Below are 132,500 nucleotides of genomic sequence, written 5' to 3'. Positions count from 1 at the left end.
CTGAATGCTCCCCCATCCATCCCAATCATCCCATCTGAATGCTCCCCTCCATCCCATCACTCTGAATGCTCCCCTCCATCCCATCACTCTGAATGCTCCCCTCCATCCCATCACTCTGAATGCTCCCCTCCATCCCATCACTCTGAATGCTCCCCTCCATCCCATCACTCTGAATGCTCCTCCATCCCATCACTCTGAATGCTCCCCTCCAATGCTCCCCTCCATCCCATCACTCTGAATGCTCCTCCATCCCATGAATGCTCCCCTCCATCCCATCACTCTGAATGCTCCCCTCCATCCCATCACTCTGAATGCTCCCCTCCATCCCATCACTCTGAATGCTCCCTCCATCCCATCACTCTGAATGCTCCCTCCATCCCATCACTCTGAATGCTCCCCTCCATCCCATCACTCTGAATGCTCCCCTCCATCCCATCACTCTGAATGCTCCCCTCCATCCCATCACTCTGAATGCTCCCCTCCATCCCATCACTCTGAATGCTGAATGCTCCCCTCCATCCCATCACTCTGAATGCTCCCCTCCATCCCATCACTCTGAATGCTCCCCTCCATCCCATCACTCTGAATGCTCCCCTCCATCCCATCACTCTGAATGCTCCCCTCCATCCCATCACTCTGAATGCTCCTCTCCATCCCATCACTCTGAATGCTCCCCTCCATCCCATCACTCTGAATGCTCCCCTCCATCCCATCACTCTGAATGCTCCTCTCCATCCCATCACTCTGAATGCTCCCCTCCATCCCATCACTCTGAATGCTCCCCTCCATCCCAGGCTGGTGACGTGGTGGAACTAGAGTGGCTAATAGGTTTCTTGAAATGCATATTTTATTGTGTTCCAGACCTGATTTATCATGTTCTCCTTTTAAAGAGGACACAAAACCCCCACCGGTGTGAGGCCTCTGCTTCAGGGATGAACTGATCCCCTCTCTCCTCCATCAAGGCTTTGGGGAAATCTGGGAGGTTTTTGACAGTTTGGATCAAACAGACATTTTAACTGGACTATAAAGACATGTTCAGAACAAAACTGCAGCTGCAGTGGCTCCATCCTCATTTACAGCACACAGCATATCACTTTGTGAAAAGGAAATACTGTATAATATCCCATTTTTCATTCCAACATCTGCACTCTTTCTCATCACAAATAAACATCACTCAGTTGGTAGAGCATGGCACTTGCAATACCAGGGCTGTGGGTTCGATTTCCGGGATCATCCATGTGTTTTAGATGTATTCACACATGACTAACTCAAATCAAATTCAATGTTATTTGTCACATGCTTTTTTAAACAACAGGTGTAGACTGACAGTGAAATACTTAATTATGGGTCCTTCTCTAACAATGCAGAGTTAAAGATAAAAACATATAAAATATAAACAGTAACACGAGGGATAAATAAACAGTGAATAACCAATAACAATGAGTGAAAAAAACATGGCTACATACAGAGAGTACCAGGTAATAACATGGCTATATACAGGGGGCACCAGGTAATAACATGGCTATATACAGGGAGTACCAGGTAATACCATGGCTATATACAGGGAGTACCAGGTAATAACATGGCTATATACAGGGAGTACCAGGTAATAACATGGCTATATACAGGGAGTACCAGTACCGTGGCGATGTGCAGGGGTACCAGGTAATAACATGGCTATATACAGGGAGTACCAGTACCGTGGCTATATACAGGGAGTACCAGGTAATAACATGGCTATATACAGGGGTACCAGGTAATAACATGGCTATATACAGGGGGTACCAGGTAATAACATGGCTATATGCAGGGGTACCAGGTAATAACATGGCTATATACAGGGGCACCAGTAATAACGTGGCGATGTGCAGGGGTACCAGGTAATAACATGGCTATATACAGAGAGTACCAGTACCGTGGCGATGTGCAGGGGCACCAGGTAATAACATGGCTATATACAGAGAGTACCAGTACCATGGCTATATACAGGGGTACCAGGTAATAACATGGCTATATACAGGGAGTACCAGGTAATAACATGGCTATATACAGGGGGTACCAGGTAATAACATGGCTATATACAGGGGGTACCAGTACCGTAACATGGCTATATACAGGGAGTACCAGGTAATAACATGGCTATATACAGGGGTACCAGGTAATAACCTGGCTATATACAGAGAGTACCAGTAATAACATGGCGATGTGCAGGGGTACCAGGTAATAACATGGCTATATACAGGGAGTACCAGGTACCATGGCTATATACAGGAAGTACCAGGTAATAACATGGCTATATACAGGGGTACCAGGTAATAACATGGCTACATACAGAGAGTACCAGTACCGTGGCGATGTGCAGGGGTACCAGGTAATAACATGGCTATATACAGGAGTACCAGGTAATAACATGGCTATATACAGAGAGTACCAGTACCGTGGCGATGTGCAGGGGTACCAGGTAATAACATGGCTATATACAGGAAGTACCAGGTAATAACATGGCTATATACAGGAAGTACCAGGTAATAACATGGCTACATACAGAGAGTACCAGTACCGTGGCGATGTGCAGGGGTACCAGGTAATAACATGGCTATATACAGGGGGTACCAGGTAATAACATGGCTATATACAGGGGTACCAGGTAATAACATGGCTATATACAGGGGGTACCAGGTAATAACATGGCTACATACAGGGGTACCAGGTAATAACATGGCTATATGCAGGGGTACCAGGTAATAACATGGCTATATACAGGGGGCACCAGGTAATAACATGGCTATATACAGGGGGTACCAGGTAATAACATGGCTATATACAGGGGGCACCAGGTAATAACATGGCTATATACAGGGGGTACCAGGTAATAACATGGCTATATACAGGGGTACCAGGTAATAACATGGCTATATACAGGGGGTACCAGGTAATAACATGGCTATATACAGGGGTACCAGGTAATAACATGGCTATATACAGGGGGTACCAGGTAATAACATGGCTATATACAGGGGGCACCAGGTAATACCATGGCTATATACAGGGGGCACCAGGTAATAACATGGCTATATACAGGGGGCACCAGGTAATAACATGGCTATATACAGGGGGCACCAGGTAATAACATGGCTATATACAGGGGGTACCAGGTAATAACATGGCTATATACAGGGGTACCAGGTAATAACATGGCTATATACAGGGGTACCAGGTAATAACATGGCTATATACAGGGGTACCAGGTAATAACATGGCTATATACAGGGGTACCAGGTAATAACATGGCTATATACAGGGGTACCAGGTAATAACATGGCTATATACAGGGGGCACCAGGTAATAACATGGCTATATACAGGGGGCACCAGGTAATAACATGGCTATATACAGGGGGCACCAGGTAATAACATGGCTATATACAGGGGTACCAGGTAATAACATGGCTATATACAGGGGGTACCAGGTAATAACATGGCTATATACAGGGGGTACCAGGTAATAACATGGCTATATACAGGGGTACCAGGTAATAACATGGCTATATACAGGGGGTACCAGGTAATAACATGGCTATATACAGGGGGCACCAGGTAATAACATGGCTATATACAGGGGCACCAGGTAATAACATGGCTATATACAGGGGTACCAGGTAATAACATGGCTATATACAGGGAGTACCAGGTAATAACATGGCTATATACAGGGGACACCAGGTAATAACATGGCTATATACAGGGGTACCAGGTAATAACATGGCTATATACAGGGAGTACCAGGTAATAACATGGCTATATACAGGGGGCACCAGGTAATAACATGGCTATATACAGGGGTACCAGGTAATAACATGGCTATATACAGGGGGCACCAGGTAATAACATGGCTATATACAGGGAGTACCAGGTAATAACATGGCTATATACAGGAAGTACCAGGTAATAACATGGCTATATACAGGGGCACCAGGTAATAACATGGCTATATACAGGGGGCACCAGGTAATAACATGGCTATATACAGGGGCACCAGGTAATAACATGGCTATATACAGGGGGCACCAGGTAATAACATGGCTATATACAGGGGGCACCAGGTAATAACATGGCTATATACAGGGGGCACCAGGTAATAACATGGCTATATACAGGGGGCACCAGGTAATAACATGGCTATATACAGGGGGTACCAGGTAATAACATGGCTACATACAGGGGTACCAGGTAATAACATGGTTATATACAGGGAGTACCAGGTAATAACATGGCTATATACAGGGAGTGCCAGGTAATAACATGGCTATATACAGGGGTACCAGGTAATAACATGGCTATATACAGGGGGCACCAGGTAATAACATGGCTATATACAGGGGTACCAGGTAATAACATGGCTATATACAGGGGGTACCAGGTAATAACATGGCTATATACAGGGAGTACCAGGTAATAACATGGCTATATACAGGAAGTACCAGGTAATAACATGGCTATATACAGGGGGTACCAGGTAATAACATGGCTATATACAGGGAGTACCAGGTAATAACATGGCTATATACAGGAAGTACCAGGTAATAACATGGCTATATACAGGGGGCACCAGGTAATAACATGGCTATATACAGGGGGCACCAGGTAATAACATGGCTATATACAGGGGGTACCAGGTAATAACATGGCTATATACAGGGGGCACCAGGTAATAACATGGCTATATACAGGGGGCACCAGGTAATAACATGGCTATATACAGGGGGTACCAGGTAATAACATGGCTATATACAGGGGTACCAGGTAATAACATGGCTATATACAGGGGGTACCAGGTAATAACATGGCTATATACAGGGGCACCAGGTAATAACATGGCTATATACAGGGGCACCAGGTAATAACATGGCTATATACAGGGGGCACCAGGTAATAACATGGCTATATACAGGAAGTACCAGGTAATAACATGGCTATATACAGGGGTACCAGGTAATAACATGGCTATATACAGGGGGTACCAGGTAATAACATGGCTATATACAGGGGGCACCAGGTAATAACATGGCTATATACAGGGGCACCAGGTAATAACATGGCTATATACAGGGGGCACCAGGTAATAACATGGCTATATACAGGGGCACCAGGTAATAACATGGATATATACAGGAAGTACCAGGTAATAACATGGCTATATACAGGGGCACCAGGTAATAACATGGCTATATACAGGGGGCACCAGGTAATAACATGGTTATATACAGGGGCACCAGGTAATAACATGGCTATATACAGGGGGCACCAGGTAATAACATGGGTATATACAGGGGGCACCAGGTAATAACATGGCTATATACAGGGGGCACCAGGTAATAACATGGCTATATACAGGGGGTACCAGGTAATAACATGGCTATATACAGGGGGCACCAGGTAATAACATGGCTATATACAGGGGTACCAGGTAATAACATGGCTATATACAGGGGGCACCAGGTAATAACATGGCTATATACAGGGGGCACCAGGTAATAACATGGGTATATACAGGGGGTACCAGGTAATAACATGGCTATATACAGGGGGCACCAGGTAATAACATGGCTATATACAGGGGCACCAGGTAATAACATGGCTATATACAGGGGGTACCAGGTAATACCATGGCTATATACAGGAAGGGCACCAGGTAATAACATGGCTATATACAGGGGGCACCAGGTAATACCATGGCTATATACAGGGGTACCAGGTAATAACATGGCTATATACAGGGGGTACCAGGTAATAACATGGCTATATACAGGGGGTACCAGGTAATAACATGGCTATATACAGGGGGCACCAGGTAATAACATGGCTATATGCAGGAGGTACCAGGTAATAACATGGCTATATACAGGGGGCACCAGGTAATAACATGGCTATATACAGGAAGTACCAGGTAATAACATGGCTATATACAGGAAGTACCAGGTAATAACATGACTATATACAGGGAGTACCAGGTAATAACATGGGTATATACAGGGGGCACCAGGTAATAACATGGCTATATACAGGGGGCACCAGGTAATAACATGGCTATATACAGGAAGTACCAGGTCATAACATGGCTATATACAGGAAGTACCAGGTAATAACATGGGTATATACAGGGAGTACCAGGTAATAACATGGCTATATACAGGAAGTACCAGGTAATAACATGGCTATATACAGGAACTACCAGGTAATAACATGGCTACAACAGTGTGGGTTTGTGTGGACTATGTTAATTCTGTAGTGATGTGGACACCGACGAACTTGAATCTCTCGACCCGCTCAGCACCATACATCCCCATCGATGTGGACGTAGTCCTCGATCAGCTCCTTTCTCTTGCTGTTTGTTTTCCCTGCATTGAAATCACCGGCCACAAAAAAACGCCACCTCTGGATTGTGAATGTTCTTGTTTTCTTAGGGCCTTTATACAGCTCGTTGATTGCGGTCTTCGTGATCAGGTTTGTGGTGATAAATAGATAGTGCGGTCTGCAGCTTACCATGAGTTATTCTCAGGCCAGCAAAAAAAACAACTTCAGACTTCCTTAACAATAGATAACGTGCACCAGCTGTTTGTTTTTTCCCCCCCAAAGAGACACCCCGCCTCCTCCCTTCGTCTTACCTGAGCGCTGCCGTCCGGTCTCGACGAAAAAACCCAGGCAAGATGTATATTGACCATGTCCTCGATCAGTCACTTTGGATAAATAGTAAACCATGGTGGTAGAATACATAAGCTTGTGAAATGTTACATAGTACAGGGAAACTACAGTTGTTTTATTTTAATCAAGGACTGTATTGTATGACAAATTAGTTATTGTAACATGTTCATCTTTATAAAGTTTTCCTGGATGTTTTATATAACTTTGTAGCCTTCGTAACGTTCCAACTGTTTCATTTTTCTCAGAGACCAAATGAAAAAGAGATCTAACAAACTCTCTGCCAATAGTCTATAAATTCATGATGAGGTTGATGCTGTGTTATTCATCCGATGCCTACAAATGCACAGTGCTTGTGGCCTGGAGTCGCCTCTCAGCCCATGACAAACCTGGACACCACCCAGAAACTGGCTCAACGTGTGGATCTGTTTCGGCACAAAATAGCCGCCGTGCCCTTTGCACAACCCAGGGGGTTTCATCTCCTACCCACACCTTAGAGCCTGAATGGATGAGCTCCCTTCAGTTTCCTCCTAGTCTGGTTCCAGATCTATTTGTGATGTCTTGCCAACTCCTGTCATTGTCCAATAAGCTCTGTCTCACTGCAGAATCAGACTTTGCCCATAAATATAACATTTTGAAAGTTAAGTTTAGTCACTCATTCCGAAGGGTTTAGTTAAGGGTTAAGGTTTGGGAGTTAGCACTGGGTTAAGGTTTGGGATATGCCTAGGGTTAGCCCCTGTTTACATGCCTACTGGATGGGGCGCTCATTGAACTGGATGGTAATGGCGCTCACCGACATACATGGATGGTAATGGCGCTCACCGTTCCCCTGTTTACATGCCTACATCTTCTATCCCCTGTTTACCCTACTGCGCTCACCGTTCCCCTGTTTACATGCCTACTGGATGGTAATGGTGCTCACCGTTCCCCTGTTTACATGCCTACTGGATGGTAATGGCGCTCACCGTTCCCCTGTTTACATGTCTACTGGATGGTAATGGCGCTCACCGTTCCCACCGTGTTTACATGTCTACTGGATGGTAATGGCGCTCACCGTTCCCCTGTTTACATGCCTACTGGATGGTAATGGCGCTCACCGTTCCCCTGTTTACATGTCTACTGGATGGTAATGGCGCTCACCGTTCCCCTGTTTACATGCCTACTGGATGGTAATGGCGCTCACCGTTGCCCCTAGGAGACGTTTCTTATGTAATCTCCTGACGTCCTGATCTTGAGCGACAAGGCTCTATTGATAACCAATTTGTGAGTTGGCAAGACGGCACAAACAGATCGGGGACAAGCCTAGTTTCCTCCCTCTAGCAAACCTGCGGAGCGCATAGAGACTGGAGACCGGGCCGTGGAGACTGAGACCGGGCCGTGGAGACTGGAGACCGGGCCGTGGAGACTGGAGACCGGGCCGGGCCGTGGAGACTGGAGACCCGGCCGTGGAGACTGGAGACCAGGCCGTGGAGACTGGAGACCGGGCCATGGAGACTGGACCAGGCTGTGGAGACTGGAGACCGGGCCATGGAGACTGGAGACTGGAGGGAGACTGGAGACCGGGCCATGGAGACTGGAGACCAGGCCGTGGAGACTGGAGACCGGGCCATGGAGACTGGAGGGAGACTGGAGAAGGGGCCATGGAGACTGGAGGGAGACTGGAGACCGGGCCATGGAGACTGGATGGAGACTGGAGACTGGGCTGTGGAGACTGGAGACCGGGCCGTGGAGACTGGAGCCCGGGCCGTGGAGACTGGAGACTAGGCCGTGAAGACTGGAGACCAGGCAGTGGAGACTGGAGACCAGGCCGTGGAGACTGGAGACCAGGCCGTGGAGACTGGAGAGCAGGCCGTGGAGACTGGAGACCAGGCCGTGGAGACTGGAGAGCAGGCCGTGGAGACTGGAGACCAGGCCGTGGAGACTGGAGACCAGGCCGTGGATAAAAGGTGCTATACAAAATGCATTCCATCCAGTGAGTGAGTTAGATACATTAAGGATGTATTTGGTCTGAGGTTTGTGAGTGGGTCCAGGTGTTGGGGCACAGGACCAGCTGGATGATGTGAGTGACTTGCATAGATACACACAGAGCTAATACACACACACACACACGACAACACACACAGCGCTGGCGTGCTAACAGAACCAGAGGCGCTTGCTTTCACAGTGAGCTGAAAGAGACTGGCATCGATGCCAACAACCTCCCAGCCTTCCTCCCAGGCTCATCTCCAGCTGCAGGTCTGCTTGCTGAGCTACCATTATGTCCCAATAGCTGCCACACTATTCTCTATATAGTGTACTTTTTTTGACCAAGGTCAATAGGGCAATAGGGCAATAGGGCACTATGTAGGGAATAGGGTGCTATTTGAGACGCATAGCTGACTACATAGCTGACTACATAGCTGACTACATAGCTGACTACATAGCTGACTACATAGCTGAAGGAAATGAATATAATAATAGTAAAAAATAGTAATAGTGAATATACTTGAAATACAAGCGAAAGAAATTACACGTCGTTGATATTCTCACGTCGTTGATGACCCATTAAAAGTAGTCTTTCCTGTCTACAGTGCATTCGTAAAGTATTCAGACTCCTGGACTCCCACGTTTTGTTACGTTACAGCCCCCCCCCCCCTTCAACAATCTGCACACAATACCCCATATTGACGAAGCAAAAACAGGTTTAGACATTTTTGCTCATTTACAAAAAATAATGTATTACATTTGCATAAGTATTCAGACCCTTTACTCAGTACTTTGTTGAAACATCTTTGGCAGCGACTACAACCTCCAGTCTTCTTGGGTTTGACGCTACAGGCTTGGCACACCTGTATTTGGGGAGTTTCTCCCATTCTTCTCTGCAGATCCTCTCAAGCTCTGTCAGGTTGGATGGGGAGCGTTGCTGCACAGCTGTTTTCAGGTCTCTCCAGAGATGTTTGATCGGGTTCAAGTCTGGGCTCTGGCTGGGCCACTCAAGGACATTCAGAGACTTGTCCCTGTGTAACGCTCTGGGCGTAGTGGGTGCGAAGTCAGGCACAGGAAGCAGAGAGTACAGGGTAGTGCTTTTAATTGCACACACGGCGAACATAAGCCACCCCACGAAACACAGGGCGCCCAACAAATCAAATGCCCCAAACACGGGGACTCAAACAGTCCGGAGAAAAGCCCACGAACAAAAACCACGTCAACCTCAAACGTGCTCAGAGCAACACAAACCAATCCCACACAAAGAGCAGGCGGGCCTACTGGCTAACGTAGCCCGACTAATCAGCCTACACACAAAACAGGTGAAACCAATAAACAGAAAGGGGAAAGGGATCAGTGGCAGCTAGTAGACCGGTGACGACGACCGCCGAGCGCCACCCAAACAGGAAGGGGAGCCACCTTCGGTAGGAGTCGTGACAGTCCCGAAGCCACTCCTGGGTTTTCTTAGCTGTGTGCTTAGGGTCGTTTTCCTGTTGGAAGGTGAACCTTCGCCCCAGTCTGAGATCCTGAGCGCTCTGGAGCAGGTTTTCATCAAGGATCTCTCTGTACTTCGCTTCATTCATTAAGCTTGTAGTGAAGTGCTTTTGCATCTCTCTGTGTGTGTGTGTCTGTGTGTGTGTGTGTGTGTGTGTGTGTGTGTGTGTGTGTGTGTGTGTGTGTGTGTGTGTGTGTGTCTCTGTGTGTGTGTGTGTGTGTGTGTGTGTGTGTGTGTGTGTGTGTGTGTGTCTGTCTGTGTGTCTGTGTGTATGTGTGTGTGTGTGTGTGTCTGTGTGTGTGTGTGTGTGTCTGTGTGTGTATGTGTGTGTGTGTGTGTGTGTGTGTCTGTGTGTCTGTGTGTGTATGTGTGTGTGTCTGTGTGTGTGTGTGTGTGTGTGTGTGTGTGTGTGTGTGTGTGTCTGTGTGTGTGTGTGTGTGTGTGTGTGTGTGTGTGTGTGTATGTGTCTGTGTGTATGTGTGTGTGTGTGTGTGTGTGTGTGTGTGTGTGTGTGTGTGTGTGTGTGTGTGTGTGTGTGTGTGTGTGTGTGTGTCTGTGTGTGTGTGTGTGTGTGTGTGTGTGTGTGTGTGTGTGTGTCTGTGTGTCTGTGTGTCTGTGTGTCTGTGTGTGTGTGTCTGTGTGTATGTGTGTGTGTGTGTGTGTGTATGTGTGTGTGTGTGTGTGTGTGTGTGTGTGTGTGTGTGTGTGTGTCTGTGTGTCTGTGTGTATGTGTACTTAGTGTTGCTGCATGCCTGGGGTCTGGTCTATACCACAGGTATGTTAAGACTTGAGGTTAGAGATACATATAGAAAGTCATCTGTAGCTCAGTTGGTAGAACATGGCGCTAGGAATGCTGGGTTAGATATCCACCGCTCCTATGTAAAATATGATTGTAAGTCGCTTTGGATAAAAGCATTTGTTACATTTTTAGGGTGGAAGGTAGCCTCGCGGTTACAGCGTTGGGCCAGTAACCGAAAGGTCGCTGGTTTGAATACCGACAAGGTGAAACATCAGTCAGTGTGTCCTTGAGCAAGGCACTTAAACCTAATTTGCTCCAGAAGTTCTGTACCTGGAACACAACACACTGCACCTATCCAGTGTGACAGTACAACATCATTTATTTTTCATGGCATATATTATTATTCATATATTATTATTCATATATTATTATTTATATATTATTATTTATATATTATTTATGGTGCAGTTAAAGGTTCAATAAAAAAATGAAGTATAAATTATACTTGTAGTTTGTTGAGATGATTGTTGATGTTAGGGCGACATCTACTGGTCAGAAAGGATTACTGGTTATTTGAACCCATAACCTGATCGTGAACTAAGTGAATGTAGGCTAAAATGAGATAAAGCCATCAAAACAAACTGGGAGATAAGTTGAATGTCTGACATGATTTATTTATTTTTTTACAAAGGAAATGTGACAAAGTCTAACAACATCAGTGAAGATGAAGCATTCAATCGTTTCCAAATAGACATTGGTCCATTATAGACATGTTTTTCCGTTTGTCCCCATTTGAGAACACTTTTTAGTTCTAGGTAGAACCCTTTTTAGTTCCAGGTAGAACCCTTTTTAGTTCCAGATAGAACCCTTTTTAATTCCAGGTAGAACCCTTTTTAGTTCCAAGTAGAACCCTTTGGTGGTGAAAGAGATTCTACTTATAACATTTTAGTGATGAAAGGGGTACTTTGTAGAACCTTGTATTAATGAACCAAAAATAGTTATTTTTAGAGGGTTCTCTTATGGGGACAAATGAAGAACCCTTCATGGTTCCTGATACACTCACAGTGAGGCTTCACCTGTTGGTCTTACTTATGATTGACAGATCATGTAATCCAAGATGCCATTGCCTTTGTGACCTGGAGCAAGGCACTTATCCCCTCACAACAAGTATTCCACAGGTGCCCATTGTGGTAGCCCCTGACTCCAACCTCTATATGTCTTTAACAGTCCTCTGCTCCGACCTCTGTATGTATGTAACAGTCCTCTGCTCCAACCTGTATATGTATGTAACAGTCCCCTGCTCCAACCTCTATATGTCTTTAACAGTCCTCTGCTCCGACCTCTGTATCACTCTGTAACAGTCCCCTGCTCCGACCTCTGTATCTCTATGTAACAGTCCTCTGCTCCGACCTCTGTATCTCTATGTAACAGTCCTCTGCTCCGACCTCTGTATCTCTATGTAACAGTCCTCTGCTCAGACCTCTGTATCTCTATGTAACAGTCCTCTGCTCCGACCTCTGTATGTATGTAACAATCCTCTGCTCAAACCTGTATATGTATGTAACAGTCCCCTGCTCCAACCTCTATATGTCTTTAACAGTCCCCTGCTCCAACCTCTATATGTCTGTAACAGTCCCCTGCTCCGATCTCTATATGTCTGTAACAGTCCCCTGCTCCAACCTCTATATGTCTGTAACAGTCCCCTGCTCCAACCTCTATATGTCTATGTAACAGTCCCCTGCTCCAACCTCTATATGTCTGTAACAGTCCCCTGCTCCAACCTCTATATGTCTGTAACAGTCCCTGCTCCAACCTCTGTATCTCTATGTAACAGTCCCCTGCTCCAACCTCTATATGTATGTAACAGTCCCCTGCTCCGACCTCTGTATCTCTCTGTAACAGTCCTCTGCTCCGACCTCTGTACCTCTATGTAACAGTCCCCTGCTCCAACCTCTGTATCTCTATGTACCAGTCCCCTGCTCCAACCTCTGTATCTCTATGTACCAGTACCCTGCTCCGACCTCTGTATCTCTATGTAACAGTACCCTGCTCCGACCTCTGTATCTCTATGTAACAGTACCCTGCTCCGACCTCTGTATCTCTATGTAACAGTACCCTGCTCCGACCTCTGTATCTCTATGTATCCCCTGCTCCGACCTCTATGTAACAGTCCCCTGCTCCGACCTCTGTATCTCTATGTAACAGTCCCCTGCTCCGACCTCTGTATCTCTATGTAACAGTCCCCTGCTCCGACCTCTATATGTCTGTAACAGTCCCTGCTCCGACCTCTGTATCTCTCTGTAACAGTCCCCTGCTCCAACCTCTATATGTATGTAACAGTCCCCTGCTCCGACCTCTATATGTATGTAACAGTCCCCTGCTCCGACCTCTATATGTCTGTAACAGTCCTCTGCTCCGACCTCTGTATCTCTCTGTAACAGTCCCCTGCTCCAACCTCTATATGTCTGTAACAGTCCCCTGCTCCGACCTCTGTACCTCTATGTAACAGTCCCCTGCTCCAACCTCTATATGTACGTAACAGTCCCCTGCTCCGACCTCTGTATCTCTATGTAACAGTCCTCTGCTCCAACCTCTATATGTATGTAACAGTCCCCTGCTCCGACCTCTGTATCTATGTATCCCCTGTAACAGTCCCCTGCTCCAACCTCTATATGTCTGTAACAGTCCCCTGCTCCAACCTCTATATGTCTGTAACAGTCCCCTGCTCCGACCTCTGTATCTCTCTGTAACAGTCCCCTGCTCCAACCTCTATATGTCTGTAACAGTCCCCTGCTCCGACCTCTGTAACAGTCCCCTCTCCAACCTCTGTATGTAACAGTCCCCTGCTCCGACCTCTGTATCTCTATGTAACAGTCCCTGCTCCAACCTCTATATGTCTGTAACAGTCCCCTGCTCCAACCTCTATATGTATGTAACAGTCCCCTGCTCCGACCTCTGTATCTCTATGTAACAGTCCCTGCTCCGACCTCTGTATCTCTATGTAACAGTCCCTGCTCCGACCTCTGTATCTCTATGTAACAGTCCCCTGCTCCGACCTCTGTATCTCTATGTAACAGTCCCCTGCTCCAACCTCTATATGTCTGTAACAGTCCCCTGCTCCAACCTCTATATGTATGTAACAGTCCCCTGCTCCAACCTCTATATGTCTGTAACAGTCCCCTGCTCCAACCTCTATATGTAGGTAACAGTCCCCTGCTCCAACCTCTATATGTCTGTAACAGTCCCCTGCTCCAACCTCTATATGTATGTAACAGTCCCCTGCTCCAACCTATATATGTCTGTAACAGTCCCCTGCTCCGACCTCTGTACCTCTATGTAACAGTCCTCTGCTCCGACCTCTGTATCTCCATGTAACAGTCCCCTGCTCCTACCTCTGTATCTCTCTGTAACAGTCCCCTGCTCCGACCTCTATATGTCTGTCAGTCCTCTGCTCCGACCTCTGTATCTCTCTGTAACAGTCCCCTGCTCCGACCTCTGTATCTCTATGTAACAGTCCCCTGCTCCAACCTCTATATGTCTGTAACAGTCCCCTGCTCCAACCTCTATATGTATGTAACAGTCACAGCCCCTGCTCTGACCTCTATGTAACAGCCCCCTGCTCTGACCTCTATGTAACAGCCCCTGCTCTGACCTCTATGTAACAGCCCCCTGCTCTGACCTCTATCTAACAGCCCCCTGCTCTGACCTCTGTGTAACAGGCCCCCTGGTCTGACCTTTACCATCAGTCCTATCCTACAAAAATATTTCCCAAGCTTTAAACATCCCAAGGAGCACTGTGCAAGCGATAATATTGAAATGGAAGGAGTATCAGACCACTGCAAATATACCAAGACCTGGCCGTCCCTCTAAACTTTCAGCTCATACAAGGAGAAGACTGATCAGAGATGCAGCCAAGAGGCCCATGATCACTCTGGATGAACTGCAGAGATCTACAGCTGAGGTGGGAGACTCTGTCCATAGGACAACAATCAGTCGTATATTGCACAAATCTGGCCTTTATGGAAGAGTGGCAAGAAGAAAGACATTTCTTAAAGATATCCATAAAAAGTGTCATTTAAAGTTTGCCACAAGCCACCTGGGAGACACACCAAACATGTGGAAGAAGGTGCTCTGGTCAGATGAAACCAAAATTGAACTTTTTGGCAACAATGCAAAACGTTATGTTTGGCGTAAAAGCAACACAGCTCATCACCCCGAACACATCATCCCCACTGTCAAACATGGTGGTGGCAGCATCATGGTTTGGGCCTGCTTTTCTTCAGCAGGGACAGGGAAGATGGTTAAAATTGATGGGAAGATGGATGGAGCCAAATACAGGACCATTCTGGAAGAAAACCTGATGGAGTCTGCAAAAGACCTGAGACTGGGACGGAGATTTGTCTTCCAACAAGACAATGATCCAAAACATAAAGCAAAATCTACAATGGAATGGTTCAAAAATAAACATATCCAGGTGTTAGAATGGCCAAGTCAAAGTCCAGACCTGAATCCAATCAAGAATCTGTGGAAAGAACTGAAAACTGCTGTTCACAAATGCTCTCCATCCAACCTCACTGAGCTCGAGCTGTTTTGCAAGGAGGAATGGGAAAAAATTTCAGTCTCTCGATGTACAAAACTGATAGTGACATACCGCAAGCAACTTACAGCTGTAATCGCAGCAAAAGGTGGCGCTACAAAGTATTAACTTAAGGGGGCTGAATAATTTTGCACACCCAATTTTTCAGTTTTTGATTTGTTAAAAAAGTTTGAAATATCCAATAAATGTCGTTCCACTTCATGATTGTGTCCCACTTGTTGTTGATTCTTCACAAAAAAATACAGTTTTATATCTTTATGTTTGAAGCCTGAAATGTGGCAAAAGGTCGCAAAGTTCAAGGGGGCCGAATACTTTCGCAAGGCACTGCAGGTACACATCTGACAGCTTTTAAAGTGTGACTGCAGCTCCCAGAATAAAGATCTCTCATCTAAGAGAGATGAGTTGTCATGTGTTGTCATGCCTTGCTATGTTGTTGTCTTAGATCTCTCTTTATGTAGTGTTGTGTTGTCTCTGTTGTTGTGATGTGTGTTTTGTCCTATTTATATTGTATTTATTTATTTATCAAAAAAAATCTAATAAAAATAAGGGACACTCTCAATATAGCCCATCAGTAACAATTCCAATAATTGTTACCGTTCAGTGGTATTGAATGGTATGAATAAACCATGATCAGTCTGTGTTATATACTGTATAACATCTAAATATAACTGAAATAGGAACACTGTGGAAAACCCATCATTTACCCCAAAATGCATTGAAATATTACAGTTGAAATACTCCTAATATTTCCTTGTCTCTTGACAAGTCACATAATGAAACCAAACAAGTTGCGTTTCCAAGCATGCCTTAATCATTCTAATAGCTTTAATAATAGCTTTAATAATCATGTAAAAATTCATTCCGTACCAACGAAAGTGTCATATCAAAAGATACAAAACACAGCAGTCCTCTCAATCTGACTGGCCTTCCGGACTGTCAATCATTCGCTTTGATACACTTCGGGGCCCCGCTCCCGCACACCTTAAAGTGATGACGTCTTTGAATAACGAATTAACGCACGATATTACAGAGATCCCCGTTATGAATGACACGACCTCCGACCCACCAACACGACCGTTAGGTCTACAGCACTTACAAGAGCAAATGGGATGACAAGGGACAACGTCTCTGCTTAGACTGACAGCTGTCTGATCCAATCATTGTTTAGTGTGAGACATAAAGCCCGCCTTTATTCTGTACACAACCAATCAGCATCAGGCATTGAAGACTAATTGATGAAATAGCAAAGGGGAGTGACGCAGTTATTATAGATGCCCAACGTCTCTATTAAATCTACAGGAATTCAAATGTCTAATCTGTAGATACATGTTTTATCCTTTGAGAATAAATAGTGATTTAAAATAAAAACAGAGGATTTGTTGACCGGCTCTCCTCGTGATATTCTAATGCCGTTGATGTTGGAGGTTGCTGCCATCCACCTCGAGGACTAGATGCGGTAGCCAGCACGAGATATGCCGCAGCCCAAATCACGAAAAATTGCCATCCTCGGGTACAGATCCGTAGGTGAGTCTCATTTTACCGTCGACCATACAGAACGACACAATATGCGCGTTTAAGGTGCCCTTGTTAAACACGCGCTGTAGGCAGAGGCCGCCCGTCTATCGGAATAGTCTCTCCTTATAATGGAGTTAAATTATACGAGACACCTCGCTGGAACAAATGAGCGCGCTCCACATGGTGAAACAGTGGACTAAAAGTCTAATTTGATATTGACTATTTATTTGCATATAACTCTATCGATTATAAACGTGTTGGTCTTCATAAATATTGCTCAAATCAAGAGAGAGAGAGAGCGCGCTCTGTCTTTTAAAAATGTGCTAACGCGTGTTCAACTGGCATAGAGGCTACTGTACAGGCCAACTACTGTACAGGCCAACTACTGTACAGGCCAACTACTGTACAGGCTACGTTACTGTACAGGCCAACTACTGTACAGGCCAACTACTGTACAGGCCAACTACTGTACAGGCCAACTACTGTACAGGCCAACTACTGTACAGGCCAACTACTGTACAGGCTACGTTACTGTACATTCTGATGATGAGAGGTCACATGATTGCCTGTTTAGTGATTACACACCTCTGCCTGTTGGTTGCTGTACAGGACAGAATAGTAGCCTACTCGTCACATTTCTGTGAGTGAGTGAGAGAGAGAGAGAGAGAGAGAGAGAGAGAGAGAGAGAAAAAAAGCGTTTTCCCCCCCCCTCAACTGATAAATTACATCCTTCATGTTTTGTTTCTGCAGGAAAGTCCTCGCTAACAATTCAGTTTGTGGAAGGCCAGTTTGTTGACTCCTATGACCCAACAATAGAAAACAGTAAGTGTGAGAATCACATTAAGTCATAACTTGGAGGCGTGAAACTGGGATAATTTCATAGTAGCATATTAATGTATTTAAATACAAAGCTTTAGAGCGTGTTAGGTTTTCATCTCCCAGTGTTTCAGCTCGATCTGGTACAACTTGCGGCACACACGCGCACACACACACACACGCACACACACACACACACATGCACACACACACACATATAGACACAGAGTTTCACTGTCACTATTTATTTTATTTCACCTTTATTTAACCAGGTAGGCAAGTTGAGAACAAGTTCTCATTTACAACTGCGACCTGGCCAAGATAAAGCAAAGCTGTTCAACACATACAATGACACAGAGTTACACATGGAGTAAAACAAACATACAGTCAATAATACAGTAGAAAAATAAGTCTATATACAATGTGAGCAAATGAGGTGAGATAAGGGAGGTAAAGGCAAAAAAAAGGCCATGGTGGCGAAGTAAATAAAATATAGCAAGTAAAACACTGGAATGCTAGATTTGCAATGGAAGAATGTGCAAGGTAGAGATAAAAATAATGGGGTGCAAAGGAGCAAAATAAATAAATACAGTAGGGGGAGAGGTAGTTGTTTGGGCTAAATTATAGATGGGCTATGTACAGGTGCAGTAATCTGTGAGCTGCTTTGACAGCTGGTGCTTAAAGCTAGTGAGGGACATTAGTGTTTCCATTTTCAGAGATTTTTGTAGTTCTTTCCAGTCATTGGCAGCAGAGAACTGGAAGGAGAGGCGGCCAAAGGAAGAATTGGTTTTTGGGGGTCACCAGAGAGATATATCTGCTGGAGCGCGTGCTACAGGTGGGTGATGCTATGGTGACCAGCAAGCTGAGATAAGGGGGGACTTTACCTAGCAGGGTCTTGTAGATGACATGGAGCCAGTGGGTTTGGCGACGAATATGAAGCGAGGGCCAGCCAACGAGAGCGTACAGGTCGCAGTGGTGGGTAGTATAAGGGGCTTTGGTGACAAAACGGATTGCACTGTGATAGACTGCATCCAATTTATTGAGTAGGGTATTGGAGGCTATTTTGTAAATGACATCGCAGAAGTCGAAGATCGGTAGGATGGTCAGTTTTACAAGGGTATGTTTGGCAGCATGAGTGAAGGATGCTTTGTTGCGAAATAGGAAGCCAATTCTAGATTTAACTTTGGATTGGAGATGTTTGATATGGGTCTGGAAGCAGAGTTTACAGTCTAACCAGACACCTAGGTATTTGTAGTTGTCCACATATTCTAAATCAGAACAGTCCAGAGTAGTGATGCTGGACAGGCGGGAGGGTGCAGGCAGCGATCGGTTGAAGAGCATGCATTTAGTTTTACTTGTATTTAAGAGCAATTGGAGGCCACGGAAGGAGAGTTGTATGGCATTGAAGCTTGCCTGGAGGGTTGTTAACACAGTGTCCAAAGAAGGGCCGGAAGTATACAGAATGGTGTCGTCTGTGTAGAGGTGGATCAGAGACTCACCAGCAGCAAGAGCGACCTCATTGATGTATACAGAGAAGAGAGTCGGTCCAAGAATTGAACCCTGTGGCACCCCCATAGAGACTGCCAGAGGTCCAGACAGCAGACCCTCCGATTTGACACACTGAACTCTATCAGAGAAGTAGTTGGTGAACCAGGCGAGGCAATCATTTGAGAAACCAAGGCTGTCGAGTCTGCCGATGAGGATGTGGTGATTGACAGAGTCGAAAGCCTTGGCCAGGTCAATGAATACGGCTGCACAGTATTGTTTCTTATCGATGGCGGTTAAGATATCGTTTAGGACCTTGAGCGTGGCTGAGGTGCACCCATGACCAGCTCTGAAACCAGATTGCATAGCGGAGAAGGTATGGTGGGATTCGAAGTGGTCGGTAATCTGTTTGTTTACTTGGCTTTCGAAGACCTTAGAAAGGCAGGATAGTATAGATATAGGTCTGTAGCAGTTTGGGTCAAGAGTGTCCCACCTTTGAAGAGGGGGATGACCGCAGCTGCTTTCCAATCTTTGGGAATCTCAGACGACACAAAAGAGAGGTTGAACAGGCTAGTAATAGGGGTTGCAACAATTTTGGCAGATAATTTTAGAAAGAGAGGGTCCATATTTTCTAGCCTGGCTGATTTGTAGGGGTCCAGATTTAATCTATAATAATCTAATCTATAATAGCTTTCTTTACCAGTGTTCATCTCAGGTGTGTCTGATCTAAGTTCTGATCTAAGGTCTGATCTAAGGTCTGATCTAAGGTCTGATCTAAGGACTGATCTAAGGACTGATCTAAGGACTGAGCTAAGGACTGAGCTAAGGACGGATCTAAGGTCAGATCTAAGGTCGGATCTAAGGTCGGATCTAAGGTCGGATCTAAGGTCGGATCTAAGGTCGGATCTAAGGTCGGATCTAAGGTCGGATCTAAGGTCGGATCTAAGGACGGATCTAAGGACGGATCTAAGGACTGATCTAAGGACTGATCTAAGGACTGATCTGGTGCCTTCAGAAAGTATTTACACCACATTTTGTTGTTGTTTCAGCCTGAACTGAAAATTGATATCAAATTAAATATAAAATGTACTTCAATATTCACACCGCAGGCAGAAATTACAGCTGAGTCTTTCTGGGTAATTCTCTAAGAGCTTTGCACACATGGATTGTACAATATTTGCACATATTTTAAATTCTTCAACCTCAGTCAAGTTGGTTGCTGATCATTGCTAGACAGCTATTTTCAAGTCTTGCCATACATTTTCAAGACAATTCAAATCAAAACTATAACTAGGTCACTCAGGAACATTCAATGTCGTCTTGGTAAACAATTCCAGTGTTTATTTGGCCTTGTATTTTAGGTTATTGTCTTGCTAAAAGGTGAACTTGTCTCCCAGTGTCTGATGGAAAGCAGACTGAACCAGGTTTTCCTCTAGGAATTTGCCTGTGCTTAGCTCCATTCTGTTTCTTTTTATCCTGAAAAACTCCCCGGTCCTTAACAAGTACAAGCATACCATAACATGATGCAGCCACCACTATGCTTCACCGTAGGGATGGTGCCAGGTTTCCTCCAGACGTGATGCTTGGCATTCAGGCCAAAGAGTTCAATCTTAGTTTCATCAGATCTGATAATCATGTTTCTCATGGTCTGAGAGTTCTTTAGGTGCCTTTTGGCAACTCCAAGCGGCATGTCATGTGACTTTTACTGAGGAGTGGCTTCTGTCTGGATACTCTACCATAAAGTCCTGTTTGATGGAGTGCTGCAGAGATGGTTGTCCTTCTGGATGGTTCTCCCATCTTCACAGAGGAACTCTGGAGCTCTGTCATGGTGACCATTGGGTTCTTGGTCACCTCCCTGTCCAAGGCCCTTCTCCACCGATTGCTCTGTTTGGCCGGGTGGCCAGCTCTAGGTAGAGTCTTGGTGGTTCCAAACTTCTTCCATTTAAGAATGATGGAGGCCACTGTGTTTTTGGGGAACTTCAATGATGCAGAAATGTTTGATACCCTTACCCAGATCTGTGCCTTGACACAATCCTGTCTCAGATCTTTTTGGATAATTCCTTCGACCTCATGGCTTGGTTTTTGCTCTGACATGCAGTGTCAACGGTGGGACCTTATATAGACAGGTGTGTGCCTTTCCAAATCATGTCCAGTCAATTGAATTTACCACAAGTGGACCTGTAGTAACATCACAAGAATGACCAATGGAAATAGGATGCACCTGAGCTCAATTTAGAGTCTCATAGCAAAGGGTCTGAATACTTATGTAAATATATATTAATAAAAAAATATTTGCAAACATTTCTTTAAACCTGTTTTCGCTTTGTCATTATGGGGCATTGTGTGTAGATTGATACGGAAAATCCTGAATTTCATCCATTTTAGAATAAGGCTGTAACGTAACAAAATGTGGAAAAGGGGTCTGAATACTTTCCGAATGCCCTGTACATCTATATGTCTTTACGCAGCCATAGAAACATATGTGTATCAGTGGGTAAATCTGAAAAGATGAGTATTCTGTAGCAGTAGTAGTAGGAGTAGCAGAAGTAGTAGCAGAGGTAGTAGTAGTAGCAGTAGTAGTAGCAGTAGTAGTAGCAGTAGTAGTAGCAGTAGTAGCAGTAGTGTCTCTGGGTAGGATAGCGCAGAGCGTCTGATACAGTGACACATTTCTTGACAGGATCAAGAGTTATAATTTATATAGGCAATCTTTATGCTAATGCTAATCCTCTGTTAGTTAGAATCTATATAGAAAATCTTTATGCTAACGCTAATCCTCTGTTAGTTATCTATATAGACAATATTTATACTAATGATAATCATCTGTTAGTTATCTATATAGACAATCTTTATGCTAATGATAATCCTCTGTTAGTTATCTATATAGACAATCTTTATGCTAATGATAATCCTCTTAGTTATAATCTATATAGACAATCTTTATGCTAATGCTTATCCTCTGTTGGTTATAATCTATGTAGACAATTTTTATGCTAATGCTAATCCTCTGTTAGTTATCTATATAGACAATCTTATGCTAATGATAATCCTCTGTTAGTTATAATCTATTTAGACAATCTTTATGCTAATGATAATTCTCTGTTAGTTATAATCTATATAGACAATCGTTATGCTAATGCTAATCCTCTGTGGTTATATGTACAGATAATCATTATGCTAATGCTAATTCTCTGTTAGTTATAATCTATATAGACAATCTTTATGCTAATGCTAATCCTCTGTTGGTTATATATGTATACAATCTTTATGCTAATGCTAATCCTCTGTTGGTTATATATATATATAAATAATCATTATGCTAATGCTAATCCTCTGTTGGTTATTTATATATAAATACTCATTATGCTAATGCTAATCCTCTGTTGGTTATATATGTAGACAATCTTTATGCTAATGCTAATCCTCTGTTGGTTATATATGTAGACAATCATTATGCTAATGCTAATCCTCTGTTGGTTATATATATATATATATATATATAAATAATCATTATGCTAATGCTAATCCTCTGTTGGTTATATATATATAAATAATCATTATGCTAATGCTAATCCTCTGTTGGCTATATATATATATATAAATAATCATTATGCTAATGCTAATCCTCTGTTGGTTATATATATATAAATAATCATTATGCTAATGCTAATCCTCTGTTGGTTATATATGTAGACAATCATTATGCTAATGCTAATCCTCTGTTGGTTATATATATATATATAAATAATCATTATGCTAATGCTAATCCTCTGTTGGTTATATATATATATATAATCATTATGCTAATGCTAATCCTCTGTTGGTTATATATATATAAATAATCATTATGCTAATGCTAATCCTCTGTTGGTTATATATATATAAATAATCATTATGCTAATGCTAATCCTCTGTTGGTTATATATATATAAATAATCATTATGCTAATGCTAATCCTCTGTTGGTTATATATATATAAATAATCATTATGCTAATGCTAATCCTCTGTTGGTTATATATATATAAATAATCATTATGCTAATGCTAATCCTCTGTTGGTTATATATGTAGACAATCATTATGCTAATGCTAATCCTCTGTTGGTTATATATATATATATAAATAATCATTATGCTAATGCTAATCCTCTGTTGGTTATATATATACATATAAATAATCATTATGCTAATGCTAATCCTCTGTTAGATGTCGGTGCCGTTTACCTCATGTCTTCTCTCTTTTGCTGCAGCGTTTACCAAGATGATCACGATAAACGGACAAGAATACCACCTGCAGTTGGTAGACACAGCGGGACAGGTAGTAGTCACGCACCACAGGGATATATCTATCAACCCTGAAACATCTTACACATCTTGAATATAACATGTCCTTTAACTCGTGGTTAGGGACCTGGGTATTTCCTGTCAGAAAAACTCCTGGCTCTACTCATTATGATATTAGAATTTTTAGAACACAGGCTACGTTCCATATCCACAGTAGAATGGCTCATACTTCTACGTAGAATGCTTGCTCAGTACATTTCTTTACTCTGAGGCTTAGAGGCTAAGCAGTATACTAGTTTGGACATTTATGGTAACTGAGCCACTATGTTACAGAATGCAGCCTAAGCACTTCTTTCACCCAGTCTCTCTCTCTCCCTCTACCACCTGTCTCCCGCCTCTCTCTCTCTCTCTCTCTCTCCCTCTCCCCTCTACCACCTCTCTCTCTCTCCCCTCTACCACCTTTCTCTCTCTCTCTCTCCCTCTCTCTCTCTCTCTCTCCCTCTCTCCCTCTACCACCTCTCTCTCCCTCTCTCCCTCTACCACCTCTCTCTCTCTCCCTCTACCACCTCTCTCTCTCTCTCCCCTCTACCACCTCTCTCTATCTCTCACTCTCTATCTCTCTCTCTCCTCCCTCTACCACCTCTCTCCCGCCTCTCCCTCTACCACCTCTCTCCCGCCTCTCTCTCTCCCTCTACCACCTCTCTCCCACCTCTCTCGCTCACGCCTCTCTCTCTCTTCCCCCATCTCTCTCTCTCTTTCTCCCTCTACCACCTCTCTCCCGCCTCTCGCTCTTCCCCCATCTCTTTCTCTCCGTTTCTTTCGCTCTCTATTTTCTCTCCCTCTCCCCCATCTCTCTTTCTCTCCCTTTCTTTCACTCTCTATTTCTCTCCCTTTCCCCATCTGTCTCCCTCTCTCTACCTTTCTTTCACTCTATTCTCTCCCATTCTCTCTCTTTCTCTCTCTTTCTCTCTCTTTCTCTCTCTCTGTCTCTGTTTCTCTGTCTCTCTGTGTCTGTCTCTCTGTGTCTGTCTCTCTCTCTCTCTCTCTCTCTGTCTGTCTGTCTCTCTCTCTCCTTCTCTCTCTGTCTGTCTCTCTCTCTCTCTCTGTCTGTTCCAGGATGAGTACTCTATCTTTCCTCAGACCTATTCCATAGATATCAATGGATACATCCTGGTCTACTCTGTCACATCTAATAAAAGGTTAGTCAGATATTTACTTAACATTTTTTTTAAAGATGTAGAGGTCTGGATGAGCAGCTGAATCAGGTGTATTAGAGTAGGGCTGAATCAGGTGTATTAGAGTAGGGCTGAATCAGGTGTATTAGAGTAGGGCTGAATCAGGTGTATTAGAGTAGGGCTGAATCAGGTGTATTAGAGTAGGGCTGAATCAGGTGTATTAGAGTAGGGCTGAATAAGCAGGATGTATAATAGTATGTCTGGCAGTGTGTCTGGCAGTCTGTCGTAAAGTATGTCTGACAGTATGTCTGGCAGTGTGTCTGGCAGTCTGTCGTAAAGTATGTCTGACAGTATATATGGCAGTGTGTATGGCCGTATGTATGAAAATATGTCTGGCAGTATTTGTGACAGGATGCATGGCAACGATTTGACCGTAAGGCGCTCCAGAGGGTAGTGCATACGGCCCAGTACATCACTGGGGCCAAGCTGAATAAGCAGGATGTATAATAGTATGTCTGGCAGTGTGTCTGGCAGTCTGTCGTAAAGTATGTCTGACAGTATGTCTGGCAACCTGGCCATTCTGTACGGATACCCCCTGTATATAGCCTCCACATTGACTCTGTACCGTAACACCCTGTATATAGCCTCCACATTGACTCTGTACCGGTACCCCCTGTATATAGCCTCCACATTGACTCTGTACCGGTACCCCCTGTATATAGCCTCCACATTGACTCTGTACCGGTACCCCCTGTATATAGCCTCCACATTGACTCTGTACCGGTACCCCCTGTATATAGCCTCCACATTGACTCTGTACCAGTACCCCCTGTATATAGCCTCCACATTGACTCTATACCGTAACACCCTGTATATAGCCTCCACATTGACTCTATACCGTAACACCCAGTATATAGCCTCCACATTGACTCTGTACCGTAACACCCTGTATATAGCCTCCACATTGACTAAGGTCTACACTTTTTGTATTCGGTGCATGTGACAAGTGAAGTTTGATTTGATTTTGACAGTATGACAGTATTTAGTACAGTATTGTTTTACAGTATAACAGTATGTATGACAGTATTTAGTACAGTATTTTTTACAGTATAACAGTATGTAGGACAGTATTTAGTACAGTATGTATGTCAGTATGTATGTCAGTATGTAGTACAGTATGTAGTACAGTATGTATTACAGTATGTATGACAGTATGTAGTACAGTATGCATGTCAGTATGTAGTACTGTATGTATGTCAGTATGCATGTCAGTATGTATGACAGTATGTATGTCAGTATGTAGTACAGTATGCATGTCAGTATGTAGTACAGTATGTATGTCAGTATGTAGTACAGTATGTATGTCAGTATGTAGTACAGTATGTATGACAGTATGTAGTACAGTATGTTTTACAGTATAACAGTATGTAGGACAGTATTTAGTACAGTATGTATGACATTATTTAGTACAGCATGTATGACAGTATTTAGTACAGTATGTTTTACAGTATTTAGTACAGTATGTATGACAGTATGTAGTACAGTATGCATGTCAGTATGTAGTACAGTATGTAGTACAGTATGCATGCCAGTATGTAGTACATTATGTAGTACAGTATGTATGTCAGTATGTAGTACAGTATGTTTTACAGTATAACAGTATGTAGGACAGTATTTAGTACAGTATGTTTTACAGTATTTAGTACAGTATGCATGTCAGTATGTAGTACAGTATGTAGTACAGTATGTAGTACAGTATGCATGTCAGTATGTATGACAGTATGTAGTACAGTATGTATAACACTATGTAGTACAGTATGCATGTCAGTATGTCATCTGCTGTTTTTCTCTCTTCCAGTTTTGAAGTAGTTCAGGTTATCCATGAAAAACTTCTGGATATGGTGGGGAAAGCTCAGTGAGTATCTACTGACATGTGTGTGAATATATATATATATATATATACAGTGCCTTGCGAAAGTATTCGGCCCCCTTGAACTTTGCGACCTTTTGCCACATTTCAGGCTTCAAACATAAAGATATAAAACTGTATTTTTTGTGAAGAATCAACAACAAGTGGGACACAATCATGAAGTGGAACGACATTTATTGGATATTTCAAACTTTTTTAACAAATAAAAAACTGAAAAATTTGGCGTGCAAAATTATTCAGCCCCTTTACTTTCAGTGCAGCAAACTCTCTCCAGAAGTTCAGTGAGGATCTCTGAATGATCCAATGTTGACCTAAATGACTAATGATGATAAATACAATCCACCTGTGAGTAATCAAGTCTCCGTATAAATGCACCTGCACTGTGATAGTCTCAGAGGTCCGTTAAAAGCGAGAGAGCATCATAAAGAACAAGGAACACACCAGGCAGGTTCGAGATACTGTTGTGAAGAAGTTTAAAGCCGTATTTGGATACAAAAAGATTTCCCAAGCTTTAAACATCCCAAGGAGCACTGTGCAAGCGATAATATTGAAATGGAAGGAGTATCAGACCACTGCAAATCTACCAAGACCTGGCCGTCCCTCTAAACTTTCAGCTCATACAAGGAGAAGACTGATCAGAGATGCAGCCAAGAGGCCCATGATCACTCTGGATGAACTGCAGAGATCTACAGCTGAGGTGGGAGACTCTGTCCATAGGACAACAATCAGTCATATATTGCACAAATCTGGCCTTTATGGAAGAGTGGCAAGAAGAAAGCCATTTCTTAAAGATATCCATAAAAAGTGTTGTTTAAAGTTTGCCACAAGCCACCTGGGAGACACACCAAACATGTGGAAGAAGGTGCTCTGGTCAGATGAAACCAAAATTGAACTTTTTGGCAACAATGCAAAACGTTATGTTTGGCGTAAAAGCAACACAGCTCATCACCCCGAACACATCATCCCCAATGTCAAACATGGTGGTGGCAGCATCATGGTTTGGGCCTGCTTTTCTTCAGCAGGGACAGGGAAGATGGTTAAAATTGATGGGAAGATGGATGGAGCCAAATACAGGACCATTCTGGAAGAAAACCTGATGGAGTCTGCAAAAGACCTGAGACTGGGACGGAGATTTGTCTTCCAACAAGACAATGATCCAAAACATAAAGCAAAATCTACAATGGAATGGTTCAAAAATAAACATATCCAGGTGTTAGAATGGCCAAGTCAAAGTCCAGACCTGAATCCAATCGAGAATCTGTGGAAAGAACTGAAAACTGCTGTTCACAAATGCTCTCCATCCAACCTCACTGAGCTCGAGCTGTTTTGCAAGGAGGAATGGGAAAACATTTCAGTCTCTCGATGTGCAAAACTGATAGAGACATACCCCAAGCGACTTACAGCTGTAATCACAGCAAAAGGTGGCGCTACAAAGTATTAACTTAAGGGGGCTGAATAATTTTGCACGCCCAATTTTTCAGTTTTTGATTTGTTAAAAAAGTTGGAAATATCCAATAAATGTCGTTCCACTTTATGATTGTGTCCCACTTGTTGTTGATTCTTCACAAAAAAATACAGTTTTATATCTTTATGTTTGAAGCCTGAAATGTGGCAAAAGGTCGCAAAGTTCAAGGGGGCCGAATACTTTCGCAAGGCACTGTATATATATATATATATTTTTTTTTAAACATTTATTTAACTTGGTAAGTCAGTTAATTAAGAACAAATTCTTATCTTCAATGACGGCCTAGGAACAGTGGGTTAACTGCCTGTTCAGGAGCAGAACTACAGATTTTAACCTTGTCAACTCGGTGATTCGATCTAGCAACCTTTCGGTTACTAGTCCAACGCTCTAACCACTAGGCTACCTACCGCCTCTACACTCTAACCACTAGGCTACCTACCGCCTCTACACTCTAACCACTAGGCTACCTACCGCCTCTACACTCTAACCACTAGGCTACCTACCGCCTCCACACTCTAACCACTAGGCTACCTACCACCTCTACACTCTAACCACTAGGCTATCTACCGCCTCTACACTCTAACCACTAGGCTACCTACCGCCTCTACACTCTAACCACTAGGCTACCTACCGCCTCTACACTCTAACCACTAGGCTACCTACCGCCTCTACACTCTAACCACTAGGCTACCTACCGCCTCCACACTCTAACCATTAGGCTACCTACCACCTCTACACTCTAACCACTAGGCTATCTACCGCCTCTACACTCTAACCACTAGGCTACCTACCGCCTCTACACTCTAACCACTAGGCTACCTACCGCCTCCACACTCTAACCACTAGGCTACCTACCGCCTCTTCACTCTAACCACTAGGCTACTATAACCTGACAGTATATTCACCCTCTACTATAACCTGACTGTGTCTGTCATTTTTGGAATATGGGATACATGTAATACAACATATGTTTCTCTACAGAGTACCTATTATATTGGTGGGGAATAAGAATGACCTGCACATGGAACGGTATGACACACACACACACACACACACACACACACACACACACACACTGTGGTGTCAGATTGGTGTGCTATGTTTTGTGTGTCCCAGGGTGATCAGCTGTGAGGAAGGGAAGGCCCTAGCAGACTCCTGGAACGCTGCCTTCATGGAGTCCTCAGCTAAGGAGAACCAGGTGAGACACTACCCGATCTACTGGCCCCAGAGCAGCTCTTAGACACTACCCGATCTACAGGCCCTAGATCAGCTCTTAGACACTACCCGATCTACAGGCCCCAGATCAGCTCTTAGACACTACCCGATCTACAGACCCCAGATCAGCTCTTAGACACTACCCGATCTACTGGCCCCAGAGCAGCTCTTAGACACTACCCGATCTACTGGCCCCAGAGCAGCTCTTAGACACTACCCGATCTACAGGCCCCAGAGCAGCTCTTAGACACTACCCAATCTACAGGTCCCAGATCAGCTCTTAGACACTACCCGGTCTACTGGCCCCAGATCAGCTCTTAGACACTACCTGATCTACAGGCCCCAGATCAGCTCTTAGACACTACCTGATCTACTGGCCCCAGATCAGCTCTTAGACACTACCTGATCTACTGGCCCCAGATCAGCTCTTAGACACTACCTGATCTACTGGCCCCAGATCAGCTCTTAGACACTACCTGATCTACAGGCCCCAGATCAGCTCTTAGACACTACCTGATCTACAGGCCCCAGATCAGCTCTTAGACACTACCTGATCTACAGGCCCCAGATCAACTCTTAGACACTACCTGATCTACTGGCCCCAGATCAGCTCTTAGACACTACCTGATCTACAGGCCCCAGATCAGCTCTTAGGCACTAGCTGATCTACAAGCCCCAGATCAGCTCTTAGACACTACCTGATCTACAGGCCCCAGATCAGCTCTTAGACACTACCTGATCTACAGGCCCCAGATCAGCTCTTAGACACTACCTGATCTACTGGCCCCAGATCAGCACTTAGACACTACCTGATCTACAGGCCCCAGATCAGCTCTTAGACACTACCCGATCTACAGGCCCCAGAGCAGCTCTTAGACACTACCTGATCTACAGGCCCCAGATCAGCTCTTAGACACTACCCAATCTACAGGCCCCAGATCAGCTCTTAGACACTACAGATCTACTGGCCCCAGATCAGCTCGCGTCCCATTTGACCAAATTGTAGTAAATCAGATCAAACCCAGAGTAAGACGTGAAGTGTAAGCACATTCCACATTTGTGGTTGATGGCTGTTCCAGTGCACTTACGGCGTCCTGATCCTTTTTAAACATGTTGAATATATTCGCTTCAAATCGGTCATTATCTCTAAGTGTTAGCAGTGCTCAGAGCAGATACCAGGCATGTCCCACCATCAGCCAATCAGCTACTCAGAACTATAAAGGTTCTCTTCAACTACCTCACAAGTGCATCTCTCCCTCTCTCTCTGTCTCTCTCTCACACTCACACACACGCACACGCACACACTCACGCAAGTCAAAGGAGCTGATTGTGGACTACAGAAAACGGAGGGCCGAGCCACGCCCCCATTCACATAGACAGGGTTGTAGGTGGAGCGGTTCGAGAGCTTTGAATTCCTCGGTGTCCACATCACCAAGAACTTAACACAGTCCTCTCACACTCGACAGCACGTCTTCCCCCTGCTACCACATGCTACCGCATGCTACCACATGCTACCACATGTTACCACATGCTACCACATGCTACCGCATGCTACCACATGTTACCACATGCTACCACATGTTACCACATGCTACCGCATGTTACCACATTCTACCACATGCTACCACATGTTACCACATGCTACCGCATGCTACCGCATGCTACCACATGCTACCACATGTTACCACATGCTACCACATGCTACCACATGTTACCACATGCTACCACATGCTACCACATGTTACCATTGCTACCACATGTTACCACATGCTACCACATGTTACCACATGTTACCACATGTTACCACATTCTACCACATGCTACCACATGTTACCGCATGCTACCGCATGCTACCGCATGCTACCACATGTTACCACATGTTACCACATGCTACCACATGCTACCACATGTTACCACATGCTACCACATGCTACCACATGCTACCACATGCTACCATATGCTACCACATGTTACCGCATGCTACCGCATGCTACCGCATGCTACCGCATGCTACCGCATGTTACCACATGCTACCACATGCTACCACATGCTACCACATTCTACCATGTTTTTATTGAGTTTCTATTTCCCAAATTAACTCAAAGAATATCAGAATATCGATTTTACAACAGCCGCTAATTAATTAAGTTGCCTCTATTAGTCTCATAATCTGAACGTCGTATATAGCCCTTGAGTCTGCACGGACCCGGGTCCCACTAATGAATTAGTACCACACCAATCTTAATTAACCAATCTTAATTGAATATTTATTTACTAAAAAGCTACAATGATGATAAAAGACACATAGACAAAACACATTATCGGCTATTGATTAGAACTTAGTATAACGGGTCAACACACTATGGCGCGTGTTACCCACAATGGGAATTTCAAAAGAGAGAGAAAAAGAAGGACAAGATAAATATACATTTGGGTGAATATGTCAGCTATGCTATTCTAACCCTAGCCTTGCCTCAAACCGCCGCCCTCGTGGGTCAGAATATATAATGATGTAATTACGTGGGAGTCGATCTCCGGGGATTCTCTGCGTGGACCGTTCCGCTGTTCGATGACGCACTTCTCCTGCACCTCCTTGTTCGTCCTCACGGTGTCCGTATCCTTTGTGGCTTAGGAGTCTGTTACCTCACCCCTTTCTCTGGAAGGGGTCTTCTGAGGACAGACAGCTCTGTAGCTCAGAGCTCACAGCATAGGAATGAAACCCCTTTAGATACCACGATTCGATGGGAGATGGAGGCTAGTTGGTTCGACTTGAATTCACCCGCTTAGACACAGCTACTCATCCGTAGCTTGGGTAGAAAAGGATTTCTTTGTTCTCAAACTTGCGTTGCGTTCTGGGTTGTTTGACTTTTCAGACCCTGCTGCAGCTGGGGTCACGTAGTCTTGGTTGTAAATTCTATACTCACAAGTTTTATACCCTTGGGTCAGAAGTGGGTGTAACCGCCTTTAGGGCAATTCTCTGGGCGTACCAAGTTAATGAGGCAAGGGTTAGGTTTTTCTCAAATCCCATTTTAGACAACTAACTTAACATTTCATCTTCCCCAAAACATTCTCTTTGATTTGGATATTTTCCATACAATGTGTAAACATCAAACATATACTAGGAAAACTCTTCACGTTACAATGTTTTCGTAATAACGTCATCTATTAACCTTTAATAACAAAACAAAAATGACGTACATTTTCATATTCCATCTATCGTCATGACCACCAAATGAACATTTTCATATTCCATCTATCGTCATGACCACCATTGTGGCTGACAGAAACCATTGTTCCAAAGTCCCTTTATTTCATGTTTAATGTTCTGAGGCTGGGTCTCCATAGTAACAGGACAAAGGAATTTGTCTGTGGCCTGAGATTTACCAGGGGCGTGAGGGGCCATAAAACCCCCCCCACGTCTTCAGACCCACAGCTCTCTCCTCTTGTGGTTGAGGGATAATCTGTAGGGTTGGGGTCTCTTGTAACCTGACCTGATCAAGAGAGTCGTGACAGTCCCCAAAATCATCAGTCCATTTAGGTATTTATGGCCAATATACCACGGCTAAGGGCTGTTCTTATGCACGATGCGACGCGGAGTGCCTGAACACAGCGCTTAGCTGTGGTGTATTGGCCACATATCTCAAACCCCAGAGGGGCCTTATTGCCATTATAAACTGGTTACCAACGTAATTAGAGCAGTAAAACTAAACGTTTTGTCATACCCGTGGTTATACGGTCTGATACACCATGGTTTTCAGTTAATCAGAATTCAGGGCTCAAACCACTCAGTTTATAATATATATTAAAGTATTAAAATAGCTGTACAGTTTTATTCTATTCTATTATATGTTTCCTGTCTCAGACAGTGGTGTTTCGATAGATAACAAAGTCATCTGGTCTAATATATTCTGCTGAGCTATTCTAACTTTATTGTATTTCTCCTGTCTCAGATGGTAGTTGTGTTTTAAAAGATAACAAAACTAGTCTTCTATTCCATTATATTCTGGGTTCTAGTGGATTCTATTCTGACTCTATTCCATTCTATTCTGGGTTCTAGTGGATTCTACTCTGACTCTATTCTATTCTGGGTTCTAGTGGATTCTACTCTGACTCTATTCTATTCTGGGTTCTAGTGGATTCTACTCTGACTCTATTCTATTCTGGGTTCTAGTGGATTCTACTCTGACTCTATTCTATTCTGGGTTCTAGTGGATTCTACTCTGACTCTATTCTATTCTGGGTTCTACTGGATTCTACTCTGACTCCATTCTATTCTATTCTGGGTTCTAGTGGATTCTACTCTGACTCTATTCTATTCTGGGTTCTAGTGGATTCTACTCTGACTCTATTCTATTCTGGGTTCTAGTGGATTCTACTCTGACTCTATTCTATTCTGGGTTCTAGTGGATTCTACTCTGACTCTATTCTATTCTGGGTTCTTGTGGATTCTACTCTGACTCTATTCTATTCTGGGTTCTAGTGGATTCTACTCTGACTCTATTCCATTCTATTCTGGGTTCTAGTGGATTCTACTCTGACTCTATTCTATTCTGGGTTCTAGTGGATTCTACTCTGACTCTATTCCATTCTATTCTGGGTTCTAGTGGATTCTACTCTGACTCTATTCCATTCTATTCTGGGTTCTAGGTGATTCTACTCTGACTCTATTCCATTCTATTCTGGGTTCTAGTGGATTCTACTCTGACTCTATTCTATTCTGGGTTCTAGTGTATTCTACTCTGACTCTATTCTATTCTGGGTTCTAGTGGATTCTACTCTGACTCTATTCTATTCTGGGTTCTAGTGGATTCTACTCTGACTCTATTCTATTCTGGGTTCTAGTGTATTCTACTCTGACTCTATTATATTCTATTCTGGGTTCTAGTGGATTCTACTCTGACTCTATTATATTCTATTCTGGGTTCTAGTGGATTCTACTCTGACTCTATTCTATTCTGGGTTCTAGTGGATTCTACTCTGACTCTATTCTATTCTGGGTTCTAGGGGATTCTACTCTGACTCTATTCTATTCTGGGTTCTAGTGGATTCTACTCTGACTCTATTCTATTCTGGGTTCTAGGGGATTCTACTCTGACTCTATTCCATTTTATTCTGGGTTCTAGTGGATTCTACTCTGACTCTATTCTATTCCATTCTGGGTTCTAGTGGATTCTACTCTGACTCTATTCCATTCTATTCTGGGTTCTAGTGGATTCTACTCTGACTCTATTCCATTCTATTCTGGGTCCTAGTGGATTCTACTCTGACTCTATTCTATTCCCCGTCTCAGACAGCGGTGGAGGTGTTCAAGACCATGATCCTGGAGGCGGAGAAGCTGAAAGGCGGCGTCCAACCAGGGAAGACTTCCTGCTCCCTCATGTAGAGCTGCCAAACAATCAAACACAGAATAGGACACTGCACTGGGATATCCCGTTACTTGAAGGCTTCCTGCCAGTTCCAACTACTACTTCTCAACTGTCATCAGTTGTCATCAACTGTTTATTTACCTGTATTTTTGTTTCTGTATGCATTTCCCATTTGTTATGAAAGGTTGAGTGACTGTTTTCTGTCATACTGTACATTTCCCACAATCCACCTCTCAACTGTTTTGACCTCAGCCCTGATGCAAAACTGAGGCCCTGGCAAGAAATTACCACTAGCTCCAAGAACAGTCTCTCCAACCCTGTTCCTGGAGGGCCACGCTCCTGTAGGTTTTAACTCCAACCCTGTTCCTGGAGAGAGACCCTCCTGTAGGTTTTAACTCCAACCCTGTTCCTGGAGAGAGACCCTCCTGTAGGTTTTAACTCCAACCCTGTTCCTGGAGAGCTATCCTCCTGTAGGTTTTAAGTCCAACCCTGTTCCTGGAGAGAGACCCTCCTGTAGGTTTTAACTCCAACCCTGTTCCTGGAGCGCCACCCTCCGTTAGGTTTTAACTCCAACCCTGTTCCTGGAGCGCCACCCTCCGTTAGGTTTTAACTCCAACCCTGTTCCTGGAGCGCCACCCTCTGTTAGGTTTTAACTCCAACCCTGATCCTGGAGCGCTACCCTACTGTAGGTTTTAACTCCAACCCTGTTCCTGGAGCGATACCCTCCGTTAGGTTTTAACTCCAACCATAATCTAGCGGTTCTGATTCCAATAATTAGCTGGTTGATGAGCTGAATCAGGTTAGTTACAACTGGGGTTAGAGCCAAAACCTACAGGAGGGTTAGCATTAAAACCTGCAGGAGGGTTAGCATTAAGGAGGGTTAGCATTAAAACCTACAGGAGGGTTAGCATTAAAACCTACAGGAAGGTTGGCATTAAAACCTACAGGAGGGTTAGCATTAAAACCTAGAGGAAGGTTAGCATTAAAACCTACAGGAGGGTTAGCATTTAAACCTACAGGAGGGTTGGCATTAAAACCTACAGGAGGGTTAGCATTAAAACCTACAGGAGGGTTAGCATTAAGGAGGGTTGGCATTAAAATCTACAGGAGGCTTAGCATTAAAACCTAGAGGAAGGTTAGCATTAAAACCTACAGGAGGGTTAGCATTAAAACCTACAGGAGGATTAGCATTAAAACCTACAGGAGGATTGGCATTAAAACCTACAGGAGGATTAGCATTAAAACCTACAGGAGGGTTAGCATTAAGGAGGGTTGGCATTAAAACCTACAGGAGGGTTGTCATTAAAACCTACAGGAGGACTAGTATTAAAACCTACAGGAGGGCTGGCATTAAAACCTACAGGAAGGTTAGCATTAAGGAGGGTTGGCATTAAAACCTACAGGAGGGTTAGCATTAAAACCTACAGGAAGGTTAGCATTAAGGAGGGTTGGCATTAAAACCTACAGGAGGATTGGCATTAAAACCTACAGGAGGGTTGGCATTAAGGAGGGTTAGCATTAAAACCTACAGGAGGGTTAGCATTAAGGAGGGTTAGCATTAAAACCTACAGGAAGGTTAAAACCTACAGGCATTAAAACCTACAGGAGGGTTAGCATTAAAACCTACAGGAGGGTTAGCATTAAAACCTACAGGAAGGTTGGCATTAAGGAGGGTTAGCATTAAAACCTACTGGAGGGTTAGCATTAAGGAGGGTTGGCATTAAAACCTAAAGGAGGGTTAGCATTAAAACCTACAGGAGGGTTAGCATTAAAACCTACAGGAGGGTTAGCATTAAAACCTACAGGAGGGTTAGCATTAAAACCTACAGGAGGGTTGGCATTAAAACCTACAGGAGGGTTAGCATTAAGGAGGGTTAGCATTAAAACCTACAGGAGGGTTAGCATTAAAACCTACAGGAGGGTTAGCATTAAAACCTACAGGAGGGTTAGCATTAAAACCTACAGGAGGGTTAGCATTAAAACCTACAGGAGGGTTAGCATTAAAACCTACAGGAGGGTTAGCATTAAAACCTACAGGAGGGTTAGCATTAAAACCTACAGGAGGGCTCCTGCACAGGTTCCATTCTGGTCTCATGGTGGAAGGTGACTATGTGAGTTCATAGATAAATTCATGTGATTTGATTTGACATTGAACCTCCTCATATGAGACAGGACATGAAGACAAACATTTTCTTGTATTGAAATAGGTTTTTATTTTTTATTTCATCAGTGATTACTTTCTCCTTACACAGCTTTCTTCCGTTGTTATTGTCATTGTCACACCACTGATTCTTACAGGAAATGTTTCAATTGTTCAATCCCAACTTCCTTAAAGTCAAACTTTCACTTAGAGCCCGATTCAATCTGATCCACTTCAGTCGACGTCCGAATACCTGACGTTTTGACCTTGTTGGTGAAACTGCGTTAGAGCTGTCAAATTCACAATCACCTTTCGTCATTACACCTAGCTGTACATTTTAACTAGGAGTCCTCACCAGGCTAGACTCCAGTAGAGTCTGGAAGCTATAGTGACCTTCGATTGGTCAAGCGTCCAGCGACGTTGCAGAGTATTTGCATAAAGTTCATTGGTCCGGCCCTCTCCCATGCTCGCACCACTCAACGGTCCCCACGCCCACTTTGCTTCTCTTCCAATTGGAAATCAATGGTTTCAGTTTCATCACCCACATCATCTTCAGTTAATGGCCTGTTTATACTAGGAAGTGGAATCGCACGGTGAAACATCAGAAGCAATTCACTTTCAATGGAAGGACAGCAGGAGAAGCGGAGAGGGACCGAGTATGGGAAAGGGAGCTGAACGAGGCGGGACTAAAGTTGGGGAAAGGTGAACTTTATTCAAATCCTCCACGATATTGTGACGTAAGTGACCAATCGAAGCTCACCATAGCTTCCAACCCTTAATAGGTTGGCTGACAATGGCTGTTGATACCAGTGGAGGCTGGTGGGAGGAGCTATAGGAGGACAGGCTCATTGTAATGGCTGGAGTGGAATCAATGGAACGGTATCAAACACATCAAACATATGGAAACCACGTGTTTGACTCCATTCCATTGATTCCATTCCACTTGAGACAACAATAAGCCTGTCTTCCTATAGCTTCTCCCACCAGCCTCCTCTGGTTGATATGTACAGTGCCTTGCGAAAGTATTCGGCCCCCTTGAACTTTGCGACCTTTTGCCACATTTCAGGCTTCAAACATAAAGATATAAAACTGTATTTTTTTGTGAAGAATCAACAACAAGTGGGACACAATCATGAAGTGGAACGACATTTATTGGATATTTCCAACTTTTTTAACAAATCAAAAACTGAAAAATTGGGCGTGCAAAATTATTCAGCCCCCTTAAGTTAATACTTTGTAGCGCCACCTTTTGCTGTGATTACAGCTGTAAGTCGCTTGGGGTATGTCTCTATCAGTTTTGCACATCGAGAGACTGAAATGTTTTCCCATTCCTCCTTGCAAAACAGCTCGAGCTCAGTGAGGTTGGATGGAGAGCATTTGTGAACAGCAGTTTTCAGTTCTTTCCACAGATTCTCGATTGGATTCAGGTCTGGACTTTGACTTGGCCATTCTAACACCTGGATATGTTTATTTTTGAACCATTCCATTGTAGATTTTGCTTTATGTTTTGGATCATTGTCTTGTTGGAAGACAAATCTCCGTCCCAGTCTCAGGTCTTTTGCAGACTCCATCAGGTTTTCTTCCAGAATGGTCCTGTATTTGGCTCCATCCATCTTCCCATCAATTTTAACCATCTTCCCTGTCCCTGCTGAAGAAAAGCAGGCCCAAACCATGATGCTGCCACCACCATGTTTGACATTGGGGATGATGTGTTCGGGGTGATGAGCTGTGTTGCTTTTACGCCAAACATAACGTTTTGCATTGTTGCCAAAAAGTTCAATTTTGGTTTCATCTGACCAGAGCACCTTCTTCCACATGTTTGGTGTGTCTCCCAGGTGGCTTGTGGCAAACTTTAAACAACACTTTTTATGGATATCTTTAAGAAATGGCTTTCTTCTTGCCACTCTTCCATAAAGGCCAGATTTGTGCAATATATGACTGATTGTTGTCCTATGGACAGAGTCTCCCACCTCAGCTGTAGATCTCTGCAGTTCATCCAGAGTGATCATGGGCCTCTTGGCTGCATCTCTGATCAGTCTTCTCCTTGTATGAGCTGAAAGTTTAGAGGGACGGCCAGGTCTTGGTAGATTTGCAGTGGTCTGATACTCCTTCCATTTCAATATTATCGCTTGCACAGTGCTCCTTGGGATGTTTAAAGCTTGGGAAATCTTTTTGTATCCAAATACGGCTTTAAACTTCTTCACAACAGTATCTCGGACCTGCCTGGTGTGTTCCTTGTTCTTTATGATGCTCTCTGCGCTTTTAACGGACCTCTGAGACTATCACAGTGCAGGTGCATTTATACGGAGACTTGATTACTCACAGGTGGATTGTATTTATCATCATTAGTCATTTAGGTCAACATTGGATCATTCAGAGATCCTCACTGAACTTCTGGAGAGAGTTTGCTGCACTGAAAGTAAAGGGGCTGAATAATTTTGCACGCCCAATTTTTCAGTTTTTGATTTGTTAAAAAAGTTTGAAATATCCAATAAATGTCGTTCCACTTCATGATTGTGTCCCACTTGTTGTTGATTCTTCACAAAAAATACAGTTTTATATCTTTATGTTTGAAGCCTGAAATTTGGCAAAAGGTCGCAAAGTTCAAGGGGGCCGAATACTTTCGCAAGGCACTGTAGCATTACCTAGCTTGCTTTTGGCTGAATGTAGTCACATTAAGAGAAATTCCAACGCAGCCTTGTTGGCAAATAGGAACACTGGAATGTGAGATGTAATCTACACCTCCATTAGGAACACTGGAATGTGAGATGTAATCTACACCTCCATTAGGAACACTGGAATGTGAGATGTAATCTACACCTCCAATAGGAACACTGGAATGTGAGATGTAATCTACACCTCCGTTAGGAACACTGGAATGTGAGATGTAATCTACACCTCCGTTAGGAACACTGGAATGTGAGATGTAATCTACACCTCCATTAGGAACACTGGAATGTGAGATGTAATCTACACCTCCATTAGGAACACTGGAATGTGAGATGTAATCTACACCTCCATTAGGAACACTGGAATGTGAGATGTATTCTACACCTCCATTAGGAACACTGGAATGTGAGATGTAATCTACACCTCCATTAGGAACACTGTAATGTGAGATGTAATCTACACCTCCATTAGGAACACTGGAATGTGAGATGTAATCTAAACATCCAATAGGAGGATTGAAATCCTCATTATTCTGTTTTTAACAATTTTTGATTTAAGCATCATTATTTCTATTATAGCCAACACTTTCTCCTCCTGAACTCTTTCTGGCTTTGTGACAATGATCGTAAGAGCAGCTGCTCACCGATTTCACAGTTCCAACTCAGTTCCACCATCTCCAAAACATCAGCTATGCTGGTGTCGTCTGTCGCCGTTTTAATGCCTGATCTGATTGAATCTAGGCCTCAGTCTCCCATTGACATCAATGCATGACTAAGTGGAAATTCAACTGAAGTGGAAGTCAGGAGTTGGCTCTTTAGACACGTTTTCTGATTCATTAGAGATGTTCCTGTCTCCAATACAAAGCTCTTTATTTTTCGACTTCACTTACCCCCCCCGTTGTCAGTCGGATGTTATTTTTTCCTATCTGTAATTGGCATCAGCACCCCCCCCAAAAAAATCTACATCCCATTTTCTAATGTTAAAAATGGTGTACAAATGTTTTTTTTTTCATTGTAGTCATTAAAGTGTACAGTTACGATGTATTTCAGGAGTGTACGTTGTATCATTCCAATAATGATGATTGATAATCTTTGATTCAGATTCAATCATTTTACAAAATAGATTTAGCATACCCAAAAATTTAAGCTCAAAGCAACAAAAGCGTTTCAAAGTTTGGTTTATTTCATGTCAAATAATTGTTGATAAATTAGAATGTTGATGTGATGGTAGGATCCCACTGGGCACAAACGTCTATTCAATGTTTATTCCACGTGGAAACCACGTTGATTCAACCAATGCTGACACACAGCAGAAAGACTAGAATGTGATGCACTTGTCAGTGTCACAACACTTCATGTTGATGTAAGCATTATCCACAGCTCAGTGCTGATCTAGGATCAGGTCTTCATTATCCACAGCTCAGTGCTGATCTAGGATCAGGCCTTCATTATCCACAGCTCAGTGCTGATCTAGGATCAGGTCTTCATTATCCACAGCTCAGTGCTGATCAGGTCTTCATTATCCACAGCTCAGTGCTGATCTAGGATCAGGTCTTCATTATTCACAGCTCTGTACTGATCTAGGATCAGGTCTTCATTATCCACAGCTCAGTGCTGATCTAGGATCAGGTCTTCATTATCCACAGCTCTGGGCTGATCTAGGATCAGGTCTTCATTATCCACAGCTCAGTGCTGATCTAGGATCAGGTCTTCATTATTCACAGCTCAGTGCTGATCTAGGATCAGGTCTTCATTATCCACAGCTCAGTGCTGATCTAGGATCAGGTCTTCATTATCCACAGCTCAGTGCTGATCTAGGATCAGGTCTTCAGTATCCACAGCTCAGTGCTGATCTAGGATCAGGTCTTCATTATCCACAGCTCAGTGCTGATCTAGGATCAGGTCTTCATTATCCACAGCTCTGGGCTGATCTAGGATCAGGTCTTCATTATCCACAGCTCTGGGCTGATCTAGGATCAGGTCTTCATTATCCACAGCTCAGTGCTGATCAGGTCTTCATTATCCACAGCTCTGGGCTGATCAGGTCTTCATTATCCACAGCTCTGTACTGATCTAGGATCAGGTCTTCATTATCCACAGCTCTGGGCTGATCTAGGATCAGGTCTTCATTATCCACAGCTCTGGGCTGATCTAGGATCAGGTCTTCATTATCCACAGCTCTGGGCTGATCTAGGATCAGGTCTTCATTATCCACAGCTCTGGGCTGATCTAGGATCAGGTCTTCATTATCCACAGCTCAGTGCTGATCAGGTCTTCATTATCCACAGCTCTGGGCTGATGTAGGATCAGGTCTTCATTATCCACAGCTCTGGGCTGATCTAGGATCAGGTCTTCATTTTCCACAGCTCTGGGCTGATCTAGGATCAGGTCTTCATTATCCACAGCTCTGTACTGATCTAGGATCAGGTCTTCATTATCCACAGCTCAGTGCTGATCTAGGATCAGGTCTTCATTATCCACAGCTCTCGGCCTGTATTCATAAAGCATCTCAGAGTAGGAGTGCTGATCTAGGATCAGTCCATATAATGTATTATGATATAAAACTGCACCTCTACTCCGTTGGTGAATACGGGCACAGAACTGTGTGTGACATCCAATGCTGCTTTTCAAGTAATGCATAAGCACAACATTACTCTTTAGTCAAGTCCGCTTTCAATATTTAGGCTTTAGCTCAGCAGGCTAACATCTAGTGACACGCAGATGACCTCAGTTTCGAACACGGTCAGTCTCAGTACTTACATGGTGCTCTGAAGAAGTTGGCGGGCCGCACAACCGTCCTTCTCTGGTGGACATGTTTCTACTGTCACCATGCAGTCTCCTCCTGCCTTAGGTGGCACACAGCGCAGACAGACCAGTGCTTCACCTAGGGGACGACCGCACCATATCACTGGGTTAGGAGAACCATAGAACTATAGCAACGTTATAGGAACACTAGAATGTACATTGGCCATGGGTCGGCCATATTGGTCAGGGAGTCATTGGTAAAAGATTAGGATTGCCAATTTCCCTGTTTTTTTTTTCAGAAATCGCTGTTGATTCCTGGAATCAGAAGGTAAAAAGCAGGAAGGGGAAACTCTGAAAGTCTGAAAGTTCAAATGAAGTTATTTGCATAGAGTTTTCTATTCTGTTACTTTCCAAGTGGAAAACGAGTTCCGACATGGCATGAATGCAGCATACGAGACAGTTCCAGAGCCTCACCAACACCAGGACAGGAGGGGTTAAAAGACGGTGTCTACTCTAAAGTTAAAGACGGACCCAACACTAGGGCTAGAGCCACAGCCCATATCACTATCTTCATCTCGCTGACGATGTGTCAACCTGGGAAGAGAGAACAGTCCGTGATCTTTAAACATTGCGATTAACTTGGATGAACTATTTAATCTGAGGTAAAGCCACGAGGTATAAAGTCATGTAAAGCTTATGGTGGAGCCTGTAGTAAAGTAGGCCCAGCGTCGTCCGGGTTTGGCTGGTGTAGGCTGTCATTGTAATAAAGAATTTGATCTTAACTGACTTGTCTAGTTAAATAAAAGTAAAAAAAAAAAGTGGAACTCATTTAATTTCTTTAAATTTACAGTCAGTTTTTTGGATTCCTAAGAATATGGATTTGAATAGAGTTCCAAAATCGACATTTGAATCTTCTAAAGACAAAGCTTTTATGATGAATTCTGACACTGACAAACAGAACGAAGCGACAGAGTGCAGTAAAATGCTGAGTAGTTAAGAAACATAATAGCATATGAAAAGACCGTGAAGTGAAATGACTACAAGATCGACTTCAAATTATTGATTTTAAAAAAAGAATTTGAAATGAACAAGATATGAATCTTGTGAACAAAAAAACGCTAATAAAGCTGAATAAATGAAGAATAGAAGAACAACGCTCGTCTACTCTGTGAACACTGATATCATGAAAACATTACAGGTGGGAATGTGTTGCTGAACATCAAGCCTCCTCCTTTTATAGCCTATCTTTGGACTTTACACAGGATGTAACCTACGACTGCAGGTGTAGTGTTTGTAGAATCATGTATGTACATGTACTGTATGCTATCAGTTAGTGCCAACTCCTCTACGACTTATCAAATCAAAATGTATTTGTCACATGTGCCGAATACAACAGGAATAGACTTCACCATGAAATAATGACTTACAAGCCCTTAAACCAACAACGCAGTTCAAGAAATAGAGTTATGAAAATATTTACAAAAAAAGAACAAAAATCAAGTCAAAAAGTAACACAAGAAAATGTACGTAACAATAACGAGGCTATATACAGGGTGTTACGGTAAAGAGTCAATGTGGAGGCTATATACAGGGTGTTACGGTAAAGAGTCAATGTGGAGGCTATATACAGGGTGTTACGGTAAAGAGTCAATGTGGAGGCTATATACAGGGTGTTACGGTAAAGAGTCAATGTGGAGGCTATATACAGGGTGTTACGGTAAAGAGTCAAAGTGGAGGCTATATACAGGGTGTTACGGTAAAGAGTCAATGTGGAGGCTATATACAGGGGTACTGGTAAAGAGTCAATGTGGAGGCTATATACAGGGTGTTACGGTAAAGAGTCAATGTGGAGGCTATATACAGGGGGTACCGGTACAGAGTCAATGTGGAGGCTATATGCAGGGGGTACCGGTACAGAGTCAATGCGGAGGCTATATACAGGGGGTACCGGTACTGAGTCAATGTGGAGGCTATATACAGGGGGTACCAGTACAGAATCAATGTTGAGGCTATATACAGGGGATACTGGTACAGAGTCCATGTGGAGGCTATATACAGGGGGTACCGGTACAGAGTCAATGTGGAGGCTATATACAGAGTCCATGTGGAGGCTATATACAGAGGGTACCAGTACAGAGTCAATGTGGAGGCTATATACAGGGGGTATCAGTACAGAATCAATGTGGAGATTATATACAGGGGGTACCGGTACAGAGTCAATGTGCGGGGGTACAGCTTAGTCAAGGTAATTTGTAAAGTGACCACTTGTTAAGGATCTGGGGACTCATGCAAAATCTTTTCAGCCTCCTAAAGGGGGAAAAGGTGTTGTCGTGCCCTCGTTCAAAACTGTCTAGGTGTGTTTGGAACATGAAAGATCCTTAGTGATGTGGACACCGAGGAACTTGACGCTCAAATCAAATCAAATTTTATTTGTCACATACACATGGTTAGCAGATGTTAATGCGAGTGTAGCGAAATGCTTGTGCTTCTAGTTCCGACAATGCAGTAATAACGAACAAGTAATCTAACTAACAATTCCAAAAAAACTACTGTCTTATACACAGTGTAAGGGGATAAAGAATATGTACATAAGGATATATGAATGAGTGATGGTACAGAGCAGCATAGGCAAGATACAGTAGATGATATCGAGTACAGTATATACATATGAGATGAGTATGTAAACCAAGTGGCATAGTTAAAGTGGCTAGTGATACATGTATTACATAAGGATGCAGTCGATGATATAGAGTACAGTATCTACGTATGCATATGAGATGAATAATGTAGGGTAAGTAACATTATATAAGGTAGCATTGTTTAAAGTGGCTAGTGATATATTTACATCATTTCCCATCAATTCCCATTATTAAAGTGGCTGGAGTAGAGTCAGTGTCATTGACAGTGTGTTGGCAGTAGCCACTCAATGTTAGTGGTGGCTGTTTAACAGTCTGATGGCCTTGAGATAGAAGCTGTTTTTCAGTCTCTCGGTCCCAGCTTTGATGCACCTGTACTGACCTCGCCTTCTGGATGACAGCGGGGTGAACAGGCAGTGGCTCGGGTGGTTGATGTCCTTGATGATCTTTATGGCCTTCCTGTAGCATCGGGTGGTGTAGGTGTCCTGGAGGGCAGGTAGTTTGCCCCCGGTGATGCGTTGTGCAGACCTCACTACCCTCTGGAGAGCCTTACGGTTGAGGGCGGTGCAGTTGCCATACCAGGCGGTGATACAGCCCGCCAGGATGCTCTCGATTGTGCATCTGTAGAAGTTTGTGAGTGCTTTTGGTGACAAGCCGAATTTCTTCAGCCTCCTGAGGTTGAAGAGGCGCTGCTGCGCCTTCCTCACGATGCTGTCTGTGTGAGTGGACCAATTCAGTTTGTCTGTGATGTGTATGCCGAGGAACTTAAAACTTGCTACCCTCTCCACTACTGTTCCATCGATGTGGATGGGGGTGTTCCCTCTGCTGTTTCCTGAAGTCCACAATCATCTCCTTAGTTTTGTTGACGTTGAGTGTGAGGTTATTTTCCTGACACCACACTCCGAGGGCCCTCACCTCCTCCCTGTAGGCCGTCTCGTCGTTGTTGGTAATCAAGCCTACCACTGTTGTGTCGTCCGCAAACTTGATGATTGAGTTGGAGGCGTGCATGGCCACGCAGTCGTGGGTTAACAGGGAGTACAGGAGAGGGCTCAGAACGCACCCTTGTGGGGCCCCAGTGTTGAGGATCAGCGGGGAGGAGATGTTGTTGCCTACCCTCACCACCTGGGGGCGGCCCGTCAGGAAGTCCAGAACCCAGTTGCACAGGGCGGGGTCGAGACCCAGGGTCTCGAGCTTGATGACGAGCTTGGAGGGTACTATGGTGTTGAATGCCGAGCTGTACGTTGAATACCGAGCTGTAGCTGATCCTCGACCTGCTTCACTACTGTACAGCCTCATGTAGTCCACGATCTGTTCATTTGTCTTGCTGACATTGAGGGAGAGGTCATTGTCCTGGCACCACTCTGCAAGGTGTGTCTTATCGTTGTCCGTGATCAGGGCTACCACTGTTCTGTTGTCAGCAAACTTAATGATGGTGTTGGAAAAGTGTTTAGCCACACATGATGGGTGAACAGAGAGTACAGGAGGGGAAATAGTACACACCCCTGAGGGGCCCCAGTGTTGAGGATCAGCGTGGCAGGTGTGTTGTTACCTACGTTTATCACCTAGGGAGGCGGCCCGTTTACAACCTTGGGGGCGGCATGTTTCCCACCTGGGGGCAACCCGTCTGGGGGTCCAGAATCCAGATCTTGGAGGGAACTATGCTGTTGAACACTGAGCTGTGGACTTAGGGAGGGGTTAGGGAGTAGGGAGGGGTTAGGGAGTAGGGGGGCTAGGGAGTAGGCAGGGGTTAGGGAGTGGTTAGGGAGTAGGGAGGGGTTAGGGAGAAGGGAGGGGTTAGGGAGTAGGGAGAGGTTTGGGAGTAGGGAGTGGTTAGGGAGTAGGGAGGGGTTAGGGAGAAGGGAGGGGTTAGGGAGTAGGGAGGGTTAGGGAGAAGGAGGGGATAGGGAGTAGGGAGGGGTAGGGGAGGGAGGGGTTAGGGAGTAGGGAGGGGTTAGGGAGAAGGGAGGGGTTAGGGAGAAGGGAGGGGTTAGGGAGAAGGGAGGGGTTAGGGAGAAGGGAGGGGTTGGGGAGGGGAGGGTTAGGGAGAAGGAGGGGTTAGGGAGGGGTAAGGGAGTAGGGAGGCGTCATGGAGGAGGGAGTAGGGAGAGGTTAGGGAGTAGGGAGTAGGAGGTTAGGGAGTAGGGAGGGGTTAGGGAGTAGGGAGGGTCATGGAGAAGGGAGGGGAGGGGTAAGGGAGTAGGGAGGGGTTAGGGAGTAGGGAGGGGTAAGGGAGTAGGGAGGGGTTAGGGAGTAGGGAGTAGGGAGGGGTTAGTAGGAGTAGGGAGGGGTAAGGGAGTAGGGAGGGGTTAGGGAGGGGAGAGGTTAGGGAGTAGGGAGAGGTTATGGAGTAGGGAGTGGTAAGGGAGTAGGGAGGGGTTAGGGAGTAGGGAGAGGTTAGGAGTAGGGAGGGGTTAGGGGAGAGGGAGGGGTTAGGGAGTAGGGCGGGGTAAGGGAGTAGGGAGAGGTTAGGGAGAGGTTAGGGAGTAGGGAGTAGGGAGAGGTTAGGGAGTAGGGAGTAGGGAGGGGTAAGGGAGTAGGGAGGGGTTAGGGAGTAGGGAGGGGTTAGGTAGGGAGTAGGGAGAGGTTAGGGAGGGGTAAGGGAGTAGGGAGAGGTTAGGGAGAATGGAGGGGTTAGGGAGTAGGTAGGGGTTAGGGAGAAGGGAGAGGAAGAGGTTAGGGAGTAGGGAGGGGTCATGGAGAAGGAGTAGGGAGGGGTTGGGGAGTAGGGAGAGGTTAGGGAGTAGGGAGTAGGGAGGGGTTAGGGAGTAGGGAGAGGTTAGGGAGTAGGGAGGGGTAAGGGAGTAGGGAGGGGTTAGGGGTTAGGGAGTAGGGAGGGGTTAGGGAGTAGGGAGTAGGGAGGGGTTAGGGGTAGGAGGGGTTAGGGAGAAGGGAGGGGTTAGGGGTAGGGAGAGGTTTGGGAGTAGGGAGGGTTAGGGAGTAGGGAGGGGTTAGGGAGTAGGGAGAGGTTAGGGAGTAGGGAGGGGTAAGGGAGTAGGGAGGGGTTAGGGAGTAGGGAGAGGTTAGAGAGTAGGGAGGGGTCATGGAGAAGGGAGTAGGGAGGGTTAGGGATTAGGGAGAGGTTAGGGATTAGAGAGGGGTCATGGAGAAGGGAGTAGGGAGGGGTTATGGAGTAGATAGGGGTTAAGGAGTAGGGAGGGGTAAGGGAGAAGGGAGGAGTTAGGGAGTAGGGAGAGGTTAGGGAGTAGGGAGGGGTTAGGGTGTAGGGAGAGGTTAGGGAGTAGGGAGGGGGTAGGGAGTAGGGAGGGGTTAGGGTGAAGGGAGAGGTTAGGGAGTAGGGAGGGGTTAAGGAGTAGGGAGAGGTTAGGGAGTATGGAGGGGTTAGGGTGTAGGGAGGGGTTGGGGAGGGGTTAGGGAGTAGGGAGGGGTTAGGGAGTAGGGAGAGGTTAGGGAGTAGGGAGGGGTTAGGGAGTAGGGAGAGGTTAGGGAGTAGGGAGTAGGGAGGGGTTAGGGAGTAGGGAGGGGTAAGGGAGTAGGGAGAGGTTAGGGAGTAGGGAGGGGTAAGGGAGTAGGGAGAGGTTAGGGAGTAGGAGAGGTTAGGGAGTATGGAGGGGTTAGGGAGAAGGGAGTAGGAAGAGGTTAGGGAGTAGGGAGGGGTTAGGGAGTAGCGAGGGGTCATGGAGAAGGGAGTAGGAAGAGGTTAGGGATTAGGGAGGGGTTAGGGAATAGGCAGGGGTTAGGGAGTAGGGAGGGGTCATGGAGAAGGGAGTAGGGAGGGTTTAGGGAGTAGGGAGGGGTTAGGGAGTAGGGAGGGGTTAGGGTGTAGATAGGGGTTAAGGAGTAGGGAGGGGTAAGGGAGAAGGGAGGGGTTAGGGAGGGGTTAGGGAGTAGGGAGGGTTAGGGAATAGGGAGAGGTTAGGGAGTAGGGAGTAGGGAGGGGTTAGGGAGGGGTTAGGGAGGGGTTAGGGAAGAGGAAGAGGTTAGGGAGTAGGGAGGGTTCATGGAGAAGGGAGTAGGGAGGGGTTGGGGAGTAGGGAGAGGTTAGGGAGTAGGGAGTAGGGAGGGGTTAGGGAGGGGTTATGGAGTAGGGAGAGGTTAGGGAGTAGGGAGGGGTAAGGGGAGGGGTTAGGGAGAGGTAGGGAGGGGTTAGGGAGAAGGGAGGGGTTAGGGAGTAGGGAGAGGTTTGGGAGTAGGGAGGGGTTAGGGAGTAGGGAGGGGTTAGGGAGTAGGGAGAGGTTAGGGAGTAGGGAGGGGTAAGGGAGTAGGGAGGGGTTAGGGATTAGGGAGAGGTTAGAGATTAGGGAGGGGTTAGGATAGGGGTTAGGAGTAGGGAGGGTTAGGGAGTAGGGCAGGGGTTAGGGTGTAAGGAGAGGTTAGGGATTAGGGAGGGGTTAGGGAGTAGGCAGGGGTTAAGGAGTAGGGAGGGGTTAGGCAGTAGGCAGGGGTTAGGGTGTAAGGAGAGGTTAGGGATTAGGGAGGGGTTAGGGAGTAGGCAGGGGTTAGGGAGTAGGGAGGGGTTAAGGAGTAGGGAGGGGTAAGGGAGAAGGGATGGGTTAGGGAGTATGGAGGGGTTAGGGAGTAGGGAGGGGTTAGGGAGTTTAGGGTGTAGGGAGAGGTTAGGGAGTAGGGAGGGGTTAGGGAGTATGGAGGGGTTAGGGAGTATGGAGGGGTTAGGGAGTAGGGAGGGGTTAGGGTGTAGATAGGGGTTAAGGAGTAGGGAGGTGTAAGGGAGAAGGGATGGGTTAGGGAGGGGTTAGGGAGTATGGAGGGGTTAGGGAGTAGGGAGGGGTTAGGGTGTAGGGAGAGTTTAGGGAGTAGGGAGGGGTTAGGGAGTATGGAGGGGTTAGGGAGTAGGGAGGGGTTAGGGAGTAGGGAGGGGTTAGGGAGTAGGGAGAGGTTAGGGAGTAGGGAGGGGTAAGGGAGTAGGGAGGGGTTAGGGATTAGGGAGAGGTTAGAGATTAGGAGGGGTAGGGTGTAGATAGGGTTAAGGAGAGGGAGGGGTTAGGGAGGGCAGGGGTTAGGGTGTAGGGAGAGGTTAGGGATTAGGGAGGGGTTAGGGAGTAGGCAGGGGTTAGGGAGGGGTTAAGGAGTAGGGAGGGGTAAGGGAGAAGGGATGGGTTAGGGAGGGGTTAGGGAGTATGGAGGGGTTAGGGAGTATGGAGGGGTTAGGGAGTAGGGAGGGGTTAGGGTGTAGGGAGGGTTAGGGAGTAGGGAGGGGTTAGGGAGTATGGAGGGGTTAGGAGTAGGGAGGGGTTAGGGAGTAGGGAGGGGTTAGGGAGTAGGGAGGGGTTAGGGACTAGGGAGAGGTTAGGGAGTAGGGAGGGGTTAGGGAGTAGGGAGGGGTTAGGGAGTAGGGAGAGTTTAGGGAGTTAAGGGTCAGGGAGTAGGGAGGCGTTATGGAGGGGTTAGGGAGTAGGGAGAGGTTAGGGAGTAGGGAGGGGTTAGGGAGTAGAGGGGGTTAAGGAGTAGGGAGGGGTTAGGGAGTAGGCAGGGGTTAGGGTGTAGGGAGAGGTTAGGGATTAGGGAGGGGTTAGGGAGTAGGCAGGGGTTAGGGAGTAGGGAGGGGTTAGGGAGGGAGGGTAAGGGAGAAGGGATGGGTTAGGGAGGGGTTAGGGAGTATGGAGGGGTTAGGGGGAGTATGGAGGGGTTAGGGAGTAGGGAGGGTTAGGGTGTAGGGAGAGGTTAGGGAGTAGGGAGGGGTTAGGGAGTATGGAGGGGTTAGGGAGTAGGGAGGGGTTAGGGAGTAGGGAGGGGTTAGGGAGTAGGGAGGGATTAGGGACTAGGGAGAGGTTAGGGAGTAGGGAGGGGTTAGGGAGTAGGGAGGGGTTAGGGAGTAGGGAGAGTTTAGGGAGTAGGAAGAGGTCAGGGAGTAGGAGGGTTAGGGAGGGGTTAGGGAGTAGGGAGAGGTTAGGGAGTAGGGAGGGTTAGGGAGTAGGGAGAGGTTAGGGAGTAAGGAGGGGTTAGGGAGCACGGAGAGGTTAGGGGGGGTTAGGGAGTAGGGAGAGGTTAGGGAGTAGGGAGTAGGGAGAGGTTAGGGAGTAGGGAGAGGTTAGGGAGTAGGGAGAGGTTAGGGAGTAGGGAGAGGTCAGAGAGTAGGGAGAGGTTAGGGAGTACGGAGAGATTAGGGAGTAGGGAGGGGTTAGGGAGTAGGGAGGGGTTAGGGAGTAGGGAGAGGTTAGGGAGAGGTTAGGGAATACAGAGAGATTAGGGAGTAGGGAGGGGTTAGGGACTAGGGAGGGGTTAGAGAGTAGGGAAGGGGTTAGGGAGTAGGGAGAGGTTAGGGAGTAGGGAGAGGGTAGGGAGTAGGAAGGGGTTAGCGAGTAGGGAGAGGTTAGGAAGTAGGGAGGGGTTAGGGAGTAGGAAGGGGTAAGGGAGTAGGGAGAGGTTAGGGAGTAGGGAGGGGTTAGGGAGTAGGGAGGAGTTAGGGAGGGGTTAGGGAGTAGGGAGTGGTTAGGGAGTAGGGAGGGGTTAGGGAGTAGGGAGGAGTTAGGGAATAGGAAGGGGTTAGGGATTACGGAGAGGTTAGGGAGGGGTTAGGGAGTAGGGAGGGTTTAGGGAGTAGGGAGAGGTTAGGGAGGGGTTAGGGTGTAGGGAGGGGTTAGGGAGTAGGGAGGAGTTAGGGAGGGGTTAGGGAGAAGGGAGGGGTTAGGGAGGGGTTAGGGAGTAGGGAGGGGTTAGGGAGTAGGGAGAGGTTAGGGAGTAGGGAGGGGTAAGGGAGTAGGGAGGGGTTAGGGATTAGGGAGAGGTTAGAGATTAGGGAGGGGTTAGGGTGTAGATAGGGGTTAGGAGAGGGGTTAGGGAGTAGGCAGGGGTTAGGGTGTAGGGAGAGGTTAGGGATTAGGGAGGGGTTAGGGAGTAGGCAGGGGTTAGGGAGTAGGGAGGGGTTAAGGAGTAGGGAGGGGTAGGGAGAGGGATGGGTTAGGGAGGGGTTAGGGAGTATGGAGGGGTTAGGGAGTATGGAGGGGTTAGGGAGTAGGGAGGGTTAGGGTGTAGGGAGAGGTTAGGGAGTAGGGAGGGGTTAGGGAGTATGGAGGGGTTAGGGAGTAGGGAGGGGTTAGGGAGTAGGGAGGGGTTAGGGAGTAGGGAGGGATTAGGGACTAGGGAGAGGTTAGGGAGTAGGGAGGGGTTAGGGAGTAGGGAGGGGTTAGGGAGTAGGGAGAGTTTATGGAGTAGGAAGAGGTCAGGGAGTAGGGAGGCGTTATGGAGGGGTTAGGGAGTAGGGAGAGGTTAGGGAGTAGGGAGGGGTTAGGGAGTAGAGAGGGGTTAGGGAGTGGGGAGAGGTTAGGGAGTAGGGAGAGGTTAGGGAGTAGGGAGGGGTTAGGGAGTAGGAAGGGGTTAGGGAGTAGGCAGGGGTTAGGGAGTAGGGAGGGGTTAAGGAGTAGGGAGGGGTAAGGGAGAAGGGATGGGTTAGGGAGGGGTTAGGGAGTATGGAGGGGTTAGGGAGTATGGAGGGGTTAGGGAGTAGGGAGGGGTTAGGGTGTAGGGAGAGGTTAGGGAGTAGGGAGGGGTTAGGGAGTATGGAGGGGTTAGGGAGTAGGGAGGGGTTAGGGAGTAGGGAGGGGTTAGGGAGGGAGGGATTAGGGACTAGGGAGAGTTAGGGAGTAGGGAGGGGTTAGGGAGTAGGGAGGGGTTAGGGAGTAGGGAGGTTTAGGGAGTAGGAAGAGGTCAGGGAGTAGGGAGGCGTTAGGGAGGGGTTAGGGAGTAGGGAGGGTTAGGGAGTAGGGAGGGTTAGGGAGTAGGGAGAGGTTAGGGAGTAAGGAGGGGTTAGGGAGAGAGAGGTTAGGGGGGTTAGGGAGTAGGGAGGGTTAGGGAGTAGGGAGGGGAGGTTAGGGTTAGGGAGGGGAGGGTTAGGGAGTAGGGAGAGGTTAGGGAGTAGGGAGAGGTCAGAGAGTAGGGAGAGGTTAGGGAGGGGAGAGATTAGGGAGTAGGGAGGGGTTAGGGAGTAGGGAGGGGTTAGGGAGTAGGGAGAGGTTAGGGAGAGGTTAGGGAATACAGAGATTAGGGAGTAGGGAGGGTTAGGGACTAGGGAGGGGTTAGAGGTAGGGAAGGGGTTAGGGAGTAGGGAGAGGTTAGGGAGTAGGGAGAGGGTAGGGAGTAGGAAGGGGTTAGCGAAGGGAGAGGTTAGGAAGTAGGGAGGGGTTAGGGAGTAGGAAGGGGTAAGGGAGTAGGGAGAGGTTAGGGAGTAGGGAGGGGTTAGGGAGTAGGGAGGAGTTAGGGAGGGTTAGGGGTAGGGAGTGGTTAGGGAGTAGGGAGGGGTTAGGGGTAGGGAGGAGTTAGGGAATAGGAAGGGTTAGGGATTACGGAGAGGTTAGGGAGGGGTTAGGGAGTAGGGAGGGTTTAGGGAGTAGGGAGAGGTTAGGGAGGGGTTAGGGTGTAGGGAGGGGTTAGGGAGTAGGGAGGAGTTAGGGAGGGGTTAGGGAGAAGGGAGGGGTTAGGGAGGGGTTAGGGAGTAGGGAGGGGTTAGGGAGTAGGGAGAGGTTAGGGAGAGGTTAGGGAGTAGGGAGAGGTTAGGGAGTAGGGAGGGGTTAGAGAGTAGGGAAGGGGTTAGGGAGTAGGGAGGGTTAGGGAGTAGGGAGAGGGTAGGGAGTAGGAAGGGTTAGGGTAGGGAGAGGTTAGGAAGTAGGGAAGGGTTAGGGAGTAGGAAGGGGTAAACAATAGGGAGAGGTTAGGGAGTAGGGAGGGGTTAGGGAGTAGGGAGGAGTTAGGGAGGGTTAGGAAGTAGGGAGTGGTTAGGGAGTAGGGAGGGGGTTAGGGAGTAGGGAGGAGTTAGGGAGTAGGAAGGGGTTAGGGATTACGGAGAGGTTAGGGAGGGTTAGGGAGTAGGGAGGGTTTAGGGAGTAGGGAGAGGTTAGGGAGGGGTTAGGGAGTAGGGAGGGATTAGGGAGTAGGGAGGAGTTAGGGAGGGTTAGGGAGAAGGGAGGGGTTAGGGAGGGGTTAGGGAGTAGGGAGGGGTTAGGGAGTAGGGATAGGTTAGGGAGAGGTTAGGGAGTAGGGAGGTTAGGGACACAGAGGTTAGGGAGGGGTTAGGGAGTAGGGAGGTTAGGGAGTAGGGAGGGGTTAGGGAGTAGGGAGAGGTTAGGAGTACGGAGAGGTTAGGGAGAAGGGAGGGGTTAGGGAGAAGGAGGGGTTAGGGAGTAGGGAGGGGTTAGGGAGTAGGGAGAGGTTAGGGTGTAGGGAGGGGTTAGGGAGTAGGGAGAGGTTAGGGAGTAGGGAGGGGTTAGGGAGTAGGGAGAGGTTAGGGAGTAGGGAGGGGTTAGGGAGTGGTTAGGGAGTAGGGAGAGGTTAGGGTGTAGGGAGGGGTTAGGGAGTAGGTAGAGGTTAGGGAGTAGGGAGGGGTTAGGGAGTAGGGAGAGGTTAGGGAGTAGGGAGGGGTTAGGGAGTGGTTAGGGGAGTAGGGAGAGGTTAGGGTGTAGGGAGGGTTTAAAGTGTAGGGAGAGTTTAGGGAGTAGGGAGGGTTTAGGGAGAAGGGAGGGGTTAGGGAGTAGGGAGGGTTAGGGAGTAGGGAGGGGTTAGGGAGTAGGGAGAAGGGAGGGGTTGTAGGGAGAGGTTAGGGAGGGGTTAGGGAGAAGGGAGGGGTTAGGGAGTAGGGAGGGGTTAGGGAGAAGGGAGGGGTTAGGGAGTAGGGAGAGGTTAGGGTGTAGGGAGGGTTTAAAGTGTAGGGAGAGTTTAGGGAGTAATACTGTAACCCTGTAACACTGTAATTCTGATCTCAAGGCCATCAGACTGTTAAACAACCATCACTAGCATAGAGAGGCTGCTGCCAACATACAGACACAAATCACTGGCCACTTTTATAAATGGATTTAACAAAGGTACTCACTTGTCACTTTAAATAACATCTCTTTAATAATGTTTACATCCTACATATCTTATATGTATATACTTTACTCTATACCATCTACTGCATCTTGTCTGTGCCACACATACACACATTTGTATGTGACCAATACAATTTGAGTTGATTTGCATTTGATTTGACCCTGTAACCCTGTAATACTGTCTACCCTGTATCTATACATTCACTCAGACCACACACACACACGTGGACTGTCACACACACACATGGACACACACACATGGACACACACACACACACATGGACACACACACACACACACACACACATGGAAACACACACACACACACCACAACAAACACACGACACAATACACATCATAAATACACACCACAACAAACACACACATACACACACACCATAAACACGCACCCACACAGACACACACCACAATAGACATCATCAACACACACCACAACAAACACACACACACAACACAACACAACAAACACACACACACAACACAACAAACACACCATCAACACACACCATACCATCAACAGACACCACAACACACAGTACACCCCTCAAACCCCAATCAAAGCAGAATGTCCCACCCCTGCCATTGTCCAGGACCCCCACTAAGCCAAAGTCCACTATCAGCAGTGTGACATGTAAGAGAAAGTGTCCATGGTGCAGAATCTCTTTAAACCCCTTTCATTGTGGGGCCATTGTTATGTTGACCTGGTGATACCTCTCCTCTCCTTATTGGCCATATGTATCAGGTGGTCAGCCTCTCCTCTCCCTATTGGCCATATATATTAGGCAGTCCACATCTTTCCACTCTCACACTGTGGGACAAACGTGGACAACAAACGGTGGACAAAATGTCGCAGTACTCAGGCAAGGTGAGTAGATAGCTATCGAACCTGGAAGCTATACATACAGCTATACATACAGTACTCAGGCAAGGTGAGTAGATAGCTATCGAACCTGGAAGCTATACATACAGTATACATACAGTATACAGCTAAACATACAGTATACAACTATACATACAGTATACATACAGTATACAACTATACATACAGCTATACATACAGTATACAGCTATACATACAGTATACATACAGTATACAACTATACATACAGCTATACATACAGTATACAGCTATACAGCTATACATACAGTATACAACTGTACATACAGCTATACATACAATATACAGCTATACATACAGTATACAGCTATACATAGAGTATACAGCTATACATACAGTATACAGCTATACATACAGTATACAACTATACATGCAGTATACAACTATACATACAGTATACAACTATACATACAGTATACATACAGTATACAACTATACATACAGTATACAGCTATACATACAGTAAACAGCTATACATGCAGTATACAACTATACATACAGTATACAGCTAAACATACAGCTATACATGCAGTATACAACTATACATACAGTATACATACAGTATACAACTATACATACAGTATACAGCTAAACATACAGTATACAACTATACATACAGTATACAGCTATACATACAGTATACGTACAGTATACAGCTATACATACAGTATACATACAGTATACATACAGTATACAACTATACATACAGTATACAGCGTAACATACAGTATACAGCTATACATACAGTATACAGCTATACATACAGTATACAGCTATACATGCAGTATACAACTATACATACAGTATACAACTATATATACAGTATACAGCTATACATACAGTATACAAATATACATACAGTATACAACTATATATACAGTATACAGCTATACATACAGTATACAGCTATACATACAGTATACATACAGTATACAACTATACATACAGTATACAGCTATACATACAGTATACAGCTATACATACAGTATACATACAGTATACAGCTATACATACAGTATACATACAGTATACAGCTATACATACAGTATACAGCTAAACAGCTATACATACAGTATACATACAGTATACAGCTAAACATACAGTATACATACAGTATACATAGAGTACACAGCTATACATACAGTATACATACAGTATACAGCTATACATACAGTATACAGCTATACATACAGTATACAGCTAAACATACAGTATACAGCTATACATACAGTATACAGCTATACGGCAGCTATACAGCTATACATAAGTATACAGCTATACATACAGTATACAGCTATACATACAGTATACAGCTATACATACAGTATACAACTATACATAGAGTATACAGCTATACATACAGTATACAGCTATACATACAGTATACATACAGTATACAGCTATACATACAGTATACATAGAGTACACAGCTATACATACAGTATACATACAGTATACAGCTATACATACAGTATACAGCTAAACATACAGTATACAGCTATACATACAGTATACATACAGTATACATACAGTATACAGCTATACATACAGTATACATACAGTATACAGCTATACATACAGTATACATACAGTATACAGCTATACATACAGTATACAGCTAAACATACAGTATACAGCTATACATACAGTATACGTATACAGCTATACATACAGTATACATACAGTATACATACAGTATACAGCTATACATACAGTATACAACTATACATACAGTATACATACAGTATACAGCTATACATACAGTATACATACAGTATACATACAGTATACAGCTATACATACAGTATACATACAGTATACAGCTATACATACAGTATACATATTGTATACAGCTATACATACAGCTATACGTACAGTATACAGCTATACATACAGTATACATACAGTATACATACAGTATACAGCTATACATACAGTATACGTACAGTATACAGCTATACATACAGTATACATACAGTATACAGCTATACATACAGTATACAGCTATACATACAGTATACGTACAGTATACAGCTATACATACAGTATACATACAGTATACATACAGTATACAGCTATACATACAGCTATACATACAGTATACATACAGTATACAGCTATACATACAGTATACATACTGTATACAGCTATACATACAGCTATACGGCTATACATACAGTATACAGTTATACATACAGTATACATACAGTATACATACACTATACAGCTATACATACAGTATACAGCTATACATACAGTATACATAGAGTACAGGCTACATACAGTATACATACAGTATACAGCTATACATACAGTATACAGCTATACATACAGTATACAGCTAAACATACAGTATACAGCTATACATACAGTATACAGCTATACGGCTATACAGCTATACATACAGTATACAGCTATACATACAGTATACAACTATACATGCAGTATACAGCTATACATACACTATACAGCTATACATACAGTATACAGCTATACATACAGTATACAGATATACATACAGTATACAGCTATACATACAGTATACATACAGTATACAGCTATACATACAGCTATACAGCTATGCATACAGTATACAGCTAAACATACAGTATACATACAGTATACAGCTATACATACAGTATACAGCTATACATACAGTATACAGCTATACATACAGTATACAGCTATACATACAGTGTACAGCTATACATACAGTATACAGCTATACATACAGTATACAGCTATACATACAGTATACAACTATACATACAGTATACAGCTATACATACAGTATACAGCTATACATACAGTATACATACAGTATACATACAGTATACAGCTATACATACAGTATACATACAGTATACAGCTATACAATACAGTATACATACAGTTTACAGCTATACATACAGCTATACATACAGGATTCAGGTAAACATACAGTATACAGCTATACATACAGTATACGTACAGTATACAGCTATACATACAGTATACATACAGTATACATACAGTATACAGCTATACATACAGTATACAGCTATATATACAGTATACATACAGTATACAGCTATACATACAGTATACATACAGTATACAGCTATACATACAGTATACATACAGTATACAGCTATACATACAGTATACATACTGTATATAGCTATACATACAGCTATACAGCTATACATACAGTATACAGCTATACATACAGTATACAGCTATACATATAGTATACAGCTATACATACAGTATACGTACAGTATACAGCTATACATACAGTATACATACAGTATACATACAGTATACAGCTATACATACAGTATACAGCTATACATACAGTATACATACTGTATACAGCTATACATACAGTATACGTACAGTATACATACAGTATACAGCTATACATACAGTATACAGCTAAACATACAGTATACATACAGTATACAGCTATACATACAGTATACATTGAGTACACAGCTATACATACAAACAGTATACATACAGTATACAGCTATACATACAGTATACAGCTATACATACAGTATACAGCTAAACATACAGTGTACAGCTATACATACAGTATACAGCTATACATACAGTATACAGCTATACATACAGTATACAGCTATATACATACAGTATACAACTATACATGCAGTATACAGCTATACATACAGTATACAGCTATACATACAGTATACAGCTATACATACAGTATACATACAGTATACAACTATACATACAGTATACATACAGTATACAGCTATACATACAGTATACAGCTATACATACAGTATACAGCTAAACATACAGTATACAGCTATACATACAGTATACAGCTATACATACAGTATACATAGAGTACACAGCTATACATACAGTATACATACAGTATACAGCTATACATACAGTATACAGCTATACATACAGTATACAGCTATACATACAGTATACAGCTATACATACAGTATACATACAGTATACAACTATACATACAGTATACAGCTATACATACAGTATACAGCTATACATACAGTATACATACAGTACATACAGTATACAGCTATACATACAGTATACATACAGTATACAGCAGTATACATACAGTATACATACAGTATACAGCTATACATACAGTATACAGCTAAACATACAGTATACAGCTATACATACAGTATACGTACAGTATACAGCTATACATACAGTATACATACAGTATACATACAGTATACATACAGTATACAGCTATACATATAGTATACAGCTATACATACAGTATACGTACAGTATACAGCTATACATACAGTATACATACAGTATACATACAGTATACATACAGTATACAGCTATACATACAGTATACAGCTATACATACAGTATACATACTGTATACAGCTATACATACAGCTATACGGCTATACATACAGTATACAGCTATACATACAGTATACATACAGTATACAGCTATACATACAGTATACAGCTAAACATACAGTATACAGCTATACATACAGTATACAGCTATACATACAGTATACACCTATACATACAGTATACAACTATACATACAGTATACATACAATATACAGCTATACATACAGTATACAGCTATACATACAGCTATACATACAGCTATACATACACTATACATACAGTATACAGCTATACATACAGTATACAGCTATACATACAGTATACATACAGTGTACAGCTATACATACAGTATACAGCTATACATACAGTATAGAGCTATACATACAGCTATACATACAGTATACAACTATACATACAGTATACAGCTATACATATAGTATAGAGCTATACATACAGTATACAGCTATACATACAGTATACAGCTATACATGCAGTATACAACTATACATACAGTATACAACTATACATACAGTAAACAGCTATACATGCAGTATACAACTATACATACAGTATACAGCTAAACATACAGCTATACATGCAGTATACAACTATACATACAGTATACATACAGTATACAACTATACATACAGTATACAGCTAAACATACAGTATACAACTATACATACAGTATACAGCGTAACATACAGTATACAGCTATACATACAGTATACAGCTATACATACAGTATACAGCTATACATGCAGTATACAACTATACATACAGTATACAACTATATATACAGTATACAGCTATACATACAGTATACAAATATACATACAGTATACAACTATATACACAGTATACAGCTATACATACAGTATACAGCTATACATACAGTATGCATACAGTATACAACTATACATACAGTATACAACTATACATACAGTATACAGCTATACATACAGTATACAGCTATACATACAGTATACAGCTATACATACAGTATACATACAGTATACAGCTATACATACAGTATACAGCTATACATACAGTATACAGCTAAACAGCTATACATACAGTATACATACAGTATACAGCTAAACATACAGTATACTTACAGTATACAGCTATACATACAGTATACATAGAGTACACAGCTATACATACAGTATACATACAGTATACAGCTATACATACAGTATACAGCTAAACATACAGAATACAGCTATACATACAGTATACAGCTATACGGCTATACAGCTATACATACAGTATACAGCTATACATACAGTATACAACTATACATGCAGTATACAGCTATACATACAGTATACAGCTATACATACAGTATACAGCTATACATACAGTATACAGATATACATACAGTATACAGCTATACATACAGTATACATACAGTATACAGCTATACATACAGTATACAGCTATACATACAGTATACAGCTAAACATACAGTATACAGCTATACATACAGTGTACAGCTATACATACAGTATACAACTATACATACAGTATACATACAGTATACAGCTATACATACAGTATGCATACAGTATACAACTATACATACAGTATACAACTATACATACAGTATACAGCTATACATACAGTATACAGCTATACATACAGTATACATACAGTATACAGCTATACATACAGTATACATACAGTATACAGCTATACATACAGTATACAGCTATACATACAGTATACAGCTAAACAGCTATACATACAGTATACATACAGTATACAGCTAAACATACAGTATACTTACAGTATACAGCTATACATACAGTATACATAGAGTACACAGTATACATACAGTATACATACAGTATACAGCTATACATACAGTATACAGCTAAACATACAGTATACAGCTATACATACAGTATACAGCTATACGGCTATACAGCTATACATACAGTATACAGCTATACATACAGTATACAACTATACATGCAGTATACAGCTATACATACAGTATACAGCTATACATACAGTATACAGCTATACATACAGTATACGATATACATACAGTATACAGCTATACATACAGTATACATACAGTATACAGCTATACATACAGCTATACAGCTATACATACAGTATACAGCTAAACATACAGTATACATACAGTATACAGCTATACATACAGTATACAGCTATACATACAGTATACAGCTATACATACATATACAGTAAACATACAGTATGCACAGCTATACATACAGTATACATACAGTATACAGCTATACATACAGTATACATAGAGTACACAGCTATACATACAGTATACATACAGTATACAGCTATACATACAGTATACAGCTATACATACAGTATACAGCTAAACATACAGTATACAGCTATACATACAGTGTACAGCTATACATACAGTATACAACTATACATACAGTATACATACAGTATACAGCTATACATACAGTATACATACAGTATACAGCTATACATACAGTATGCAGCTATACATACAGTATACAGCTATACATGCAGTATACATACAGTATACAGCTATACATACAGTATACAACTATACATACAGTATACAACTATACATACAGTATAAATACAGTATACAGCTATACATACACTATACATACAGTATACAACTATACATACAGTATAAATACAGTATACGGGTTAAATACAGTATACAGCTATACAGCTAAACATACAGTATACAGCTAAACAGCTATACATACACTATACATAGAGTATACATCTATACAGCTATACATACAGTATACATACAGTATACAGCTATACATACAGTATACATAGAGTACACAGCTATACATACAGTATACAGCTATACATACAGTATACAGCTATACATACAGTATACAGCTAAACAGCTATACATACACTATACATAGAGTATACATCTATACAGCTATACATACAGTATGCATACAGTATACAGCTATACATACAGTATACAGCTATACATACAGTATACAACTATACATACAGTATAAATACAGTATACAGGTTAAATACAGTATACAGCTATACAGCTAAACATACAGTATACAGCTAAACAGCTATACATACACTATACATACAGTATACAGCTATACATACAGTATACAACAATACATACAGTATAAATACAGTATACAGTATAAATACAGTATACAGCTAAACAGCTATACATACTCTATACATACAGTATACAGCTATACATACAGTATACAGCTATACATACAGTGTACAGCTATACATACAGTATACAGCTATACATACAGTATACAGCTATACATACAGCTATACATACAGTATACAGCTATACATACAGTATACAGCTATACATATAGTATAGAGCTATACATACAGTATACAGCTATACATACAGTATACAGCTATACATACAGTATACAGCTAAACATACAGTATACAACTATACATACAGTATACAGCTAAACATACAGTATACAACTATACATACAGTATACATACAGTATACAGCTATACATACAGTATATAGCAATACATACACTATACATACAGTATACAGCTATACATGCAGTATACAGCTAAACAGCTATACATACAGTGTACAGCTATACATACAGTATACAGCTATACATACAGCTATACATACAGTATACAGCTATATATACAGTATACAGCAATACATACACTATACATACAGTATACAGCTATACATACAGTATACAGCTATACATACAGTATACATACAGTATACAGCTATACATACAGTATACAGCTATACATACAGTATACAGCTAAACATACAGTATACAACTATACATACAGTATACAGCTATACATACAGTATACAACTATATATACAGTATACAGCTATACATACAGTATACAGCTATACATACAGTATACAGCTATACATACAGCTATACAGCTATACATACAGTATACATACAGTATACAGCTATACATACAGTATACAGCTATACATACAGTATACAGCTAAACATACAGTATACAACTATACATACAGTATACAGCTATACATACAGTATACAACTATACATAGAGTATACAGCTATACATACAGTATACAGCTATACATACAGTATACAGCTATACATACAGTATACATACAGTATACAGCTATACATACAGTATACAGCTATACATACAGTATACAGCTATACATGCAGTATACATACAGTATACAGCTATACATACAGTATACAACTATACATACAGTATACAACTATACATACAGTATAAATACAGTATACAGCTATACATACACTATAAATACAGTATACATCTATACATACAGTATACATAGAGTACACAGCTATACATACAGTATACAGCTATACATACAGTATACAGCTATACATACAGTATACAGCTAAACAGCTATGCATACACTATACATAGAGTATACATCTATACAGCTATACATACAGTATGCATACAGTATACAGCTATACATACAGTATACAACTATACATACAGTATAAATACAGTATACAGTATAAATACAGTATACAGCTATACAGCTAAACATACAGTATACAGCTAAACAGCTATACATACACTATACATACAGTATACAGCTATACATACAGTATACAACTATACATACAGTATAAATACAGTATACAGTATAAATACAGTATACAGCTAAACAGCTATACATACAGTATACATACAGTATACAGCTATACATACAGTATACATACAGTATACAGCTATACATACAGTATACAGCTATACATACAGCTATACATACAGTATACAGCTATACATACAGTATAAGGCTATACATACAGTATACAGCTATACATACAGTATACAACTAAACAGCTATACATACAGTATACATACAGTATACAGCTATACATACAGTATACAGCTATACATACAGTATACAACTATACATACAGTATACAACTAAACAGCTATACATACAGCTATACATACAGTATACAGCTATACATACAGTATACAGCTAAACAGCTATACATACAGTATACATACAGTATACAGCTATACATACAGTATACAGCTATACATACAGTATACAACTATACATACAGTATAAATACAGTATACAGTATAAATACAGTATATAGCTATACAGCTAAACATACAGTATACAGCTAACAGCTATACATACACTATACATACAGTATACAGCTATACATACAGTATACAACTATACATACAGTATAAATACAGTATACAGTATAAATACAGTATACAGCTAAACAGCTATACATACACTATACATACAGTATACAGCTATACATACAGTATACAGCTATACATACAGTATACAACTATACATACAGTATACATACAGTGTACAGCTATACATACAGTATACAGCTATACATACAGTATACATACATACAGCTATACATACAGTATACAGCTATACATATAGTATAGAGCTATACATACAGTATACAGCTATACATACAGTATACAGCTATACATACAGTATACAGCTAAACATACAGTATACAACTATACATACAGTGTACAGCTAAACATACAGTATACAACTATACATACAGTATACATACAGTATACAGCTATACATACAGTATATAGCAATACATACACTATACATACAGCATACAGCATATACATACAGTATACAGCTATACATACAGCTATACATACAGTATACAGCTATATATACAGTATACAACTATACATACACTATACATACAGTATACAGCTATACATACAGTATACAGCTATACATACAGTATACAGATATACATACAGTATACAGCTATACATACAGTATACATACAGTATACAGCTATACATACAGCATACAGCTATACAAACAGTATACAGCTAAACATACAGTATACATACAGTATACAGCTATACATACAGTATACAGCTAAACATACAGTATACAGCTATACATACAGTATACATACAGTATACAGCTATACATACAGTATACATAGAGTATACAGCTATACATACAGTATACATACAGTATACAGCTATACATATACAGCTATACATACAGTATACAGCTAAACATACAGTATACAGCTATACATACAGTATACAGCTATACATACAGTATACAACTATACATACAGTATACAGCTATACATACAGTATACAGCTATACATACAGTATACATACAGTATACATACAGTATACAGCTATACATACAGTATACATACAGTATACAGCTATACATACAGCTATACATACAGTATACAGCTAAACATACAGTATACAGCTATACATACAGTATACGTACAGTATACAGCTATACATACAGTATACATACAGTATACATACAGTATACAGCTATACATACAGTATACAGCTATACATACAGTATACAGCAGCTATACATACAGTATACATACAGTATACATACAGTATACAGCTATACATACAGTCTACATACAGTATACAGCTATACATACAGTATACATACTGTATACAGCTATACATACAGCTATACGGCTATACATACAGTATACAGCTATACATACAGTATACATACAGTATACAGCTATACATACAGTATACATACAGTATACAGCTATACATACAGTATACAGCTAAACATACAGTATACAGCTATACATACAGTATACACAGTATACAGCCATACATACAGTATACATACAGTATACATACAGTATACATACAGTATACAGCTATACATACAGTATACAGCTATACATACAGTATACATACAGTATACAGCTATACATACAGTATACATACAGTATACATACAGTATACAGCTATACATACAGTCTACATACAGTATACAGCTATACATACAGTATACATACTGTATACAGCTATACATACAGTATACAGCTAAACATACAGTATACAGCTATACATACAGTATACAGCTATACATACAGTATACACCTATACATACAGTATACAACTATACATACAGTATACAACTATATATACAGTATACAGCTATACATACAGTATACAAATATACATACAGTATACAACTATATACACAGTATACAGCTATACATACAGTATACAGCTATACATACAGTATGCATACAGTATACAACTATACATACAGTATACAACTATACATACAGTATACAGCTATACATACAGTATACAGCTATACATACAGTATACAGCTATACATACAGTATACATACAGTATACAGCTATACATACAGTATACAGCTATACATACAGTATACAGCTAAACAGCTATACATACAGTATACATACAGTATACAGCTAAACATACAGTATACATACAGTATACAGCTATACATACAGTATACATAGAGTACACAGCTATACATACAGTATACATACAGTATACAGCTATACATACAGTATACAGCTAAACATACAGTATACAGCTATACATACAGTATACAGCTATACATACAGCTATACATACAGTATACAGCTATACATACAGTATACAACTATACATACAGTATACAGCTATACATACAGTATACAGCTATACATACAGTATACAGCTATACATACAGTATACAGATATACATACAGTATACAGCTATACATACAGTATACAGCTATACATGCAGTATACAACTATACATACAGTATACAACTATATATACAGTATACAGCTATACATACAGTATACAAATATACATACAGTATACAACTATATATACAGTATACAGCTATACATACAGTATACAGCTATACATACAGTATGCATACAGTATACAACTATACATACAGTATACAACTATACATACAGTATACAGCTATACATACAGTATACAGCTATACATACAGTATACAGTATACAGCTATACATACAGTATACAGCTATACATACAGTATACAGCTAAACAGCTATACATACAGTATACATACAGTATACAGCTAAACATACAGTATACATACAGTATACAGCTATACATACAATATACATAGAGTACATACAGCTATACATACAGTATACATACAGTATACAGCTATACATACAGTATACAGCTAAACATACAGTATACAGCTATACATACAGTATACAGCTATACGGCTATACAGCTATACATGCAGTATACAGCTATACATACAGTATACAACTATACATGCAGTATACAGCTATACATACAGTATACAGCTATACATACAGTATACAGCTATACATACAGTATACAGATATACATACAGTATACAGCTATACATACAGTATACATACAGTATACAGCTATACATACAGCTATACAGCTATACATACAGTATACAGCTAAACATACAGTATACATACAGTATACAGCTATACATACAGTATACAGCTATACATACAGTATACATACAGTATACAGTATACATACAGTATACATAGAGTACACAGCTATACATACAGTATACATACAGTATACAGCATACAGTATACAGCTATACATACAGTATACAGCTAAACATACAGTATACAGCTATACATACAGTGTACAGCTATACATACAGTATACAACTATACATACAGTATACATACAGTATTCATACAGTACAGCTATACATACAGTATACAGCTATACATACAGTATACAGCTATACATGCAGTATACATACAGTATACAGCTATACATACAGTATACATCTATACATACAGTATACATAGAGTACACAGCTATACATACAGTATACAGCTATACATACAGTATACAGCTATACATACAGTATACAGCTAAACAGCTATACATACACTATACATAGAGTATACATCTATACAGCTATACATACAGTATGCATACAGTATACAGCTATACATACAGTATACAACTATACATACAGTATAAATACAGTATACAGTATAAATACAGTATACAGTATAAATACAGTATACAGCTATACATCTAAACATACAGTATACAGCTAAACAGCTATACATACACTATACATACAGTATACAGCTATACATACAGTATACAGCTATACATACAGTATAAATACAGTATACAGTATACAGCTAAACAGCTATACATACAGTATACATACAGTATACAGCTATACATACAGTATACATACAGTATACAGCTATACATACAGTATACAGCTATACATACAGTATACAGCTATACATACAGTATACAACTAAACAGCTATACATACAGTATACATACAGTATACAGCTATACATACAGTATACAGCTATACATACAGTATACAACTATACATACAGTATACAACTAAACAGCTATACATACAGCTATACATACAGTATACAGCTATACATACAGTATACAACTATACATACAGTATACAACTAAACAGCTATACATACAGCTATACATACAGTATACAGCTATACATACAGTATACAGCTAAACAGCTATACATACAGTATACATACAGTATACAGCTATACATACAGTATACAGCTATACATACAGTATACAACTATACATACAGTATAAATACAGTATACAGTATAAATACAGTATATAGCTATACAGCTAAACATACAGTATACAGCTAAACAGCTATACATACACTATACATACAGTATACAGCTATACATACAGTATACAACTATACATACAGTATAAATACAGTATACAGTATAAATACAGTATACAGCTAAACAGCTATACATACACTATACATACAGTATACAGCTATACATACAGTATACAGCTATACATACAGTATACAGCTATACATACAGTATACATACAGTATACAGCTATACATACAGTATACAGCTATACATACAGTATACAGCTATACATACAGTATACAGCTATACATACAGTATACAGCTATACATACAGTATACAGCTATACATACAGTATACAGCTATACATACAGTATACATACAGTATACAGCTAAACATACAGTATACAACTATACATACAGTATACATACAGTATACAGCTATACATACAGTATACAGCTAAACATACAGTATACAACTATACATACAGTATACAGCTATACATACAGTATACAACTATACATAGAGTATACAGCTATACATACAGTATACAGCTATACATACAGTATACAGCTATACATACAGTATACATACAGTATACAGCTATACATACAGTATACATACAGTATACAGCTATACATACAGTATACAGCTATACATACAGTATACAACTATACATACAGTATACAACTATACATACAGTATAAATACAGTATACAGCTATACATACACTATACATACAGTATACAGCTATACATACAGTATACATAGAGTACACAGCTATACATACAGTATACAGCTATACATACAGTATACAGCTATACATACAGTATACAGCTAAACAGCTATACATACACTATACATAGAGTATACATCTATACAGCTATACATACAGTATGCATACAGTATACATCTATACATACAGTATACAACTATACATACAGTATAAATACAGTATACAGTATAAATACAGTATACAGCTATACAGCTAAACATACAGTATACAGCTAAACAGCTATACATACACTATACATACAGTATACAGCTATACATACAGTATACAACTATACATACAGTATAAATACAGTATACAGTATAAATACAGTATACAGCTAAACAGCTATACATACAGTATACATACAGTATACAGCTATACATACAGTATACATACAGTATACAGCTATACATACAGTATACAGCTATACATACAGCTATACATACAGTATACAGCTATACATACAGTATAAGGCTATACATACAGTATACAGCTATACATACAGTATACAACTAAACAGCTATACATACAGTATACATACAGTATACAGCTATACATACAGTATACAGCTATACATACAGTATACAACTATACATACAGTATACAACTAAACAGCTATACATACAGCTATACATACAGTATACAGCTATACATACAGTATACAGCTAAACAGCTATACATACAGTATACATACAGTATACAGCTATACATACAGTATACAGCTATACATACAGTATACAACTATACATACAGTATAAATACAGTATACAGTATAAATACAGTATATAGCTATACAGCTAAACATACAGTATACAGCTAAACAGCTATACATACACTATACATACAGTATACAGCTATACATACAGTATACAACTATACATACAGTATAAATACAGTATACAGTATAAATACAGTATACAGCTAAACAGCTATACATACACTATACATACAGTATACAGCTATACATACAGTATACAGCTATACATACAGTATACAACTATACACACAGTATACATACAGTGTACAGCTATACATACAGTATACAGCTATACATACAGTATACAGCTATACATACAGTTATACATACAGCTATACATACAGTATACAGCTATACATATAGTATAGAGCTATACATACAGTATACAGCTATACATACAGTATACAGCTATACATACAGTATACAGCTAAACATACAGTATACAACTATACATACAGTATACAGCTAAACATACAGTATACAACTATACATACAGTATACATACAGTATACATACAGTATACATACAGTATACATACAGTATACAGCTATACATACAGTATACATACAGTATACAGCTATACATACAGTATACATATTGTATACAGCTATACATACAGCTATACGTACAGTATACAGCTATACATACAGTATACAGATATACATACAGTACATATACAGTATACATACAGTATACAGCTATACATACAGTATACAGCTATACAAACAGTATACAGCTAAACATACAGTATACATACAGTATACAGCTATACATACAGTATACAGCTATACATACAGTATACAGCTAAACATACAGTATACAGCTATACATACAGTATACATACAGTATACAGCTATACATACAGTATACATAGAGTAACAGCTATACATACAGTATACATACAGTATACAGCTATACATACAGTATACAGCTATACATACAGTGTACAGCTATACATACAGTATACAGCTATACATACAGTATACAGCTATACATACAGTATACAACTATACATACAGTATACAGCTATACATACAGTATACAGCTATACATACAGTATACATACAGTATACATACAGTATACAGCTATACATACAGTATACATACAGTATACAGCTATACATACAGCTATACATACAGTATACAGCTAAACATACAGTATACAGCTATACATACAGTATACGTACAGTATACAGCTATACATACAGTATACATACAGTATACATACAGTATACATACAGTATACAGCTATACATATAGTATACAGCTATACATACAGTATACGTACAGTATACAGCTATACATACAGTATACATACAGTATACATACAGTATACAGCTATACATACAGTATACATACAGTATACAGCTATACATACAGTATACATACTGTATACAGCTATACATACAGCTATACGGCTATACATACAGTATACAGCTATACATACAGTATACATACAGTATACAGCTATACATACAGTATACATACAGTATACAGCTATACATACAGTATACAGCTAAACATACAGTATACAGCTATACATACAGTATACATACAGTATACAGCTATACATACAGTATACATACTATACATACAGTATACATACAGTATACAGCTATACATACAGTATACAGCTATACATACAGTATACGTACAGTATACAGCTATACATACAGTATACAGCTATACATACAGTATACAGCTATACATACAGTATACATACAGTATACAGCTATACATACAGTATACATACTGTATACAGCTATACATACAGTATACAGCTAAACATACAGTATACAGCTATACATACAGTATACAGCTATACATACAGTATACACCTATACATACAGTATACAACTATACATACAGTATACAACTATACATACAGTATACAGCTATACATACAGTATACAAATATACATACAGTATACAACTATATACACAGTATACAGCTATACATACAGTATACAGCTATACATACAGTATGCATACAGTATACAGCTATACATACAGTATACAACTATACATACAGTATACAGCTATACATACTGTATACAGCTAAACCTACAGTATACAGCTATACATACAGTATACATACAGTATACAGCTATACATACAGTATACAGCTATACATACAGCTATACATACAGTATACATACAGTATACAGCTATACATACAGCTATACATACAGTATACAGCTATACATACAGCTATACATACAGTATACATACAGTATACAGCTATACATACAGTATACAGCTAAACATACAGTATACAGCTATACATACAGTATACAACTATACATACAGTATACATACAGTGTACAGCTATACATATAGTATAGAGCTATACATACAGTATACAGCTATACATACAGTATACAGCTATACATACAGTATACAGCTATACATACAGTATACAGCTATACATACAGTATACAGCTATACATACAGTATACAACTATACATACAGTATACATACAGTATACATACAGTATACAACTATACATACAGTATACAGCTATACATACAGTATACAAATATACATACAGTATACAACTATATACACAGTATACAGCTATACATACAGTATACAGCTATACATACAGTATGCATACAGTATACAACTATACATACAGTATACAACTATACATACAGTATACAGCTATACATACAGTATACAGCTATACATACAGTATACAGTATACAGCTATACATACAGTATACAGCTATACATACAGTATACAGCTAAACATATAGTATACAGTATACATACAGTATACAGCTATACATACAGTATACTTACAGTATACAGCTATACATACAATATACATACAGTATACAGCTATACATACAGTATACATACAGTATACAGCTATACATACAGTATACAGCTAAACATACAGTATACAGCTATACATACAGTATACAGCTACAGTATACAGCTATACATGCAGTATACAGCTATACATACAGTATACAACTATACATGCAGTATACAGCTATACATACAGTATACAGCTATACATACAGTATACAGCTATACATACAGTATACAGATATACATACAGTATACAGCTATACATACAGTATACATACAGTATACAGCTATACATACAGTATACAGCTATACATACAGTATACAGCTAAACATACAGTATACATACAGTATACAGCTATACATACAGTATACAGCATACATATACAGTATACATACAGTATACAGCTATACATACAGTATACATAGAGTATACAGCTATACATACAGTATACATACAGTATACAGCTATACATACAGTATACAGCTATACATACAGTATACAGCTATACATACAGTATACAGCTATACATACAGTATACAGCTATACATACAGTATACAACTATACATACAGTATACATACAGTATTCATACAGTATACAGCTATACATACAGTATACAGCTATACATACAGTATACAGCTATACATACAGTATACATACAGTATACAGCTATACATACAGTATACATCTATACATACAGTATACATACAGTATACAGCTATACATACAGTATACAGCTATACATACAGTATACAGCTATACATACAGTATACAGCTAAACAGCTATGCATACACTATACATAGAGTATACATCTATACAGCTATACATACAGTATGCATACAGTATACAGCTATACATACAGTATACAACTATACATACAGTATAAATACAGTATACAGTATAAATACAGTATACAGTATAAATACAGTATACAGCTATACATCTAAACATACAGTATACAGCTAAACAGCTATACATACACTATACATACAGTATACAGCTATACATACAGTATACAACTATACATACAGTATAAATACAGTATACAGTATACAGCTAAACAGCTATACATACAGTATACATACAGTATACAGCTATACATACAGTATACATACAGTATACAGCTATACATACAGTATACAGCTATACATACAGCTATACATACAGTATACAGCTATACATACAGTATAAGGCTATACATACAGTATACAGCTATGCATACAGTATACAACTAAACAGCTATACATACAGTATACATACAGTATACAGCTATACATACAGTATACAGCTATACATACAGTATACAACTATACATACAGTATACAACTAAACAGCTATACATACAGATATACATACAGTATACAGCTATACATACAGTATACAACTATACATACAGTATACAACTAAACAGCTATACATACAGCTATACATACAGTATACAGCTATACATACAGTATACAGCTAAACAGCTATACATACAGTATACATACAGTATACAGCTATACATACAGTATACAGCTATACATACAGTATACAACTATACATACAGTATAAATACAGTATACAGTATAAATACAGTATACATACAGTATACAGCTAAACATACAGTATACAGCTAAACAGCTATACATACAACTATACATACAGTATACAGCTAAACATACAGTATACAACTATACATACAGTATACATACAGTATACAGCTATACATACAGTATACAGCTATACATACAGTATACAGCTATACATACAGTATACAGCTATACATACTATACAGCTATACATACAGTATACAGCTATACATACAGTATACAACTATACATACAGTATACAGCTATACATACAGTATACAGCTATACATACAGTATACAGCTATACATACAGTATACAGCTATACATACAGTATACAGCTATACATACAGCTATACATACAGTATACAGCTATATATACAGTATACAGCAATCCATACACTATACATACAGTATACAGCTATACATACAGTATACAGCTATACATACAGTATACAACTATACATAGAGTATACAGCTATACATACAGTATACAGCTATACATACAGTATACATACAGTATACAGCTATACATACAGTATACATAGAGTACACAGCTATACATACAGTATATATACAGTATACAGCTATACATACAGTATACAGCTAAACATACAGTATACAGCTATACATACAGTGTACAGCTATACATACAGTATACAGCTATACATACAGTATACAGCTATACATACAGTATACAACTATACATACAGTATACAGCTATACATACAGTATACAGCTATACATACAGTATACATACAGTATACAGCTATACATACAGTATACAACTATACATACAGTATACAGCTATACATACAGTATACAGCTATACATACAGTATACAGCTATACATACAGTATACATACAGTATACAGCTATACATACAGTATACAGCTATACATACAGTATACAGCTAAACAGCTATACATACAGTATACATACAGTATACAGCTATACATACAGTATACATACAGTATACAGCTATACATACAGTATACATAGAGTAAACAGCTATACATACAGTATACATACAGTATACAGCTATACATACAGTATACAGCTAAACATACAGTATACAGCTATACATACAGTATACAGCTATACAGCTATACAGCTATACATACAGTATACAGCTATACATACAGTATACAACTATACATACAGTATACAGCTATACATACAGTATACAGCTATACATACAGTATACAGCTATACATACAGTATACAGCTATACATACAGTATACAGCACTATACATACAGTATACAGCTATACATACAGTATACAACTATACATACAGTATACAACTATACATACAGTATACAGCTATACATACAGTATACAAACTATACATACAGTATACAACTATATACACAGTATACAGCTATACATACAGTATACAACTATACATACAGTATACATACAGTATACAACTATACATACAGTATACAACTATACATACAGTATACAGCTATACATACAGTATACAGCTATACATACAGTATACAGTATACAGCTATACATACAGTATACAGCTATACATACAGTATACAGCTAAACATACATACAGTATACATACAGTATACAGCTAAACATACAGTATACTTACATATACAGCTATACATACAATATACATAGAGCAGCTATACATACAGTATACATACAGTATACAGTATACAGCTATACATACAGTATACAGCTAAACATACAGTATACAGCTATACATACAGTATACAGCTATACAGCTATACAGCTATACATGCAGTATACAGCTATACATACAGTATACAACTATACATGCAGTATACAGCTATACATACAGTATACAGCTATACATACAGTATACAGCTATACATACAGTATACAGATATACATACAGTATACAGCTATACATACAGTATACATACAGTATACAGCTATACATACAGTATACAGCTATACATACAGTATACAGCTAAACATACAGTATACATACAGTATACAGCTATACATACAGTATACAGCTATACATACAGTATACATACAGTATACAGCTATACATACAGTATACATAGAGTACAGCTATACATACAGTATACATACAGTATACAGCTATACATACAGTATACAGCTATACATACAGTATACAGCTAAACATACAGTATACAGCTATACATACAGTATACAGCTATACATACAGTATACAACTATACATACAGTATACATACAGTATTCATACAGTATACAGCTATACATACAGTATACAGCTATACATACAGTATACAGCTATACATGCAGTATACATACAGTATACAGCTATACATACAGTATACATCTATACATACAGTATACATAGAGTATACAGCTATACATACAGTATACAGCTATACATACAGTATACAGCTATACATACAGTATACAGCTAAACAGCTATGCATACACTATACATAGAGTATACATCTATACAGCTATACATACAGTATGCATACAGTATACAGCTATACATACAGTATACAACTATACATACAGTATAAATACAGTATACAGTATAAATACAGTATACAGTATAAATACAGTATACAGCTATACATCTAAACATACAGTATACAGCTAAACAGCTATACATACACTATACATACAGTATACAGCTATACATACAGTATACAACTATACATACAGTATAAATACAGTATACAGTATACAGCTAAACAGCTATACATACAGTATACATACAGTATACAGCTATACATACAGTATACATACAGTATACAGCTATACATACAGTATACAGCTATACATACAGCTATACATACAGTATACAGCTATACATACAGTATAAGGCTATACATACAGTATACAGCTATGCATACAGTATACAACTAAACAGCTATACATACAGTATACATACAGTATACAGCTATACATACAGTATACAGCTATACATACAGTATACAACTATACATACAGTATACAACTAAACAGCTATACATACAGATATACATACAGTATACAGCTATACATACAGTATACAACTATACATACAGTATACAACTAAACAGCTATACATACAGCTATACATACAGTATACAGCTATACATACAGTATACAGCTAAACAGCTATACATACAGTATACATACAGTATACAGCTATACATACAGTATACAGCTATACATACAGTATACAACTATACATACAGTATAAATACAGTATACAGTATAAATACAGTATACAGCTATACAGCTAAACATACAGTAGACAGCTAAACAGCTATACATACACTATACATACAGTATACAGCTATACATACAGTATACAACTATACATACAGTATAAATACAGTATACAGTATAAATACAGTATACAGCTAAACAGCTATACATACACTATACATACAGTATACAGCTAAACATACAGTATACAGCTATACATACAGTATACAACTATACATACAGTATACATACAGTGTACAGCTATACATATAGCTATACATACAGTATACAGCTATACATACAGTATACAGCTATACATATAGTATAGAGCTATACATACAGTATACAGCTATACATACAGTATACAGCTATACATACAGTATACAGCTAAACATACAGTATACAACTATACATACAGTATACAGCTAAACATACAGTATACAACTATACATACAGTATACATACAGTATACAGCTATACATACAGTATACAGCTAAACATACAGTATACAACTATACATACAGTATACAGCTATACATACAGTATACAACTATATATACAGTATACAGCTATACATAGAGTATACAGCTATACATACAGTATACAGCTATACATACAGTATACAGCTATACATACAGCTATACAGCTATACATACAGTATACATACAGTATACAGCTATACATACAGTATACAGCTATACATACAGTATACAGCTAAACATACAGTATACAACTATACATACAGTATACAGCTATACATACAGTATACAACTATACATAGAGTATACAGCTATACATACAGTATACAGCTATACATACAGTATACAGCTATACATACAGTATACAACTATACATACAGTATACATACAGTATACAGCTATACATACAGTATACATACAGTATACAGCTATACATACAGTATACAGCTATACATACAGTATACAGCTATACATGCAGTATACATACAGTATACAGCTATACATACAGTATACAACTATACATACAGTATACAACTATACATACAGTATAAATACAGTATACAGCTATACATACACTATACATACAGTATACAGCTATACATACAGTATACATAGAGTACACAGCTATACATACAGTATACAGCTATACATACAGTATACAGCTATACATACAGTATACAGCTAAACAGCTATACATACACTATACATAGAGTATACATCTATACAGCTATACATACAGTATGCATACAGTATACAGCTATACATACAGTATACAGCTATACATACAGTATACAACTATACATACAGTATAAATACAGTATACAGTATAAATACAGTATACAGCTATACAGCTAAACATACAGTATACAGCTAAACAGCTATACATACACTATACATACAGTATACAGCTATACATACAGTATACAACTATACATACAGTATAAATACAGTATACAGTATAAATACAGTATACAGCTAAACAGCTATACATACAGTATACATACAGTATACAGCTATACATACAGTATACATACAGTGTACAGCTATACATACAGTATACAGCTATACATACAGTATACAGCTATACATACAGCTATACATACAGTATACAGCTATACATACAGTATACAGCTATACATATAGTATAGAGCTATACATACAGTATACAGCTATACATACAGTATACAGCTATACATACAGTATACAGCTAAACATACAGTATACAACTATACATACAGTATACAGCTAAACATACAGTATACAACTATACATACAGTATACATACAGTATACAGCTATACATACAGTATACAGCTAAACATACAGTATACAACTATACATACAGTATACAGCTATACATACAGTATACAACTATACATACAGTATACAGCTATACATACAGTATACAACTATACATACAGTATACAGCTATACATACAGTATACAGCTATACATACAGTATACAGCTATACATACAGTATACATACAGTATACAGCTATACATACAGTATACAGCTATACATACAGTATACAGCTAAACATACAGTATACAACTATACATACAGTATACAGCTATACATACAGTATACAACTATACATAGAGTATACAGCTATACATACAGTATACAGCTATACATACAGTATACAGCTATACATACAGTATACAACTATACATACAGTATACATACAGTATACAGCTATACATACAGTATACATACAGTATACAGCTATACATACAGTATACAACTATACATACAGTATACATACAGTATACAGCTATACATACAGCTATACATACAGTATACAACTATACATACAGTATACAGCTATACATACAGCTATACATACAGTATACAGCTATACATACAGCTATACATACAGTATACATACAGTATACAGCTATACATACAGTATACAGCTATACATACAGTATACAACTATACATACAGTATACAGCTAAACAGCTATACATACAGCTATACATTCAGGTCTCTCCAGAGATGTTAGATCGGGTTCAAGTCTGGCCTCTGGCTGGGCCACTCAAGGACATTCAGTGACTTCTCCCAAAGCCACTCCTGCTTTGTCTTGGCTGTGTGCTTAGGGTCGATGTCCTGTTGGAAGGTGAACCTTCGCCCCAGTCTGAGGTCCTGAGCGCTGGAGCAGGTCTTCATCAAGGATCTCTCTGTACTTTGCTCCGTTCATCTTTCCCTCGATCCTGACTAGTCTCCCAGTTCCTGCCGATGACAAACATCCCGACAGCATGATGCTGCCACCACCATGTTTCACCGTAGGGATGGTGGCTGGTTTCCTCCAGACGTGAAGCTTGGCATTCAGGCCAAAGAGTTCAATCTTAGTTTCATCAGATCTGATAATCTTCTTCTCATGGACTGAGAGTTCTTTAGGTGCCTTTTGGCAAACTCCAAGCGGCATGTCATGTGCCTTTTACTGAAGAGTGGCTTCCATCTGGCCGCTCTACCATAAAGGCCTGATTGCTTGAGTGCTGCAGAGATGGTTGTCCTTCTGGAAGTTTCTCTCATCTCCACTGAGGAGCTCTGTCAGAGTGACCATCGGGTTCTTGGTCAACTCCCTGACCAAGGCCCTTCCTCCCCCGATGGCTCAGTTTGGCCCGGGTGGCCAGCTATAGGAAGAGTCTTGGTAGTTCCAAACTTCTTCCATGTAAGAATGATGGAGGCCACTGTGTTCTTGGGGACCTTCCATGCTGTAGACATTTTTTTGGTACCATTCCCCAGATGTTTGCCTCGACACAATCCTGTCTCGGGGCTCTACGGACAATTATTTTTTACTTTTTAAATCCATTGCAGTATAAGGCTGTAACGTAACAAAATGTGGAAAAAGTCAAGGGGTCTGAATACTTTCACTGTACATACTGTCAGGTTTGGGCAGGTTACATTCAACATGTATTATGTTACAGTTACTAGTTACCTGTCCAAAAATGTTATCAGTAACGTCTGGATTACCCAAACTCAGTAACGGAATCTGATTACTTTCCGTTACGTTTTTGATTGCTTTCCCCTCAAAAGTCATTAGAAGAAGACAAAAAATAATCCATCAAACACATTTGGTGTGTCATCATAGTGATCTCTGACTTGTGGTCAGTCTCGCTCAAGTGGAATAAACCTAAACTTGCGCCTTTTTTCAATGCTAAATTGAATGCCCTTTAGAAAGCAGAAAGGTGTCAATCTGTTTTTTTTTCTGGATTTAAAAGCAATCCAAGAAATAATCTAGTTTTTCTCCCCAAAAAGTCTAAAATATCTGTAATCTGATTACCCTGAATACAGTATCCAGCTATACATACCGCTATACCAGCCTGGTCTCATAGACTAGACGTAACATACTAAACGTAAATCCGAAACACTCAAATTAGTATTAAAATCAATCAAATCAAATCAAATCAATCAAATTTTATTTTTCACATACACATGGTTAGCAGATGTTAATGCGAGTGTAGTGAAATGCTTGTGCATTATATATATATGTTGTGCATTATATTATATGTTACGTTTGGTATCGTAACATAAGACAGAAGGTTACTTAAGGCAAAAACGAAAGGAGGGTATAACGCAAACGTCTAGAGTCCCATCACAAACAATTTTAGCATTATAGATAATTATCAACTTTTACTTTTTCTTTTAAAAAACATAATAATAATTAGACATTGACACCTAATCCACAGGAGCCTTGCATATTTTCCTTTTAGATACAATACAGTAAAATCTAATACAATACAATACAAATGTATTCATCCCAACGGGGCGATTCATTCTGGGCTGCAGGGTGCTTCAGACAGGACAAATACACTCAGTATAACAAATACCTGTACACGTTCATTAAAGCATCAGTTAATTAAGGGGGTGTAGTGCAATTTTAAGAAACTGTGAAAGTTCATGGTAGTCACAGTTGTTAATTAACGTCAGGGCTATACTATCTCTAGAATAGTCTCTATGTCTTCCTTATTAATGGTCCTGTTAACCAGGAAGATGGCCTCGGTTACAAACGAGGCCCGGCTCCTATTGGTGGAGCACTTGAGACAGAGCAGGCGGCGGTCAAAAAAGGGAGCAGTTTGAACTGCGGGTTGAGGACATGGGTGCTGTCCCCCAGGATGTCATGGGCCTTCCTCCTTGGCCTACTGCTCAACGAATGAAGCCAGACTTCTGAGAGGCACCGGTGATCTTACTGGAGCCATTCACAATGGCTTGAAGGCGGATCCAACGAATGAAGCCAGACTTCTGAGAGGCACCGGTGATCTTACTGGAGCCATTCACAATGGCTTGAAGGCGGATCCAACGAATGAAGCCAGACTTCTGAGAGGCACCGGTGATCTTACTGGAGCCATTCACAATGGCTTGAAGGCGGATCCAACGAATGAAGCCAGACTTCTGAGAGGCACCGGTGATCTTACTGGAGCCATTCACAATGGCTTGAAGGCGGATCCAACGAATGAAGCCAGACTTCTGAGAGGCACCGGTGATCTTACTGGAGCCATTCACAATGGCTTGAAGGCGGATCCAACGAATGAAGCCAGACTTCTGAGAGGCACCGGTGATCTTACTGGAGCCATTCACAATGGCTTGAAGGCGGATCCAACGAAGAAGAAGCGCTTTTGTATGAAAGAACTGTAAACGCTTTTGTGGACGCTGAATGAAGTCAGTTTCCTGAGGAAGTTTTGTTTCTGGTGAGATTTTTTGATGATGGCGTCTGTGTTTTTCTTTTCAAACTTCAGTGTGTTAAAGAAGATGGTACCAAGATATTTATAATCGTCCACAATGTCTACTTCCTCACCTTGGATGATCACCTAATCCATCCTGAAGTCGAAAAGCATTTCCTTCATCTTGGAGACATTCAACTCCAGCACTGTACAGTCACACCAGTCAATGAAGGTGTCAGAGGAGAGCTGGGACATGGTCCTACTCAGACCCTGAGAGGTGTCAGAGGAGGGCTGGGACATGGTCCTACTCAGACCCTGAGAGGTGTCAGAGGAGGGCTGTGACATGCTCAGACCCTGAGAGGTGTCAGAGGAGGGCTGTGACATGCTCAGACCCTGAGAGGTGTCAGAGGAGGGCTGGGACATGCTCAGACCCTGAGAGGTGTCAGAGGAGGGCTGGGACATGCTCAGACCCTGAGAGGTGTCAGAGGAGGGCTGGGACATGCTCAGACCCTGAGAGCTTTCAGAGGAGAGTTGTGTCATCAGCAAACTTCAGAAGAGGTGCAATAGCCCTCAAAGCCCTGTGGGCATTGAGAGAGTGAGGCTTGTCCTTCTTAGGAACAGGGATAATGGTGGATGTTTTCCTTGGCAGTGGGACCAGACCAGCAAAGACTGGAACAGGTGGATTAGGACCTGTGCACAGCACAGTACCTGACGTTCCTGCCGGTCCTGCCGTCAGGTACCATCCAGTCCCATCCAGTCCGTAGTGGTCTCTGATTGGTGGTCATCAGTTGGTGTGTCATCATAGTGGTCTCTGATTGGTGGTCATCAGTTGGTGTGTCATCACAGTGGTCTCTGATTGGTGGTCATCAGTTGGTGTGTCATCACAGTGGTCTCTGATTGGTGGTCATCAGTTGGTGTGTCATCATAGTGGTCTCTGATTGGTGGTCATCAGTTGGTGTGTCATCACAGTGGTCTCTGATTGGTGGTCATCAGTTGGTGTGTCATCACAGTGGTCTCTGATTGGTGGTCATCAGTTGGTGTGTCATCACAGTGGTCTCTGATTGGTGGTCATCAGTTGGGTGTGTCATCATAGTGGTCTCTGATTGGTGGTCATCAGTTGGTGTGTCATCACAGTGGTCTCTGATTGGTGGTCATCAGTTGGTGTGTCATCACAGTGGTCTCTGATTGGTGGTCATCAGTTGGGTGTGTCATCACAGTGGTCTCTGATTGGTGGTCATCAGTTGGTGTGTCATCACAGTGGTCTCTGATTGGTTGTCATCAGTTGGGTATGTCATCACAGTGGTCTCTGATTGGTGGTCATCAGTTGGTGTGTCATCACAGTGGTCTCTGATTGGTGGTCATCAGTTGGTGTGTCATCACAGTGGTCTCTGATTGGTGGTCATCAGTTGGGTGTGTCATCATAGTGGTCTCTGATTGGTGGTCATCAGTTGGTGTGTCATCACAGTGGTCTCTGATTGGTGGTCATCAGTTGGGTGTGTCATCACAGTGGTCTCTGATTGGTGGTCATCAGTTGGTGTGTCATCACAGTGGTCTCTGATTGGTGGTCATCAGTTGGTGTGTCATCACAGTGGTCTCTGATTGGTGGTCATCAGTTGGGTGTGTCATCACAGTGGTCTCTGATTGGTGGTCATCAGTTGGTGTGTCATCACAGTGGTCTCTGATTGGTGGTCATCAGTTGGGTGTGTCATCACAGTGGTCTCTGATTGGTGGTCATCAGTTGGGTGTGTCATCACAGTGGTCTCTGATTGGTGGTCATCAGTTGGTGTGTCATCACAGTGGTCTCTGATTGGTGGTCATCAGTTGGGTGTGTCATCACAGTGGTCTCTGATTGGTGGTCATCAGTTGGTGTGTCATCACAGTGGTCTCTGATTGGTGGTCATCAGTTGGGTGTGTCATCACAGTGGTCTCTGATTGGTGGTCATCAGTTGGTGTGTCATCACAGTGGTCTCTGATTGGTGGTCATCAGTTGGGTGTGTCATCACAGTGGTCTCTGATTGGTGGTCATCAGTTGGTGTGTCATCACAGTGGTCTCTGATTGGTGGTCATCAGTTGGGTGTGTCATCACAGTGGTCTCTGATTGGTGGTCATCAGTTGGGTGTGTCATCACAGTGGTCTCTGATTGGTGGTCATCAGTTGGGTGTGTCATCACAGTGGTCTCTGATTGGTGGTCATCAGTTGGGTGTGTCATCACAGTGGTCTCTGATTGGTGGTCATCAGTTGGGTGTGTCATCACAGTGGTCTCTGATTGGTGGTCATCAGTTGGTGTGTCATCACAGTGGTCTCTGATTGGTGGTCATCAGTTGGTGTGTCATCACAGTGGTCTCTGATTGGTGGTCATCAGTTGGTGTGTCATCACAGTGGTCTCTGATTGGTGGTCATCAGTTGGTGTGTCATCACAGTGGTCTCTGATTGGTGGTCATCAGTTGGTGTGTCATCACAGTGGTCTCTGATTGGTGGTCATCAGTTGGTGTGTCATCACAGTGGTCTCTGATTGGTGGTCATCAGTTGGGTGTGTCATCACAGTGGTCTCTGATTGGTGGTCATCAGTTGGTGTGTCATCACAGTGGTCTCTGATTGGTGGTCATCAGTTGGGTGTGTCATCACAGTGGTCTCTGATTGGTGGTCATCAGTTGGGTGTGTCATCACAGTGGTCTCTGATTGGTGGTCATCAGTTGGGTGTGTCATCATAGTGGTCTCTGATTGGTGGTCATCAGTTGGGTGTGTCATCATAGTGGTCTCTGATTGGTGGTCATCAGTTGGGTGTGTCATCACAGTGGTCTCTGATTGGTGGTCATCAGTTGGTGTGTCATCACAGTGGTCTCTGATTGGTGGTCATCAGTTGGTGTGTCATCACAGTGGTCTCTGATTGGTGGTCATCAGTTGGTGTGTCATCACAGTGGTCTCTGATTGGTGGTCATCAGTTGGTGTGTCATCACAGTGGTCTCTGATTGGTAGCCAGACTCGCTCAGGCGGAACAAACTTAAAGTTGTGCCTTTTTTCAATGCTTTAATAGAATGTCATTGAGAAAAACTTTCGGAAACGTCTTTTCTGAATTTAAAAGTAATCCAAGAAGTAATCTGATTACAATATTTTTTGCTGGTAACGTAACTAATTACAATTACAGTTTGTTTGTAGTCAGTTACTCCCCAACACTGTTGACTCTTAACCAACAGGAGCATATTCATGTTGCTCTTTTCACACTACTGAGCCCAAACAAGCCAAGCCAAACAAGTTGTAGGGCTGGGTAAACATTACTGGGCTGGCCTGCTTACGTATCCCCAATAGTTGCTGGAACTGGTCTGGCCTGCTTACGTATCCCCAATAGTTGCTGGACCCGGTCTGGCCTGCTTATGTATCCACAATAGTTGCTGGAACTGGGCTGGCCTGCTTACATATCCCCAATAGTTGCTGGACCCGGTCTAGCCTGCTTACATATCCCCAATAGTTGCTGGACCCGGTCTGGCCTGCTTACATATCCCCAATAGTTGCTGGACCCGGTCTGGCCTGCTTACATATCCCCAATAGTTGCTGGACCCGGGCTGGTCTGCTTACATACCAACAATAGTTGCTGGACTCGGTCTGGCCTGCCTACGTATCCACAATAGTTGCTGGAACTGGGCTGGAAAATATACTACCTGAACTAGCACAGTAGTTGTCAGAGTCTAGGTGATGTGGGTAAGGCGGAGTCAGGCGCAGGCCACAAAGATGAGTAATATCCTCCATCCTGTAGGTCAGACTCTATTTCTACCTCACCTAACTGTCCCGTGTGCTGTCTTCTGTGTCTGTATTCTACCCAGATCTGTTTCTACGAGGGGAAATGCTTCACGGGCAGGAAGCTGGAGATCTGCGGTGACTGTGATAACTTCCAGGACCGCGGATTCATGAACCGCGTCAACTCCATCCGTGTGGAGAGTGGGGCCTTCGTCTGCTTCGACCACCCCGACTTCAAGGGCCAGCAGTACATGCTGGAGCACGGAGATTACCCCGAGTTCCAGAGGTGGAACGCCCACAATGATCACATGGGCTCCTGCAGACCTATCAGAATGGTGAGGTTTAAACGCTAACACTTACGGTAAACCGATGCCGTGGAAACTGATGCCGCGGTAACAGACGCCGCGGTAACCTATGCCACCACGGTAACCTGTGGCTTTGTGAATACTGTAGGTTTTTACGGTGCTCATATAGTCATTTTGTAATAAGCATAGTAACAGAGTTAGGTGGTTACTTTAACAATGTTGTTACTATAGTTATTTCACACTAACAGTGTTGTAAGAGCTACTTGACGTGAAGGGTTAAAGTCAGAAGAGGACAAAAGCAGTAGGACAGTTTACGCCCCTCAACCCGCTTTAAAAAGACTGGCACTAGATACGTTATGTAACCCGGTCCAAGACTAGCTGGAAAGTGTGACTGATGTGTAAAGATAAATAGTCAAGCCAGCACGGAATATTCAGGTGAATTGGCCACTCTAAAGTGTATCATGGGCACACGCAGACAGACTGACTGACTGGTACATTACAATGTGAGATAGAGAAGACAGACAGACTGTCTGACTGGTACATTACAATGTGAGATAGAGAAGACAGACAGACTGACTGACTGGTACATTACAATGTGAGATAGAGAAGACAGACAGACTGACTGACTGTTGAGATGAGGGTTGTTGGAACTTCACCTAAACTTGAAGTCACAGTGATGTAATTTCTGATTTTTCCTCCCCCTCTCCTCCTCCTCTCCCTCATCTTCTCCTCCACTCCACCCTCCTCCCCATCTCCTCCTCCTCCTCTCCTCCTCCTCCTCCTCCACGTTCTCCTTCTCTCCCCATTACCTCCTTTTCCTCCCCTCCTCCTTCCCCTCCTCCTCTCCCCATCTTCTCCTCCTCCACCCCACCCTCCTCCCCATCTTGTCCTCCCCATCCTCCTCCTCTTCCACTTCCGCCTTCTCCCCCATCTCCTCCCCCTTTCCTCCTCCTCCTTCTCCTCTTCATCCTCCTCCTCCTCCTCCTCTTCATCCTCCTCCTCTTCTTCATCATCCTCCTCTTCATCATCATTGTCCTTCTCCTTCTTCTCCTCTTGCTCCTCCTTCTCATCCTCCTCTTCCTCCTCCTCTTCCTCCTACTCCTCCTCTCCTCTTCCAGCATGGAGAACACTACAGGATGGAGTTGTTTGAGGGAGCTGACTTTGCTGACCAGTGTGTTGAGGTGTGTGATGACGTGCCCTTCCTGCAGGGACGCGGTCTGACCAAGAACTGCATCAACTCTCTGAAGGTCTATGGAGACGGAGCGTACGTATCTACTGAATCAACTGCTGCTGACATTTCAATTCAATTCAATTCAATTAAAGTCAATTCAATTAAATTCAAGTCAACTCCATTCAATTCATCAATGTATCTCTAGAGCTCCTGTGAATTGTAGTTAGCTGTTTATAAGCACATCCATAAACATTTTATAAGCATACAGTAAACACTGTATACAGTAAATTATCTACGGTAAACACTTTATACAGTAAATTATCTATGGGAAACACTTTATACAGTAAATTATCTACGGTAAACACTTTATACAGTAAATTATCTACAGTAAACACTTTATACAGTAAATTATCTACGGTAAACACTGTATACAGTAAATTATCTACAGTAAACACTTTATACAGTAAATTATCTACAGTAAACACTTTATACAGTAAATTATCTACAGTAAACACTTTATACAGTAAATTATCTACAGTAAACACTTTATACAGTAAATTATCTACGGTAAACACTGTATACAGTAAATTATCTACGGTAAACACTTTATACAGTAAATTATCTACGGAAACACTTTATACAGTAAATTATCTACGGTAAACACTTTATACAGTAAATTATCTACGGTAAACACTGTATACAGTAAATTATCTACGGTAAACACTTTGTACAGTAAATTATCTACAGTAAACACTTTATATAGTAAATTATCTACGGTAAACACTTTATACAGTAAATTATCTACAGTAAACACTTTATACAGTAAATTATCTACGGTAAACACTTTATACAGTAAATTATCTACGGTAAACACTTTATACCTTAAATTATCTACGGTAAACACTTTATACAGTAAATTATCTACGGGAAACACTTTATACAGTAAATTATCTATGGTAAACACTTTATACAGTAAATTATCTACGGTAAACACTTTATACAGTAAATTATCTACGGTAAACACTTTATACAGTAAATTATCTACGGTAAACACTGTATACAGTAAATTATCTACGGTAAACACTTTATACAGTAAATTATCTACAGTAAACACTTTATATAGTAAATTATCTACGGTAAACACTTTATACAGTAAATTATCTACAGTAAACACTTTATACAGTAAATTATCTACGGTAAACACTTTATACAGTAAATTATCTACGGTAAACACTTTATACCTTAAATTATCTACGGTAAACACTTTATACAGTAAATTATCTACGGGAAACACTTTATACAGTAAATTATCTATGGTAAACACTTTATACAGTAAATTATCTACGGTAAACACTTTATACAGTAAATTATCTACGGTAAACACTTTATACAGTAAATTATCTATGGTAAACACTTTATACAGTAAATTATCTACAGTAAACACTTTATACAGTAAATTATCTACAGTAAACACTTTATACAGTAAATTATCTACAGTAAACACTTTATACAGTAAATTATCTACGGTAAACACTTTATACAGTAAATTATCAACGGTAACTACATTATACAGTAAATGAGCTACGGTAACTACATTATACAGTAAATGAGCTACGGTAACTACATTATACAGTAAATGAGCTACGGTACCTTCATTATACAGTAAATGATCTACGGTAAACACTTTATACAGTAAATTATCTGCAGTAAACACTTTATACAGTAAATTATCTACGGTAAACACTTTATACAGTAAATTATCTACGGTAAACACTTTATACAGTAAATTATCTACGGTAACTACATTATACAGTAAATGAGCTACGGTAACTACATTATACAGTAAATGAGCTACGGTAACTACATTATACAGTAAATTAGCTACAGTAAACACTTTATACAGTAAATTAGCTACAGTAACTACATTATACAGTAAATGAGCTACGGTAACTACATTATACAGTAAATGAGCTACGGTAACTACATTATACAGTAAATGAGCTACGGTAACTACATTATACAGTAAATGAGCTACGGTAACTACATTATACAGTAAATGAGCTACGGTAACTACATTATACAGTAAATGAGCTACGGTAACTACATTATACAGTAAATGAGCTACGGTAACTACATTATACAGTAAATGAGCTACGGTAACTACATTATACAGTAAATGAGCTACGGTAACTACATTATACAGTAAATGAGCTACGGTAACTACATTATACAGTAAATGATCTACGGTAAACACTTTATACAGTAAATTATCTACGGGAAACACTTTATACAGTAAATTATCTACGGTAAACACTTTATACAGTAAATTATCTATGGTAAACACTTTATACAGTAAATTATCTACAGTAAACACTTTATACAGTAAATTATCTACAGTAAACACTGTATACAGTAAATTATCTACGGTAAACACTTTATACAGTAAATTATCTACGGTAAACACTTTATACAGTAAATTATCTACAGTAAACACTTTATACAGTAAATTATCTACGGTAAACACTTTATACAGTAAATTATCTACGGTAAACACTTTATACAGTAAATTATCTACGGTAAACACTTTATACAGTAAATTATCTACGGTAAACACTTTATACAGTAAATTATCTACAGTAAACACTTTATACAGTAAATTATCTACGGTAAACACTTTATACAGTAAATTATCTACGGTAACTACATTATACAGTAAATGAGCTACGGTAACTACATTATACAGTAAATGAGCTACGGTAACTACATTATACAGTAAATGAGCTACGGTAACTACATTATACAGTAAATTAGCTACAGTAAACACTTTATACAGTAAATTAGCTACAGTAACTACATTATACAGTAAATGAGCTACGGTAACTACATTATACAGTAAATGAGCTACGGTAACTACATTATACAGTAAATGAGCTACGGTAACTACATTATACAGTAAATGAGCTACGGTAACTACATTATACAGTAAATGAGTTACGGTAACTACATTATACAGTAAATGATCTACGGTAAACACTTTATACAGTAAATTATCTACGGGAAACACTTTATACAGTAAATTATCTACGGTAAACACTTTATACAGTAAATTATCTACAGTAAACACTTTATACAGTAAATTATCTACAGTAAACACTGCATACAGTAAATTATCTACTAAACACTTTATACAGTAAATTATCTACGGTAAACACTTTATACAGTAAATTATCTACAGTAAACACTTTATACAGTAAATTATCTACGGTAAACACTTTATACAGTAAATTATCTACGGTAAACACTTTATACAGTAAATTATCTACGGTAAACACTTTATACAGTAAATTATCTACGGTAAACACTTTATACAGTAAATTATCTACAGTAAACACTTTATACAGTAAATTATCTACGGTAAACACTTTATACAGTAAATTATCAACGGTAACTACATTATACAGTAAATGACACTTTATACATTATACAGTAAATTATCTACATTATACAGTAAATGAGCACTACCTTCATTATACAGTAAATGATCTACGGTAAACACTTTATACAGTAAATTATCTACAGTAAACACTTTATACAGTAAATTATCTACAGTAAACACTTTATACAGTAAATTATCTACGGTAAACACTTTATACAGTAAATTATCTACGGTAAACACTTTATACAGTAAATTATCTACAGTAAACACTTTATACAGTAAATTATCTACGGTAAACACTTTATACAGTAAATTATCTACGGTAAACACTTTATACAGTAAATTATCTACGGTAAACACTTTATACAGTAAATTATCTACGGTAAACACTTTATACAGTAAATTATCTACAGTAAACACTTTATACAGTAAATTATCTACGGTAAACACTTTATACAGTAAATTATCACGGTAACTACATTATACAGTAAATGAGCTACGGTAACTACATTATACAGTAAATGAGCTACGGTACCTTCATTATACAGTAAATGATCTACGGTAAACACTTTATACAGTAAATTATCTGCAGTAAACACTTTATACAGTAAATTATCTACGGTAACTACATTATACAGTAAATGAGCTACGGTAACTACATTATACAGTAAATGAGCTACGGTAACTACATTATACAGTAAATTAGCTACAGTAAACACTTTATACAGTAAATTAGCTACAGTAACTACATTATACAGTAAATGAGCTACGGTAACTACATTATACAGTAAATGAGCTACGGTAACTACATTATACAGTAAATGAGCTACGGTAACTACATTATACAGTAAATGAGCTACGGTAACTATATTATACAGTAAATGATCTACGGTAAACACTTTATACAGTAAATTAGCTATGGTAACTACATTATACAGTAATCCCTAACAGACAGTGTGACTGGAAATTGTAAAGACTTATATACTGTATATTCTCTTCTCTCCTCCTCCTCCTCCTCCTCGCTCCTCTCTCCTCCTCCTCCCTCCTCCTCCCCCTCTTCTCTCCTCCCTCTCATCTTCTCCATCCTGCTTTCCTTTCCTTCTCTTCTCACCACTCCCTCTTCTCAACTCTCCTACTCCTCCTCCCAACCTCCTCCCTTCTCCTCTCCTCCTCCTCCTCCTCCCCCTCTTCTCTCCTCCCTCTCATCTTCTCCATCCTGCTTTCCTTCTCTTCTCTTCTCACCACTCCCTCTTCTCAACTCCCCTCCTCTCCTCCTCCTCCTCCTCCTCCCTCCTCTCTCCTCCTCCTCCTCCTCTCCCTCTTCTCTTCTCCCTCTCATCTTCTCCATCCTGCTTTCCTTCTCTTCTCACCACTCCCTCTTCTCAACTCTCCTCCTCCTCCTCCCTTCTCCTCTCCTCCTCCTCCCCCCCCTCTTCTCTCCTCCTCCTTCTCCTCCCTCCACTCTCCCCCTCCTCCTCCCTTCTCCTCTCCTCCTCCTCCTCCTCCCCCCCTCTTCTCTCCTCCCTCTCATCTTCTCCATCCTGCTTTCCTTCTCTTCTCTTCTCTTCTCTTCTCACCACTCCCTCTTCTCAACTCTCCTACTCCTCCTCCCTCCTCTCTCCCCCTCCCTTCTCCTCTCCTCCTTCCTCCTCCCTCCTCTCTCCCCCTCCTTCTCCCTCCTCCTCCCTCCTCCTCCTCCTCCTCCCTTCTCCTCTCCTCCTCCTCCTCCTCCCCCTCTTCTCTCCTCCCTCTCATCTTCTCCATCCTGCTTTCCTTCTCTTCTCACCACTCTTTCTTCTCAATTCTCCTACTCCTCCTCCCTCCACTCTCCCCTCCTCCTCCCTTCTCAACTCTCCTCCTCCTCCTCCCTCCACTCTCCCCCTCCTCCTCCCTTCTCCTCTCCTCCTCCTCCTCCTCCCCCCCTTCTCTCCTCCTTCTCATCTTCTCCATCCTGCTTTCCTTATCTTCTCACCACTCTTTCTTCTCAATTCTCATCCTCCTCCTCCCTCCACTCTCCCCCTCCTCCTCCCTCCACTCTCCCCTCCCTCCTCCCTTCTCAACTCTCCTCCTCCTCCTCCCTCCACTCTCCCCCTCCTCCTCCCTTCTCCTCTCCTCCGCCTCCCCCCCTCTTCTCTCCCCCTCCTCCTCCCTTCTCCTCTCCTCCTCCTTCTCCTCCTCCTCTCTCCCCCCTCCTCCCTTCTCCTCTCCTCTCCTCCTCCTCCTCCCCCTCTTCTCTGCCCCTCCTTCTCCTCTCCCTCCACAGCTGGGTGCTTTATGAGGAACCTAACTTCCGTGGCCGTATGTATATCGTGGAGAGAGGAGACTACTCTAGTCACGTGGAGTGGCAGGCCCAGAACCCCAACATCCAGTCCATCCGCAGGGTGGTCAACTACTTCTAAACCACGACCCCTTGACCTCTGACCTTAGTCCGAGGGGTCAAACCTGGGATGTCAACCAGTAAAGGGGCACAACTTTACGGAAAACGTTCAGATGACATAGTCAGTTCTATGCGTGCCATTTGCATCTGTAACATTCTGACCGTGTGTGATGACATCCCAGGTTAGAGAATACATAGATAAATCATAAATACATGGATTACACGGCGGATGGTGGCGAGATGTAGTCAACAACGTTTACATCACAGGGCACGGAACTGTTTCTTTTATCTTCTAATCCAGTTGTAAAATTATATTAAAATTATATTAAAAAGACAGAACCAGAAAAAGATTTGCGTGTTTTTTTTTCTACTGAAAACACGATCACCGTCTTCAGTGTTATTTCCATTTTTTGCATGATGATACAAAGATCCTTGTTTTCTATTATATAAATATGTATATATATATATATATATATATATCTTTATATTTAATCAACACACTCCATTCTTACTGGGCCATTTTCCCAGACAGAGATGAAGTCTAGTCGTGGACTAAAACACACTTCTATGGTGGTATAAAGTCCTGGACGAGGCTTAGTCTTAGTATGTGTTCGGGAAACCGGCCCTGATCCTTTACTGATCGTGGATCTACAGAAAACATATAACAGACAGATGTATTATGACATGTTAGCACCATTATACTAGATCGACCTATCATAGCACCACCATACTAGATCGACCTATCATAGCACCACCATACTAGATCGACCTATCATAGCACCACCATACTAGATCGACCTATCATAGCACCACCATCCCAGATCGACCAATCATAGCACCACCATACTAGATCGACCTATCATAGCAACACCATACTAGATTGACCTATGCTGAATACAACAGGTGTAGACCTCACAGTGAAGTGCTGAATACAACAGGTGTAGACCTCACAGTGAAATGCTGAATACAACAGGTGTTGTAGACCTGACAGTGAAATGCTGAATACAACAGGTGTAGTAGACCTTACAGTGAAATGCTGAATACAACAGGTGTAGTAGACCTTACAGTGAAATGCTGAATACAACAGGTGTAGGTAGACCTTACAGTGAAATGCTGAATACAACAGGTGTAGTAGACCTTACAGTGAAATGCTGAATACAACAGGTGTAGTAGACCTCACAGTGAAATGCTGAATACAACAGGTGTAGTAGACCTTACAGTGAAATGCTGAATACAACATGTGTAGTAGACCTTACAGTGAAATGCTGAATACAACAGGTGTAGTAGACCTTACAGTGAAATGCTGAATACAACATGTGTAGTAGACCTTACAGTGAAATGCTGAATACAACAGGTGTTGTAGACCTCACAGTGAAATGGTGAATACAACAGGTGTAGTAGACATCACAGTGAAATGCTGAATACAACAGGTGTAGTAGACCTTACAGTGAAATGCTGAATACAACAGGTGTAGTAGACCTTACAGTGAAATGCTGAATACAACAGGTGTAGTAGACCTTACAGTGAAATGCTGAATACAACAGGTGTAGTAGACCTTACAGTGAAATGCTGAATACAACAGGTGTAGGTAGACCTTACAGTGAAATGCTGAATACAACAGGTGTAGTAGACCTTACAGTGAAATGCTGAATACAACAGGTGTAGTAGACCTTACAGTGAAATGCTGAATACAACAGGTGTAGGTAGACCTTACAGTGAAATGCTGAATACAACAGGTGTAGTAGACCTCACAGTGAAATGCTGAATACAACAGGTGTAGTAGACCTTACAGTGAAATGCTGAATACAACAGGTGTAGTAGACCTTACAGTGAAATGCTGAATACAACAGGTGTAGTAGACCTTACAGTGAAATGCTGAATACAACATGTGTAGTAGACCTTACAGTGAAATGCTGAATACAACAGGTGTTGTAGACCTCACAGTGAAATGGTGAATACAACAGGTGTAGTAGACCTCACAGTGAAATGCTGAATACAACAGGTGTAGTAGACCTTACAGTGAAATGCTGAATACAACAGGTGTAGTAGACCTTACAGTGAAATGCTGAATACAACAGGTGTAGTAGACCTTACAGTGAAATGCTGAATACAACAGGTGTAGTAGACCTTACAGTGAAATGCTGAATACAACAGGTGTAGTAGACCTTACAGTGAAATGCTGAATACAACAGGTGTAGTAGACCTTACAGTGAAATTCTTCCTTTCAAGCACCTAACCAACAATGCAGTACAAACAAGAATAATAAATAAAAGTAACAAGTAATTAAAGAGTAGCAGTAAAATAACAATAGCGAGACAATATACAGGGGGTACCGGTACAGAGTCAATGTGCGGGGGCACCGGTTAGTCCAGGTAATTGAGGTAATATGTACAAGTAGGAGTTATTAAAGTGACTATGCATAGATGATAACAACAGAGAGTAGCAGTGGTGTAAAAGAGGGGGGGGGGTCAATGCACATAGTTTGTGTAGCCATTTGATTAGATGTTCAGGAGTCTTATGGCTTGGGGGTAGAAGCTGTTTAGAAGCCTCTTGGACCTAGACTTGGTGCTCCGGTACCACTTGCCTTGCGTTAGCAGAGAGAACAGTCTATGACTAGGGTGGCTGGAGTTTCTGACCATTTTTAGGGCCTTCCTCTGACACCGACTAGTATAGAGGTCCTGGATGGCAGGAAGCTTGGTCCCGGTGATGTACTGGGCCATACGCACTACCCTCTGTAGTGCCTTGCGGTCGGAGGCCGAGCAGTTGCCATACCAGGCAGTGATGCAACCAGCATGCTCTTGATGGTGCAGCCCCGTCGATGAGAATGGGGGCGTGCTAGGTCCTCCTTTTCCTGTAATCCACAATCATGTCCTTTGTCTTGATCACGTTGAGGGAGAGGTTGTTATTCTGGCACCAGACGGCCAGGTCTCTGACCTCCTCCCTATAGGCTGTCTTGTCATTGTATAGACTGTCTCGTCACTGTTGTGTCATTGGCAAACTTAATGATGGTGTTGGTGTCGTGCCTAACCATGCAGTCATGAGTGAACAGGGAGTACAGGAGGGGACAGAGCACGTACCCCTGAGGGGCCCCTGTGTTGAGGATCAGCGTGGCAGATGTGTTGTTACCTACCCTTACCACCTGGGGATGGCCTGTCAGGAAGTCCAGGATCCAGTTGCAGAGGGAGGTGTTTAGTCCCCGGATCCTTAGCTTACTGATGAGCTTTGAGGGCACTATGGTGTTGAATGCTGAGCTGTAGTCAATGAACAGCATTCTCACATATATGTTCCTTTTGTCCAGGTGGGAAAAGGCAATGTTGAGTGCAATAGAGATTGCATCATCTGCATCATCTGTGGATCCATTAGGGCGGTATGCAAATTGGAGTGGGTCTAGGGTTTCTGGGATAATGTTGTTGATGTGAGCCATGACCAGCCTTTCAAAGCAATTCATGGCTACAGACGTGAGTGCAACGGGTCGGTAGTCATTTAGGCAGGTTACCTTAGTGTCCTTGGGCACAGGGACTATGGGTGTCTGCTTAAAACATGTTGGTATTACAGACTCAGACAGGGAGAGGTTGAAAAAGTCAGTGAAGACACTTGCCAGTTGGTTAGCACGTGCTGGGAGTACACATCCTGGTAATCCATCTGGCCCTGCGGCCTTGTGAATGTTGACCTGTTTAGAGGTCTTACTCACATCGGCTGCAGAGAGCGTGGTCACACAGTCTTTTGGAACAACTGGTGCCCTCATTCATGTTTCAGTGTTATTTGCCTCTAAGCGAGCATAGTAGTTTAGCTTGTCTTATGGGCTCGTGTCACTGGGCAGCTCTCGGCTGTAGTCTGTAATAGTTTTCAAGCCCTGCCACATCCGACGAGCCTCAGAGCCGGTGTAGTACGATTTGATCTTAGTCCTGTATTGTCGCTTTGCCTGTTTAATGGTTCGTCGGAGGGCATAGCGGGATTTCTTATAAGCTTCCGGGTTAGAGTCCCACTCGCCTTTAGCTCAGTGTGGATGTTGCCTGTAATCCATGGCTTCTGGTTGGGGTATGTACGTACGGTCACTGTGGGGACGACGTCTACCTATCATAGTACCACCATACTAGATCTACCTATCATTGTGGAAAGGGGAACACACTGGATTTTTTTTCTCTCTCTCTCCTCTTTCTCTTCTCTCTTTCACACACACACACACACACACACACACACACACACACACACACACACACACACACACACACACACACACACACACACACACACACACACACACACACACACACACACACATACACAAACACACACACAGGTTTTTCAGTAGGTTGTCAAACTGGTGTTGTATCAAGAGCATGACATTCAGAAGGACCTTCACTGTAACAGAGTTTTACCTGCTCTGTCAGGTTCAAGATCAGATCTACTGAGCTTCGGTGACTCAACACTTTAAAAGGACTGAAGTCACTGTTGAGGCTCTTACAGAAGAAGTGACGGTGATTTCTTTACTAAATGGCTTCTGGTTCGTCTGTCCGAGAGGATTTATCCTGTCCTTTGTGCTTTTATCATCTACAATGATCCTGTTATCATCCAGCTTCTGTAAAACATGTCTGCAGGAATACTCAAATCTCATTGGTTATTAGGTTACACCTGAAACTCAAATCAAATCTCATTGGTTATTAGGTTACCCCTGATAGGTAGGTGATCCATCTCATTGATTAGGTTACAAATCAAATCGAATCAAATTTTATTGGTCACATACACATGGTTAGCAGATGTTAATGTGAGTGTAGCGAAATGCTCATGCTTCTAGTTCCGACAATGCAGTAATAACCAACGAGTAATCTAACCTAACAATTCCACAACAACTACCTTATACACACAAGTGTAAAGGAATGATTAAGAATGTGTACGTAAAAATTTTTATGAATGAGTGATGGTACAGAACAGCATAGGCAAGATGCAGTAGATGGTATAGAGTACAGTATATACATATGAGATGAGTAATTTAGGGTATGAAAACATTATATAAAATTGCATTATTTAAAGTGGCTAGTGATACATTTATTACATCAATTTTTACCATTATTAAACTTTGAGTCAGTATGTTGGCAGCAGCCACTCAATGTTAGTTTAACAGTCTGATGCCCTTGAGAAAGAAGCTGTTTTTCAGTCTCTCGGTCCCAGCTTTGATGCACCTGTACTGACCTCGCCTTCTGGATGATAGCGGGGTGAACAGGCAGTGGCTCGGGTGGTTGTTGTCCTTGATGATCTTTTTGGCATTCCTGTGACATCGGGTGGTGTAAGTGTCCTGGAGGGCAGGTAGTTTGCCCACAGTGATGCGTTGTGCAGACCTCACTACCCTCTGGAGAGCCTTACGGTTGAGGGCGGTGCAGTTGCCGTACCAGGCGGTGATACAGCCCGACAGGTTGCTCTTGATTGTGCATCTGTAAAAGGTTGTGAGTGTTTTTGGTGACAAGGAGGCTGAATTTCTTCAGCCTCCTGAGGTTGAAGAGGCGCTGCTGCGCCTTCTTCACCACTCTGTCTGTGTGGGTGGACCAATTCAGTTTGTCCGTGATGTGTACGCTGAGGAACTTAAACTTTCTACCCTCTCCACTACTGTTCCATCGATGTGGATAGGGCGGTGCTCCCTCTGCTGTTTCCTGAAGTCCACGATCATCTCCTTTGTTTTGTTGAAGTTGAGTATGAGGTTATTTTCCTGACACCACACTCACACTCCCTCACCTCCTCCCTGTAGGCAGTCTCGTTGTTGTTGGTAATCAAGCCTACCACTGTAGTGTCGTCTGCAAACTTAATGATTGAGTTGGAGGCGTGCATGGCCACACAGTCGTGGGTGAACAGGGAGTACAGGAGAGGGCTGCGAACACACCCTTGTGGGGCTCCAGTGTTGAGGATCAGCTGGGTGGAGAAGTTGTTACCTACACTAACCACCTGGGGGCGGCCCATCAGGAAGTCCAGTACCCAGTTGCACAGGGCGGGGTCGAGACCCAGGGTCTCGAGCTTGATGACGGGTTTGTAGGGTACTATGGCGTTAAATGCTGAGCTGTAGTCGATGAACAGCATTCTTACATAGGTATTCCTCTTGTCCAGATGGGTTAGGGCAATGTGCAGTGTGATTGCGATTGCGTCGTCTGTGGACCTGTTGGGGCAGAAAGCAAATTGGAGTGGGTCTAGGGTGTCAGGTAAAGTGGAGGTGATATGGTCCTTGACTAGTCTCTCAAAGCACTTCATGATGACGGATGTGAGTGCTTATGGGGCGGTAGACATTTAGCTCAGTTACCTTAGCTTTCTTGGGAACAGGAACAATGGTGGCCCTCTTGAAGCATGTGGGAACAGCAGACTGGTATAAGGATTGATTGAATATGTCCGAAAACACACCAGCCAGCTGGTCTGCGCATGCTCTGAGGATGTGGCTGTGGATGCCGTCTGGGCCTGCAGCCTTGTGAGGGTTAACACCTTTAAATGTTTTACTCACGTTGGTTGCGGTGAATGGGAGCCCACAGGTTTTGGTAGCGGGCCCGTGTCAGTGGCACTGTAGTGTCCTCAAAGCGAGCAAAGAAGTTGTTTAGTCTGTCTGGGAGCAAGACATCCTGGTCCGCGACGGGGCTGGTTTTCCTTTTATAGTCCGTGATTGACTGTAGACCCTGCAACATACCTCTTGTGTCTGAGCCGTTGAATTGCGACTCCACTTTGTCTCTATACTGACTTGTTTGATTGCCTTGAGGAGGGAATTTTTGTCTCACTTTGTCTTTTCTTCTTCAGTTGTTTCTACCTTAGACCAGCTCAACCCGCCAGCTCACATTGTCTCTTCTTTAGTGGTTTCTACCTTAGACCAGCTCAACCAGCCAGTTGTCTCTTCTTCAGTGGTTTCTACCTTAGACCAGCTCAACCAGCCAGCTGTCTCTTCTTCAGTGGTTTCTACCTTAGACCAGCTCAACCAGCCAGTTGTCTCTTCTTCAGTGGTTTCTACCTTAGACCAGCTCAACCAGCCAGTTGTCTCTTCTTCAGTGGTTTCTACCTTAGACCAGCTCAACCAGCCAGTTGTCTCTTCTTCAGTGGTTTCTACCTTAGACCAGCTCAACCAGCCAGTTGTCTCTTCAATACCAGGTGTCTGTTCTTCAGTGGTTTCTACAGAACCAATAGCCAGTGTGTGTTCTTCAGTGTTTCTACAGAATCAATAGCGGTGTGTGTGTGTTTCTACAGAATCAATACGGTGTGTGTTCTTCAGTGGTTTCTACGGAATCAATAGCGGTGTGTGTGTGTGACAGAATCAATACGGTGTGTGTGTGTGTGACAGAACCAATACGGTGTGTGTGTGTGTGTGACAGAATCAATACGGTGTGTGTGTGTGTGACAGAACCAATACGGTGTGTGTGTGTGTGTGTGTGTGTGTGTGTGTGTGTGTGTGTGTGTGTGTGTGGTGTGTGTGTGTGTGTGTGACAGAATCAATACGGTGTGTGTGTGTGACAGAACCAATACGGTGTGTGTGTGTGTGTGTGTGTGTGTGTGTGTGTGTGTGTGTGTGTGTGTGTGTGTGTGTGTGTGTGTGTGTGTGTGTGTGTGACAGAATCAATACGGTGTGTGTGTGTGTGTGACAGAATCAATACAGTGTGTGTGTGTTACAGAATCAATACGGTGTGTGTGTGTGTGTGTGTGTGTGACAGAATCAATACGGTGTGTGTGTGTGACAGAATCAATACAGTGTGTGTGTGTGTGTGTGTGTGTGACACAATCAATACGGTGTGTGTGTGTGTGTGTGTGTGTGTGTGTGTGTGTGTGTGTGTGTGTGTGTGTGACACAATCAATACGGTGTGTGTGTGTGTGTGTGTGTGTGTGTGTGTGTGTGTTACAGAATCAATACGGTGTGTGTGTGTGTTACAGAATCAATACGGTGTGTGTGTGTGTGAATCAATGTGTGTGTGTGTGTGTGTGTGTGTGTGTGTGTGTGTGTGTGTGTGACAGAATCAATACGATGTGTGTGTGTGTGTTACAGGGTCAATACGATGTGTGTGTGTGTGTGTGTGTGTTGTTACAGAATCAATACGGTGTGTGTGTGTGTGTGTGTGTGTGTGTGTGTGTGTGTGTGTGTGTGTGTGTGTGACAGGGTCAATACGATGTGTGTGTGTGAAATATCTAGTGTGAAAAGATCGGATGTGATTGGTCAAAAAGATCAGAATTGCACGTATAAACGCAGCCCTAGAGACATCATAAAGCCTCTCCACCTCTCCTTCTACCCCTCTCCTCCTAACCTCCCCCCACCTCTCCTTCCACCCCTCTCCTCCTAACCTTCCCTCCACCTCTCCTTCCACCCCTCTCCTCCTAACCTCCCCTCCACCTCTCCTTCTACCCCTCTCCTCCTAAACTCCCCTCCACCTCTCCTTCTACCCCTCTCCTCCTAACCTCCCCTCCACCTCTCCTTCCACCCCTCTCCTCCTAACCTCCCCTCTACCTCTCCTTCTACCCCTCTCCTCCTAACCTCCCCTCCACCTCTCCTTCTACCCCTCTCCACCTAACCTCCCCTCCACCTCTCCTTCTACCCCTCTCCTCCTAACCTCCCCTCCACCTCTCCTTCTACCCCTCTCCTCCTAACCTCCCCTCCACCTCTCCTTCCACCCCTCTCCTCCTAACCTCCCCTCCACCTCTCCTTCTACCCCTCTCCTCCTAACCTCCCCTCCACCTCTCCTTCTACCCCTCTCCACCTAACCTCCCCTCCACCTCTCCTTCTACCCCTCTCCTCCTAACCTCCCCTCCACCTCTCCTTCTACCCCTCTCCTCCTAACCTCCCTCCACCTCTCCTTCTACCCCTCTCCTCCTAACCTCCCCCCCTCCACCTCTCCTTCTACCCCTCTCCTCCTAACCTCCCCTCCACCTCTCCTTCTACCCCTCTCCTCCTAACCTCCCCTCCACCTCTCCTTCTACCCCTCTCCTCCTAACCTCCCCTCCACCTCTCCTTCTACCCCTCTCCTCCTAACCTCCCCTCCACCTCTCCTTCTACCCCTCTCCTCCTAACCTCCCCTCTACCTCTCCTTCTACCCCTCTCCTCCTAACCTCCCTCCACCTCTCCTTCTACCCCCCTCTTCATCACTCCCCGCCCGCACGCTGCACCCACTACCCATGAGGGTACATGCCACGCCCACTAGAATGACCTCACTACAAGCATTACATCACTGCACGCATTACATCACTACACGCATTACATCACTACACGCACACTAGCTAGTACACACGCTACAGATGTCGGATCTTTATTTGACCTTGTTCGTCACAGGAGGAAAATAATCCTGCAGCAGGAAGATTAGAATATCTGAAGAAATACTTATAATGGCCAGCAGGGGGAAGCAGTATGCGGTGTTTGTAGGCCAGGTGCAGGCTTACAGCATGTCTCTTGTGAATTTAGATGTGGATTGTTATAAATTGACATATTTGTAAGGGCTAGATGTATTTTTTGTTTGGAAAAATCAGTTTATTTAGATAAATTGTTTTATTATATGTAGAAATAGGCAGAATAAATGATTGGTTACCTCAGTGCCTGTGTGGTCCAGTGGGTCCCGCCGCTGACCCTGGCACACATATGATTGGTTACCTCAGTGCCTGTGTGGTCCAGTGGGTCCCGCCGCTGACCCTGGCACACATATGATTGGTTACCTCAGTGCCTGTGTGGTCCAGTGGGTCCCGTCGCTGACCCTGGCACACATATGATTGGTTACCTCAGTGCCTGTGTGGTCCAGTGGGTCCCGCCGCTGACCCTGGCACACATATGATTGGTTACCTCAGTGCCTGTGTGGTCCAGTGGGTCCCGCCGCTGACCCTGGCACACATATGATTGGTTACCTCAGTGCCTGTGTGGTCCAGTGGGTCCCGCCGCTGACCCTGGCACACATATGATTGGTTACCTCAGTGCCTGTGTGGTCCAGTGGGTCCCGCCGCTGACCCTGGCACACATATGCTACAGTCGGGTTGGAATCTGGCCCACTGCCCTTAATTCCACATGGTTACAGGATTAATTCCACATGGTTAGGGAGTTACTTCCACATGGTTAGGGAGTTAATTCCACATGGTAAGGGGGTTAATTCTGTTTGGTTACAGAGTTAATTCTGTGTGGTTACAGGGTTAATTCTCCATGGTTACAGGGTAAAATCTCCATTGTTACAGGGTTAAAACAGAAACATCTCAAAGGTTAACAGTTTAGGCATTAATTATGAGTGGTTAAAGAGAGACTGCCCATTGCTAGTTTAGCGGACATTAGCAAACTAGCGGACATTAGCAAACTAGCTACCAACTAGCTAACTAGCTGGCTAATGTTAGCCTACCTTAATACACTTCGGATTTGGCTTGGAAACATAACATTTCAAAAGAAGGCAAGTAATTAGTAGGAAAAACTTAGATGCAGTATAACTTAAGGCATCTAACTAAGTTAACATTCCTAGTTATTTTTAAACTAACTTTGCTAGCTAGTAACAGTAATAGCATCATTACCATCTTTCTAATGTACATTTAACGACATGATAATATGTCAAAGTTGTTTCATACTAATTATTTGCTAGTATTTGCTTTAGTAATTGTAAGGACCGACGCTGGAGTAGAGAAGCAGGTACGGGGGTTCATATTTAAATAAGGAACAGACATGGAACAAGACAAGAACAGCGTCAGCACACCGGTAACACAACGAGCAGGGGAACAGACATATATAGAGGAAGTAATGACACAGGTGATTGAGTCCAGGTGAGACCAATAATTACTGATGCGAGTGACGGGGAAGGCAGGTGTGCGTAATGATGGTGGCAGGAGTGTGTAATGCTGGGGAACCTGGCGCCTTCGAGCGCCAGGGAGGGGGAGCGGGAGCAGGCCTGACAGTAATGTCATCTTATTTCCGGCAACCAATGTCTATGACACAAACACATTTTGGGATGCAGCTATGGTTGTACTAGTTAACTCATGGCTTACTTCTGTTCTCCAGATCCCCATCAAATTCCGACCACAATACTTCGAGTCATTCGTCACTGCCATGTATATCCCTCCCCAAAAGCCGACACCACAACGTCTCTCAAGGAACTACACTGGACTTTGTGAAAATTGGAAATTGTGTATTCTGAGACCGCATTTATTGTAGCTGGGGACTTTAATAAAGGAAATTGTCTACCGATATTCTATCAACACATCTGCTGTGCTACACACATAAAATGGAACCCTGGATAATTGCTACTCTCCCTTCTGGGATGGCTACAAGGCCCTCCCCCGCCCTCCCTTCTGCAAATCAGATCACGCCACCATTTTGCCCCTCGAAGCACCCGTGGAAGTGAAGGTCACGTATGTAACCACGGTTATGTGAGCTATTTGGATAATTCCAATATATTGGTATACCCGTACCAGATTTAGTCGGTGCTAGAGGGACCTGGCCAGCCAGCGGCGAAGAGCTGGACCAAGACGCAGGGGCCGTCAATGTGGAAGGAGGGTCCCGGCACAGTCCCCGGAAGGGGAGGCGACACCCAGGACCACTGAACAAACTACAGAGGGAGGGGCAAGAGGAAGCCCAGCTGGCCACAGCACAGATATCAGCAAACTCCTCTCAGTAGAGCCCAGGACGCAGCCACCACAGATTCCAGCACTGGCCTGCCAGCCAGGCGGTATGCTGTCGTAATCATTTCCACGATCCAGTGAGAGAGCCTCTACTTTGATAGCCCAGCCCCCAGGACTCTCTCTCACAATAGCAGACAAAGAGCTGGTCTGTTCTCACTGTCTGTGTCCGCTCCACATAGGCAACCAGTGCCCTCACAGGCACAGCATGCCAGAGGGAGGCCCAGACTCCCCCGTGGGGAGGGTCGTAAACAGACAGAATAAATGGGATGTTCACATGCCTGTCTGACAGAACCTTCGGGAGGAATGAAGGGTTTGGGCGGAGAGGTATACTCCTCCCCCGGGGTTCATCAGCACTCAGAACTTAACAAAAGTGCATGGAGCTCACCCACCCTTTCATGGAAGTAATCGCTACCAAGAAAGCCACCTTCATAGGGAGGTGTTTCAGGGAGACAGACGCCAACGGTTCGAAAAAGCGGCTTTGCCACAGCTGCCAAGACCACATCCAGATCCCAGCTCGCCATTGAGCGGGTCCTAGCTGTACGCAGGCGACGAACCCCCTTCATAAACCTGGAGACCAAGGGATGGCGCCCCACTGGTCTGTCTATCCACCCCACATGGCAGGCAGATATAGCGGCCAAATACCCTCTCAGTGTAGAGGCTGCCAAGCCCTCATCCAAGCGAGACTGCAGGTATTGGAGGACATACTGAACCCCGCATGACTCGGGCACAACCTCAATACCAGTGCACCAAGAGCAGAACAACCGTTGGTGCGGTTCAGTGGCGGTGGCGGTGCGGCCTCGGATGCCTCAGAGTTCCTGAGACAACAGGTCCGGTCTCAGGGGAGGTTGCCAAGGTGTCCCAGACAACAGCGACAGAAGAAGGCTGAACCAGGATCGTCTGGACCAGTATGGGCCCACCAGAAGCAGACGATGCTCTGCCAACCTGGTCCTGTCCAGCACAGCATCAAGGGAAAATGGGGGAATGCGATAAGCTCCAGCCCTGGCCAATTGTGAGCCGAGAGGCCCTGGTGGCTCCGACATGGAGTACCACAGGGGGCAGTGCACATTGTCCAGGGAGGCAAACAGGGCCACTTGCGCCCTCCCGAGCCTGTCCCACAGGTGCTGCACCACCTGGGAATGTAGGCTCCAGTCCCAAGGTGGCAGGCCCTCCCTAGAGAGCATATCCGCTGCCACATTCAGGATACGTGTGTGCTGCGAGTAGAGACGTTAGACGTTCCTGAGCCCAGAGAAGGAGCTCCCGTGTCATAAGATGGAGGCGGTGTGACCTCAGTCCCCCCTGATGGTTGATTTTTAAGCCACCACTGTTGTGTTGTCTGTTCTCACGAGGACATGACTTCCCTTCAGATGTGGAAGGAAAGCTCGGAGCTCTAGTGTATTGATGTACCTGCTGCTCCAAGGAGGAAGCCAACAGCCGCTGGCTGACCTACCATTGGTCACCCCCCCCCCCCAGCTGACCAGCTCCCAGTGGCACATCATCAGCATCTCCACCCAACCTGAGAGAAAGGAGTGACAGGGCCTTTCAATGCCCTGAGGCACTGGTGGTGACGGTGGCGCTTCGGGTGCAGCCGGTGGGAGTTGAACCACCGTTGGAGAGGCTGGAGAGGAAGCAGGCCCATGGGAATCAACAACGAGGCCGCCGTCAGCAAGCCCAACAGGCGGTGGCAGGTTAGGACGGATACCATCCGCCCCCGACGAAAGTGGTCGAGGTAAGATAAGATCGCCTGAACTCTTCTGGTGGGCAGATGTGCTCTCATGAGGACTGAGTCCAGTTCCACGCCACCCTCTGGGTTGGCGTCAGACGGCTCTTCTTGTCATTTACAGCAATGCCCAGCCCGCCTATGTGGGTCAGGAGCATGTCTCTTTTCCAACAGTCTTGAAGGAGTTCCCACATATGCTGAGCACTTGTTGGCTACTTTTCCTTCACTCAGCGGTCCAACTTACCTCAATTACCGTGACTAACTTGTACCCCCACACATTGACTTGGTACCAGTACCCCCTGTATATAGCCTCGTTATTGTTATTTTATTGTTACTTTTTTTAAAATTATATTTTATTTTGTAAATATTTTCTGAACTCTATTTTTTTTTAACGGCATTGTTGGTTTAGGGCTTGTAACTAAGCATTTCACAGTGAGGTCTACCCCTGTTGTATTTCAGAGCTTGTGACAAATAAAATTACTCCTTCAACACAGACATATGTGGCATTGTGTTTGTGTGATAAATCTGCACATTTTAGATTGGCCTTTTATTGTCCACAGCACAAGGTGCACCTGTGTAATGATCATGCCGTTTAATCAGCTTCTTGAAATGCCACACCTGTCACACCTGTCAGGTGGATGGATTATCTTGGCAAAGGAGAAAGGCTCACTAACAGGGATGAAAATACACATTTGTGCACAAAATTTGAGAGACGTAAGCTTATGGAACATTTCTGGGATCTTTTATTTCAAACTCATGAAACATGGAACCAACACTTTTAAATTGCGTTTATATTTTTGTTCAGTGTAGTTACCATAGCAACAAAATACAGACATACTTAGTTTGAACATTATAGCTGCATGCCTACATGGAGCATTTGACAAAAAAATGGCACATTAATTAACAGTCATGTAATAGGCAACATACATGCAGTACACTATTTGTGTGGTTCAGTAAAATGCGATATCTGTGATTACAGACAGTGTTACTAAAGTGACTTAAACACTCACAAAGCCGTTATTAGAAGATGTGGTAAACTAATACAGGACTAGTAAAGGCCCAGTACTTTTGTGAATGATTTTTTATTTAATTAATAATATAATTTTAAATGTCAGATTTTTTTAAATGTTACGCTATATAACTCCACATAACACTTTATTTACAGGGATTTTAAAATAGCAACAACACCGGGCAGTCGCGGTTCACGGTGTTCACCGTGTAAAATAAGAACATTTCAGCAGAGTTGAAGACGAGAAGCACAGTAGAATAAAAGCGAAAAGAAGCGTTTTGTCCCTCAGTCTGTGAACAAGTCGTTTTCAAAGTCACATGATTGAAGCTGGACGAGTAAACGGAGAGTTGTGACCACAGAGCTTCACTCTCAGCGTTGCTCAACAAAAACCCCTCTGATAAACACAACACACGAACAAAGCTATTCTCCTCCCGAAAATAAACAGACTTTTCTCTCTCTTTTTTTTGCGGGGGTGGATTTTAATGAAGGATAAAAAAAACATTTCTTGAGAATTTTGGTTGCAATACCATTGAAGGACAAGCCAGGTGAGTTTATGTTGTTGTTTTTTGATAGCAATAAGAAAGGCTACAGGCCAGGGCACCATTCGAGTTAGTTTAACGTTAGTCGCAATTTATGAATTGCTTTTTTTTGGATCATGTCATTTTGGTTTAGAGTTTTATCATTTACTTTTAATTCCACAAAATAAATTGGCGTTGAGCTGCTTCTTTTTTTAATGTAAAATGTAGTCTATGTCGGGTGTCGTTTTGTTTTGGAGTCGCCTTCAGTTGTAAGAACAATGTAACGTGTTTCAGAACTGCGCTGTAATTACCGGGGGGTTGGGGAGAAACCGATTACATGTAATCTGATTACAAAGAACTACCTGTATTCTGTTGCGTTACCAGCTAAATCATTGTAATCAGATTTCTAATACTTTTTTGGAAAAAACTAGATAATTACACGTTGGATGACTTTTCAATTCAGAAAGGATGTTTGCTGGAAGATTTTATTTATTTATATATATATTTATTATTTATTTATATATATATATACATTATGACACCTTAAGTTTTCTGATTGACATTCAATTCGGCATTGAAAATAAGAGGCATGTTTTAAGTTTGTTCCACCTGAGGGAATGTGACCTCAAGACTACTATGATGACACACCAAATGCGTTTGATGGATCCTTTTTGTTTTTCTTCTTCTGTCTCTTATTAAGGGGAAAGTAACTGAAAATAATCAGATTACATTTACTGAGTTTGGGGTAATACAAAGGTTAACGTTACTGATTACGATTTTGGACAGGTAACTTGTAACTGTAACAGATTTACGTTTAGAAATGTACCTGCCCAACCGTGGTAAGGTTTTTATCTTCATGTTATTAATACAAGCTATAAATGTATTTACACGCAAAACAAACATGTCATATGCCAGGAAAGGAAAAGAAAGTTAAATAACTATTTTATAAATGTAGTAAAACAAAACAAATAAAATAAAACAGCCTCTGTTAGTTTTTTTTTTTCAGGGCCACAAACCTGGACCGGTATGGACCACCCACATGGGGTGTAACACAACCCAGTGGCCTGTAGCGTATTCTAGGTAGTTTCACCGGTGGCAGTGACCCGCTGGGATGTTACGGAAGAGCAGTGACACTGGAGGAGGAGGAAGAGGAGGAGGAGGAGAGAGTAATACTAAACCGAACAAACAGCATCGCTCCAGCTCCACCCAGGGCCTGTCTCGCTTCTCCAACCCCGACACAGGGTCACCGTCGACTGGGTCGACAAAGACCTGGGACATGGACCGGAGCTCCAGGCCTCCTCTGGGGAGTGTGGGGCTGGGGATCACCGTGGCAGGAGCGCCGGGGGCGGATCCGGACTATGTCATGCAGCTGTTGAATGACGTGCGGAGGTTTGCAGACGTGCTGCTCAGCCTTAAAGAAACCTGCCACTCTAAAGGTGAGTCAAAATGGCCCCCTATTCCCTACTTAGTGCACAACTTTGAACCAAATGGCAACCTATAGGTGAGACCAGAAAGGAAGTTATAGACCTCAGTACTAGTACTTAGTGTGTGGCAGGTGGGTGATTGGTTGGTTGGTTGTCATGGTTTTTTAGGCTAACTACAGTAGCATACCTCGTGCCAAGGTTTAACAGAATAAGTCATGTTTTCTGTCAGTTTGTTATAACAAAAGCTATAACAAAAAGCTTGTTCCAGCCAGGCTAGCTAACCAGTTGAGTGTCAGCTCTTGGGAGAGGGTTGACTACCTCGGTGCTGGCACAACGTTAGCTTAGCGCTCCCATCTATCTCCCTTGTCCTGTCTGCTGGGTCAGTGATTCCACAGACTCAGGTCCAAAACGTCACATCGTGATAAATATATACATTTAAATACAACAATAAATTAGTTACTTGTCATTAGTGCAGGGCTCTAGACAAGCTATTTCATCTAATATCCAGGGAATGATTGATTGATATTTTGATGTGCAACCTGTCAAAATATGATCCAGAATGATCGGATTTCATTTGCCAACTTCTTTGCATATTGGCCTAGGCTATATTATTATTATTATTATTATTATATTATTCACCACCTGAGGAAGTGGGAACTTCAAAACACTAGATTAACTTTAAATATAATATTTGTTGCTAGATAGATTAATCAATTACCCTACATGGCTATCAGTAAATGTAATGTCCCACAAAAACTTTCCTCCAAAATTGTCGCATCAAAACAATACTACGCCTACTCCGGTTGGTGCCGTGAACTCAATATTGAGGAGGTGATAAATAAACGATATACTCCCAGAAAGCTGTGACTCTCCTCTATGTAGCTACACAAAATATCACAGTGGTTACACACAGTGACACCCAGGCTACCTAAGTATGATTCTCAATCAGAGACAACTAATGACACCTGCCTCTGATTGAGAACCATACTAGGCCGAAACATAGAAATACCCAAATTATAGAAAAACAAACATAGACTGCCCACCCAACTCACACCCTGACCATACTAAATAAATACAAAACAAAGGAAATAAAGGTCAGAACGTGACACTAATAGTGTAATTCTAGAAGGCTTGTGGAAAGCAGCATGTCACCAACATCTCTACATCCATCTGACCATGCAGAGGGAACAGCAAGAAAGTTCTCTAGACTCACGTGGTCGAGAAACTGCTCTCTCCTTGAGTGACAGGGGGCGGGGCTTGGTGTGAGAGGGGCCGTGGCTCTTTCTGTATCATGTTGTAAGAATTGATAGGCCTACCTCTAGCTACCATAGGCTTAGTACAGGGCTCCAGAGTGGCGCAGCGGTCTAAGGCACTGCATCTCAGTGCTAGAGGCTTCACTACAGACCCTGGTGTGTGTGATACAGCCTGAAATCAAAACTGGCTGTGATTGGGAGTTCCATAGGGCAGTGCACAATTGGCCCAGCATCGTCTGGGTCAGGGTTTGGCCAGTGTAGGCCGTCATTGTAAATAAGAATTTGTTCTTAACTGACTGATGTCCAAAATGCTCAATTTTAGTCTCATTTGACCAGAGTACATTCCGTATGTTTGGGGAGTCTCCCACATTCCTTTTGGTAAACGCCAAACGTGTTTGCTTATTTTTTTCTTTAAGCAATGGCTTTTTTCTGACCACTCTTACGTAAAGCCCAGCTCTGTGGAGTGTACGCCTTAAAGAGGTCCTATGGACAGATACTCCAATCTCCATTGTGGAGCTTTGCAGCTCCATCAGGGTTCTCTTTGGTGTCTTTGTTGCCTCTCTGATTAATGCCCTCCTTGCCTGGTCTGTGAGTGAGGGTTGGCGGCCCTCTCTTGGCAGGTTTGTTGTGGTGCCATATTCTTTCTATTTTTTAATAATGGATTTAATGGTGCTCCGAGCGATGATAAAAGTTTCTAATATTTTTTAAATAATAAAACCCTGATCTGTACTTCTCCCCAACTTTGTCCCTGACCTGTTTGGAGAGCGCCTTGGTCTTCATAGTGATGCTTGCTTGGTGGTGCCCCTTGCTTACAGGTGTTGTTGACTCTGGGGCCTTTCAGAACAGATGAAACTATTTTGGACTATTTTGTCCATTGAAATCCAAATAAAAATCTATTTCAATTGTAGGTTGTGTCGTGTCTTTTGCTATGCTGGATTAAGTGATATGACATGCTATTCTATAAAATCCTTTCTCCGTAATACATATTATTATATATATTATTCTATAAAATCCATTCTCTGTAATTAATATCACCTGATTGAGCTAATCATGTAAATGTAATTAACTAGAGAGTCGGGGCACCACGAAATAATATTTATAGAGCTGTTATCTTCCGAATAAACTCCTAGTAATATTTTACATCAATAGCAGTCAATATTAATCTTCACCTTGATTCAGTCTCATCTGAAAGTTGTAAATTCTTCACGCACCCTGGCTAATAAGTTGAATCAGCAATACAAAATTGGGTTTATTTATTTACTAAATACCTAACTAATCACACAGAATTACATGTACACATAATTAATTATACATTGATTACAAATTACGTCATAAAGGAAAACGTCCCTAGCGGGCGGAACAGATATGACAGCTAGTTACACAAAAGAAAAGGGGCTGGGTTTGAATGAAAGACCGGGAAGACTGAAGGACAAAGGGAGAAGCTGTGCTATCGTAAATACAGTATCTTATGCATTCTAAATTACTGCCCATTTGGAAAAGGAAAATGCAATAAATATTTACTCTGAGCTGCGCTTCGGTAGGTTGGTGGTAGATGGAAGGCCGTGTTGCCCAACCGAGTCCTTTGTCCTTTGAAGAATGTTTTAAATTGAATACGTTGTAGTAACGTTGTTGTGTGGTAGACGGGATACTCTGTCTGTTCTTTCCTAGCCCACGTTTGCAGCTGCTGTTGCTAACTCAACGGCTAGGAGGTATCACTTCTGTAGTGAATAAGAGTTCAAAGTTCATCCCATTCGCAACCAAAGCTCACGCTGATGTTGGCTTAGTTCTGTAGTTGACATGTTAGTTCTTTTAACGCAGAGGCTGCAGACCTCACGTACTTGGAACCGGAGGTTACATTTTCGTCAAGGCTTTATATAGTGGAGCGAGAAAGGTGTGTTTGAAAAGTTTTATATGTCTCTTCACAGGGGCGGGCCACTGATTGAGCAGAGCCCTAACCTTATGAAAACCCAAATCTCTCATTTGGAAGCTAAAATTACATTTCATCTCTTCACCAATAATTTTGTATTCAAACATTTAAATTGAACAACAATTCCATGTGAATCCGATAACTACAATGTGCAGACTTTCCACTGTAGAGTTTCTGTCATCCTATCATTGATGAGAATGTCCCAGATGACAAACGAACTGACATCATATTCATTAAGTACCACCGCATATGTTCAATTGGTCGGATTACGAGAATATAGTACATTTCCCCCCACTTTCTGATGTTCCCAGAATATCTATGTTAACCAAGGGATTTTCAATAGTCACATCAGTAGTGTAGAGAGAGGAAAAAGGGGGGGGAGAGGTATTTATGACTGTCATAAACCTACCCCCCAGGCCAACGTCATGACAGTTGTAATGAAACAAAATAGGAAAAACGCCAAGGGGGGTGAATACTTTTGCAAGGCGCTGTATCATATCGTCAGTCAGTCCTAAACAGTGGGTGAGACACTCAGACATGAACTCACCTACTGTCTGGTGCCATTATCCCTAGACCCACAACAGATTACTATAGAACTAGGCTTCTACTCATTTCTCTTCTTACCAAGCGGTAGGGCTTGTCCCAAATGGATCCCTATTCTCTCTCTATATATATATATATATATATATATATATATATATATATATATCTCTCTATACAGATCCCAATGGAGTCTGGTCAAAACTAGTGCACTATATTGGGTGCTATTTGGGACGCAGATCAAGACCCACTGCTGATTTACTCCACACAGGAACAAGGAAACATCCCATTTCAGTTGTTTCTGCCCACTGGGTAGCTGTCAACAACCCTGTTAGAATTCAGGGGTGATCCTTAATACTGTTCATAGTGAAGGATGGAATAGCCTACCCTTTGTCTAAGTACTAGCTTATCACCTGATTGGCCTCATTTGTGTCAATCATTGAACTTAATCGTCACTTGTTGCTCTGTACAGCGAGATTGTTTTACTTTTCTTTCATTTAAAAACAAAACAAAGCCATTTATTTTACTTGTCGACTAAAGTGGAACAGGACGTTTTCACCACAAACGGTCGTTGCAGTATCTCTTGACCACGACTGCTGCAGTTTCCTGTATTACACAACCCCAGTTTAGAGACAGAAACGTGACAGATGCCTCCATCTAATGACATTACTAGCTACGTTATTGCTGTCTCGTATGTGGGTGTCAGTAAACACTAAAACAATGCCAGGTGTTCTCTGCAGTGGGGTGACCTGAGGGTCAAAATGGAACAGGTCATAGTTCTGATTTAACTTACAGATTCTACATGTAAAATAGAATCTATTGTGGTAAAATTACAAACTGACAAAATTCCAAGCTAACACTTTTTTCTAATCTAGTCAAAAATACAAACTATAATTCACTCCAAAGCATTTATGCCACTTTTCACGTCATGTCTGGAACTTGTAAACACGACCTTCTTACTGGGAGAAATGCACGTTGAACGATCTCTCCAACTTGGAAACTCTAGTATGATCTCTGGACCCCGATCTTTCCCACATGCTGAACTCTGACGTCACGTACCACTGAAAATACCAACAAACATGGCCGCGATTTCAACTGTCAATAGTGAGAATGGTTCTTGTGTTCCTTACCGAGCATATGAACGCTCGGAAGTCGTTTCTCTGAAGTAAACAAGCCGTTCCTCTGAGCCCCCCCTCTGGACACGTGAACACGGTACTAGACCTAACAGGCTGATGGTGATCACACATCCTATAGGCTTGTCAGTGGGGAACAATGGCTTCTTCTATGGCCTTGAATGATGCAGCTGCCAGTGTTAGTGGTGGGATCATTATTGTTTCAGATCTCTTTCCTATGTTTTAATTGATGTCAATACTCTATTCTGTTTCTCTTTCTCATCTCCCCCCCAGAAAGCCAGGACGGCTATGACAACTACGTAATGAAGTTTCGACTCTATTCTGTTAAAAGATCTTACTTGACACATCAACTCTTTTTTTCCTCCTCTTCCAGAGTCCCGTGATGCTCTCCCTCAGCGGGTACAGGAGAGGTTGGGAGAGCTGCTGCGAGTTCTCAAGTCTGTCATCGGCAAACACCACACCCTCAACTCTGTAGACATCCTCAGGGCCGCGGGCACCGTCATCGCTAAGGTCAAAGGTTAGTATCATATTTTCATTTAATTATATATATAGATAGATATATAGGACAGGAAAGGTAGGAGAGAGTTCAAGTCAAAGGGCACTGGGTCGGATTTATATTTGTTATATATATATATATATATATATATATATAAATATCTCACAGGAGGTTGGTTCTACCTTAATTTGGGAGGACACGCTCATGGTTATGGCTGGATATATAGTGGAATGGTATCAAACACAATCTTTCCAGATGTTTGATGCCTTTCTCTTCACTCTGTTCCAGCCATTGTTATGAGCCGTCCTCCTCTGAGCAGCCTCCCCTGGTGTACATGCTGTGGTCTGCGGCTCTAACCGTCAGCCCTATTGGCCCTATAGACCCTGGTCTAAAGTAGTGCACTACTACCCTATAGACCCTGGTCTAAAGTAGTGCACTATTTAGGGAATAGGGTGCCATTTGGTATGCAGATCTACAAACTTCTGGAACATTCTTGTGCTGAAGCCAAGAGAAGAATCTCTCCCTCGGCGGAATGATCACGTCTTGGTTTGTAGAAAGTAGAAACTAAGAATTCCTTTCGTCAGCGTGGCACTGTGTAGACAATAATAATTTATTCTCACATCGAGAACTTGTCAGAAACAGGTAAAAGTCCTAGGCGCCAACTCCCAACTCTTAACAGATGTGTCCCAGCGCAGTCCAGAGTCAAAAGGATCTTTCTTGATCAATCAACAGTATGGTTGAAGGAAACTGGGATGTAGGTTGTTTTTTTTATTCTGTTGAAAACTGTTCGGGGGGGTGGGGGAAAGTCGGCTCATTGCTTGATGAGGTCCTAGTGAGGAGCAGTTTGTTATTCTTTCTTTTTGAACGACTGTTTATAGACTCGAGATATAAATATATATTTATTTTTTCAGTTCATTTTAGTAGTTCGACCTGGCCGCAATTAATTCTACAGCAGGATTAATACTCGTTCAGGAGGTGCTCCGACTAGCAACTGTCGGTCATGCATGCACTGACAATAGTTACTGTTGCAGGCAGCATTGAGAAGATTTGAGATTTTTTGTTGTTGTCTCATTTAGATATGTTTCTGCTTATAATATCTGACATTTTTTGGTAGTCAACTTGTCTATAATTAGATACATGCAACTTTATTTTTTGTAATATGTTGCCCTAGAAGACTAAATAAAGCCTGGTTCACCAGGACGTCATAACTAAGAGAATGAAAGTGTAACTTTACCCATGTCAACTAAATGATTCTCGGTCATATCTGCAAAGATGTTTATGGACTGGGGAGAAACATTTTGAAAAGATTTGAAAAGATCAAGACATCAGTCCGACCGGTTGTAAAGGAAATAGAAAGATGTTTAGGGACCGGGGAGAAACATTTTGAAAAGATCAAGACATCAGTCCGACCGGTTGTAAAGGAAATGGAAAGATGTGGGGGGGAAAAAACGACCCAACATGTTTCTGATCAGATTTCAGTTCGGCTTGGATGCATGAAGGTTGTAGTCCTTCAGATTATATTAATCTGTGAGAGGTTATAGACCTACAGGTTATGTTATATTAGTCTATGTGTGAGGTTATAGACCTACAGTTTATGTTATATTAGTCTATGTGAGAGGTTATAGACCTTCAGTTTATATTATATTAGTCTATGTGTGAGGTTATAGACCTACAGTTTATATTATATTAGTCTATGTGTGAGGTTATAGACCTACAGTTTATGTTATATTAGTCTATGTGAGAGGTTATAGACCTACAGTTTATATTAGTCTATGTGAGAGGTTATAGACCTACAGTTTATATTATATTAGTCTATGTGTGAGGTTGTAGACCTACAGTCAGTGTCCAGATTTCAGTTCCCATTTAACCCATCTAAACAGTGGGCTCCAGTTCCCATTTGATGTGCCGTAGTCCTATTTGAAGACCCCGTCTTGTGATGGTCTGATTTGTACGGCGCCTCACAATCATCACATCATAACATAGCCGGGCACGACTCTCATCCTCTTTTACTACTTCACCAAACCCGCGCATCACACACAATATGGATGAGCATTTAATTATTATCATTTAATTTTTTAATTTTTTTTCTCTATTTGAATAATATCACTTTGTGTGGGTAAAATAATCTTGTTTTCTGTGCGAATTGGCCGGTGCTGCTATGCTGCGCAACAGGGCTGGGAAGGGCTGGTGTGTGTGTGTGTGGAGGGAGGGAGTAGGTATACTCATGTTAGTTAGACAAACTACTTGCTAACGTAGGTTCTCTACCATACATTTTCCATATTATAAACATCTGCTAGGCTACATACAGGATTTTCATTTGAGCCTGTTTGCTAAAGCATGAAAATAACCTTGCAGCAACAGGAAATGTGGATTATAATTGAACTCGGCACAACTGATTGGCTCAAACGCATTAAAAAGGAAAGAAATTCCACAAATGTACTTTTAACAAGGCACACCTGTTAATTGAAATGCATTCCAGGTGACTACCTCATGAAGTTGGTTGAGAGAATGCCAAGAGTGTACAAAGCTGTCATCAAGGCAAAGGGTGGCTACTTTGAAGAATCTCAAATATAAAACACATATTGATTCGTTTAACACTTTTTTTTTGGTTTCCAACATGATTCCATATGTGTTATTTCATAGTTTTGATGTCTTCACTATTATTCTACAATGTAGAAATAAAGAAAAACCCTTGCACGTCCAAATTTAGCCTGGTACTGTAACGTTGTAAACTTTCATTCATAGGCTTGTAGCAACCTCATGATGGGTATAGTGAACATTCTAGTATCATGTAGTAGCCTAAACCTATCACTGTTACATAGAGCTGGGTGAATGGAATATGAATGACAGTAGCCTAAACCTATCACTGTTACATAGAGCTGGGTGAATGGAATATGAATGACAGTAGCCTAAACCTATCACTGTTACATAGAGCTGGGTGAATGGAATATGAATGACAGTAGCCTAAACCTATCACTGTTACATTGAACTGGGTGAATTTGAATGACAGTAACCTAAACCTTCACTGTTACATTGAACTGGGTGAATATGAATGACAGTAACCTAAACCCATCACTGTTACATTGAACTGGGTGAATATGAATGACAGTAACCTAAACCTATCACTGTTACATTGAACTGGGTGAATATGAATGACAGTAACCTAAACCTATCACTGTTACATAGAGCTGGGTGAATGACAGTAACCTAAACCTGTCACTGTTACATAGAGCTGGGTGAATATGAATGACAGTAACCTAAACCTATCACTGTTACATTGAACTGGGTGAATATGAATGACAGTAACCTAAACCTATCACTGTTACATTGAACTGGGTGAATATGAATGACAGTAACCTAAACCTATCACTGTTACATTGAACTGGGTGAATATGAATGACAGTAACCTAAACCTATCACTGTTACATTGAACTGGGTGAATATGAATGACAGTAACCTAAACCTATCACTGTTACATAGAGCTGGGTGAATGACATCTGCCTAGTCACTACATAGAGCTGGGTGAATATGAATGACAGTAACCTAAACCTATCACTGTTACATTGAACTGGGTGAATATGAATGACAGTAACCTAAACCTATCACTGTTACATTGAACTGGGTGAATATGAATGACAGTAACCTAAACCTATCACTGTTACATAGAGCTGGGTGAATGACAGTAACCTAAACCTGTCACTGTTACATAGAGCTGGGTGGATATGAATGACAGTAACCTAAACCTATCACTGTTACATTGAACTTTGTGAATGACAGTAACCTAAACCTGTCACTGTTACATTGAACTGGGTGAATATGAATGACAGTAACCTAAACCCATCACTGTTACATTGAACTGGGTGAATATGAATGACAGTATCCTAAACCTATCACTGTTACATTGAACTGGGTGAATATGAATGACAGTATCCTAAACCTATCACTGTTACATTGAACTGGGTGAATGACAGTATCCTAAACCTATCACTGTTACATTGAACTGGGTGAATGACAGTATCCTAAACCTATCACTGTTACATTGAACTGGGTGAATGACAGTAACCTAAACCTATCACTGTTACATTGAACTGGGTGAATGACAGTAACCTAAACCTATCACTGTTACATTGAACTGGGTGAATGACAGTAACCTAAACCTATCACTGTTACATTGAACTGGGTGAATATGAATGACAGTAACCTAAACCTATCACTGTTACATAGAGCTGGGTGAATGACAGTAACCTAAACCTATCACTGTTACATAGAGCTGGGTGAATATGAATGACAGTAACCTAAACCTATCACTGTTACATAGAGCTGGGTGAATGACAGTAACCTAAACCTGTCACTGTTACATTGAACTGGGTGAATATGAATGACAGTAACCTAAACCTATCACTGTTACATTGAACTGGGTGAATATGAATGACAGTAACCTAAACCTATCACTGTTACATAGAGCTGGGTGAATGACAGTAACCTAAACCTGTCACTGTTACATAGAGCTGGGTGAATGGAATATGAATGACAGTAACCTAAACCTATCACTGTTACATTGAACTGGGTGAATATGAATGACAGTAACCTAAACCTATCACTGTTACATAGAGCTGGGTGAATATGAATGACAGTAACCTAAACCTATCACTGTTACATTGAACTGGGTGAATGACAGTAACCTAAACCTATCACTGTTACATTGAACTGGGTGAATAGGGTGAATGACAGTAACCTAAACCTATCACTGTTACATTGAACTGGGTGAATGACAGTAACCTAAACCTATCACTGTTACATTGAACTGGGTGAATATGAATGACAGTAACCTAAACCTATCACTGTTACATTGAACTGGGTGAATGACAGTAACCTAAACCTATCACTGTTACATTGAACTGGGTGAATATGAATGACAGTAACCTAAACCTATCACTGTTACATAGAGCTGGGTGAATGACAGTAACCTAAACCTATCACTGTTACATAGAGCTGGGTGAATATGAATGACAGTAACCTAAACCTATCACTGTTACATAGAGCTGGGTGAATGACAGTAACCTAAACCTATCACTGTTACATTGAACTGGGTGAATGACAGTAACCTAAACCTGTCACTGTTACATTGAACTGGGTGAATATGAATGACAGTAACCTAAACCTATCACTGTTACATTGAACTGGGTGAATATGAATGACAGTAACCTAAACCTATCACTGTTACATAGAGCTGGGTGAATGACAGAACCTAAACCTATCACTGTTACATGAGCTGGGTGAATGACAGTAGCCTAAACCTATCACTGTTACATAGAGCTGGGTGAATGGAATATGAATGACAGTAGCCTAAACCTATCACTGTTACACAGAGCTGGGTGAATGGAATATGAATGACAGTCATCCAATATGCTGTAACAGAAATAAGGCCGTGTTCATGGAAAATAAATGTGCGTCCTCCCTCATCTTAAACGGCACCAACCGGCACTGACGTGTAACCACGTCGACCCAGGACCTCCACATCCAGCTCACTGTCAGAAACCATCTCAGGGAAGCTCACCTTCGTGCTCGTTTGTCTTCACCAGGGTCTTGATCTGACTGCTGTTCGTTGTCGTAACCGACTTCAGTGGGCAAATGGTCACCTTTTGATGGCCTTTTGGCACGCTAGAGAAATGTTCTCTTCACGGATGAATCCCAGTTTCTTTTTTCTTTCAGCTGTACCGGGCAGATGGGTAGACATGATCTGGGATATGCTACGGACAAGAAGCGTCATCACCATGGAAACATTGATCCTGTCAGGTTCTTCAGTTCTAGTGGAAATATCGAATGTAGCAAGAGGGGTATTTGAAATTGAATCAACTTTATTGTTCCATCACCTTTTTATAAAACAGCCTTCAATAAAAAAAAAGATTTAAAATGCTGGCCACTAGGCGGTGAGTCTGGACACCAGCAAGGAGAGAGAGGGATGAATTAGTGGAACGTAGGAGATGAAGAGTCAAAGGGTTCTTGATAAGTCCCTGGTGAAGCTTTGTATGTCCTGCATCATTCATGTCTCCTGTTAACCAAACATCCTTTGATGGTGTGTGTGTGTGTGTGTGTGTTGCGGTTGTGACACCTGGGGGCTTTGGGTGTTTGACAGAAGTTACGGTGGACACACACACACACACACGTCCTAAGCAACACGTGACACTCAGCTCTTATTGACCAATTAAAACCAGAGAAGATCCTGACCTGGCACTTATGGCAGCGGCAGGTAGTGGTTAGAGTGTAGGGACGGCTAGTGGTTAAACTTTTATAGCATCACACTGTAGTGGTTAGTTATGACGGCAGGTAGTGGTTAGAGTGTAGGGACCTCCCATTCTGTGGTTTTATAGGGATCACACTGGTTAGAGTGTAGGGACGGCAGGTAGTGGTTAGAGCTAGGGACTCCCATTCCTGTGGTTTTATAGCATCACACCTGTGAGTTATAGTTAGGGACATGAAGCTAGCCTCCCATTAGAGGCAGGTAGCCTAGTTACTGGTTAGAGGCAGGTAGCCTAGTGGTTAGAGTGTAGGGACCTCCCATTCTGTGGTTTTATAGCATCAGGTAGCCTAGTGGTTAGAGGCAGGTAGCCTAGTGGTTAGAGCGTTGGACTAGTAACCAAAAGGTTGTAAGATCAAATCCCTGAGCTGACAAGGTAAAAATATGTCGTTCTGTTCCTATGCCGTCATTGAAAATAAGAATTTAACTACAGTTGTTTACAACCATCACAATGTTCAGCCATAGTGAGAAGTTAGTTCATTAGAAACATTGTCTATACAGGAACCTTTCCTCTGTTTTATCTCTACCGTGCTGGATACCCCTTTCTTCTCTCTTCTCTAAACTTTTATAGCATCACACTGTGAGGATAGTTATGACATGAAGCTCCTCCCATTCTGTGCTTTTATAGCATCACACTGTGAGGATAGTTATGACATGAAGCTCCTCCCATTCTGTGCTTTTATAGCATCACACTGTGAGGATAGTTATGACATGAAGCTCCTCCCATTCTGTGCTTTTATAGCATCACACTGTAAGGATAGTTAGGACATGAAGCTCCTCCCAATCTGTGCTTTTATAGCATCACACTGTGAGGATAGTTATGACATGAAGCTCCTCCCATACTGTGCTTTTATAGCATCACAAATTAGCATATAGGACATGTACAGGTTGATTGGTCTGTCAGACACTGTCCCTCATCTTATGCCAGGAAGCAATGTAGTGCGCTGCCAACCCACAGCTCTCTGCATCCTCCCCCAACAGGACGGGTAGCCTATCCTCATCAGAGAGGTCTTTGAAACCTTGAATAAGGGTTTCAAAGATGGGGAAATAAAACTCTTATAAGTGTTTAATAATTTTAGAAATTTTGTCAGGAAATGCAGCTCGGTCTCAGGTGGTGCAGTGGTTGCCCAGCATTTCCTCTACAGGGAGCCAGGTTTTCCTGTGTCTACCCTTCTCAATGGCAAGGCTGTGCTCACTGAGCCTGTACTTTGTCAAGGTTTTTCTAAGGTTTTGATCAGTAACCATGGTCAAATATTTAGCCACGGTGTACTGTCGATTTAGGGCCAGATAGCACTGCATTGTGCTTGTGCTTGTGTTTCCCAGTAAGCAATATAGTTTTGTTTTGACTGTGTTGTATTTTGGTTTATTCTGGTTGATTGGATGTTCTGGTCCTGAGGCTTCAGTGTGTTAGTAGAACAGGTTAGTGAACTCAGCCCCAGGACCAGCTGGATGAGGGGACTGAGGCTTCAGTGTGTTAGTAGAACAGGTTAGTGAACTCAGCCCCAGGACCAGCTGGATGAGGGGACTGAGGCTTCAGTGTGTTAGTAGAACAGGTTAGTGAACTCAGCCCCAGGACCAGCTGGATGAGGGGACTGAGGCTTTAGTGTGTTAGTAGAACAGGTTAGTGAACTCAGCCCCAGGACCAGCTGGATGAGGGGACTGAGGCTTCAGTGTGTTAGTAGAACAGGTTAGTGAACTCAGCCCCAGGACCAGCTGGATGAGGGGACTGAGGCTTCAGTGTGTTAGTAGAACAGGTTAGTGAACTCAGCCCCAGGACCAGCTGGATGAGGGGACTAAGGCTTCAGTGTGTTAGTAGAACAGGTTAGTGAACTCAGCCCGAGGACCAGCTGGATGAGGGGACTGAGGCTTCAGTGTGTTAGTAGAACAGGTTAGTGAACTCAGCCCCAGGACCAGCTGGATGAGGGGACTGAGGCTTCAGTGTGTTAGTAGAACAGGTTAGTGAACTCAGCCCGAGGACCAGCTGGATGAGGGGACTGAGGCTTCAGTGTGTTAGTAGAACAGGTTAGTGAACTCAGCCCCAGGACCAGCTGGATGAGGGGACTGAGGCTTCAGTGTGTTAGTAGAACAGGTTAGTGAACTCAGCCCGAGGACCAGCTGGATGAGGGGACTCTTTTCTTTGCTCAGCTCTTAGCATTGCAGGGCTTGGTAATGATATGAGAGGAGGTCGCTGTATTTTAGATGTTTCCAAAACTTAATTCCTCTTTTTATTATTAGTGGATAATGGCCTAATTCTGCCCTGCATGCATTGTGTGTAGTTTTCCTCTGGACATGTAGGAGAATCTTACAGAACTCTGCATGTAGGGTTTCAATGGGGTGTTTGTCCCATTTGGTGAAATATTGTTTTGCAAGTGTACCCCACACCTCGCTGCCATGAAGTGTAGTTGGTTCAATGACACATTCATTTCATAAGGTATTTTCAATTAGAATTATATAAACTTGTTATGATGTAGAATGCCCTGCGTGCTTTCTCCCTCAGTTCATTCACTGCCTCATTAAGGTGTCCAGTTGAGCTTATTTTTAAACCTCAGTAATTGTAGTGTGTGCAGTACCCTATATATTTTGTACCACTTGAGAACTTTGGTCTAATTCCCTGAGATCTGGATCTTCTCTGGAAAATCATTATTTCAGTATTTTGGGGGTTTTACTGCCAGGGTCCAGGTCTGGCAGTACTGCTCTAGCAGGTCCAGGCTCTGCTGTAGGCCACGTGCTGTGGGTGACAGCAGGCACAGGTAATCTGCGAAGAGTACCTCTGAATTGTGGAGACTAACACCAGGGTCTGAGGATTTTTCTAGAATTGTGGCCAATTCTTTGATGTAAATATTGAAGAGTACAGGGCTCAGATTGCAACCCTGGCAAAGGCCCCGCCCCTGGTTAAAGAACTCTGTTATATTCTTGCCAATTTTGATGCTGCACATATTGCCAGTATACATTGATTTAATTATGTCATGTTTTACCCCCTATACCACTTTCAGTAACTTTGTAGAACAGTCCTGCATGCCAATTAGAATCAAATGCTGGTGGACATCTTTATCTATCTGGGTGTGTAAGGGATACATATGATCAGTCATGCATTATTTTGATATAAATCCAATTTGTCTTTTACTCAAGACATTGTGCTTATTATGGAAGTTTAGAAGTCTTACATTTATAATACTACAGAAAATAATTTCTCCTGATTTTAGCTTTTTGTTCTGTCTTTGCATCAATTTAATGTTGTAGAGTGTCATCATTTTTGTTTCGCTAATTCCTCTTGTTTAGATTTTCCTAGGTTTTTTCCAATTTTGCCAGTAGTTGTTTGTGTTTATAGACTCTTCAATTAGTGTCAGCTGCTTGCTGTGGTACTGTGCTTTATGGGTTCTGAGTTTATAGAGTTTTTAAAGTTTCACAGTTTAATTGTGTTCTAAAACAGTTGTCTCTGCTGTCTCTCGCTCTCTCTACTGTCTCTCTCTCTGCTCTCGCTTGCTCTCTCTCCCTCTCTCTGCTGTCTCTCTCTCTTGCTCTCTCTACTGTCTCTCTCTGCTGTCTCTCGCTCTCTCTACTGTCTCTCTCTCTGCTCTCTCTACTGTCTCTCTGTCTCGCTCTCTCTGCTCTCTCTGTCTCGCTCTCTCTGCTGTCTCTCGCTCTCTCTACTGTCTCTCTCTCTGCTCTCTCTACTGTCTCTCTCTCTTGCTCTCTCTACTGTCTCTCTCTCTTGCTCTCTCTACTGTCTCTCTGTCTCGCTCTCTCTGCTGTCTCTCTGTCTCGCTTGCTGTCTCTCGCTCTCTCTACTGTCTCTCTCTGCTCTCGCTTGCTCTCTCTCCCCTCTCTCTGCTGTCTCTCTCTCTTGCTCTCTCTACTGTCTCTCTCTGCTCTCGCTTGCTCTCTCTCCCTCTCTCTGCTGTCTCTCTCTCTTGCTCTCTCTACTGTCTCTCTCTCCGCTCTGCTGGTCTCTCTCCCTCTCTCTGTCTCTCTCTCTCGCTCTCTGCTGTCTCTCTCTCTCCCTCTCTCTGCTGTCTCTCTCTCTCCCTCTCTGCTGTCTCTCTCTCTCTCTCTCTGTCTCTCTCTCTCTCTCTCTCCCCTCTCTCTGCTGTCTCTCTCTCTCTCTCCCTCTCTCTGCTGTCTCTCTCTCTCCCTCTCTCTGCTGTCTCTTGCTCTCTCTGCTGTCTCTCTCTCTCCCTCTCTCTGCTGTCTCTTGCTCTCTCTGCTGTCTCTCTCCCTCTCTCTCTGCAGTCTCTTGCTCTCTCTGCTGTCTCTCTGTCTCCCTCTCTCTGCTGTCTCTCTCCCTCTCTCTGCTGTCTCTCTCTCTGCTGTCTCTCTCGCTCTCTCTGCTGTCTCTTGCTCTCTCTGCTGTCTCTCTCTCTCCCTCTCTCTGCTGTCTCTTGCTCTCTCTGCTGTCTCTCTGTCTCTCTGTCTCCCTCTCTCTGCTGTCTCTCTCTCTCCCGCTCTCTGCTGTCTCTTGCTCTCTCTGACAGCAGAACTACCACACTTAGAGAAACTGTGCAACAGGCTCATTGTGATCACAGACAGAATGACAGTAGAACTACCACACTTAGAGAAACTGTGCAACAGGCTCATTGTGATCACAGACAGAATGACAGTAGAACTACCACACTAAGAGAAACTGTGCAACAGGCTCATTGTGATCACAGACAGAATGACAGCAGAACTACCACACTAAGAGAAACTCTGCAACAGGCTCATTGTGATCACAGAGAGTGTTGTCATGCTCTTAAGAACGGAAAGCCACAATGCGTCCTGGCCTGGGCGTGAATGATGCAGTTCCCATATTTGGCGGGTTGCGATTGGTGGCAGCCAGCGGTGATATCATTGTTATCATTGTTGTAGGACTGCAGGATGTCCTGAGGAAGACACTCCGCACTCTTGCCTCTACTGGGGCCAGTACAGCACAGCAGCTGTCTAGCGTTCACAGCAGGGAGGCGCACGGCAGGGAGGCACGCTCTACTCCTCCTATCACCCCCTCGGCCTCCTGAGGTGCTGGCCTGGAACGTGGGCTGTGGAGATCCCGTCTTCTCCAACCCCCGTCCTGAAGGGGACCAGAAATTTGACTTTTTGTTTCAGTTTTTGTGTCTTTTGGTTTTTGTCGGCTCTGTTGCATCATAAGGAAAAAGTGTAAGTGTCAAGAAAGAGAAGACTGATCTTCTGCACTGGGAGGGCAGAGGAGAGCATAGACAATAGAGCCAGGAGCTCTCCGATTGACCGGACAGACCGTTGACTAGACAGAGAGACGGAGTGGGTAAGTTGTTTTGTTTTGTTGTTGCAGTGGTTGTTTTTTAAAGCTTTTCTCTAGTGTTGTCTAAGATTTCAAGCTGCCTGAGTCGTTTCCTGTGGCGGAGAGACAGGAAGCTACTATGTGATGTCTGATTCCTCTTCTCTCTCTCTCTCTCTGCGTGTTTTATTGGGCTTCCTCAGCCTGGCTTCTGTCTCTCTCTTACTGATCTGAACTGTTTCCTGTGTGAGAAAGCTAACGTGTGCGCCGCCATCTTCTGGAAGAGTCGTCGAGTCTCTGTGGCCTCAATATTCCTTCAAAGCATTTGGACAGTGTATTTTCAGACTGCTCACAGGAAAGGAAATATGGCTGTAGTCTTGACCGGCTCAGTGAGTCTGTGACCTGTTAGTACATATGAATTGGAAACTTACATATTAACGTGTATTAAAATAACCTGATAATAATCTGATGCTTTATTAGAACCATTCTCTTCTCCTGTGCTTCAACACGATTTCCAATACATTTTTTGGATACAAAGAAACGCTGCAAATGGAGAACCCTGACTGTTCTGGTCCATAGGGACAACCCTGACTGTTCTGGGTCCATAGGGACAACCCTGACTGTTCTGGGTCCATAGGGACAACCCTGACTGTTCTGGGTCCATAGGGACAACCCTGACTGTTCTGGGTCCATAGGGACAACCCTGACTGTTCTGGGTCCATAGGGACAACCCTGACTGTTCTGGGTCCATAGGGACAACCCTGACTGTTCTGGGTCCATAGGGACAACCCTGACTGTTCTGGGTCCATAGGGACAACCCTGACTGTTCTGGGTCCATAGGGACAACCCTGACTGTTCTGGGTCCATAGGGACAACCCTGACTGTTCTGGTCCATAGGGACAACCCTGACTGTTCTGGGTCCATAGGGACAACCCTGACTGTTCTGGGTCCATAGGGACAACCCTGACTGTTCTGGGTCCATAGGGACAACCCTGACTGTTCCGGTCCATATGGACAACCCTGACTGTTCCGGTCCATAGGGACAACCCTGACTGTTCCGAGTCCGTAGGGACAACCCTGACTGTTCCGAGTTCGTAGGGACAACCCTGACTGTTCCGAGTCCATAGGGACAACCCTGACTGTTCTGGTCCAAAGGGACAACCCTGACTGTTCCGAGTCCATAGGGACAACCCTGACTGTTCCGAGTCCAAAGGGACAACCCTGACTGTTCCGAGTCCAAAGGGACAACCCTGACTGTTCCGAGTCCATAGGGACAACCCTGACTGTTCCGAGTCCATAGGGACAACCCTGACTGTTCCGAGTCCATAGGGACAACCCTGACTGTTCCGAGTCCATAGGGACAACCCTGACTGTTCCGAGTCCATAGGGACAACCCTGACTGTTCTGGTCCAAAGGGACAACCCTGACTGTTCCGAGTCCAAAGGGACAACCCTGACTGTTCCGGTCCATAGGGACAACCCTGACTGTTCTGGTCCAAAGGGACAACCCTGACTGTGTTAGTATCCATCTACAGTATAAAGTATATTTCTGACAATTTTGCCCAGGTTGCTGTTTTGTATTTATTATAGATCCCCATTAGTTCCTGCCAAGGCAGCAGCTATTCTTCCTGGGGTTTATTATGGATCCCCATTAGTTGCTGCCAAGGCAGCAGCTATTCTTCCTGGGGTTTATTATGGATCCCCATTAGTTCCTGTCAAGGCAGCAGCTACTCTTCCTGGGGTTTATTATGGATCCCCATTAGTTCCTGCCAAGGCAGCAGCTACTCTTCCTGGGGTTTATTATGGATCCCCATTAGTTCCTGCCAAGACAGCAGCTACTCTTCCTGGGGTTTATTATGGATCCCCATTAATTCCTACCAAGGCAGCAGCTACTCTTCCTGGGGTTTATTATGGATCCCCATTAGTTCCTGCCAAGACAGCAGCTACTCTTCCTGGTGTTTATTATGGATCCCCATTAGTTCCTACCAAGACAGCAGCTACTCTTCCTGGGGTTTATTATGGATCCCCATTAGTTCCTGCCAAGGCAGCAGCTACTCTTCCTGGGGTTTATTATGGATCCCCATTAGTTCCTGCCAAGGAAGCAGCTACTCTTCCTGGGGTTTATTATGGATCCCCATTAGTTCCTGCCAAGGAAGCAGCTACTCTTCCTGGGGTTTATTATGGATCCCCATTAGTTCCTGCCAAGGCAGCAGCTACTCTTCCTGGGGTTTATTATGGATCCCCATTAGTTCCTGCCAAGGCAGCAGCTACTCTTCCTGGGGTTTATTATGGATCCCCATTAGTTCCTGCCAAGGCAGCAGCTACTCTTCCTGGGGTTTATTATGGATCCCCATTAGTTCCTGCCAAGGCAGCAGCTACTCTTCCTGGGGTTTATTATGGATCCCCATTAGTTCCTGCCGAGGCAGCAGCTACTCTTCCTGGGGTTTATTATGGATCCCCATTAGTTCCTGTCAAGGCAGCAGCTACTCTTCCTGGGGTTTATTATGGATCCCCATTAGTTCCTGCCGAGGCAGCAGCTACTCTTCCTGGGGTTTATTATTGATCCCCATTAGTTCCTGCCAAGGCAGCAGCTACTCTTCCTGGGGTTTATTATGGATCCCCATTAGTTCCTGCCAAGGCAGCAGCTACTCTTCCTGGGGTTTATTATGGATCCCCATTAGTTCCTGTCAAGGCAGCAGCTACTCTTCCTGGGGTTTATTATGGATCCCCATTAGTTCCTGCGAAGGAAGCAGCTACTCTTCCTGGGGTTTATTATGGATCCCCATTAGTTCCTGCCAAGGCAGCAGCTACTCTTCCTGGGGGTTTATTATGGATCCCCATTAGTTCCTGCCAAGACAGCAGCTACTCTTCCTGGGGTTTATTATGGATCCCCATTAGTTCCTGCCAAGGCAGCAGCTACTCTTCCTGGGGTTTATTTTGGATCCCCATTAGTTCCTGCTTAGACAGCAGCTACTCTTCCTGGTGTTTATTATGGATCCCCATTAGTTCCTGCCAAGGCAGCAGCTACTCTTCCTGGGGTTTATTATGGATCACCATTAGTTCCTGCCAAGACAGCAGCTACTCTTCCTGGGGGTTTATTATGGATCCCCATTAGTTCCTGTCAAGGAAGCAGCTACTCTTCCTGGGGTTTATTATGGATCCCCATTAGTTCCTGTCAAGGAAGCAGCTACTCTTCCTGGGGTTTATTATGGATCCCCATTAGTTCCTGTCAAGGAAGCAGCTACTCTTCCTGGGGTCCAAAACACATTAAGGCATTTACATTACATATAAAACAAAATATAAAACAGTACATCATATAACATTATTACACCACAACATATCTACAATACAACATGTATAATACCACCATACAACAATATTACTGTGTGTGTGTTTCTTCACAGTCCCCGTTGTTCCATAAGGTGTATTTTATTTATCTAATTTGACTGCTTTACCTGATGTGGAATAGAGTTCCATGTAGTCATTGCTCTATGTAGTACTGTGTGTTTCCCATAGTCTGTTCTGGACTTGAGGACTGTGAAGAGACCTCTGGTGCCATGTTTTCTGGGGGTATACATGGATGTCTGAGCTGTGTGTTTGAACAGACAGCTCGATGCCGTGGTTATATTTTGTGAGTTAATGGTTCTGAGAAGGTCATGACTGAATGGTGTTGTCACAGTGATTGTGGAGGGTCAACAACTTTTCTCAAGTCCATGAAAACCAAAATAATAATACATCCAAATACACATTTGCCTCACTATCTGCAACTACAGAAACTAGGAAGTTAATAAATGTAGCTTATTTCTTAAATGCTTCATTTACTGTAGGACCTAATGAATGAATGAAATAATGAATGAATGAATGAAATAATGAATGAATGAATGAAATGACTGTTAAGTGAATTCAATCAGCCCAATGAATGAAGCAATAATCGTGTGTTGATCTAACATGACAGCCATCTTACTATGTTGTGTGTGTGTGTGTTATGCTGACAACATACAAATCCATTATTTAGCTTTATGACCAGGCTAACTCTCTGACTGTTTTTGTTGCCTGTTTGCTGGCTGGCTGAAGAATGTGACTTGGTCTCTGGTTGAAGTTCTCATGTGGTTTTTAATCACTTTCCAACAGGCATTAACGTCAAGGAGGTAAACCAGGAAAACAAAACCGCTATATTTGGCGAGATATATGCGTCCATTGACACTTTGGCATTCACATTTGGCAATGTGTGAGTATGACCTTTGACCTTTTTCAACACTGTTGTCTTTTTAGTCGAAGGGCCAGAGATTCATGGTGTAGATGGCACTCGATACTTTCTGCTGGTCATACCAACAAGTCTTGATTGTAATAGTTAACATTGAGCCTATTCAGCATTCGTACTATGTCCACATGAACGTTTCACTTAAACCACACTGAGCATTGTTAGGTAGTGGTCTACATAAATATGCAACTTTAATTGCAATTAACAATTAATTCATGAAAAAATGTAATATTAACTTGGACACTTGTCTTTATCCTCTAGCCTTTTTTTTTTTTTTTTTACCTTTATTTAACTAGGCAAGTCAGTTAAGAACAAATGTTTATTTTCAATGACAGCCTAGGAACAGTGGGTTAACTGCCTGTTCAGGGGCAGAATGACAGATTTG

The 132,500-nt window shown here is 42.1% G+C and overlaps 3 protein-coding genes and 1 long non-coding RNA gene across 6 annotated transcripts in view; all 4 read left to right on the top strand.

The window, feature by feature from the left end:
* Positions 1-16,713: 16,713 nt before the first annotated feature.
* Positions 16,714-34,939, top strand: LOC112247671 (GTP-binding protein Rheb). Of its 2 annotated transcripts, XM_042308300.1 has the most exons (8): positions 16,714-17,018; positions 17,760-17,831; positions 23,557-23,624; positions 24,707-24,789; positions 26,624-26,680; positions 29,142-29,189; positions 29,277-29,358; positions 34,666-34,939. In XM_042308300.1, exons 1-8 carry the CDS (start codon positions 16,967-16,969, stop codon positions 34,756-34,758), a joined length of 555 nt encoding a protein of 184 aa, XP_042164234.1. In that variant the 5' UTR covers positions 16,714-16,966; the 3' UTR covers positions 34,759-34,939. The 2 variants fall into 2 exon arrangements, with proteins under 2 accessions (XP_042164234.1, XP_042164233.1); XM_042308299.1 differs by having other exon boundaries at positions 29,142-29,358.
* Positions 34,940-35,377: 438 nt separating this feature from the next.
* Positions 35,378-36,614, top strand: LOC121841221. The gene is made up of 3 exons (XR_006080252.1): positions 35,378-35,996; positions 36,173-36,236; positions 36,399-36,614. It is a non-coding gene; the product is annotated as an uncharacterized LOC121841221 (long non-coding RNA).
* An 18,910-nt stretch (positions 36,615-55,524) lies between these two features.
* Positions 55,525-95,081, top strand: LOC112226417 (gamma-crystallin N-B-like). Its single transcript, XM_042308141.1, has 4 exons — positions 55,525-55,593; positions 87,531-87,779; positions 88,868-89,013; positions 94,620-95,081. Exons 1-4 carry the CDS (start codon positions 55,573-55,575, stop codon positions 94,753-94,755), a joined length of 552 nt encoding a protein of 183 aa, XP_042164075.1. The 5' UTR covers positions 55,525-55,572; the 3' UTR covers positions 94,756-95,081.
* Positions 95,082-109,376: 14,295 nt separating this feature from the next.
* LOC112226416 (rho GTPase-activating protein 29) overlaps positions 109,377-132,500 on the top strand; it is a 64,220-nt gene continuing 41,096 nt past the window's right edge. The window contains exons 1-4 of one of the 2 annotated variants that reach the window (XM_042308334.1): positions 109,377-109,584; positions 110,552-110,993; positions 116,208-116,351; positions 131,986-132,082. In XM_042308334.1, coding sequence (XP_042164268.1) covers positions 110,669-110,993; positions 116,208-116,351; positions 131,986-132,082 — 566 coding nt within the window. In that variant the 5' untranslated portion in view covers positions 109,377-109,584; positions 110,552-110,668. Of the gene's footprint in view, positions 109,585-110,551; positions 110,994-116,207; positions 116,352-127,625; positions 127,883-131,985; positions 132,083-132,500 lie in introns of those variants that run through there. The other variant, XM_042308335.1, reaches the window with a different exon arrangement.

The sequence above is a fragment of the Oncorhynchus tshawytscha genome, linkage group LG28, assembly GCF_018296145.1.
Source record: "Oncorhynchus tshawytscha isolate Ot180627B linkage group LG28, Otsh_v2.0, whole genome shotgun sequence".
NCBI lineage: Eukaryota > Metazoa > Chordata > Actinopteri > Salmoniformes > Salmonidae > Oncorhynchus > Oncorhynchus tshawytscha.
Note: the sequence above shows the minus strand (reverse complement) of the source record. Positions and strands in the feature narration are given on the sequence as shown.

Excerpts from the sequence above, each read along its gene's own strand:
- LOC112247671 (XM_042308299.1), top strand. The coding sequence starts at position 16,967 with ATGCCGCAGCCCAAATCACGAAAAATTGCCATCCTCGGGTACAGATCC. Across the intron at positions 24,790-26,623 it reads TCTGTCACATCTAATAAAAG|TTTTGAAGTAGTTCAGGTTA; the intron begins GTTAGTCAGATA and ends TCTCTCTTCCAG. Across the intron at positions 29,359-34,665 it reads CCTCAGCTAAGGAGAACCAG|ACAGCGGTGGAGGTGTTCAA; the intron begins GTGAGACACTAC and ends TCCCCGTCTCAG.
- LOC112226417 (XM_042308141.1), top strand. The coding sequence starts at position 55,573 with ATGTCGCAGTACTCAGGCAAG. Across the intron at positions 87,780-88,867 it reads CCTGCAGACCTATCAGAATG|CATGGAGAACACTACAGGAT; the intron begins GTGAGGTTTAAA and ends CTCCTCTTCCAG. Across the intron at positions 89,014-94,619 it reads AAGGTCTATGGAGACGGAGC|CTGGGTGCTTTATGAGGAAC; the intron begins GTACGTATCTAC and ends CTCCCTCCACAG.